Source organism: Pteropus vampyrus, unplaced genomic scaffold, assembly GCF_000151845.1.
Source record: "Pteropus vampyrus isolate Shadow unplaced genomic scaffold, Pvam_2.0 Scaffold20, whole genome shotgun sequence".
Taxonomy (NCBI): Eukaryota; Metazoa; Chordata; class Mammalia; order Chiroptera; family Pteropodidae; genus Pteropus; species Pteropus vampyrus.
The window spans coordinates 15,377,743-15,521,921 of NW_011888801.1; the positions used below are offsets into that span (position 1 = coordinate 15,377,743).

The following is a 144,179-nucleotide window of genomic DNA, read 5'->3' on the forward strand; positions in this document are numbered from 1 at the left end:
TAACATTTATTGAGCACTGTATTGGTTACTTTAGGGTGTTGTGCCAGTATTATTTCATCTTCATTTATTTCATCTTCATAACTACTATATTCAGTAGATATTATCTTTCTTTAAAATAAATGAGAAAGAGGCTCTGAAAAGTTAATTAAATTTCCTTGAGAGTAATGGCTGAGCCAGGAGTCGACCTTGCATTGCCTCCATGAGTTCTGCCTAGCTCACAGATCACTCTGGATCTCTGAAGGTTCTTTGCCACTTCCTACAGAAGGATGTCAGAATTCCACATACACAAATCAACTTTTTTTTTTCTTTCTTTCCAGGCACCGTTTAGGCTTAAGATACACCAATGGAAGATAATTTTCCTGCCTTCATGGAACATCTACTGCCCAAAGCAGTAGAAAAAGTCAACCAGGTTGTGTCACCTGGCTTTGTAACTTATTTTCCATAGGAAAAGTTGAGCATGGAGAAAATTCATCACTGTATTTTGTATTCTTTATAATGTTGCATTCTAGGTGTGTTATAGAAATGAAGAGAAAGTTTGACTTCGTCCTATTGATCTAGAGGATATTTTGAGCCCACTGTTTTGACGCTGTCAATCTGCTCTTAGACAGCCAAGTATGCAAAGTGATCAGAATTGTATGGAGAAACTTGATTCTCTAACAGATCACTTCTGGACAACAGAAAATTCTGGAATATTTGAGGGTATCTAACTCACAATTCACTCATGAATTTACTAAGAAACAATACAAACTATTCGTCTTTTATGCAATTGATAACGAATTTTATGAGAGAAATAGGCAATGGCTGAACCTTCTGCGAAGTTTGATCTGGGAAAACCAGACTTGGTAGAAATAGTCACTAAAAACAAAGTGACAGAAAGTTTGATGTGGACAAAATCTGAATGCTGAATCAAATGTTTACTTAGATATGTTCGTATTTTCACATACAAACAGTAATTCCCATAAAAATTAAAATATAATAGAATTTAAAATAGAAGTTTCAAGTTCCATAAGCCTTCCTCACAGTTTTCATTATCGTGGTGAGGTGGCAGGCTGTGGGCATGGCTATTCATTTCAGATAAGGAAGCAAAAGGAAATAAAAGTGTTCGTTAAGGCAAAGAAAACTATTATTGCTTATTCCCTTGCACTCCTTTGTTTACCAGTTTTGGGTAAGGAAGTGTTTTCTATTTTTTTCTCTAAGTTCAATAATATACTGCTGGAACAAAATCCTTTTTTCCAAAACACATATAACATATGAAGTCAGGCCCTGGGGTCACTAAAGGACGAAGCCAGCTGGTGGGAGTCTTCCCTTTTCCCTCGTCGGAGCTGGGTAGATCCCGCAGGTTCCTGCCTCCGCACCCCGAGGGATGAGAGCGTAGAAGACCCACGCCGCTGCGGCCACCGCCTGCGCCCGCCCCTAGCGCGCCGTCGTCGCCGGGCAACGCCTCCGCCCAGGCGAGCACGTGATGCGCGCGTCACATGACGGGTCAGTCGGCGTCCTCCAACGGAGGGGTGTAAACAGGTCCTCAGCGCTTGAGCTGCGGCCCTGCTGCGTTCGCGTCTCCGGCATGCTCCAGGCGGGCCCGGGCGGTCTGGCCGCGAGCTCAGCTCCTACCTGAGGTAACTCCCTCGGCCTCGGGACGGCTGGACCTCACAACGTGCGCAGCCGCTGTCGCCCTTCGCGGACGAGGCCGGCAGAGCCCAGGGCCCGGGCAGGGGGTGTGGCTGTCGGCTGTGAGGTCCGCGACAGGTGGGTTGGGCGGGGGCGGCCGCCGATGCCTGGGTTCTCTGCCAGCCTTGGCCGGCCGGGCCGTTTAGCTGGCCGAAAGGCGGCAGCAGCCGCGAGCTGTGGTTGCTTCCGCCCCGGCGCTTGAGGCTTCCCTGTGGGGGTCGGACTGAGCTTGGGTCGCAGGATCCATCGGGCGCTGAGGGCCCTGGCGGGCTGCGAACTGGGAATCCCATTTGAAGTCCTACCCCTGACGGGTCGTGAGACCTTGTGCAAATCAGTCTTCGCCTTTGGCCTGGGTTTCCACATCTGTAAAATGAAACTGCACTAGGACCTTACACTTTCTGACGTGTGCGGTCTCGAGGGAGACCTGTGTGCCTTGGAAGCTGCCAGAGGGAAAGCATAGGTAGATATTTTTCTTTTAATTGCTAAGTTTTTGTTCGTCCTTGAATCTTTCACTTGACAATATTTGGTTTCTTGTTCACCCGGGTGAAGTTTTTAATAGAAAACTTAGAGAAAGTCATAATAGTTTGTTAGTTTTTTTTTTTTTTTTTTTTTTAGGCTTTTTAAAACAATGCAATGGAACCTTCTCAAAACCTTATCTGGAAGCCCATTTTGTAAAAAAGATGAAAATAAACCTTTATCTGCCTCACTGTCCCATACCCTCCCCATAATCCCTAAGGGCCCCCAGAGGTCACAGGTTGAGAAGTACTGGTATAGAGTTGAGGAAATGTTTTGTGTTTTTGTTAATTTGATGGAGTTTGGGAGATGAATCCTTGGCATACGTACATTTTTATTTTTCCTTTGATTTTGTTACACTGTATGTCCTATGGTTAGACAATTAGTATATTTCCCATATATACTAGGAAAAAGGCCCCCAAATTTTCAGTACTTTCTCTTTCCATCTTTTCTTGCACCCTAGTCCCAGGGGAAGTAAGTGTATGCTTCTCATCGCAAGACCCCATGCCTCATTGCTGGTTTAGTTGCTCAGGCACAACATGGGAGTGGAAAACTTTTTGCAAGACTTATTTGAGAACAACTGAATGGATTAATTAGGACATTTCTACTGAAAAATGTGAAAGTTGGAAGAGTATGTAAACTAACATTGTTAGAGTCATGCAATATTGTGAATGTATTCCAAATTTTGAATCCCTGGGGCAAGAGAATTTTGGCTTTTGAGAGGACCAGCTTTAGGAGAAATGAGGTCCTATTTCATAATAATGAATGAACATTATAAACAATATGAAGTGGTGGTGTGTAGGCAAAAAAATTATGAAGAAGTTTTTTTTTACATTAAGAGAAATGCATAGTTCCCTAATTTGTATTTGAAGACTAGAGTTGATAAGAGACTTACTGAAACTTGGAAATTTGATATTGAAAGAGAGAAACAATACCTTTTTACATCTTGTCCATTTGGTGCTTCTGTAAGGTGAGCCAGAGTTGGAGGTCGAGTGGACTATGAGTGGAACCCAAGGTGACCTAGTGAAATATGCTTTCTCTTTTCAAAGCAAACTCACCTCCTTGATTTTTGTTTTAGGTTTAGGTGAGTCACTTCCCTTCTTCGGGTCTCACTTTCTGCTACAGAGTGAGGAAATCGAGTTGATTACTGCTCCACCTTTTGGCTTCAGTTAGGGTTTTCAGGTAAAATATAGGACACCCAATTAAGTATGAATTTCAAATAAATAGTGAATAAGTTCTTAGTATAAATATTGCATAGCGGACATGGTTCCATAGTGTAGCGGTTAGCACGTCTGCTTTACACACAGAAGGTCTTGGGTTCATGCCCCAGTAGAGTCACAGCCCATGGTCTATGGCCATGCCACCCTGAACAAGCCCGATGTCTGATCTTGGAAGCTAGGCAGGGTTGGGTCTGGTTAGTACTTGGATGGGAGACCACCTAGGAAGACCAGGTGCTGTAGGCATAAATACTAATAATAAATAATAATAAAAAATATTGCATAGGGTATGCTTTACTAAGAAATTCATTATTTATCTGAAATTCAAGTTTAACTGGGTCTATTTATTTGCTAAATCTGGCAACCCCTAGCTCTAGCTTTTTTGATTCCTTTAATTAGCTCCAGGAAGAAATTATAGATGCATAAACAAAAGTGAATTTATTCTGCCAGTCAGGACCCCATATTTGTTAACAGTAGTATCTAGTTCTTCAGAAATAGCTCTGTTTTCCTTGTGGATTTGGTGTCTTTCTCTCCCTGCACCCCCTTCTCCCTCTCTTCTATCTCCCTCTTTCTCTCTCCCCTTCTCCCCCGCAACCCTGTGTAGCAGTTCCTTTTCTGCCATAATCATATAAACATTGTTTACTTTTGCATATTTTTTAACTTTATTTAAATGGCATCATGCCATGTGAATTTTTTTCTGTTACTTTTTTCACTTATAACTAGGTTATGAAGTCTAATTGATGTTATTTTCTAAGGTTACATCCATGTTTTTTTCCAAGCATAAGAATTTCCCTGCTTGTAGGGTGTGCACATCTGTGATTTTACTAAATATTGCCAAATTGCTTTTCCATTTAGTTGTGCTATTTTACTCTCCTACCAGAATGAGAGTTCCTGTTGGTGTACTGTCTACATGCTCCTTAATATTTTGTATGAACAAATCTAATAATAAAGGTCACGTACCCAGAGTATATAAAGAACTTTTACAACTCAACGATGAAAAGAAACAACTCAGTTAGAAAATAGACAAAGAATTTGAATAGACATTTCTTCAGACAAGGCACGCAAGTGGCCAATAAGCCCCTAAAAAGATGCTTGACCTCATTAGCCACCAGGGAAATGCAAATCAAAACCACAATTAAATACCATGTCTTACCCATTAGGATGGCTATAATCAAAAAGACATATAATAACAAGTGTTAGGGAGATGGTGGAGAAATTGGAATCTTCACCTGCTTTTGGTGGGAATGTAAAATGCTGTGCAACTGCTTTGAGAAACAGTCTAGCAGTTCTTCAGACAGCTAAACATGGGGATGCCAAATGACAGCAATTCCACTCCTAGGTATATTAAAGAATAATGAAAACATATATCTGCCCCAAAACTTGTACATAAATGTTCATAGTATTAGTAGTCATAATAACCAACAAATTGAAACAACTCAAATTCGTTGATGAATGGATAAAATGTGGTTTATCTGTACAATAGAATATTATTCAGCCCTAAAAATATACAGACTCATGCTATAGCTTAGAGGAACCTTGAGAATATTATGCTAAGTAATAAAAGCCAGTCACAAAAGGCCACATATTGTATGATTGCGTGTATATGAAATGTCTAGAATGCACAAGTATGTAGAGTCAGAAAGTAGATTGGTATTTGCCCAGAACTGGGGTTGTGGTGGGGGAACATGGAGGATTTGCTTGCTAATGAGTAATGGATTTCTTTTTAGAATGAGGAAATGTTCTAAAATTGGTTGTAGTGATGGCACACTCTTCTGAATTTACTAAAAAACACTGAATTGTATACCTAAAAAAGACATTTGTGGAAGGAAATAAAAAATAAACAAATAAAAGATGCCTTGTTGTGAGCACCCCTATGGAGGATCCTGTTTGTTGAGGGATCAAGACTTGCCCACAGCTACATGAATGATGTTGGAAGTAAATCCCTCCTTCCCCTGTTGTACACAGAACTGAGCCTTCAGGTGATCCTGCAGCCTGGCTAACAGCTGGATTGCAACCTCATGATAGACCATAAACCGGAGGTACCAAGCTAAACTGTATCTGGATTCTTGACCCATAGTAACTGTGATATAATAAATGTTCCTTGTTTTAGACCAGAGTTTTGGGGTAATGTACAATAAATAACTAATACATGGGTGACAACATTGCATTATGTATTGCCTTTAGTTTTGGTGTTATGAAAAACTATAATTGACTTTCCTTTAATCCATCATTTTGTTAACCACAATTTATGACTATTAGGTAGTAATAAATTTCTTGAAGTATCCTCTAAAACTTTTTTTGGGGGGCGTATGTTTAGAATAGCTTAAATTTGTTTTACTTTTTTAAAAATTGTAATCTTTGTGTGATGGATTATAAAAATCTTTATCAACCAGGACAGGCCATTTCTAGACCATATAGCAAGCAATACAAATACAGAGCATTTTTCATGTTGCCATGATCTTCTGGTAACCGTTTTATATTTAAAAGTCATGGTGGCATTAATATATCTTAGGCAGATTTATTATCTATGGCTTTAGCAATAGCACTCAAAACTAATTATTGAGGCAACACTTCAGTTCCCTGGAAGGAAGTCTTTTCTTTTTGGAACCATATGAAAGGAAGTTAAAGAAGATTTTTGTTATTTTCCTTTGAATATTTCTATATTTTAGTGGAAGATTGTATGACTACAGTGTATGAATAAGAAACTCACTGTGAGTTATGAAATTTGATTTTAAAAAGGAAGACATATTTCAAAAGTTTGTAAGGATTCTCCTTTGTTTTTCTTACCTTTATAAAAATGCACAAGGTGTATATTTATTAACATACAAAGATGTCTGAAATATTATTGTATAAAAAAATCAGACCATAGTTGTTTTCTCTTATATTTTTGTCTATAAGTTTTATAGGTTTAGGTCTTATATTTAGGTCTGTGATCTATTTTTAGGGGTTGATGGGGATGTGGTATGAAGTATGGGTCTAGGTTCATTATTTTCCTTTATGGATACAAAGTTGTTTTGGTATTTGTTGAGGATTATCCTTTTGCTATCGAATTTCTTGTCCTTTCTATATCCGTTGTCCATTGAATTACCTTGGCATTTTTTTGTTGGAAGTCAACTGATAACGTATATATAGGTCTGTTTCTGGACTCGCCTTTGTCGATTTGTATGTCTGTACTTACGTAATACCATACTGTCATTCTTAATGTAGCTTTATGTATGGTCTGAAATTGATTAGTATATAATCTTCCAACTTTGTCCTTTATTTTCAAAGATCCTTTGTATTTTCATAAATATTTGAAAATCAGCTTGTTAGTTTCAAAAAAAAAAAAGCCTTCTTGGGATTTCTATTGGGATTGACTTGAATCTCTAGATCAAATTCTGGAAAATTGCTATCTTAAAATTACCTTCCAATCCATGAACAAGGTACATATTTCTCTATTTCATTCTTTAATTTCTTGCAACATGTTTTTTCCTGTTAGTTTTGTATATAGATCCTATATATAATTTGTCAAGTTTATATCAGATTTTTGATGTTATTATGAATGTGGATTTAAAATCATTTTCCACTTGTTTATTGCTAATATGTAGAAATACAGTTGGTTTTTTATATTTCCTTTGTATATTGTGGCCTTTCTAAATTCAGTTATTACTTCTAGTAGTCTTTAGGTTAGATTTTAGGGTTTTATACATTTACGATCATTGAATAAAGACAATTTTATTCCTTCCTTTCCAATCAATATACCTTCTCTCTCTCTCTTCCGCCTATCTCCTTCTCCCCTCTTTCTTTTCCTCTTCCTCCCCCACCTTCTTCTTTCTCTCTTTTTTTCTCTCCTTTCTTTTCCTTGTTGTACTGGCTAGGACCTCAAACCAATATTGTGATAGAAGTTGTAAGCATACATTATGTTTTGTTCTCACTCTGAGGAGGTAAGTATTCAGTCTTATACCTAATATAAAAAGTACTAACTATAAAAAATTTTAAATGTTAAGTTAGATTTAATAAAAATTAAAAACTTCTGCACTTTAAAAGACACTGTTAAGAAAAAAAATATGCTGCAAATTGACAGCAATTATCGTAATGTGTATATCTGACAAAGAACCTCTGTAAATCATTAATAAGGCAGAAAACCTGAATTATAATATTGATAAAAGATTTGGACAAATACTTCACAAAACAAGATATTTGAATTTCCAGTGGGCGCATTAAGAATTCTCAACATACTTAGTCATTTAGGGAAATACAAATCAAAATTATAAACAACTCAGCCTACAAGAATGGTTAAAATTGAAAAGACTGACAATATCAAGTGTTGATAAGGATGTAGAGCAGTAAGAACTTAATATAAATTGCTAGTAGGAGTGTATAATAATACAGATACTTTGGAAAAGTTCAGCAGTTTCTTATTAAACATATCCTTACTATGACCCAGAAATTCCACCCCTAGTTATATAAATGACCTATGCCCCAGTGTTCAGAGATCAAAATTGGAAATTGCTCAGATGTCTATCAGCAAGTATACAGTGAAATATTACTCAGCCGTAAAAAGGGAAATACACAGCATGACATTAAAAAAATCATTTTGCTGAGCCGAAGAAACTAGACACAAATCCAAACATACTGTATAATTCCATTCACATTTGTATTAGAGCCAACAAAACTGATTTATGGTCAAGCAGATTAGTGATTGCTTGGGGTCAGAGGTAGGGGGAATTGACTCCAGCAGAGCAAAAAGGAACTTTTGATGGAAATGTGTGTCTGAATTTTGATTGGGTAGTGGTTATACTACATATACCTTTGTCAGAATTCTCCATTATTTTACTTACAATGTGCACTAATTTTATGTAAATTGTATTTAAATTTTATGTACAGTTGATTTAAAAAAGCTATGGTCTAATATCATTTATAGAATGAGCATGTGTGTGTGTGTGTGTGTGTGTGTGTGTGTGTGTATACATACATATATATATATATATATATTAATTTTATGTAAAAGATTTAAATGTATGTATACACATATGCCCAGGAAATGTCTAGAAGGCTGCTCAGCAAATTGTTACTGATTATATTTAAAAGATGGGATTTTAGATGGTTTAAAAAATGATTGGACTTACATATTTGAATTATTTTTTTCCATGTGCATATCTTGACAAAAGAAAAAAAAATTTTTTTGGTCATGTAGAAGTTTTATTCTAAGATGTTTTTATCTTTTACATATTTAATAAACATAATAATTATAAAATGTTTAGAATTTAAATACTCATACTGTGAGTTACCACATGTAAGGAATTGTCAATCGGAGAATGAATGTGCCTTTTAAGAAGGACTCCTAGTGGCTAATTGGGTTCAGATTTATAGACAGTCTAGTAGTCATTGCTAAATGGGCCTCTCATGCTCTCTGTGCTTCAGGGAAAAGTGCACTAAGCTGCAAGCCTCCTGCACTGTGCTCCTGCCTTTTGAGCCACCCTGTATACAGAAGTTCCTGGAATCATATTTCAGCCAATAAGACTGAGACCTTCCTTGACCAATGGGAGCTGCATAGCCATATCCTCATTTGCATCTTCACTAACCAATCAGAGTGGCTCCATTCTGATCAATCAGGATTGTGCTTTTGGACCAATCAAACTGTGAGGATTTGGAGTCCTCATTTACATGAGGATGGACCAATGGGAAACCAGGTGGGGACATCTCTGTATATAAGTTAGCTCCCCTCTGGTTTGGGGATCACACTTTTAGTTTTTATTGAAGATTGTATTTCTCCTGCTGGAGCTGCCACCCTGCAATGTAAACCAAAGGTAGTTGTTGCCGATAGCATGCCAGCAGGAGTCCCCACTTTGAGGTGTGGTGAGGTGAAGGAGACTTTTTAGTGTAAACAGCTCAATTGTGAAATAGCACAGCTGTGGAACAGGTAGGCTGTGAGGGAGCCTGGGTGAGTAGGCTCCAGTGTTAAAGCTGTGGTTTGGCTAGAGCTGTCTTGCTGACCTGGAGCTGTATCACAACTGAGCTGTTTCATATCTGAGCTGTTCCACATCTGTGCTGTTTCACAACTGAGCTGTTTACACTGAATAAAGTCTTTCTCCCCCTTCACCACACCCCAAATCTGGGGACCTTTTGGCACTGAATTGGCAACAGTGACCTATAGACAGAACAAAATCTTACATTACCCTTGATTCCTTTGGTCCTGTCTCTCATCCCCTTCCCCACAGACATAACTGCTACCCTAAAATTTGTGTTTATCCTTGTTTTTTTTTTTTTTTATAGTTTGTATCTCTAAACTATGTGTTTCGGTGTACTGTTGAACTTAATAACTAGAATCATACTATGTATATAATTTATCACTTGCTTTTTTATCCCACATAATCTGAGCCTTGCCCATATTTTTTATGTGGCTGCACTTCATTGATGTGTCATTGATGTACTGTATTACATTATATGAATATTCCACAATTGGATTTTTGTACTCTTAATGAGTGATTGTGTGTCCTTTTTTTTCTGTTATGGGCAGTGGTAATGTGAACATTTTTTGCATGTCTTCTGGTGCACATGAGCAAGACTTTCTCTGAGTAAATAATTAGGAATATATCTGCTGGGTTGTAAGTAATGCATTTCTTTAACTTTTCTAGACGTATTTGTCTTATATCGCTCTGAAACAAATTACCACGAACTTAGAGGCTTGAAACAACACAAATTTATCCTCATTGTTCGGTAGGTCAGAAGTATGGTAGGCTTGTCTAGGTTATCTGTTATGGGTCTTACAAGGCTGAAATCAAGTTATGTAAATATATTCATAACTCATATAACTCTTCCCCTATTGTGGATATTTAATGAGCTCTGATTTTTCTTATTTATAACAATGTTGCAGTGACCATTCTAGTATGTATGTCTTTGAACATTCATGGGTGTATTAGTGTAGTATAGAGTTTTAAAAGTGGAATAGGCTGGTCAAAGGGATTTAAAATTAGGTAGTGGCAATTTTTCCATTTTTTGGTTCAACCTACGCATCTTATAATGTTTAGGTACCCTTCTTTTCCCATTGTTTCCCGTATTATCTATTACCAATCTCTTTGTTTTTCTTTATTTTAAAATTAATGTTCAAATTTTTATAGAATAATACTTGGATATTGTTTAAAAGTATTGAACATAAAGACTTATGATGACAAACAGACACAACTTCTGTTTTCCAATTTATGATAGTTAACCTCCATAGTTCTAAACTTAATGCTTATACCACTATTATTGATTTCTCAACTTTATGTATTATGCATTGCCTTCCTGTTTTTAGGGTTTGGTCACCTTAAACTTATCTCTTACTTTTTCTTCATTCCAACTGTGATAACAGCCCTATTTTTATTGAAGTCAATAATCAGTATTTCGTCAGTGACCACTTAACTTTTCTTCAACTACAGAGCCAAGTAGCAGTTTGTGACTACATTTCCTCCTTATGTATTTTTTTAAAGCTAAATTATCTCATTTTTTCATTTATATAACTTTTCATTCACAAATTCTTAATTTTTACCAGATACTCTATCATATCATCTACAATATCTTATCTACCAATCTCTCTACTCTTCTAGAGGTCTTTCTTCCTAGAGCCTTCTATCATCCTGCTGTAGTGTGAACCTGAATTCTCTAGGGTTGCTGATCATTCAGTGTGTGGAAGACTTTTTCTCTGGGCCATTTAGTTTCTGCAGAGAATCATTTGTTCTTCCCTGTGTATTGGTTTTTATAGTTTAGGCTCTTGCTCCTCACAGTGTACCAGCCATATTGGTATCATCTCGGTGCTTGTTTGAAATGTAGAATTTCAGGTCACATCTCACACCTGCTGCATCAGAACAAGATGATTTGCACCCAAAATTTTGAAAGCACTGGGCTGTGGTAACAATAGCAACAACAGAATATTTATTGTCATGTAAAACTGAAGACAAATTTGGTATAACTCCTCCATCTGTAGCTATGCCATCTAGCCTCCAAAATGACAGTGGAAGAGAGAGCAGGATGGAGGATCTCAATAACTGTTTTTAACCGTTAGGCCTGGAAGTGACTGACATTACTGCCTTATGTATTGGTCAGGAACCAGTCACGTGGCCTCTAACATAATTTGCAAGAGAAGCTGGAAAATGTAGTCTTCTAGTTTGCTCAGAGATAGGAAACTGTGTAGTGGATAAGTAGCACTGATTCTGCTTCAGTTGGCCATTCTCGTCCCTAGATTGTTTCATTCTTTTTCCATGCGTAGAGCATGGCATCCCCTGATCCATCAAGTCATTTCTTTCAGTTCAAACTACAGGATCTCTAAGTGATGCCTGGCTGTCTCAAGTCCACATCAGACTTTCTTAAACTAAGAAGACACATTAGTAACACCCACCCCTTGCAAAGTATTATAATAACATGACATGACTAATAAACAATCCCATTTGGAAGGTAGAGCAGAGATACAGTAGTCACTCTTTTGTACTCTTCTGTAGCAGTTCGTAATCTTTATGAACAGAAGTTGTAAAGGAAGATTTTCCTTCCTGGAAGGGAAAGGTGTTTCTTAATTAGACTCTGATTTTGTTACTTGAGAGAAACACTCACATCCTTTTTTCTCCATGGCCCCAGGGACCATCCTCTGGGAAGTTCTTTTTCCATTATCTTATTTGACCACATCCCACATCCAAAATTGATGTTGGGAGCATGCTCTACATGGGTACTGTGAAGTTCGCCTATTTGTAGAAGGTTGGACTCCCAGAGGTGGTTTTTAGGTCTTGAACAGTAAAGCCTTTTAAGTCTGTGCTTGTGGTTTTTCTGCTATTACATTTCCCCCAAAATAGCAGATTCCTTATCCATTTGCTTCCAGTCAATGCAGAATGACAGTAGCAAAACTTATTAAGACATAGTTCTCAAATCTACTTTATTTTTCTGTTTTATTGCTTCCCAGTTTCTGTTTTGTGTCAGTGGAAGCTGTAAGGTCACACTATAATCTGATGTTCTCTGAGTTTATTTCTCTATTGTAATACCTTGCTAGAAACAGCCAGTAGTAACCAACATATACTATAAAGTTTCATTTTCTAGTTTTTTTCCCCATGGAACTTTAAGCTCATCAGGTGTGTGGTTTGCCTTTTGAGTTAGAGCTATCAGTAGATTTTCTAAATATTTTCCACTATATAAAGTGGATAATCATCTTTTCATTCTTCAACATGAAGTTCCTCATTGATCACAAAGTGATAACTAAGCAAATGCAACTTGTTTAGGATTTTGTTATGGAAGCACCCCATTTCTGGCAGCAGTTTCTGGTTGGGGAGGTGGCCAAGAGAGCCATTGTTTTATCTGTAGACTTTTTTTTCTATTTCGTTAGTAGTTTACTGCTACTCATAACCTGAGGCCTGAGCTCTTTGCGTCCTATAGGCAAATTAGCTTGTTTTGTATCTTTATCCATCATTTCAAACAACATATTGAAATCTTTTTTGTCCGCTTGGGTACCCTCTCTTGTTTGTGGCCTTGTGCTTATTATCCTTTTTCTCTTTTTTAAATTAAAATTTCCATTTTCAGATAACTGCAGATTCATATACATTTGTAAGAAATGATGCAAAGGGATGCATCATTTAACCATTTAACCTTTGTCCAGTTTACCCCAAAGTTAACATCTTGCAAAATTATGGTACAATTTCAAGACCAGGACACTGTTATGGGACAATATCAAGACCAGGACATTGTTACAGTCAAGATGCATACTATTTCTGTCACCACAAGGGTCTCTCATGTTGCCCTTTTTGGCTCTACCCACTTCTCCCCCCACCCACTGTCTTAACCCCTGGCAACCATTAATCTGTTCTTTTCTATAATTTTGTGTTTTTTTTCCAAGGACATTACATAAATGGAATCATACGTTATGTGACCTTTTTGGATTGGCGTTTTTTACTCATCATAATTCTCTGGAGATTTGTCCTGGTGGTGTCCAAATAGTTCCTTTTTATTCCTTTTTTATTGCCGAAGTATTCTGTGATATGGATGTGCCATAATTTATTTGATCATTCACCTACTGAAAGAGAATAGAGTTATTGAAACATTTGCATGCAGGTGTTTGTGTGACTACATGACTTCATTTTTCTTGGGGATAAATGTTCTGGAGTGCAATTGATGGGTTGTATGATACTCACACATTTAGTTTTCTAAGAAATTGCCAGAGTGTTTTCCAGAGTGGATATATCATTTTACATTCCTCCCAGTTATATAAAGATGATCCAGTTTCTCATTATCATTGCCCTCATTTTGGTTTTGGCATCATTTTTTATTTTAGTCATTCTAGTGCTATGTAGTGATATCTCATTTCGATTTAAAATTACATTTGCCTAATTGTTAATGAGGTTGAGCATTTTCTCATGCTATTTGCCACCTGTATATCCTCTCAGTGAAAGTCTCATTTCTTTTCTCCATTTTCTAATTGGATTTTTTTTTTATTGTTGAGTTTTGAGAGTTCTTTGTATACTCTAGATACTAGTCCTTTGTCAGATATGTGATTTCAAATATTTTCTCCTAGTCTGTAGGTTGTCCTTTCAACCTTTGCAGAGCAAAAATTTTTATATTTATGAAGTCTAATTTATAAACTTTTCCCCTTGGGTATTATACCTTTGGTGTGAAGTTTAAGAACTCTTTGCCTAGCTCTAAATCCTAAAGATTGTCTCCTGTGCTTTTTTTCCTCCCTAAAAGCTTTATAATTTTAGGTTATACATTTAAGTCAATGAATTAATGAGTTAATTTTTATGTAAGGTGTGAGACTTAGGTCAAAGTTTTTATTTTATTTTATTTTTCCTATTGTTCTGGCACCATTTGTTGAAAAGCTGTCTTTCCTCCATCGAATTGCTTTATCAAAAACCATTTGGGTATATCTGTATGAGTTTTCTTATGGGTTCTCTATTCTGTTCTGTTGATTTATATGTCCTTCCACCAATACCAAACTGTTTTGATTATAATATTATAGTAAGTCTTGAAATCAGTAGACTGATTCCTCCCATTCTATTCTTTTTCAAAAATGTTTTGGCTGTTGTAGGTCTTTTGTGTTTTTTATATGCATTTAAAAATAATCTTGTCTGTGTCTACAAACAATCTTTAAGATTTTGATAGCGATCTTGTTAAATTTGTATATTAATTAGGGAAGAATACACATCTTTATTTAGTCTTCCAATCCATAAAAACACAGTATGCACCTTAATTAATTATATTCTCTGATTTCTTTCACCAGCATTTTATACTTTTCAGAGTAAAACATCTTTGTTAGATTTATACCTACATAATTTTTTTTTCATGTTTGTAAATGGTGCTTTATTTTTAATTTCTATGTCCTTGTTTTTATTACTAGTACATAGAAGTACACCTAATTTTATGTTTATCTTGTATGCTGCAGTTCTGCTGAATTCAGCTCACCTATTCTGGGAGTATTTTGGTAGATTCTTTGGGATTTCTATATGGACAGTCATGTCAGCTCAGTAGGTACAGTTTTTTTTTTCTCTTTCTTTCCAATTTGAATGCCTTTTGTTTGTTTGTTTGTTTCTCTCTCTCTCTTTCTTTCTCTCTTTCTCTCTTTCTCTCCCTTCTTTCTTTCTTTCTTTTTTCTTTCTTTCTTTCTTTCTTTTCACCTTATTGCTCTGGCTAGAACTTCTGGTACTATGTTAAATAAGAGTTTCCTTTTCCCCAGTCTTAGGCAGGAAGCAGTTGGTCTCTCATCATTAAGTAATGTTAGGTGTAGGGTTTTTTTGGTGGGTGCCCTTTATCAAATTAAGGGAGTCCTTTTTTTCCTCCTATTTTTCCTAGAGTTGTTATGAATGGGTGTTGAATTTTGTCAAATGCTTTTTCTACATCCATAATCATGTGATTTTATTCATTAGCCTCTTAACATTGTAGATTACATTGATTGATTTTTGAAAATTGAACAAACCTTACATCCTTGGAATAAACCTCACTTGGTCATGGTTTATAATTTTTTTATATTTCCTGAATTCCAATACTTTATTAAGGATTTTTTCTTTTGTATTTAGAGAACTTTTTGTAGCTATTGCATTCCTTTAGGGTATATCTCCTGGTAATGTAGTCTCTTCATTTTCTTTGACCTCAGAATGTCTTGATTTTCCCTTCCTGTTTGAAGGATATTTTTGTTTGATATAGGGTTCTGAGCTAATGATTCTTTTATTTCAGTCCTTGAAAGATGTTGTGTCCCTTCCTTTTGGCTTCCATGGTTTCTGATGAAATATTCTTTGTCATTTAAATGTTTTTTTCCTTATAGATAAGGTGATGTTTCTGTGTCACTGCTTTGAGGATATTTTCTTTGTTTTTGGTGTTCAGAGGTTTGACAGTCACATGTCTTGGTGAGTATTTCTTTGAGTTTATCATGTTTGGAGTTTGCTCAGAATGTGTGTGTGTGTGTGTGTGTGTGTGTGTGTGTGTGTATTTTTTGCCAAATTTGGGGATTTTCAGCCATTATTTCAAGAACCTTTTCAGCCCAGCTTTCTCTGGTGATATGTATGTTAGATCTTTAGTTGTAGTCCCACAGGTCCCAGAGGCTCTCTGTGTTCATTTATCAGTCTTTTTTCTCTGTCATTCAGATTGGGTAGTTTCTATTGTTCTGTATTCTGGTTCACTGAGTCTTTTCTCTGTCCCCACCATTCTGATGTTGTGCCCATCTATTGTTTTTGTGTTTTGGTAGTTATATTTTTTCAGTTCTGAAATTTTCTTTTGTTTCTTCTGTACATCTTATATTTCTTCACTCAGACTTTTTATTTTTTCACTGAGACACACAGCTGTGGAGATGAAAGTCCCAGCTGCCTTCCCTGATACTGTCCTGACGGGAATGTTGAGATACATCATTACATCTTGGTGAGAGTAGGGTCTAATGTACTCTTCATCTTTGCTGGCATGACGGGTGGTAGCCACAGTTTTTTCTGTGGTGTTTGGCTGAAATAGGGTGTCTAAAAGATTTATTGTCTTTCTAGGCTGACCCTTTACTACTCCTTGGTTAGAAAAAGGAGACTTTTCTTGGGGCTTTTTGTTTATGCACCCCTTGGTGTTTCTGAGTTACCAATTCTTCAACTATAAGTTTGTATTATGTAAAACAAAAAAGGAAGCCCAAGGAACTCAACGCTGAATTGTTCCTTGAATCTTGAGGTCCTTAGCTGGTCTGCCTTCTTCTTTCTGCTTTTCAAAGTCTCATATTTGTTTTATATATAATTTCTAGAATTTTTAGTTGTACTTAGTGAGATAGATAGGGAAAAGTATAGTTACTCTGTCTTCCCACAAATTTAAGTTGCTTCTTTTTAAAAAATACTTTTACTGGCATTTTAATAATCTTGGTGGAAAAGGAACTAAACTTAAGTGTTCAAGTCACATCTTTATTACTTTATTATTCTTAATTGTTTTATTACATTTATGTGAATTAAGCAGATGAAATATTTTATTTGCTTATTGATTATTTTTACATGACACACAGTCTTATGTGGAAGAGCCTTTGGGAAATGATCGAGAACATGAAACTCTGCTTGGCTAAGGTTTCTCAAAAAGCTCCATGGCATAATTGAATTCTTTTAAGTTAAAATGACCTTTTATTTTATGCCAAGAGGCTACATACTATAAACTTTTAAGTTTATTTTGATTTGTTAAAAAATAATTTAAATATATTCGCAAGAAGGATAACTTTCAGATTCTATCAAAGCATTAAAAATTTAAAGAATTACTAGGAGTCTTAAGTTTGTTAATTCAGATATGACTATGTTAGGAATGTTCTAATATTTAACCTGGTGGCATAGTGGTTAAGGATATGGGCTTTAGAGCTTCAGTGCTTACTGTAGGACCTTGGGCCTGGGTTTCTTCATCCATATGGTGGGGATGATAACGATTACACTGTTTCATAGGGTGGTTGTGATCATGTGAGTTTTTTTAATTTGTTAAAACCGAAAACATTTTTTTTCTATTTTATCATAAAACTTAAAAAATTGTCAATTCTACTAACAGCATCTTACACAATTTAGTATAAGATTTAAGAATTAGATTTAAGAATTAGGAAACCTGAATTTCATTCCCAATTTTACTGAGTAGCTGCTTGACCTCTGGCTTTATCTCTCTCTGCCTGGCTTTACTTATTTATAAAAGTGGGGTTGGTTTGAATTGGTTGATCTCTAAGATTCCTTCTAATTCTTCTTTTCTGTTTTTATTCTCCCACTGAATCGTAATCGAGCTAGCTATAACACACCTTACAACCTGGAGAAGAAAAAAGCTTGGAGTGGGGAGGGTGAAGTAATCTTACAGAAGCATTAAGAACTGATACATCAATAATAATTAGGTTTGTTTTCCATGATTCTCATCTACAGCAAATCTAACACCAGTAGATGGAAGGGAGACACTCTTGACTCAGCATAATAGACACATTTCTAGCACTCCTGTTCAACATTGAAATGGGCCACCTTAAGTGCTGTATGCTTCCTAAGGTACAAAAGTCAAGGTCAAACTGGCAAATGATGCTTTAGAGTCAGGTCCAATTTATTTAAGTTTCAGCTAGGGATGGTGCTGGATGACTTATCTACCTTTCTGGCCTCCCATGGATGGAAATCATGGCATGATAAAGTTGTTAAAATAATCGAGAAAGACCATATTGCAGTGTGGTAGAGTGGTCACTGACTTTAACTGAATTATAATAATGACGATTCATATAGTAAACTCTTATCTGCAATTTTTTTGGTTGAAGTGCAGACTGAGTATAATTCTGAGTTTTGAAAATGTTGCTTTTCTTAAGTTGTTTAGTTTTTGATTATTTATCTAGGAAAAGCTGCACTATTTTCTTCATTTGAGTGATCTTTGAATGCCACTTTTCTTTTAAGCAAAGCTGGAAACTCTAGTTTGGCTTCTTAGGTCCTGTAGAGATATGCAGCTAAATTTGTCATCAACTATGTGAGTGCATTGCCAGCTTCTCTGGAGATGTTTACCAGTCTGGGCAATTTTGATAGTATTATCTTCTTGCAGTTTCTGCTGTGAAGCAGTCTTTGAAGTATATGATAGGTGGAGGAGCAAGCCTTTGGGAAAAATATATTATTATTACTTTTATTAAATTATAATGCTCTTCTTACCAATTCCTGCGGTAGAATATTGGTCAACAAATTAGCATCTAGTTCAGGATGTTTTGTGTGTGTGTATGTATATACCTTTCCTAATCTACCTCAGGTCTCTTTACTCACTGGGCATCCTGTTCTTGCTGAGTTGGGATTAGACTATACTATACTAGTAGATAAATAAATTTATTGCAGGCTTCTCAACCTTAGCACTATTGACATTTAGGGCTGGATAATTCTTTGTTGTGGGCCTGTCCTGTGCATTGCAGGATGTTTAGCAGTATCCCTGGCCTCTTCCTGCTAGGTAGCACTCCCACAGTTATGGCAACCAACAATAGCTCTAAGACATTGCCAAAAGTTACCTGGACTGTAAAATCAGCCCAGTTGAGAACCACTGACTTATGGATGCCTCTCAGCCAGGCCTCTGCCATAGTTATGGTCATCCCACTCTTCTGGTTTCTCCATGTTGCCAGTCTTGCTCACAGCCTTCTGCCCCTGACTATGCTCTGCTCAGCTAATTAGGTGGAAAGTTGCCAAGTGGAGGGTGGAATCAGCGGGGAATAGGGCAGAGCTAGAGTCAGGTGTGGCCCTGGGTAGTGGCTGAGCACTGCAACACACAGTTGGGTGTGTTTTTTCCTGTTACCTAATGATTAGACTTAAAAACAAATGTTCTTTGACATGAAAGTGAGCTGACAGTGACACTGGTATTCCTAGCACACAACAGGTATGTGGCATTTTCATGTTGTCTGAAGCCTGCCTGGGAGTCTGAGGTTTTGAAAGAAAGCTCCAGGGATGTTTTCCCCTTAATGTTTTTATTTGAAAGAAGCAAGGGAGGGAGAAACTGCTTCTTGATGAACTTCATGTTCAATTTGAGGTTACTTCAGTAACTAGATAGAGTCAGTTTTTTTACATGTATGAAATGAGGGGGGAGAATTTATAAATATGAAGCAGCAAATATTTGACGAGTGCAGCAGGGGATGGTGCCATGCCCTCAAGAAACAGTGCTAAAGGAGTGAGGCAGGTAACTGCATATGATACATCATATCATGAAAGGAGTGGTAACTCTGTCTTAGGTCATGGGGCGGGTGGTGAAGGATGGGCAAAGAGAGATCTCAGATAAACTCAAGACTTGAAACAGGTGTTCACGGTCCTTATTTATATTCATTTTTCAAACAATCAATATTTGTTATTAATACTTTTATTCTGGGTTTTATGAATTGCTTTTTACCTAGTCAAGGTCATCCTGAATGCCCGTTTTTAAAAAATTTTTCATGTATTGCATAACATTTCCCATTTTAATAACTTTTAGTGACTGCATATTACCTTTTATGGTTATATTCTAGTTTATTTAATCATTTCTCTATTAACATATAGCTTATTTTAAAGAATTTTGCTATTGTAAATATCCTTTGATGGATATTTTTGGGCATACATTTTAATCCACAGTTCAGATGATTTAGGATAGTGTCATGAACTTGAATCACTGTATGAGGAGGTGCGGCTATTTTTAAGGCTCTTGATTCATGTTACTGAACTGCTTTACCAAAAGGTTCTAATTAACACTCCCACCAGCATGGTGTTGAGTGACCCCTTTAGAGCATCCTTGCCAATATTGAGTGCTATTAAAAAAGAAAAGAACTGATTTAACAGGTGGAAAACATCTCATTTTATCCTTTTTTGCCTGTTTAAATTATTAATGAAGTTGATTTTTGTTTTTCTTTTTCCTTTAAAAGTTCATTATCATTTTTAGTAAATTGACTGTGAATATCTTTTTCCCAATAATCTTTTGGAGTGTTACTTTTTTCCACCTCTGATTCCTTTGTACAGTTTCTTGTCAAAAACACTTTTCCAGTTTTTCAGTTTTGTCTTTTGCTTTATGTGTAACTTTCGATATTATTTCAAACTTACAGAAAAAAAACTAAAAGTACAAAGAATTACTACATATCCTTTACTAGAATCACCAGTTGTTTATATTTTACCCCATTAGCTTTATCACACTCTCTCTGTGCATATATATAAATGCATTTTTTTTCTGATTCATTCGAGTCTAAGTTGTAAGCCTTAAGAACCAGGGCCTTCTATTTTATAACCATAGTAAAAATTAATAATTGATAAGTATTGTTATCTGATTCACAGTTTATATTCAAATTTTAATAATTGTCTCTGTAATGTCCTTTTCCCTGCCCAGTATCTGGTCTAGAATCACACTGAATTTTTTTTCGATCTTCATGCATTGCTTTTATTGCCTTTGCCAAGAATTATGTGACCATATGCCGAAATTAACACAACCACTTGGAATGGTTGGAAATTACAAACTCTTGGCCTTACAGCATGGCCACATGCTGTCTCTGTTTAGATGATGTGAAAATACCAAGTTAGTATAGTCAATAAAATGAGCTGTGATGTAAATGATAGTTAATAAGTCAGGCTACCTGAACAAAACACTGAGATGGCTGAGTTGCTGACCTTGGTGGAAAATGTAGTGGTAAATAACAGGTAAGGGGAGCTCATGTTTCTTCTTTTCTTTTAATTAAAAATATTGGGGTGACATTAGTTAATAAAATCAAATAGATTTTAAGTGTACAATTCAATAATATGTCATTTGGCTCATGTTTCTTTAGTCTCCTTTAACGTGAAATAGTTCCTCAACCTGTCTTTGTCATTCTTGACATTGATATTTTTGGAGTACAGACCAGTTATTTTCTAGAATGCCCTTCAATTTTTGCTTGTCACAAGTTTATTTATGGTTAGACTCAGGTTATACATTTTAGACAGGGATAACACAAAGTGATTTTTATTTTTCTTAATGCAACATATTAGGAGCCACCCAATGATAGTTGATTCTAATATTGGTGATAACATTTGACATTTAGTTAAATTGCTATCTGCCAGATTTCTCCACTGCCAAGATACAATTTTCCCTTTGAAATTAAAAAGTACGTATTGACAGCAAGTAAATATCCTTTTCTTCATCAAACTTTACCCGCTAGTTTTAGCATCCAATGATGATTTTACTCTCCATACTTCTGAATTTATTAATTGGCATTTTTCTATAAAGAGTCTTCCTTCTTTCTCCCACCTCCCACCCATTCATCCATTTATACACCTATTCATTCATTCATTCATTCATTCATTCCATTCATAGATATAGTCTTCTTTAGTGGCCTATAATTCATTACTCTAATAAGTAGGCTATAATTCATTACTCTAATTATTTTGATACTCAGACCTTCCCACATTTGTTCCATGAGCTTTTTCAAGCTGGCTCTCATGTCTTTTTTATATTTCTCCACAATTCTTTGAGCACTTATTTGCTTTCCAGTGTAACAAAATGCTTCACCTTCATTGTGTGTGCCTCAGCCCTTGATTCAACTTTTCTCCAAGGACCCTTGTTTCTATTTAGTGGAGAACAAGATTTGGGTGCATGATGCCTTATTGCAACTAGTGCATCCTTACTTCTAGGCTCTCTTAGTGGATGGAGCTAGGATATGTTTGTGTGTATGTATATATACATGCATATGTATATCAGTATTTTTACTTATACATTTATGTATATGTGCATGTATGTGAGTGTTCATGTATGTATATATTAAAAACTGTGATTTCATATTGATACTACCAATGTTAATCCAACAGCATACGGTTACATTTTAGTGTCTCCTTATGTTGAATTTTGTCAAATGCTTTTACATCTTGATTACACTCATGGTGCAAAGATATTATCCTGTGTTTATTTTTAGGAATTTTATAGTTTTGGCTTTTAGGTTTAGATCTATGATCCATCTCAAATTATTTTTTTTTATGGTATAAGGGTTGAAGTTCATCTTTTTTTCCTCTATGGATACCCAGTTGTTCCAGCACCATTTGTTAAAAAGGCTTTCCATATACATTGAATTGCTTTGATACCTCTTTTGAGAATCAATTGTCTACATAACTGTGAGTCTGCCCCTGGATTCTCTATTCTGATCTATTTGTCTGTGCTTAGGCCAGGACCATACCTTGGTGATTACTGTAGCTTTCTAAGTCTGAAGTCAGATAGTGTAAGTCCTTTATTCTTTTTCAAGATTGTTTTGGCTGTTTTAAATCCTTTGCATTTCTGTATAAATTTTAGAATCAAATGGCTAATTTCTATAAAAACACCTGGTAAGAATTCGGAGTTCTTATTAGGGCTGAATCAACATCTTTATAGTACTGAATCTTCCAAATCAATATATATTATTTCCTTCGCAAAACAATATATATGTCTCCATTTATTTAGATATTCAATTTCTCTTAGCAGTGTTTTGTAGTTTTCAGTATATGGAGCATGCATGTCTTTTGTTAAAATTATTCATAATCGCTCTTTTTTGATATTTAAGATAAATTTTAAAAATTTTATTTTCTTTTTGTTGCAATGTATAGGAATATGTTTGAATTTTGTACATTGACCTTGCATCCTGCAGTCTTGCTAATAAATTAATCTTGCTAAACTGACTTAGATGTCTTAGGCATTTCTTTTTAGCAATGGTGTAGCCTGTGAAAAGAAACAGTTTTACATTTTCCTTTTTAATTTTCATGCCTATAGCCCACTAAAGGGAAAAGTCACCATTTCATAAGCTTATTAGCTATTTAGGTATCTTCTTTGATGAAATATATGTTGAAATCTTTTGCCTCTTTTTAAATGGAGTTATTCGTCTTATTGAGTCATAGGAGTTCTTTATATATTCTAGATACAAGACTTTTTTTTTTTTATCAAATACGATTTGTCAAAATTTTTTTCCCAGTCATCAGTTATTTTAATGATATCTTTTAAAGCACAAAAGTCTTCAAATTTGATCAAGGCTCATTCATCAGTATTTTATTTTTAAGTAACATGCACAAGGGTGATCATTGAAGCCAAAGTTATGGATTAGATAACCCAAGAAAACGGAACACAGAATGAGAAGCGGAGAGGGTAAAATGGAGCTCTGAAGAATTCTAACATTTAATATGCTCAAGGAGATACTTGCAAAAATGAAGAAGTAAGAGGAACACTAGGATGTTACGTCATTTAAGGCAAAAGAAGAGAATATTTGAAGACTTGGAAGACAGAAAATGTGTAAATTCAAATAACATGAGGGCTGGAAAATGTCCTTTAGGCTTAACAACATGAAGAGCATTGTTGACCTTACTATACTGAAGCCATATTGGAGTGAGTCGAAATGTGTGTGGAAAGTGAGGAAATGTTGAGGGTGAGTGTAGAAGAGCTTTGTCTTGCTCTAGACAAGCAGGATAGATGGAACAGTCCCAGGAGATGAATGAATCAAGTGCCTTTTTCTCCCTTTAAAAAAAAAAAATTTAATGGAACAAAGGAAATTTCTTATTTACCACCTAGTGACCCAGGTATGATGCCACTTTTGGAAAATATGTGGAATAGGTATTGATCCATTTAAAATCATGAGTTTCCTGCCTATTAGTTTCTGTATACTTCCTCTCCATTTGTTTCTTCAAGATATATTCACAATTAAAAAAATAAAAGTAATAAATGCACATAGCTTTTGAAAATTAAATATTTTATTTTTATTAAGATATAATTGGTGTACAATATTATATTAGTTACAAGTATACAACATATTGACTTGATATTTATACACATTATGATATGATCACCACAATAAATCTAGTAACCATCTGTCACCATAGTTATGATTTTATTCACTATTTTCTTTATGTTGTACATTATATTCCATCACTTATTTTATAACTGAAGTTTGTACCTCTTATTCCCTTTCACCTTTTCATCCATCCCCCCACCTAGCTCCCCAGAAGTATTTTAGATTTAAGAAATTTTCAGATTTTAGAAGGGTAACCTACACATAGTATATATTATTGAATTACCCTCATTGGAGTAACACCTTTGATCAACACATTAATATTTATGCATAGACATATAGTATTTACAGAGTTGCATAAGTAGAGACTATAAATAGCTTCCTATCAGTTCAGGGCTGGGTTTGGCCCCCAAAGTGTTCATGTAAGATCAGACTGTTGTTAAATATAAGTAAAGAAAAGCTAGTTTTCCCCACCCCTGAATTTTAAAACTATGAATAGGAGATTGTGGTACCCAAGGTCTTATAATGAAAAACACTAGTCCTTGGCTCTACTCCTCCACAACCTTGTCCTGCTCCACTGAGACAGCTGCTTATATCTCACAGTTGTTTCTTCTGATAGTTGCTTCAATGCTTTCAAATGATATGCTTAAACTATTTCTTGACTTATAAATATTATACATTATTTACTTCCTTTTATACCTCAACTCTCTTCTCCCTGTCTCCTTGATTTGGTTATATCACAATGGTGTTTACACCATTATCAGTATTGAAATATTGTTTATTTTAGAGCCAAATGATTACATTTTCCTTCTATTATTTGTTGTAATTTAACATTATGAATTCACTTGTATAATTTATATCATACTTATCTTTATATTGTCTAAGTGCCCGTGGTGTTATCTCACTCCATCTTCCCTGTTGAGACTTCTTTTATTCTGGAGATCTTTCCGTGAAAGTGTTCCATGTATCTTCCATTCTCTACTGATACTTTCTAGGTCTGCTAGGCATCTGCAGTTCTGGGACTTTGCTTTGTGCTCTCTCCTAAGTTATAATGACTTTCCTGCCTTTTCTGTGTTTTTCTGTTCCTGCGGTTAGCTCTTTAATTTGCTAGAGCACAAAATTTTTAGGAATTCTCTTTAAAATGGAGATGGGAAATTTATTTTCTGACTTTACTCATGCCCCATGATACCATTATTCTTCCTTTACATTTGTTTGATAGTTTTTCTGAGTATGCAATTTCCTGTTTAAAAGAATTTCGAAGGCATGTATCTGTCATCTGGATCCATTGGTGCTGTTGAGAGGTCTAATTCCATTTTGATTTATATGTTCCTTTGCAATCTAATACCTCTTTCTTCCCCCCACTGAAAAAATTTATTATTCAAATTTTTTTTTGTTCTTGGTGTTCTAGGATTTTATCATAATTCCCTCAAAGTCCATCCATCTTGTCACAAATGGTAGGATACCTTTTTTTTAATGACTGGATTTTTCCATTGCGTGTGTGTGTGTGTGTGTGTGCGCGCACCACATTTTCTTTCTTCATTGATGGACACATAGGTTGCTTACATATCTTGGCTATTATAAATAATGCTGCAATGAACATGGGAGTACAGATATCTTCTTGAGTTAGTGTTTTTCTTTTCTTCAGTTAAATACCTAGAAATGGAATTGCTGGATCGTATGGTAGTTCTATTTTTAATTTTTTGAGGAACCTCCATACTGTTTTCCATTGTGACTGCACCACTTTACATTCCCATCAACAGTAATGAGAGTCCCTTTTTCTCTACATCCTTGCCAACACTTTGTTATTTTTTGTCTTTTTGATAATAGTCATTCTGGCAAGTGTGCGATGATACCTCATTTTGATTTTGATTTGCATTTCCCTGATGATTAGTGATATTGAACATCTTTTAGTGTACCTGTCGGCTATCTGTATGTCTTCTTTGGAAAAATGTCTATTCAGATCCTTTGCCCATTTTTAAAAAGGATTTTTTTTTGCTATTGATTTGTTGTCTGAGTGTTTTTTTCCCCCAGTTTTATTGAAGTATAATAGACAATTAGTTGCTTATATTTACATTGTACAATTCAGTGAGTTTTTTTTTTTTTTTGCAATTATAGTTGGCTTACGATAATATATTCATTTCAGTTGTATAGCATAGTGATGAGAAATCTGTATAACTCACAAAGTGATCGCTCCACTGAATCAGGTACCCTCTCCCCGCTTACATATTCTCACAGCATTGTTGACTATTTCCTTTATGTTACACTTTATATCTCCGTGACTATTTTATATTTATCCGTTTGTACTTTTACCCTTTTCACTGTCCCTCCCAAGGCCCTCTTCCATCTAGTGGCCCTCAAAATATTCTCTGTATTTATGAGTTTGTTTCCATTTTTGTTGTTGTCGTTGTTTATTTTGTTCTTTAGATTCTACATGTACATAAAATATATGATATTTGTCTTTATCTGACTTACTTCAATGCAATACCCTCTAGGTCTGTCAAGGCAGTACCTTTTTGCATCCTCTTCCTTTTAGTCTGTGTGCTTTTAATATGAAATGAGTCTCTTATAGGCAGCATATGGAGGGGTCTTGTTTTCTTATCGGTTCAGCCACTCTATCTTTTGGTTGTAGCACTTAATTCTTTTCCATTTGAGGTACTTGTTGATAGGAATGTAGTTATTCTTTATTCATGATTTTGATACATTTTTTTTCTTCTTAAAGAAGTCCCTCCAACAATTCATGTAACACTGGCTTGGTGTTGATAAATTCCTTTAGCTTATTTTTGTCTGGGAAGCTCTTTATCTGTCCTTTGACTCTAAATGATAGCTTTGCTAGGTAAAGTATTCTTGGTTGTAGATCTTGGATTTTCAACACATTGAATATTTTGTGCCAAGCCTTTCTATCTTGGAAAGTTTCTTTTGAGGAATCAGCTTCCAGTCTCATGGGTGCTCCCTTGTAGGTAAATAACTGCCTTTCTCTTGCTAATTTTAAGATTCTCTCTTTGTATTTAACTTTTGGCATTTGAATTATGACGTGTCTTGGTGTGGGCCTCTTTGGATTCATTTTTTAGGGCTCTCTGAGCTTCCTGGGGTGGTATGTTCTTTTCTTTCACCAGGTTAAGGAAGTTTTCCATCATTATTTCTTCAAATATATATTCAATTTCTTATTCTCCCTCTTCAGAGACCCCTATGACATGGATATTGTTACCCTTAATTTTGTCCCATAGGCTCCTTAAATTATTATTATAGTCTTGGTTACATTTTTCTTGCCTTTCTGGTTGAGTGTCCTTGGCTCCCTATCTTCTATATCAGTGTTTCAGTTCTCTTCTTCCTCCACTGTTGATTCCCTCTACTATACTCTTCATCTCAGATAGTATATTATTCATTCTGACTGGTTCCCTTTTATAATTTCCATTTCCATTTTTATGTTTTGATCTCTTTGTTGCAGTTCTCACTGCATTTATCTATACTTTCCTTAATTTCATCAAGCATCTTTATAACCAGGGTTTTGAACTCTGCATCTGTTAGATTGCTTGACTCCATTATTCCTGGATCACTGGTCTTTTCTCTCATATGGTTTCTATTTCTTTCTCTTCCCATTTTGGCTGTCTTTCTGTGTCTGTTTCTATGTACTAATCAAAGGTCCTAAGTCTCACGGTCTTATTAGCGTGAATTTGTGTAGTAGGTGTCCAGTGGCACAATCCTGAGAAGAGTTCAGTTGCAGGCCAAGTTTAGCTCCATCCTGTGCCCCTCCAGAGCCACCTGTTATGATTCAGCAAGCAATCCACAGATGCTGTGCTTAAAGTTACCTCAAGAAGCCATGCCAGAAACCGAGGTCAGCTGCCACCAGTGTGAGTCTTGGTGCTGCTTAGGAAGTGGCACAGGACTCACTGAGGACACACTGAATGTGGCTTGGGTGGAGTTGTGAGTTGGGGGAGGCGGAGTTTCAGGGGATCCTCTGGGTGGAGCGACCTCTGTTTTTCAGTTTGATGACATCTCAGCTATAGGGGTGCTGCCTCCACCCACTGGGAGAGGGAAGGGCTCAACAGAGGAGCAGTAGATATAGCTAGCACTTCTGCTCAGTGGAAAGCCTCACCTCTGGTCCTCACTCCAACTCAGTGTCCCCTCTAAGTCCCTGGTGACTCCTGACCAACTGACCTAGTGCTGATGCTCTGAATGGTCAGGTCTATCACCATGAAAATCCGGTTGTGGACACAGCCCCTTTTAGTGGCATCTGAAGCTGCTAGCTGCCACTGCCACAGCCTCTGTCTCACTCAGCTGCTGTGGCCTGGCCAGCCTCGTGTCTTCATTCCCTCCTACCTCTAACCGCTGCAGGATAATTTCTTATTTCTCTCCCTATTTTTAATGCTTGTGTTCATGTAGACCCCCAGGCGACTCTGTATGCTCTTTGATCCTTGTCTCTGTAACAATGGTAGAAACATATCTATGGCAGGAACCACTATCTTTCATAGAACACAGAAAAGAATAACAAACACAGGCTATTAGTAAATATTAGTAAATGCTTTTTTTCTTTTAATCATGGTTATAAAAGAAACCTATTGCTCCAAAATACTGAAAGCCTTCTTCCACCAGAAAGATGGATTATTTCTGCTTAACAACAGATTTTCTTGTGTGAAGGAAGCCCACATGTCCAGGATCTGACCATGAGGTCAGACACTTTCACCGTTTAAACAATATTTATTGTAAAAGTTATTCAATTTCCTGCCACCAGTCACATAAACTTACCCACTGTCCCCAACCCTTTCATGAATTATGTAAATTATATCATGCAATTCAAAGAAGGAGACAACCCAAGCTCTGTGAATGTACCTGGGCTCTTTGCCCTTCTCCTCACCCTCTATCGGCCATCTTCCTAGCCCACATTTTCAACCTCTCCTTCCTAAAGGCTCCTTTGCATCAACAAAGTAATGGAATCAGTTTTCTAAGGTAAATGCTTAGTAGTTTATTTCACAAATACATAAATTTAAAGCAGTTTACATTACTAGATGCTATTAAAAATTACAAAATTCCACATTAATACAGAATTTTAAGGTACTTTGTGTTTCCCATCTTTAAAAAAAGAAAAATGCTTTCAATCTTCCTAGTCCCTTTCTGTCTATGACCAAACTTTCTGAGTTGTCTTCAGTTGTCTCCACTTTCTCATCTTCCATAACTCAGTTTTCTCCCCATTTCACAGAAACTATTCTTGGCCTTTCTTATTTACTGATTGAACTTAGAAGAGTTCCAAATGAAAGAAACCAAAATGGTAACATACAAAAAAGAAAACTGGAGAAAATAAAGTTAATTTCTAAAGTGCTTTTAATTCTTTTAAATAAGTCAATAAATAACTTAGAGTTACAGACGATGTGGCATCTATAAAGACAAAATATGATAATATAAAAGAAAAAACTAAAATTGGTCTTAAAAAAATTAAAAATTATAAGCAAAATTAAAAATTCAACAGAGGGTTAGAAAATTTAGTCACAGAACTTGCAGAGAAAGTCGTACAAAAATACACAACAGAAAATAGAGAAGATGGAAGGATTTGTGGATACAAGAATATCTGCAGATTGGTTCAGGAATTCTAACATCTGACCCAAAAGGAGTTCCAGAAAGAAGGAGCAGAGAACACAGAGGGAAGGACATAATCTGAGAAATAATACAAGAAATTTCCAAGAACTGAAAGATGGAAATCCCCACAACAAAAGGCCCAATAAAGCACCTAGCACAATGAATTAAAAAATACTTGAGAACTGGGCAAAATGATGTAGAAGATAAAAGCTTTGCTCATCCCCTTTTGCGACCATATCAAACTTGAGATGGAAACATGGAGCAAACAGCAGTGTAAGGAACAGATAGCCTTCTAAGTTCTGGGCAGATGGTCTATTATATAATCTACCATATGATCCAGCAGTCCCTCTAATGGGTATTTACCCCAAAGACTTTAAAACCCATATCCAAAAAGATATTTGCACACTGATGTTCATAGCAGCAGCATTCACAGTGGCCAGGACATGGAAACAACCAAAGTGTCCTGTGATAGATGATTGGCTAAAGAAGCTGTGGTACATACGTACAATGGAGTATTAGCTGTAAGAAGAGATGAAATACTGACATTTGCGACAACCTGGATGGACCTCGAGATAGTTATGCTAAGTGAAATAAGCCAGACTGAAAAAGTTGAAAATTACATGTGGAATATAAACCTAAAAACAACAAAAGAACAGGACAAACAGAGACTCAGGGATATGGGCAATGGACTAGTTGTTACCAGGTGGTAGGTGTTGGGAGAGGAGGGAAAAGGTATACAGGGGAAAGGGGGTCAAATATAGGGAGGTTGAGGGAGGGTGAAGTGGGTAAAGAGGATCAAATATTTGGTAGCTGAAGGAAACTGGACTCTGGGTGGTAATCCCACAATAGAATATATAGATGTCAAATTATAGTGTACACTAGAAAATTATATAATTGTATTAACTGACGTCACCCCAATAAACTTAAAAAAAAAAAAAAACATCATGAAGAAAGCCAAACTATTCCCATTATGCACAACTGCTATTTTTTGAGAGGGAGCACTGTGCAAAAGTATTAGAGGAGATGCTGAAAAAAAAAAAGAAGCATAAAACAAACACTACTGTGGCTGTAAACATCTGTATCCTGCAAATGCATCCCCCTACTTTATTTCTGTAGGGATATTAGGCTTGAATTCTGTGAGGCCTTAAGAAATGTACTTCTCACAGAAAATGAGTCCTTTTATGGTTTATTCATTGATAACATAAAATTCTATTACCAACCTATGTGGAATAACTTGAGATTTTAATTTTAGCTCTTTAAAAATACACATTTAAACTATAAAGTAATATTACTGAATGTTTAGAAAATAGAGAAATGAAAATCATTTATATTGCCACATTATTAAATGGCATTTTTATGAATTCCCTTCTAGGATTTTTGCTTCTGTACTTGTAGTTATAATATGTGCATAATTTTACCACTTGCTTTTTATCACACCCATGTTTCTCTTGCTTCTAGTGTCCACATAATACTCCTTTGTCCTAGCACCACAGTTTACTTAGCTATTCTCTTTCTGTTTTTTTTTTTGTTTTTTTTTGTTTTGTTTTGTTTTTTTTGGTAAATGATGTTATATTGAAAATCATGGGACTTTTAGATTTTTACATATTTTTTCAGGCCAAGCTTCCCAAAAGTAGGCTCTTCTACAGTTTCTGAGTCCTATTACTCAAGTTTCCCTCATGGGCATTCTGAGTGTATGATACTACAATAAGAAGATTATGAGAACATAGCCCTGGTACATATTTGTCAATCGTAGGTTTCACTATATTTTTGTAGAATTTTGTAAAGGAAAAAAAAAATGTTTTTTGAATGATTGCCTTTCCTTGATTATGAAAATGTTAAGTGAAGATCCATACTATGTCCTCATTTGTGAAGTGGCTTTTTCTAAGCCCTGGCCATTTACTTATTAGGATTTTAATGTTTTTTTTTTTTTAATAGCTATTTATCTTAACTTCTTATATAAAAAAGATACTAACTTTCTGTCCTATATACTGCAAATATTTTCTAGTCTGTTTTCTTTGCCTGTTCATTTATTGTTGCTTTTAATTATAGAATCATATCTACAACCCTTTTCCTTTTGTGATTTTTTTCCCCCTGTTAATTCTAGGCTTTAAAAAAAGTCAGTTTCTCTTTAGTTTCTTAATGTATTCACTTGCAATTACATCTTATTATGTTATTTTTTTTTTACATTTAACTTTTATATCCATCAGAATTTATTCTGATTAATGAAGTATGAGTCTTAATTGATAGTTTTTCCCCTTCCAAATCGTTAACCAGTTATCCCAACATCATTTATTTAGTAACTTGTCTCTTTCCTATAATTTTGTGTTGCTTCTTCTATTGGCTATTGTCCTCTTTTGTATAATTCAGTTTCTGGACCGTCTGTTCTGCCTTATAGCTATACCTCGCTGTTTAATAATAATTATTGCTTTGTAATGTTTTAATATTTCATAGGACTCATCTCTCTGTTGCTTCTTCTCCAACATTTTTATTTCATCATTTCATTCTTATACATACTCTTAGAATCAATTTGTCAAGTAAAAAAATCTTGATTAGACTTTGATTGGAAGTACATTGAATATATGCTTTAATTTGGGGAGAACACATCTTATAGTATTCAAATATACTCTAAAATCGCTGAATGTTTTTCATTGAAAGTTCTTAAATAGCTTTTATATCATTTAAATCTTATGCTTTTTGTTTTGTTGATATACAGGAATATTAGTGACAAAATGGATTTATTCGGGAATAGCAAAGAATTGCAATTCTGGACAAGCAAGCTATAGGAAAACCTCAGGCAAGTCCAGCAAGAAAAGGGGTGGGTTGTTACTTTATAGAGAAAAAGGAGGAAATTGGGAGGAGTTGTTTTGAACGAAAGCCCATTGGAGGAAAGTGAGGGTGCAGCGTTTTCCATTGGCTGGACTTGGTCCCAGTTGAGGTCTGTAAGTAATGGTTCCTGTTGGGGTCTGTAACTGACGTGGAGTGGTAGTGCATGAGGCCTCCCCTTTATGGTCTCCCATCTTTGTTTTAAATGAGGTATCCTTTATTCTGTTTCACAGTTTATATACTTTTTTCTTACACTAGAATACATTACTGATTTTATACAAATGTTTATGTTTTTAACTGATTCCAATAGTTCTTTGAAAATTCCTTTGGAGTTTAGCTCTTCCATTGTACTATAAATTCTTTTTATTTTTAGTTTTATCACAGTAGAAGAAAATGACATGCTTATTTTGCCTTTTAGTTTAATTTAAATGCCTCTAAGTTATGCCATGAGTGTAATTAAATTTTGATTGAGAGGGTTTTGTTTAGTTTTGTTTTGTTTTTTTAAGTTAGGGATTCTCTATCGCTGTTTTCTAAAAAGTTTTAAAATTCTGTATTAACAGTGGGTTTTATTGTTTGTTTATAGCATCTAATGACATAAGTGACTGATTCTTCAAGTGTTCCTTGGAAAACTGAATCTATTCTTGGGTGTTCAGGTGTCATGGCATTCTGGTGAATCTCAGTGCACACTCTTTACATATTTGGGGTTTCCTACAGGCATGTCAAGCTCAGTGTGCCCATGGCAAGCCCTATTTTATCCCCTGCTCCTCTCTGTATCCCAATCTTCTGAATGCACAGCCAGAAACCAGGGCACTGTTTAGACCCCTGACTAGATAATGTCAGTCTTCCTTTTCAAAGGATCTGTCTTGTTCTTTAATATTCACTGCTTTAAGTATGGCCTTCATCATTCAGTGCTGTATATTACTCATTCAGTGAGCAGGAGTCTCCTCACTCCTGCTTTTTTTCTTTTCTTGTCTGCTAGCTGCTGTGCACAGGCTTCTCATTTTCTATATGAGACATGCTTCTGATAGAGACAGGCTTGACTTAAAGTTATTTATTATGAGTGCCAGTTAGGATGTTAAGATTTTACAACTCAACAATGGGGAGGAGCAGGGCACTGCTGGAGCCTGGCACCCTATGAGCAAGGGAGGCATGCAGACCTGAGGTGACTGTCCCTTAGGAAGGCTGCGACTGGCATCTTTGTCTTCTCCTGACTGCTTCTTTATTGTCCCCAGTATTGTTGGAATGGGCAGAATTCTTCATTTATCTTGCCCATCTGGGAAGCATAGAACAGCTTGATTGTTAAGCCATGCTGGTCATCTTAGGGATCAAGCCTTCCTACTTCTTCCCTTATAAGGATAGTATTGTCAGCCTTGCCTCCCCTCATAGCCATGTTGCTAGAGGTCTTAAATAAATGTCAGAAAGGATTTGAGGTCCCAGTTGTACAAATATGGTGTCAGACCAAGATGTAGGAAGACAGAAAATACTGGAGAGACAAGACAGACAAACTGACTATATGGCTATGAGGGGAATCACTGAAGATGCCTGAAAAGACAAATAGGAAAGTATGCTAATGTTAAAACTCTTCCATTTGAACTGAATAGAGATTATTTCTGTTTTACAGATGAAGAAACACAGTCATTGAAACTTATCAGTTTGCCAAACATCACCGTATTTAACAGAGTCAATACTTAGGTTTCTGGTTGCTGATTTTGCGCTCTTAGCTTTCTCAAAACTGGAAGAGTGATAAGATAACAATGGACATCTCCATTTCATTCAGGTAAATTACCTAGGGATAGCACAAAGGAAAAACAAAATTTTACCTATCTTAATCCATATTATTTCCATATTCTTTTTATAAACAGCTTTATTGAGATATAATCCACATCCATTACAATCCACGCATTGAAAGTGCACAGTTATATGGCTTTTAGTATACATAAAACTTATGCAACCATCACCATAATAAAATTTAGAACATTTTCATTACTGTAAAAAGAAATCCTTTTAGCCATCCCTACCTAACCCTTGGCTACCACTAACCTACTTTTTGTCTCTAGATTTAGATTTGCCTACTCTGGACATTTCATACAAGTGTTATCACACAGTATTTGGTCCTTTCACTTAATATAATGTTTTCAAGGTTTATCCATGTTGTAGCTTGTATTCATATATCAGTCCTTTTTATTGCTGAATAATATTCCATTGTATCATTAATATATATTATTTATTCATTCATCACTTTATGGACATTTGAGTTATTTTTGTTTTTGGCTATTAATATAGCCAAAAACAAATGTGTGCATGTGGGCATATACTTTCATTTCTTCAGGTGAGTGTGTATACCTAGAAGTGTAATTACTGGGTCATATGGTAACTCTATATTTAATATTTTGAGGAAAAGGTAGACTTCTCCATAGCATCTGCATACATTCTCACCACCAGTGGTGTATGAGGATTTCAGTTTCTCCACAGTCTTGCCATCATGTACCATTTTTAATTATAGTCATACTTGAAAAGACCATTCTTTCCCCCATTGAATGGTCTTGGCACCTTGTTGAAAATCAGTTAACCACAGATAGTTTATTTCTTGATCCTAAATTCTGTTCCATTGATCTATGTATCTATCCTTATTCCAGTACTGCACTGTCTTGATAATTATTACTTTGTAGTAAGTTTTGAAATTGGAAAGTGTGAGTTCTCCAACTTTGTTCTTTTTTAAGATTGTTTTGGCTATTTTGGGTCCCTTGAATTTCCATATGAATTTTAGGATTAGCTTCTCCGATTTCTACAAAGAAGCCAGCTGGATTTTTTTTATAGGGATTGTTTTATCTGTAGATCAGTTTGGGGAGAATCACCATCTTAATTGTAAGTCTTCTGATCCATGAAAATGGAATATCCATTTCCATAATGTTAACAACCAACTTTGTCAGTTCAGTTCTTCTTGATATAGATCTTTGTATTAGATGTGTATTGTGATTTGCAGGTTAGCATTAGTGGAATTGAAGTTCTCATGCCTGGATTGTCAGGCATAGTGCAGAGGTTTAACTATTCCTCTTAATTAAGATGAATTGAATTGATAAAAGACAGATATTTGGAAAGTATGCAAAGAAAATTGTATGAGTAACACTTGCTTTATGCTTTTCATATGAACCTCCACATAAAAGGTATTTTTAGTTTGGTTTTTAAAATTATCATTTTTATTCTAAATGTGTATGGCTTAGGAGACGGATTGCTTGAGGCAAACTTTCAGGTCTATTACTTGGAGATCAGGGTGCCTATCAAAAAAGTAGCTTAAATGGCTGTAAGGTGGGAGGTCTTTCAGAACTGCAGAAAATTCAAAACACTTGCACATTTGTGTTTTTCTGGCATAAATAGTCCTCCCCGGGCTTGTCATAGACATGTAGTAATGATGATTATGCAGGAAGCACCAAAGGCAGCTATTGCCATGATATGTGGCGAGGCTCTGGGCATGGTTAGTTTGACTAAGTATTACAAGAGGGCACATGGATTTTGTCATCTGTGAACGGGAGTTTAATGCATCAGTGATGAAAAACTTCTTCACACTGACTGTTGTGATCCCAGAGAGTATAAGACACTCAGCAGTAAATATATGCCACTTGTCTTGTGTAATGTGATCCTAAATATTCAGACCATTTGTTGGGCACAGTGCTCCATCTTGTGTCATTCTTCATCAAAGGTTTGAAATAAAGTAGGTGATGTGTAATATCCAAACACAAACATTTTATTTCTTATACTATCTAGACACTAACATCACCTCTATTTTCTGTTTTGTTGGTTATCTGTTTCCACTTACTCTATAAAACTAGACTTTGAAAAACAGAATATTCTTTTTTTTTAATAAAAAATGTATTGGGGTGACACTAGTTAATAAAATTATAATTTTCAAGTGTACAAGTCAATAGTACGTATGTATATTACACTGTGTTCACCACTCAAAGTTAAATTTCCTTCTGTCATCATGTTTTTGAATCCCTTTATCCTTATCTACCTTCTTCCTCCTTTCTCCTGGTAACCACTCAACTGTCGTCTGTGTCTGAGTTTTTGTTTGTTTGTCTTGTTATTGCTTTCAGTTTTATATCCCCCATACAAGTGAAACCATATGGTTCTCAACTTTTTCTGTCCAACATATCACTTAGCATAATAATCTCAAAATCCATCCATCTTGTCGCAAATGGCAATATTTCATCTTTTCTTATGGCTGAATAACATTCTATTGTATCTATGCACTACGACTTTATCCAATCATCTATTGAAGGGCACTCCAGTTGTTTCCACATCTTGGCCACCGTGAACAGTGCTGCAGTGAACATTGGGGTGTATACGTTTTTATGGGTAAATGTTTTCAAAGATTTTGGATAGATACCCAGAAGAGGGATTTCTGGGTCATATGGTCATTCTAGTCTTAATTTTTTAAGTAAACCTCCATACTGTTTTTCATAGTGGCTGTATCAATTGATATTCCCACCAGCAGTGTATGAGGGTTCTTTTTCCCTACAACCCCTCCAACACTTATTATTACAGTCTTGTTGATAATAGCAATTCTTATAGGTGCGAGGTAGTATCTCATTATGGTTTTGATGTGCATTTCACTAATAGCTAGTGAAGTTGAGCATATTTTCATATAAGGGGCTAATATCCAAAGTATATAAAGAACTCATACAACTCAACAACAAAAAAACAATCAATCAAAAAAACGGGCAGAGGACCCGAACAGACACTTCTCCCAAGAAGACATACAAACAGAATATTCTTTTATTTAAAAAATATGTTTGATTATAGTTGACATTCAATATTACATTGGTTTCAGATGTACAGTGTAGTGGTTAGCCATTTACATAACTTACTTTCAAAAGCCCCCCAACTCCCCTCTCACCTGGTGATCATTAGTTTATTCTCTGTATCTGTGACTTTCTCCTCTTTTGTTTTTTTCATTTATTTTGCTTTTTAGATTCCTCATATTTGCGAAATCATATGTATATGTCATTCATTCTGTCTTGCTTCTCTTAACATAATACTCACTAGGTCCATCAATATTGTCATTAATGCTAAGATTTCATTCTTTTTTCAGGCTAAGTACTATTCCGTTGTATATATGTACCACATCTTCTTTACCCCGTTGTCTATTGAAGGACGGTTAGGTTGCTTTCATATCTTGGCTATTATAAATAATGATGCATTGAACATAGGGATGCATACATATTTTCAAATTAGTGTTTTGGATTTCTTCAGATAAATACCCAGAAGTGGGATTGCTGGCTTCTATTGTAGTTCTATTTTTAATTTTTTGAGGAGCTTCCATACTGTTTTCTATAGTGGCTGCACTAATTTGCAATCCCACTGACAGTGCATAAGGGTTCCTTTTTCTCCACATTCATATTAATACTTCTTGTTTGTTGTTTTATTGATGATAGCCACTCCAACAGGTTTGAGGTGATATCTCATTGTGGTTTTAATTTTCATTTTTCTGATAATTATTGATGTTGAACATCTTTTCATATGTCTGTTGGCCATCTGTATGTCCTCTTTGGAGAAATGTGTATTTAGGTCCACTGTCCATTTTTCAATTGGATTGTTTATCTTTTAGTGTTAAGTTGTATGAATTCCTTATATATTTTGGATGTTAACCACTTATCAGATGTATTACTGGAGAATATCTTCTCCATTCAGTAGGTTGTGTTTTTGTTTTATTGATGATTTCCTTTGCTGTGCAGAAATTTTTTAGTTTGATATCCCGTTTGTTTATTTTTTGTTTGTTTCTCTTGCTCAAGGAGGCATATGCAAAAAATATACTATTAAAGTCAACATCAGAGAGTTTACTTATCTTCTAGGAGTTTTATGGTTTTTGTTCTTACATTTAGGTCTGTAATCCATTTTGAATTATACTTGTATGTGATGTTAGAAAGTGGCTCAGTTTCATTTTTTTTGCATGTATCTGTCCAACTTTCCCAACATTTATTTAAGAGACTGTCTTCAACCCATTGTATATTCTTGCCTCCTTTGATTGATCATAGAGGCGTGGATTTATTTCAGGCTTTCTATTCTGTTCCATTGATCTGTATCTGTTTTTATACCAGTATCACGCTGTTTTGATTATTACAGCCTTAAAGTATAGTTTCATATTGGGTAGTATGATACCTCCAACTTTATTGCTCCATCTCAAGATTGCTTTGGCCATTTGAGCCTTTTGTGGTTCCATATAGATTTTAGAATTATTTGTTCTAGTACTGTGGTAAATGCCATTGGTATTTTGATGAATCTATAGATTACTTTGGGTAGTATGGACATTTTAACAATGTTAATTCTTCCTATCCATGAGCATCGTATATGCTTCCATTTATTTGTTATTTTTTTTTTCCTTCAGTTTCTTTCTTCAATGTCTTATAACTTTTCAAGTACAGTTCTTTTAACTCCTTGGTTAAATTTATTCCTAGGTATTGTATTTTTTTTGTAATTGTAATGGGGTTTTCTTAATTTCTCTTTCTGATAGTTCATTATTGGTGTATAAAAATACAACAGATTTCTGAATATTAATTTTGTATTCTACTTTACTGTATTATTTCTAATAGTTTTTTTGGGAGGTGGATTCTAGGGTTCTCTCTATAGTATCATGTCATCTATAGTTTTACTTCTTTTCCAATTTAGATGCTTTTTATTTCTTTTTCTTGTCTGATTGCTGTGGCATTTTATTTCTTTTTCTTGTCTACTGTGGCTAGGATTTCCAACACTATGTTGAATAGAAGTGGTGAAAATGGACATCCTTGTCTTTTTCCTGATCTTAGGAAAACACTTTTAGCTTTTCACTGTTAAGTATGATGTTAGCTATGGGTTTGTCATATATAGCTTTTATCAACCTGAGGTATGTTCCCTGTGTTTCCACTTTGTTGAGAATTTTTATCATAAATGGATGCTGGATTTTGTCAGATGCTTCTTTCTATATCTATTGATATGATCGTATGATTTTTACCCTTCATTTTATTTGCATGGTCTATCACATTGATTGATTTGTGGATATTGAACCAACTTCATATCCCAGGAATAAATCCCACTAGATCATGGTCTTGAGCTTTTTATACCTCTTGTTATAATATTTTTAAACTTCTTGGTCTGATCTTTTTAATGTATTGCTGAATCGGTTTGCTAATATTTTGTTGAAGATATTTGCACCTATGTTTATCGGTGATGTTGGCCTGTAATTTTCTTTTTTTGTAATGTCTTTGTCTGGTTTTGGAATCAGGGTAATGCTGGCCTCGTAAAATTAGCTTGAGAACCTTCTCTCTCCTTGAATTTTTGGACTAGTTTGAGAAGAATTGGGTGTTAATTTGTCTTTGAATGTTTGGTAAAAAGTCCTGAGCCTACCTGGTTCAGGACTTTTGTTTGTTGGGAGTTTTTTGATTACTGATTCAACTTCGTTAGTAGTTATCAGTCTGTTCAGGTTTTCAGTTTATTCTTGACTCAGTCTTGGAAGATTGTATATTTTTAGAAGTGTATCCATTTCTTCCAAAATGGATAATTTGTTAGCATATAATTATTTATAGTACTTTTTTATAATCCTTTGTATTTATATGCTATCAGTTGTAACTTCTTTCATTTCTGATTTTATTTGGGTCTTCCTTTTTGTGTGTGTGTGTGTTTGGTTAAAGGTTTAAGTTTGTGTGTCTTTTCAGAGAACCAGCTCTTGGTTTCATTGATTTTATTTTGTTTTTTTAGACTCTATTTTGTTTAATTTATTAAGGCTGTGATCTTTATTATCATTTCCTTCTACTCACTTTGGGCTTTGTTCTTCCTTTTCTAGTTCCTTTAGTTGTAAAGTGAGATTGTTTATTTGAGAGGTTTTTTTTGTTTGTTTCTTGAGGTAGGCCTGTATTGCTATGAATTTCTCTCTTAGGACTGTTTTGACTATGTCCCATAGATTTTTGGGTCATTTTGTTTTTACTTTCATTTTTCTCAAGGTATCTTTTGATTTCTTCTTGATTTCATTGTTAACCCACTTATTAGTTGGTAGCATGTTATTTAGCCTCCATGTGTTTGTGTGTTTTTCAATTTTATTGTAATTGTTTCTAATTTCATACCATTGTGATTTGAGAAGTGATTGGTATGATTTCAGTCTTAAATTTATTGAGATTCGCTTTGTGACCTAACATTTTGTCTATCCTGGTAAATGTTTCATGCATGCTTGAAAATAATGTATATTATACTGCTTCGAGGTAAAATGCTCTAAAGATATCAGTTGAATCCATCTGGTCTAATGTGTCATTTAAGACCGCAGTTTTCCTTGTTGATAAGATCTGTCCATTGATGGAAATGAGGAGTTAAAGTCCCCTATAATTATTGTATTGCTGTCGATCTCTCCCTTTATGTCTATCAACATTTGCTTTATAAATTTAGTACATCTACGTTAGGCGTGTAAATGTTTACAAAGGTTATTTCCTCTTTTTGGATTGATCCCTTTATCATTATGAAATGTCCTTTTTCTCTTGTTATAGCCTTCGTTTTAAAGTTTATTTTGTCTAATATAAGTATTGCTACCCCAGCTTTTTTTTTGTTTGTTTCCATTTGCATTAAATATCTTTTTCCATCCCTTTACTTTCGATCTTTGTGTGTCTTTCGATATAAAGTGGGTCTCTGGTAGGCAGCATATGTATGGGTCTTGTTTTCTTATCCTTTTAACCAATCTGTGTCTTTTAATTATAACATTCAATTCATTTAAATTTAAAGTGATTATTGATAGGTATGTAGTAATTGTCATTTTATTATTTACATTTTATAATCTTTTTTTTCCCCCCCTTCTTAAAGAATTCCCTTTAACATTTCTTGTAATACTGGTTTGGTGGTAATGAACGCATTTAGGTTTTTCTTTTTTGTGAAGTTCTCTATCCCTCTTTGGATTCTAAATGATACCCTTGCTGTGTAGAATAGTCTTGGTTGTAGGTCTTTGCTTTTTATCACTTTGAATATTTGGTGCCAATCCCTTCTGGTCTGTAAAGTGTCCCTTGAGAAATCAGCTGACAGTTTTATGGGAATTCTCTTTTACATAATTAACTGCCTTTCCCTTGATGCTTTTAAGATTCTCTTTGTTTTTAGCCTTTGCCATTTTACTTATGATGTGTCTTGATGTGGGCCTGTTTGGGTTCATCTTGTTTAGGACTGTCTGCACTTCCTGGACTTGTATGTCTTTTTCCTTCACCAGATTAGGGAAGTTTTCCGTCATTATTTCTTCAAATAGGCTTTCAATTGCTTGCTCTCTCTTTTCTTCTTGTACTCTTATGATGCGAATGTTGTTATACTTGATGTTATCCCATGGGTCCCTTAAACCACTCTCATGTTTTAAGTTATTATTATCATTATTATTTGCTTTTCTGATTGGTTGTTTTCTGCTGCCTTGTCTTCCAAATCACTGATTTGATTCTCTGCTTCATCTACTCTGCTATTCCATCTAATGTATTCTTCATTTTAGTTTTGTATTTTTCATTTCTGACAGATGATTTTTTATTGTTTCTGTATCCTTTTTTTATGTTTACTTGTTGAAGTTCTCCCTGAGTTCATCTAATTTTCTTCGAAGTTCATTACTTTTATCACCAGTTTTATGAACTCTGTATAAGTTAGATTGCTTGTCTCCATTTTGTTTATTTTTTTCCTTGGAGTTTTGTTCTCTTCTTTCTTTTGGGACATGTTTCATTGTCTCCCCATTTGGTTGCCTCCCTGTGTTAGTTTCTACATATTAGGTAGATCTGCTACATCTCCCAGTCTTGTTTGGTTGGTTTTATGTAGTAGGTGTCCTGTGGGGTCCAGTGGTGCAGACTCCCTGGTTACCTAAGCCGGGTACTCCAGGGGTGTCCCTCGTGTGGGTTGTGTGTACCTTCCTGTTGTAGTTGAGCCTTGATTGCTGTTGACATGTCAGTGGATGGAATTGACCCTTTAGTTGCAGCTGCCTGGCTGAGGACTAGCCATGACTACAGCTGTTGTGTGAGGTCTGACCCCAGGGAGTGTGATTCGCTATAGTGGAGCTCTGGTACCTGCTGAGTTTACTCTTTAGATGTGTTATTTGTGAAGCTAATTGGTTGGCGTTCTGGTACAGTCTGAGGCTGGTCTTCTAGAGTGTTGGTTCTGGAGCCTCTTGGGAAGGGCTCCAATGCAGGCCCAGGTTAGTTGCTGCCTGTTACCAGCCTGGGGACTCCTGGTAGGAGATATAAAGTGATCTGTGGTTGGTAGTTGCCTGCTTGGTGGTGCCTGGGAGAGGCTATGCTGTGATCTGAGGCTGGCTGCCATTAGTACCATTGGGCTGCTCAGCAAGAAGTACAGGATACCTTGAGGCCAGCCACTGCCTATTTGGGGTTTGTGGACCTCTCAGAAATTTTAGGGAAGTCCATAGCATAAGCCCAGGCTAGTTGTGGAAGAGTAGAGCAAACGACTAGTGTTTTTTGTTACAAGACTTGGGTACTACAGTCTCTTATTCATCCTCTGTAAAAGATTCCAGCCTGTGTAGGAATTGTGTGGGGCAGGTTCTCAGGGAATCACCAAGGTGGGGTGAGTTTGATGGAGACTCAGATTTGGCACCCATCTACACCTGAAGGCTGAGTTGAAGGAAGGCTCAGCAAAGGAACAATGGTGCCCACCTGCCAGCTCTGTAGGTGGAGGGCTCAAGAAAGTAACGAAATGGCAGAGAGAGCTGCTCCTTTAGTCCTCGCCCTGAAGCCGGACAGCTCAGTTCCTCCATGTATGTTCCTGGCACTTTTTGAAAATTGGAGTTCAGAGTGAGTGCATCTATCAGCAAGGATGTTCGTGCTCAGGCCCTTTCAGAGGAACACCTGGGACTCAGCAGCCTTCTACCTCACCTGGTGGATGGACTCTGAGCTGAGTTTCACAGCTAGTTGTTGTTAGGACTTCTCTTTCTGGCACTGATGGTTCAGGTTGGGCTGCCTGGTGTGGGTCTGGAACTCCTCAATTCTCAGGGTGTACCTCCACAGCTGAGATATCCTTCTTCATTCTTAATCACCACACATGGGTGTGGGACCAGCACTTTTTGTGTCTTGATCCCTCCTACCAGTTTTGAAGTGTTTTTCTTTACATTTATCTAGTCTTCAGGTGGTTTTCATGAGGGGTTGTTCTATAATTTAGTTGTAATTTTGATGTGGTGGTTGGAAGAGGCAAGCACAGCATTTTCCTACTCTGACATCTTGACTTGAATTTGCCAACTTTTATTTTTTTTTTTTTTTTTTTTTTTTTTTGGTTTTTAGCCACTGCAGTCTGAAGTCTCCTAATGCCAAGCGAGGCTTGGTTGAGCAGCAAAATGTTCACAGCCTCATCTTCCTGCTCTTCCGGTGTGTCCGTGCTGCTAGCTACTCTGAGCCTCATCTAGAATATTCATTTAGCTCATTTTCTCATTTGTTGATACTTTCTAGTTTCCTGTTCCTTCCTGTCGCTTGTTGATCATAGTCTTGGAGGGAAACCTATTTTGTAAGTCTTTTAGTTCTTCAGCTGGGTTGGTAACACTCTCAGAGGTGAGACCAACCTCTAAAAACACCTACCTATGGTCCACAGCAGAGTTTTGGAAGAAGTGGAATAAATGGCTACTCATCACCGGTGACCTTAAGGTTGTCAAGCCCTATTGCTTATCCTTCCTGCTTACCATTCCCACCCCACCCTCAATACATAGTTAATGAATGAAAACTCCAAATTAGAGATTTACTTTTTTTGGTTTAAGACTTCTATGCATTGTTAAAATTCAAAATTCAAACAACATGAACATGATTCCTTTAAACATTATGGATAATTTGGATAATTTATATTTCATGGGTTTTGAATACAGAATTTGATAGATTTCAGTGGGGGTGGAGAGACAGAGAGCACACAATTCAATTACTAGGCACTTTGGAGGAATGAATGTAGGAGGAAAACCAGGAAAAAAGCAGGAGTTCCTAGAATCCTCGAATATTTTTCAGACACTATTATTTTACATATAGGCAGCCTTTTCGTGATCCCAGGAATGTCCATGGTGACTCTCATTTTCCCTGAAAAATCCTTTAGAGTAAGGCTTAGCAAACTACATGTCCATGGGTCAGATCTAGCCTGCCACCTATTTTTATAAGTAAAGTTTCATTGAAACATAACCATTTTCATTCATTTACACACTTGCTATGGCTGCTTTCATGCTACAAGGACAGAATTGAATAGTAGTAACAAATCTGGCCCATGATGCCTAAAATATTTATTATCTGTCCCTTTACAGGAAAAGCTCGCCAAAAACCAGTCTAGAGAGTCTAGACTTTTGGAAGGTTATCCATGGATCATAGGTGTCTTAACCTTTAATCTTACTATTATATGGATTCAAGGGCTGCAGTTTTAAGGAAAGATTGCTACTTATATAAGGATGAGTGCTTTTTCAAGTGAAAAAATTTTAACTTCAAAAATATTCTTAGAACAAAGGACGACACTGCTGTATTTACAATCTAAGTAGCCAATGGAAAATTAATATTTGATTATGCAGATACCTGATCCACCAGCCTCTTTCAGGTGCTCCCATCTTATTACATGAGAAAAATGTTATGATTCCTACAGACATTCACCTTCTATCATTTTTGAAAACAAAGTAGTTATGTCAGACATTGTAACTTCTTTAAATATAAATATAAAATGCTAATTTCACTGTTGGAAATTTGAAGAGTGTTTTAGCTAAGTTATGTCTTGTCTTCTCTCACTCAGCTTTAAGTCGATGGCCCAAAATGACTCTACCACTGGAGACTCTCTTCTGTAAAGAAGACGACCAGACAGGAGGCTGGGATGAGCATGCCACTGCATCAGATCTCTGTCATTCCATCCCAGGATGCCACCTCTGCTAGAATCTACAGAAGTAAGACCAAAGAAAAGGAGAGGGAAGAACAGGTAATATCCTTCTTAGTTTCTTATTTTTGTTGTTTTCATTAAATATGGTCTAGAATGGTAAGTTCTGAAGATCAAAGTTTTCTCTGGTAATAAACTGAAAAGCACGTGTTGTACTCAGAATTTTTTTTGTAAGTTTTGTAGGTTTTCAGATTTTGCTATTGATTTATTCTGCCATGGTTATGCAGGACTTATTTAAATTCATTGGTTAAATCTACCTGATTATTTCTGGTAAATCACTGAGAAAAAGTTCTTTGGATTCTCAGAACATGATGCGAAGAATAAATTTATTTGAACAAAAATATATCAGTGCTTTGTACATACTAGTCTCTGCTTGTTGTAAGGGCATAGTTAACATCACAGAGCCTATATCTGTCCTCATATGGCTTTCAATTTGGCCTGACAATGAATTATGCATTACAGTTTAATAATGTGATGGAAGAAGTTCAGGACCACCTAATCCCAGCCCAAGGGGTTAGGAATGACTTCCTAGAGAAAATAACATTTACATGGAGAACCTGAGCAGACACCTGGAGTTAACTAGGAGAAAGGTGTAGAGTGTCTTAGTTGGGGGAAATAGTACATGGTGAAAGTCCAAAGAGTAGTGCAAGGTGAATGTGAAGAGATTAAAATGGAATAGCTGGAACATACAGGTTGGGTTGGATAGTGACAAGATACGGTGTTGGAAAAGTTTGAAGTTACCTTAAAGAGTTTGGGTGTATCTTTGCAGAAGAATGAATAATCAGATTTGTGTTTTTAAAACTTTCACTCAGGCTGTAGTTGGAGAATGAATTGAATGAGTGGTAGGGAGACTGATTAGAAGATTATTTAATAGCCTATTTGGGCCAGATTTGACAAACTTTTTTCTGTAAAGAGTCAGATATTAAATATTTTAGACTTTGTAGGCTAGATAGCTGTAGCATGAAAACAGCTAAAGACGGTATGTAAATGAATGGACGTGATTGTGTTCCAAAAAATTTATTTACAAAAAGAGGTAACAGGCTAGATTTGGCCAGAATGATTGTAGTTTGCTGATCCCTGGCCTAGGAAAAGGTGGTGGTGACTTCATCTGGAATGGGGGTAGTAAAGAGATATTTAGTTTATTAATCCACTGGGCTTGATGATTGCATGTAGAGAGGGACAGGGAGGAATCAGGAATGACTCCTGCTTTTTTCCTTGCCTTACAATGTGCTTTACATTCCCTCAGTTGTTCTCATAGTTGACCTTAATCTTTGCCCAAGACTCTAAAGAATCCCTGTTAAGTCAAGAATCAGTAAGTTTTGCTTCAAGTTAGTCATTATAGTTGATGGGATACCATTCTTTCTATTATTTCATTAAGAAAAAGCTCTTGAAGTGCAGGGACTATGGAAAATGAAAAGGTACCATTTAAATAAAAAGCGGTCTTAAAATTCTTAGTTTGTGTTTTACTTTTTTCAGTTCTTTGTATTGTCAATCTGGACCCTTTCTATTTTGCCACGCTTTTAGGACAAGTGTGGCCAATTTTGGTTAAAATACTGACTGGGGTAGTGGTGGAATAAATGGTTTCTGGATGTAGTATTTCAGTATTTTAGTTTTTCCTCAACTTGTAGGGGATGGAAGAATACCCTAAAATATCTTTCCCATATTCTATCAGTTTTCATTTACTAGCCTTCATTTAAGATTCATTTATATTAATAATCTTTTCTTATAATCCTTCTTAGCCCAAATGAATTTTTAAATACCCTTTCCTTAGTCTATACCAAATTGAGGTTGCGAGTTTCCTATTAATTGTAGTGTCAAATTTGGACACCAGGTGGCACGAATTTCTTAGAATGTGTATGAGGAAGCCATAATACTTGTTTGAAATAGAGAAAGGAAGATGTCCTAACATTTTAGGCCAGGAAGAGATTCTTTTTTGATGTAAAACCATGCTACTGTTTTGTTGTAGGTAGGCATTCATTAAATACTTATTAATCTATTTGATGGAGTTCTTAAGTTTTAAATAAGTAGTATTAACTAGCTATATGCATGGTATTGGGATTTTGATTAGTATTGGGAAGAGGAACCATCCTGTCCCACCTTAGTGTGGGGAATAATTTGAACACCCAATGGCAGTGTGACAGTTTTGGGAATCATGGTGCCAAGCAGAGGCGGCAGGTAGTGGAAGAACAACTGAGACAGGAGCTTGAAGGGTCCTATAAGAGTTTTGGCAGCAGCTGGCAGAACACTGAAAATGGTTGTTGTGGGTTTCTAAGGATCTGAAATGTATCACATTTGGTTTGGAAGGTAAATTTTTGTCCCATGGAACCAGTTTTTCTTTATCTAGCTTTTCTGGAACATTGAATTCAAAACAAAATCTTTTGGTACAATTTCTGATCCTCCTGTGTTTGAGAGAGGAGTGGAGGGAAAGAGAAGCTATTCAGAGACACCCCTTCTTTCCATCCCATCATCCACTGTTCTCAGAACTGCAAAGTGAAATTTATCTCACAATCTCTGAGATAATACGAGACAGTTCATTACATCAATAACAATATTATTTTTTCTGAATTTTGTGAGAAGACAGGAGCATTGTGGTTTACTCAGAATGAAATAATCTAACCCTTAACATTAACATAGTTTTACCTATGCTTACCAGATGCATGATTCTCTCTCTAGCACCCATTGCATGAGACCATATCTACAGTTCTAAGGAGTGTTAATGACTTTTACACAGTAGTCGATATATTTGATGATTAAATGAATGAATTTAGTTTTAGTGGTAATGGAGACCACTGTGAAAGTAAGAAGAATTTTTTGTAATCTATAAAAGGATTTCTGCTGCTTTGGCTTATGAACTGGGTGACTGTTTCTTGAAACATATATTTTTTCCCCCTTAGATTCTTATAAGTATTGATCTATGCTGTCCAGACTTTGTTCTGCATTTAGAAACCGAATGTGCTAGTTATTTGCATTCTTTGCAAAGAAATATATTCTTTATATTTCCTTATAGTTTAAGGAGTTACTGGTTAATGTCTTGCTATTCTTGGAGCCTTTCTTGGTTCTTGTGGGAAATTTTGAGCCTTTCAATCTTCTTTCAGTTCTTTTGTTTAATTTCTTATCTGGGCTTACTCTTTTTTTTTTTTTTAATCAACTTATTTTTTCTGGCTTTATTGAAATATAATAGACAATTAGTTGCTTGTATTTACATTGTACAATTCAGTGAGTTTTTTTTCCAATTATAGTTGGCATACAATAATATACTAGTTTCAGTTGTATAGCATAGTGATTAGGAGATCCACATAACTTGCAAAACGATCACCCCATTAAATATAGTACCCTTCTTTCCCCTTACATATTTATTACATTATTAACCATTTTCCCCATGCTACGCTCTACATCTCCATGTCTATTCTGCAATTATCCATTTGTACCTGTTAATCCCTTTGCCTTTAGCCCTCAAAATATTTATGAGTTTATTTCTGCTTTTGTTGTCGTTGTTGTTTATTTTGTTCTTTAGATTCCACATGTAGTATTTGTCTTTATCTGACCCATTTCATTCAGCGCAATACCCTCTTGGTCTATAAAGGTGATTGATATGTTTAACTTTTTAAGACACTGCCAAACTGTTTTCCAAAGTGATTATACTGTTTTAACACTCTTTTCAGGAGAATAAGAGCTCCAATTATACATCCTCATCCCCACCAACACTTGGTATGGTCAGTCTTTTTCATTTTGGCTTTTAAGAGGTATATACTAGTATCTCCTTGTGGTTTCCCTCATGAGTAATGATGTTAAGCATCTGCTTATGAGCTTTTTATCTATATATCTTTTTTTGTTGAAGTCTGTATTAAATCTTTTGTCCATTTGAAAAAAAATTGGTGGTTTTATTATTGCTAAGTTTTGAGCATTCTCTATACATTTTAGATACAAGTCCTTTATTGGATACATGCTTTGCAAGTGTTTTCTCCCAGTGTCTGGATTGTTTTTACATGCTCCTGTCCATGTTGTTCAAAGTCCAGAAGTTTTTCATTTTGATGAAGTCAAATTTATTCATTTTTTTTCTTTTATGCATTGTACTTTTGGTGTTCTATTAAGAATTCTTTGTCTAACCCAGTGTTGGAAATAATATCTTTTGTGTTTTCTTCTAGTAGTTTTATAGTTTGAGTTTTACATGTGTGTCTATGATCTGTTTTGAGTTAATTTTTTATATTGTGATTTAGACTTTATTGCATTATCTTAATTTAATTGCCCATATACGTGTGTGCTTATTTCTGGATCCTCTCCTGTTGCATTGATTTATTTGCTTATCTTTACATCAATACCATTCTGTTGTGAACACGCTAGCTTTGTAATAAGCCTTGAAAATCAGGTAGTGTTCTTCTTTTCAATTTTGTTTTGACTATATAAGAATAGGATTGTCAGTTTCTACACAAAAATTTTGCTGAGATTTTTAGTGGAATTAGAGGATCCGTAGTTCTCTTTGGGGGAGAACTGACATTTTAACATTATTGAATCTTGACCCATGAACAAGCTATGTCTTCTCTTTAAGTCTTATTTCATTTCTCTCAGCAAAGTTTTGTATATTTTAATGTATAAGTTTTACACAACTTTTGTCAGATTTATCCCTAAGTATTTTGTATTTTTGATGCTGTTGTAAATATTGTTTGTACATTTGAAAATTTAAAATTTCCTATTGTTCACTGCTCGTACATAGAAATAAAACTGATTTTTGTGTATTGTTCTTGTATCCTGCAATTTTGCTAAACTCATTTGTTAGTTCTAGGAGTTTTTTTGTGGCTGCCATTTAATTTTCTACATAGGTGATCATACAATCTGTGAATAAGAGAACTATGCTGTTCTTTTCTATCTGGAGCCTCCCTCCTTCTTGCTTGCCCTAGTGTAAACATCCAGTACTATATTAAATAAAAGTGGTGAGAGCAGACATCTTTGTGTTGTTTCTGATCTTAGAAGGAAAGCATTTATTTATTCAACATTAAGTACGTTAGCTGTTTATTTTTTGTAGATACCCTTTATCAGGTTGAGGAATTTTCCTTCTGTTTATAGTCTGCTAAGAGTTTTGATCAGGAACGGATCATGGGTTTTGTCAAATGCTTTTTCTCTGTCTTTAAAGAGCTTAAATAGAATTGATATTATTTCTTCCTTAAGTTTTGTTAGAATTAACCAATGAATCCATCTGTGTCTGGAAATATTTGTGAGAAAGTTTTAAACTATAATTTCAATATCTTTAATTATGTCAACCAAAGGTCATTACTGCCAATTCAATGCCAACAGAAGTCTTCAATTTGGGGTGTGGTGAAGAGGGAGACTTTATTCAGTGCAAACAGGTCATTCGTGATACAGTGTACCTGTGAAACCGCATGTCTGTGAGATAGCTCAATGGTGATATGGCTCAATTCTGACATAGCATGACAGTATGGCTCTGAAATAGCTTGGGTGAGGTGGCCTGAGTGAGGTGACCCAGGCTAGACAACCCTGTGTTTCGGTTCTGGTGTTACAGGTCTAGTCTAGTGAGACAGCTCCAGTGGAAGTTGTTATTCCAGTCAATGTTGCTGCTCCAGCCAGGGAAATGCAGTCTTCTTTGGAAACTGAAAGGGTGCTCCACAGAGACAAAGGCTGACCTCTATAGAGAGATTTCTGCCCCTGGTTCCCGATTGGTTCATTTATATGCAAATGAAGACTCCATATCCTCACAGTTTTATTGGTCCAAATAGCACTGACCCTGACTGGTTGGAATGGAGCTGCTCTGATTGGTCAGTGAAGATGCAAATGATGATATAGCTGCACAACTCCAATTGGATAGGGAAAGTCTCAGTTTTATTGGTTGAATTTCCATCCTAGGAGCTCTCTTAGAAGGATCTACTGAGATGGCAAGAGCACAGTAGAGGAGGCATGGCAGCCCAGATTGTGGCTTTTCACTGAAATGTAGCATGCCTGAAATCCTCTGTAAAAAATGGCTGCTAGATTCTGGTTATGAATTTGGGCTTGATTTACCACAAGGAATTCTTCTTGTCAGGGATATTCTTCTCAGGATAAAAAGTTAATTTAAGGTTATTCAGGTTATCTGTTTCTTTTTGAATGAACTTTGATAGTTTGTGTCTTTCATAGAATTGGTTGGTTTCATTGTTGAATTTATTGGTATAAAATTGTTTATAATGTTCCCTTATTGTCTTAGTCTCTTTGTGCTGCTGTAACAAAATATCTCAGACTGGCTAACTTACAAACAACAGTAATTTATTTATCACAGTTCTGGAGGCTGGACATCCCAGATCAGGGTGCCACCATGATTGGGTGAGGACCCACTTCTGGGTTGCAGACATCTCATTGTATCCTCACATGGCAGAAGGGGCAATTGATTATCTCTAGGGCCTCATTTACAAGGTCATTAATCCATCTGTGGGCCTCTGCCTTATGAAGAACTAATCACCTCCCAAAGGCCTCACCTCTTAATACCATCTCATTGGGCATTAGGATTTCAACGTATTAATATGAATTTTGGGGGGAAACATTCAGGCTATAGCACTGATACTATTAATATCTTTAAAATCTGTAGTGATGACTTTCATTCTTGATACTGGTAATATGTGTACTCTTTCTCTTTTTTTCTCCTGATCATCTGGCCAGAGGTTTATCAGTTTTATTGATCTTCCCCCCAAATTCTTTTGGTTTTATAGATTTTCTCTATTATTCTGTTTTCTATTTCTTTGTTTTCTGCTTTGATGTTTATCATTTACTTTATTCTGTTTCCTTTGAGTTTAATTTGCTTTTCTTTTTCTAGCTTCTTAAGGTAGAAGCCAAGGTTATTTATTTGAGACTTTATTTTCTAACATAGGTATTTAGTGATTATAAATTTCCCAAGTTCTGTTTTCATGGCATCCTGCAAATTCTGCTAGTTGAGTTTCATTCAGTTTAAAATGCTTTTTAATTTCCCTTTGATTTCTTCTTTGATCTATGGGTTATTTTTAAGTGTGTTATTTAATTTCCAAAATTTTGGGACTTTCCAGAGATCATGTTCTTATTGATTCCTAATTTATTTCTGTTGTCTGAAAACATATTTTGAATACTTTAAATCCTTTAAAACATATCAAGGCTTGTTTCATTATGCAGAATGTGGTCTTTTTTGGTAAATGTTTTGTGTGTGCTTAGGAATGTATATTTTGCTATTATATACATGTCAATCAGGTCAAGTTGATTAATAGTGTTTTTCAAGCCTACTATATCCTTACAGTCTAGTTGTTCTATTAGTTGAAAGAGTGGTAGTGAAATTACTGACTGTAACTGTGGATTTGTCTATTTCTCCTTATAGTTATACTAGTTTTGCTACATGTATTTGATTCTGTTATTAACTGCATAAACATTTAGAATTGTTTAGACTTGACAAATTAACCCCGTTATTATTATGAAATGATTATCTTTATCTCTGATGATGAGATTCTTTGCTCTGATATCTACTTTGATAATACTTTAGTCATGCCTGTTTCCTTTTGATTAGAAAAGGTATATCACTTATTCGTCTTTCTACTTTTAACCTATTTGTGATTTTAAAGTGCTCTTCATATAAGCAGCATATATTTGTTTTTTTTTATCCATTCTGACAATCTCTTCTCTTTATTTAGATACTCAGACCATTTATGTCTAATGAGATTATTGATAAGAGTAGGCTAAGTCTTCATATAGTTTTCTATTTCTCTCATCTGTTCTTTGTTCCCTTTTCCATACATTTTTTAGCCTTTTTTAAAACTTGAGTATTTTAAGATTTACTTTTTCTTTTTTTTGGCTTATATGCTATAACTCTTTATTTTAGTGGTTTTTAAATTTTATTTGACTTTATTTTAGGGTTTATAGTATACATCTTTAACTTATCACAGTCTACTTTCAAGTGATATTATATTACTTCCTTATATTGCTATAAGGACCTACAATAGTATACTTTCATATCTTACCTCCTGGCTTTTATGCTGTTGTTGTCATGCATACACACACACACATACATATAAGTGTATGTGTACATGTATATATGTTATAAATCCCAGAATATAGAGTTTTTATTTTAAAACTTTTCTTTTTAAAGAGAATAAAATAAGAAAAATATCAATTTATCCATGTAAGTACCATTTCTGATGTTCTTCATCTCTTTGAGTAGATCCACATTTCTGTCATTTTCCTTCTGTGTGAAAGACCTCCTTTAACATTTCTCGTAGTATAAGTTGACTGATAATGACTTTTTTCGGCTTTGTTTTTTGTTTTACTTAATTTCTTATGTCCGGGGTTTGTTGCATTTATAGTTTTTGTTGAATTTGGAATATTTTAAATTTTTTCCCTCTCTTTAATTCCCCGCCCCCATCCCCACTTCTACCCCTGACCTACAGATGTTGCCATCCCCCCTTAAGAAGTGGATCTCTGAAGGCAGGGTGTCTCCTCCCACATGCTCATGGCACGCACCCGGGACCTGGCGCCCCCAGGGCCTAGCACCCCTGGCGCACTTGGGGGTCCTGGCACACCTGGGGCCTGTCACACCTGGGGTATGGTCTGTGGCTCCACCTGGTGTGTGAACCCAGGACTTTCTGCGTGTAAAGCAGACGTGCTAACCACTACACTATGGAGCCACCCCCAAATTTGGAATATTTTTAAACAATTTTTCTGTCTCCCTTTTGGGAGGGGGGGTGCGGTACTCCATTACATACATGACCTGGCTTGAAGTTGTTCAGTGTTGTGTTTTTAATTTTTAAAATTTCTTTCTTTCTGTTTTAGGTTGGATAATTTCAATTGCTATGTTCTTAAGTTTATTAATCTTTTCTTTTTCAATGTCTTATATACCCTTAATTCCATCTAGTGTACTTTCCATATCAGACATGGTATAGTTTTTATATCTAGAAGTTCCATTTGGATCCTTTTAAAAATATCTTCCATGTCTCTAATCAACTTTTGATGATAAGATCCAAATAGTACTTTTAAAAATTTATCTAAATATTAATCTGACAAGATACAAAATGGTGGGCATCTTTGTAGACTTTTTAGATTTCAACATAGTTGTAGTATCTTGAATATATATTTCCATTTGACTATCCCGAGAATTTTCTTCATTTTTCTCCCTAGTTCTCTTTTCTTTTTCACATGCGTAAATTACCATTTAAAAAAAAATACATATTTTTCTTATTCTCCTGTCTCCTTTACCCTTTGATGTCTTTGCTTACCCTTAGGCCTATTTTAAAACATCTTTCTGTGCATTTAAATAGGATTGTTAATGGATATTTTTAAAAGTCTAAAAGACAGTTTTGTATTTGACCATCAAATCAGTATTTAGAAGTGTATATTTTATTTGACAGTATTTGTAAATTTCCATCTCAGAATGTCCATTTTACCCTGTTATTAACAGGTTTCCAGGGTCCACTGCAAAGAGTGGATTCATTTACAATTAATTTAAAGAGAGAGATTTAATATGGGGAAGTAGATGCTTACAAAGTAATTGGAAAGGCTAGAGGAACAGACCCTCACTGAGTTTTCAGGAACTCCCAGTACCCTTGGACTGCTCTGCTGAGATCAGGAGCTGACAAATCAGGAAAAAAAAAAAAAAATGGCTGTTGCCACTTTTGGTGAAAGATCACTATCTTAACCATGGTTGAAAAAGCTGCCATTGCTGCTAGAGACTTTGATGAACTAGGAAGAAGCTGCTGGGTCTAGATCCATATCATTTTTGCCATGATCTGGACAAGCAAAGTAGATACTCTGTTACCTGCTTTTCTCCTTGGGTCTCATTTTCCAGTCATAGCTTTGAGTGTGAGTGCATTGGATTAATGCAACCTGATTATGTCTAGAACTCAAATTGTAAGGTTGTCTGGAAATTCCATTTTTAAACTTCCTGCCCTATATACCCCTTTAAAATAAAATTGGTGTAGATATTGAAAGAATAGATCCACAGCATTGTATACCTTTAAGACGATAAGGAAAAAGGTAATTCAACGATTGTCTTATATTTAAATAGTAAGCTCCATAGAAAATTAAAGTGCTATTTTCTTTTATTTTTTATAAACAGCCCCGTTTCTGGCCCTTTTGGCATCACCATCTTGCTTCTTAGGTCAACAGGGGAATTTTACTATGAAGCATCAAGATGATGATCATCTAAACACGTTTGTATTTGCTATGAATGTTGGCAACTAATACTGTACTCATCTTTACCTGACATCTTCCGAAAAGGTGGCTTCACAATCGTTCAAGTGATAATAGTATTTTGAGACAGTTACTATGCTTTTACCTCTTAATAATTATTTTCTTTTCTTTACTGTAGAAATTATTCCCTTTTAAGTCTTAAAAACCTCATATAGTTGACCCTTGAACAACACTGGTTTTAACTGTACAGGTCTACTCATATGCAAATTTTTTCAATTAATGCAGTTGCCCTCCATATCTGTAGGTTTCACATCCGTGGATTCAGCCAACTGTTGGAATCTGTGGAAGCAGATGGCTGGCTATATGCATTGTTCTACACTATTTTATATAATAGACTTGAGCATCTGCAGGTGTCCAGGAACCATTTTCCCCATAGATACCGAGGGGTGACTGTTGTTAAGTTTTTGGGGAGTCAAAGTTATATGCAGATTTTTGACTTCATGGGTGGTCAGTGCTCTTAACTCCTGCATTATTCAAGGGTCAAGTATGTAAGGAACCTGGAGAAAACAATCTGTTTTAACATCTCAATCTCCAGAGCCATGTAGCCCAATTCCCAGTTTAATGATTGAACCTGCCCTTATCATCATGGCCAGTTTATTATTGAGGCCCCATTCAGGCATTTCCTATGGTGCTGACCCACTACCTCTAAAGGCAGTTCTGTTCTTTGTTGGATTACCGGAATTAATCTCTCTTGACAGTCCTACTTTTTTCTTCTAGGAATCGTCAATTTTATTCTGCAGTGTAAAAATCTCTTGTTTCATGTATTACAGAGTTGAGCCTCTAAACTTTCTGGTTATTCTCTTTTAGACCATTCCTAGTTCCTTCATAGAAGTATCTTTAAATGAAGATGAATCTTTAAAATAAATCTGTCCCAAATTACTTTCTTTGGTTAGGCGTCACCTTCTGTGAGGTCATTTGTATAGCTTCTTGAATAATCCATCATACTTTACCTGTGAGAGTCCCAAGAGATTAATATTCTCTTACCCAGAAACTGAGATTTCTTTTGTAATCTGTTTACTTTTAGTTCCTGGAGTGATTTTTCAAATCTTCCAAGCATGTTTTTCCAGGCTGGTAATCAACTCTGTACTGGAAGCTACACACAGAAAGTTGTGGTACTCTCTATTTAAGCACCTGACTAATTCTTTTCTAAACGGTTTTTCTGCCTTGTGAGGCTTGTTTTCTTTGGAAATGAAGAAATAAGCATAAATATTTTTCTAGAGATAAAAAAAGAGCAAGCTGTTACCAAACATTAAATAGAAGTTGATCAGTTTGAACTGATACATTTTCTTCCACAAACATAGGTTTTTGAAGCTTAAATGCAGATAGAATTATGTACAACTTTGAGGTTCCACCATTTTAAATATTCTTAGTCAACAGGTTCTGGCAGTTTTATTTATTAGCAGCGTACCTTTCCCAGCCAATTCTCACTTAAGTCTTAGACTGGTAATGGTTTGCTGTTTACTTATTTAGGGTGTGGAGATGGAAGAATGCGCAGATGACTGTAACTGACCTCTGTAATGTTGATCTAGAGAGAGTTTGATAGATAAGAGTCCATGTGATGTGGGTAAAACCAAGAGTCTAGTTTGATCATATGGTAAGCGAAGCATTTGCAGTTGGCTTTACTGTGTTGCATATAAATCGAGTGAATGTGGTGCATGAATGTTTGTCTTGATACCATTGTAGGAGTTAATGATTATGGTTTGTTGATTGTCACTATTCTCTTACAGCTGTCCTATGTGAATTAAACAACTAGGAGGCAGATAATTTAAAAAATTTTCTGTCAGTAACCCTGTTGAAAATAAGAAAACTTCCCAGATTTGTTTTTAATGTAGAGATTTCAAAAAAGACTGCTATCGTCATAGTATCCTGTGACAGTTATTGGTGGCTTTTGTAGCAGATGTCATCAAGATGACTCTGTTATTTTAAACAAATGAAGAAACAGACCTAAAATGAAATGCCTTTCCCATGGTCATTCGAATTCGTATACTATTTTTCCATATGGTTTTGTTTCCTCTTAATACTTTCATAACTATAAATATACTGCACACATTTATTCTTTCATTTATCAAGCAGATATTAACAGTGTATTACGTACTTTATGTCACCATGACTATTTTGTAAACTACCAATTTGTATTTCTTAATCCTTTCTCCTTTTTTACCCATCCCCTTCCCATCTGGCAACCATCAAAATGTTCTCTAAGTCTATGACAACTACTATTTTTTAATGAAAAGCTGTTGAGGGAGAAACCTTTGAGAGCAAAGCAAAGTAAGTTTCAAGTGATAAAAATGGCTTCAAAAATATAACATGTTTAAAGATAAGCTAATTTTTCAGTTATTCTCAGTTCTTAGTTGCTCATATGGATGGGTCATTAGCCATATAATAATGCACTACTTGTTAGTGAAGACAGTTGTTTTAATTATTACTTGAATGTTTTCCTAGATGATACAGATTTTCAAGCTATTTCAGGTAAAATATGAGGATACAAGTATTTTGTGATTTCTTTTGATAAAATATGTATGATTCAACAAAATAGTCTCTTTTTATTGAATCATGTTATGAAATATTCCAGTTATATTTAATCTTCATAAAGTATTTTGTATTTTCTACCTCCTATTAATAAAAGAGGAAATTATATTCTTGCTGCCAGGACTGACTTGTTTTAGCAGTGTAGGAATTGCAGCAGGTTTGGTAATCTCACCTTGGTATTTGCTTTACATCCTCTCATGTGGTGAAATGGAATTCATAGTCTCTATAAGTACTTAGAACATAACAAAAGCACATAGATTGAGTTCCCCCTGAAACCTGGTGACTCTCCCAGGACACAATCCTACTTGACACCTATTTTAGACCCTAGTCTCATTCTCAGTCTTAAGTCTGACTCTGCTTTGCCTAAGCCACACCTATCTTCATTTGTACTTTTTATCCTGGTTAACAGTACTTCAGCATTGATTTTTCTAGCATCGAAGGAACTTAATCTGATTATAATTTAGATTAACTGCATGTCAGGTATTCAAGGATTGTTTTTATGTTTAAGAATGTTATTATTGTGAATACTGTGTTTTTCCTATATTTAAGTAGGTCCACCTTGGGTATTTATAAATTAGTTTTCTAACTTACATGTCTATTAGGGAATCCATTCTTCCTCTCCATTCTCCATTCTCTTGCTCCATGGGTGGGTGATACTGGGCAGAATCATGAAAGAATGAAAGAGAAACTAACATTTGTATCTCAGCTGTGGCATTTATTTAGTTCTGTCATGTAGTTGTTACCTGTTAGTCGTTTACCTGTTTATATCCCATAATAGAGTATGAATTCCTTATCAGTAGGGATGACATTTTATTTATCAACGTAAGTCCCTTGTAGCATATAGGATGATGTTACCCACGTTTAAATGAAGCATACTCAATCTTTTGTAATTGATAATTGTAATTCTTACTCAAATATTTATACTTTCATTTTAAGAGCAGTTCAAAAAATATAAGGTAGCAGTTGGAAAAATCTGGCAAAGATTTTCTTGTGCACATTCCCTGCCAATCTGTTTGAGCATATATGTAGCTGTGGGATCCTTGATGCTTGTTATAAAACTGGCAAGATCTCCAGGTCTTCTGACAAGTACAGTGGTTTGAAAGCTAAGTTGTTTTAATTAATGTATGCTGCATGCTTCATGAGAAGGATTCTGGTCTAAAGCAATGATATGAGACTGGTAGCTTTGGGAATGCTCTTGAATGTGGTATATAAGTGAGAAGAGGGCTCTAGGTAGAAAACCATAGCAGTGTCTGAGGGTGTTGTTTGCTGCTGAGTTGGGATTATCAAACCAGGCCAGGACTGACATTATAGAGATAATATGGAAAGGTTTGATATGTTCCCATAGAGTGCTTCCTTGGACAAGTTGTTAATAGCTGAGGAACTCCCATCCTCTTGAAAGGCCAAACAAGCGTATAGTAAAGTCAAAGCAAACCAGATGTCTCATCTAGAATATTGGGCAACATTTGAGGGAGTAGGTTTCAAGATCATGGGAAGCAAGAGCAAGAGTTCATCAATTCAAGGTCTTTAGAGCAGTGGCACCAGCAGAGAAAATCCATGAGTGGTTGTTAACTGCAGGCAGGCAGGAACTCTGCATTCTCTCTTACTTGGGGCTTTTTCCTGCATTTTATGTGGCGCTGTGATCATAGAATTAAAAGTACTCTGGAGCAGTCCAACTTTGATACAGAGTTTTTATGAAAGTCGGAAGGACTTGCCTGACAACAATTGCCTTGCTCTATTTCAGAATTCTTAAGAAAGCCTGGCCCTCCATAATCTGGCCTTTCACCTAAAGAGAATCAGAATTCTTTTTGAGATACTTGGAATATTGTGTGAGTCCATCACCTGTTATTATCAGGTGCTAAGGAGGCTACTCTTTAGAGAAATACTGTTACCAGTACATATGTAGGTTTTAAGGTCTTCAAAAATTGTTCTGTCTATGGGAATTTTAAATGTAAAGCATAGAGATATTTGAAAAGAGGATGAGAGTCAAGGAATAGGTGACAGAAGTTGAGAGACAATAAGAAAAAAAACAATAACAAAAAATTTCAGTTATTTAAAATACAGTGTATCCCCATTGTTATATAAAAAACAATAGGTTGTTCTTTTTATTTCTTAGATACCACAAATAAGTGAAACCATATGGTATTTATCTTTCTCTGTCTGACTTATTTCGCTCAACATAATAACCGTTAGGTCCATACATACTCACAAATATAGTGGACAATTTGGTGACGGACAGAGGGGAGGGGGTTGGAAGGCTGGGGGAATGGGGTGAAGGGTTAAAGAAGTACAAATTAGTAGTTGATAGTTGGGCATGGGGAGCATGGAAGAGGGAATGCAGTTAGCATTAATGTGATGGCTAAGTGGAGGGCCAGGGCAGTGAGGGAGCAGTTGGGAGGATCATTTTATGAACATTATAAATGCCAATCAATGTACTGTATAGTTGAAACTAATTTAAATAAATAAATTTATTTCAAAAAAACAATAGGTTGATGACTAAGGCGATAATTATCTTAAAATTGGAGAATTAGTTTATCACTTAGAATTAATGTATTACCTGGCAATCTCATATGCTTCTCTGGTTTGTCATGGAAAAAAATGTTGAGAACCCTCATTTGTGCTATATCTTTAAGATGTGTTTACCCAAACTTCCTCTGCTAAGGAGGACATGGAGAATACAGGAAAATGTGAATGACACTCTGTTCCAAAATCTTCCCTTGTATAGTTTTAGTTTCTTACAATAGTCATAAGCACTTCTAATAGAAGAGGTTCTCCTTTTACATGTATTCATAGTATTTTCAGAGTGGGGAGTAGAAGGAGACCCTAAAACACAGGGTAGAATTGTGCATGTGTATATTTTATAAAAAGAAAAAGAGTCTTAATAATCTGGTTAAAAGCTGATGGGTTAGATGACAATTCTTCCACTAACTGATACTCAGGGAAAATTAGTGTCCATGGTGTACCTTGTTAATGCCATTGCTCTACTGCTACTGCCACTGTTGTGCCAAACTGCCTGTCTTTTTAATTTGCTCTTAATAATCCAGTTTTCCCATAGACTCCCTCAGGCCAAAGAGTGAGTAATGATACAATTTTCAGCAGAAAGAACAGAATTAGACGAAGGGTGAGGTCAGCATCCTGAGGTACGAGGTAATGCTGGGGAAAAGGGAATACTGAAGAGAATCAGGGTTCTTTTGAGGAAGAGAAAGAACAACCAACAATATCCACTGTAGTCATTTTGTTATAAAGCTAGTATTTTGACATCTATTATGCCAAAAAGTCACTATTTTTGATGTGGCCATATCAGGTTGTTTTTTTTTTTTTTTTTAAATTAGTGATTTCTGTTTTAAGATGGAATAGGGAAGGCAAAATTTAAAATGTCCATCCTTTTAGACTTAATGATAAGAATAGCAAATGGATAAAAACTGGGAGAAATATACCATCAGCACATTCGAAGAAAAACAGCTGATGGTTAGTAAGAGAAATGAAAGTTTCCAACAATTCAGAGGGTTTGGCTCAGATTCATACTTAACCCTCTACCCCTCTATGAGGGAGAAAGATAAGGAGCAAAATACTGAAAAATTTCTAATGGCTGTGGCAGGAGAATGCATGGGTGTAGGCAGTCCTGTAGGAGTACTGGGGATTCCAGGTGACTGGAAGCTCTTCCCTGAATGCTTCTCTCATGTGACAAAGGAAAGTATACTGGAGATCACTATTTTGGTATGTCCAAGGTGTAAAGAAGTAGATAAGAAAGACAGACTAGTGATAAACCCTAGAGCCAATAATCTTCCTCAGTAAACTGGGAGTTAGCAGAAACCTGACAGAAGAGAACATTGATAAATCAAGTCTCCTTGTAGAACAGTAGGTGGAAGGAGCACATAGTGAGCTGCTGCTGACAGGGTTCCCTAATATCTCACTTGTGGGTTGGGGGAGGTGGGGAGTGAATAGTCAGGATTTGGAGGAAATTAAATTGACTGCAAAGGAAGAAGAGAACAACCTGGGCTGACTCTTTTCTGATGGAAATAAAACCTCATAAAGATTGAGGGAATTAAAGAATATTGGGGAAGAAATGAATGAGAAGAGCAGAATCAGGTTGCTTGTAGCCCTAGCCCCAGCTGAACTGGTTTCCTTTTCATTTTTCACACTCCATGAACTACTCTCCCTGAAGCCCACCTACACTAAGCCGCTAGAGTGCAATGCCAGCTTAGAATGTAACTGGAAGAGGGGACGGGTTCCTAGAGTACACAGGAACATAAATAGAGACACCCTCTAGAACGTCCCTGTGAAGCCTGAGAGTGCAGGATGGAGAGAAAGGCACAGTGCATGCAGAAGAAGAATGCAGACTGGAAGAAGTAATAATTGCCCTTCAAAACAGAGAATTCCCAAATAAGCTATTAAGAACCTGAGTTTCATAAAGTAGGCTCAGAGATGATATAATAAAATAACAGAATGAGAGGAAAAGAGACAGATACAGGGCCAAGGAGACATATAAAGAACCAATTTACAGAACAAATAAATTGGAAGCAGCTAGGAATAGAATAATAATGGCCGAAAAATTACTGACAGCACAAGCTTGAGATACAATGAGTGCAGGAATAAAATAAATGAAGATCGAAGCAGTTAGGTAAAAATGATAGATATGGGACTTGTCTGCCTGGAGGCAGAGCCGAGACAGTAGCACTATGGGCCTTCTGTTTATTTTGTTGTTCAAGTTCCTCTTGGAGTTAAGATTTTGGTTGCAGAGAATTGACTGCTTTATATATCACTCATTTGGAAATGTGTAAGCCTTGACAAATTGGTGAAATGAATGAATGTTCATGTTCTTCCTAGAAGAATACCAATGAGATAAAGATTTATTTATAGCCAGAGAGACCAGGAAAATTGCCATTTGAAGCAATTCGTTTCCTGGCATTGATACTGAAAGCTCCCCTCCCCCGCCACATGATGATTTTCTGTGCTTTGCAGGAACTGGTCTTTTGCTAAAAGTTAATACTGACTTGCTGATCTCAGGGTAAGCACTTTGCTGCTTTTCCTACTTAGAACCCACTGCATATTTATGGAGGTAAAAAATTATGTTGTTCTGTTAGACATCTGTGGTTAATCATTTACATTTTCTACATTAAAAAAAATCTTTCAAGTAAGTCTGGGTGATAGGTTAGCATGAAAGAAGAGCAAATAGATCTACTAACATTTACTGTTACTGGTTAGGAAACTGAACTTTCATACCTAGCATGCCAGCAAGTATGTTTTAGAATTTTTACATTGTAAATTGCTGTGGGGAATACACAGTATAGAGCAGAAGCTGGTTGCTGCAATGGACTTTTCATGAATTATTCATTCACTACCTGGTTCCTTGGAAATCAGCTGGAGGAAGTAGTTTGTTCAGTTTGATCACAGGAGTGGTATGCTAAGGGCTCCAGCAAGCCTTCGCAAGTCCAGCGGTAAAGATGTGCTTCTGCTGGCTGCTGTAGGTCTGCAGCTGCTGTGCAGGCTAAACCCAAGAACATGCTGCTGGTGAGAACTGCACTGAGGACCCACATCAGCATCTTGATGGAAAATGAAACTTCAGGTAGGAGAAGTGCCTGCTCAGCAGTTGCCAGGTTTCTCATTGATTTTAGGGATGCCATTAGGCCTTATGGGACAGATATATAGAATTGGAGTTGTTCAAGGCTGCCTCACTATTAAGCCAGAGAAGCTTATCAGTTTAATTCCATTTTCAAGGATGTACCTTGTTTCTAGCAAAAGTGTTCCTTGAAATTGTGAAAAGCATTTAAGGATATAAATATACTTATAGCATTTTTTCATGAGGTCCTCCTACTGCTTGTATAAAAAAAGCTCTTTTTTATTGACATAATACTACTCATACAATTTTAAATCATGGAATTATGGCTTTGGAAAAATCCTGACAAAGACAAATTAGTTTATAATCCGAACGAGCATAGTCTCAGGCTCCCTTTTATTTTCTAGAGGAAGTATTGTTTTCACAAGACAATTTGGTTCTTTCTGCTGGAGCATTCATTCTGGGAAGATAATTTAGCTTCTCATAGGGTGGAAAATGCATAAAAGATGGAATAGTAACAAAGGGTCTTTGTTCTCTTGGTTGGTATTATTTACTGCTTGGTGTGTGCGTGCGTGCGTGCATGCTTGTATGTGGTGTGTGTGTCTAAGTCAGACATGTAATTTCATTCGGCAGAGACATTCTGATATTGCCATTTCCATGTCTTATTTCGTATGGATGCTGTCTCTTTTAACTTTGTGAGTATGAGATATTCTTGAACTGTAGGGACAAAAATAGTAAAGATGAAAAAGAATCAGCCTCAGAGGATCTGGGCCAAATTAAATATATGTATTTCATCATGAAATATTATTTATAGTTTTGAAATTCTTAAGTAAATAAACATTCCTTAAACACATATACTCTGAACTCTGAGACAACCATAGAAGACTGACAGTCTCCTGTACCATTTTCTTAAGCTCCATGGGAGAAGCCACTCATGAGTCCCAAAAGCCTAGATCAGTACCTGTCACACAGTAGGTGGCCAATAAATGCATTCCCCAAATGAGTAAATTCTATTTGTAAAAGTTGAATAGTCTTTCTACGAAGGTTACTTGCTTATATAGCACTATAGGGAGCATTATTGTTACAATTTCTACAATAATTTTGATAACAAACATATTCTGATTTGTATTGATAAAGATTTTTCAGCTAACTTCAAGCGTTTATGAATTTATTGGCTATCTATAGAGTTTTAAAATGGCAGAATTAAAATCTGTTCATTTTACTGTTTCTGTAATTAAAGTTTTTAAAATATCAACAATGAATACAAAGACCTTTAATATTTCAGCATAACTTTATTTCATATTCAAAAAATGAAAATTACTTAATGGAAGACACATTTGAAGATTATATTCATCAATACATTACTAAGGAGATTTAATTCAAATTATACCATGTTACATGTAACATTTTAAAAAGCATTTAATTTGTTAGTCTATGTCAGAAGGGTTTTTGGAATGATAAACTTATTTATTCATAACTTCAGGAGTGAGTTTGCAACCACAATTTGTGTAGTGCTGAGTGGAACTATAAGGAGGGCAACATATTCCCCATTGAATCACCACATACCTTTGAGAGCTCAGAGGAACCAAAGGGATCATATCTGTTAACTTCTCTTCCCTCACCCTTTCCATACATGCTCACTTTACAAAGGACAAAGTGAAATCTAGAGATTATAGATGAATGACCCAAGAACGAATGATTAGCTGTTATGATCTTATGCTTGATCATCTCATGTATTTTCTAGTTGCTTGTTACTTCATCATTAATATGTTAAAGCTTAAAAAATGAAGCAGATAATCACATTACTATAAATTTGGACTGTATTGTTTCACTGAAGACAACTATTGATGTATGCTGCATTACTTTAAATGAATTGCCATAGTCCATTTGTTGAAATACAGTTTTATAAATTGTAGGCTTACCCCTTAGCTTTTGTAATGTAATTGGGATTTTTTTCTGAGTTAAAATTGTAATGACTAAATGTTATTTCAAATTTGAACTTCTTCTAAAATGATATTTTTGTGCCATTTTTGTTATTCATTAAAACTACCTGATTTTGCTTTTATTTTTGACATAGATGTAGGTTATTTCACAGTTTTTCTGAATTCTTTTTACGGTGCATGTGCGTAGAGACAGAGATGTCTCTCTTTCTCTGCTTGTAAGGCCACCAGTCTACCAGATGAGGGCCCAACATTAATGACCTAATCTAACTTTAATTACCTCCTAAAGCCCTTTCTTCAAATATAGTCACATTGGGGGTTAGGGTGTCAACATATGAATTTTAGGGGTACACAGTTCAGTCTATAGCACTGACCAAGGCAATAAAGTAAGATTTCTAATAAGTTTTCTTTGCTTTATCTTTTTTTTAATCAAATAGTTTTAAACAATTCAAACATAAAGCTCCAAGCTACATAAAGCATCTGTAAACTGAATAATTTTGTTTTTCAACCTCCCTGTGTTAAAATTTATTTAAAAGTGTGAGAGACTATACTACTTCCTCCTATTCTGTCTTCTGCCTACCCGACTCTAATCAGGATTATAGGAGGGTTCAGTCTGCCCTCCCCAGAATCAGTGGTTACGGATAGGGTCCACTTAGAATTTTCCCAAAGGCCTGAAATCTAACAGAGCTGTGTTTGAATTCCAACTCTACCATTTACTAGCTGAGGGAAATAACGGAATTTCTCTGAGTCTGGGTTTCTCCATTTTACAAATGAAGATTATACTTCCTTTAGGAGAAATGGCTAATTGGCTTTCCAACATCCATGTGTTTAAAAGGTAATTTTTTATAGCCAACAAACATAGGAAACAGAGAAGGTGTTCAACATCATTGTTTGTTAGGGAAATATGAATTAAAGTTACAATGTGATATCAATTCATACCAACTAAAATGGCTATAATCAAAATAACAGAAAATAACAAGTTTTGATGAGGATATAGAGGAATTGGGACCCTCATACATTGCTGGTGAGACGTAAAATAGTGTAGCTGCTGTTTGACATTTTTTCAATAAGTTAAATATCAAATTACCACATGATCCAGCAATTTCACTCCTAAGTATATACCCCAAAGTACTAAAATCAGGTGTTCAAGTGGAAACATGAATGTTCATTGCAGCACTATTCACAGTAGCCAAAAGGTACGAATAACCCAGATGTTCATCAGTGGATGAATGGATAAGCACAATGTGGCAGATTCATATAATAGAATATTATTTAGCCATCAGAAAGAATGAAGTATTGATACGTGCTGATATAAGCATCAGTGAACTTTGAAAATATTGTACTAAGTGAAAGAAGCCAGACACAAAAGGCCATGTTTTGTGTGATTCCATTTATATGAAATGTAGAGACAGAAAGCAAATCTGTGTTTGCTGTGGGCTTAGGAAAGGGGAATGGGAGTGACCACTAATGGGGATGGGGTTTCATTTTAGGATGATGAAAATGTTCTGGAACTAGATGGTATTGATGGTTGCCCAACATTATAAGTGTACTAAATATACACTTTAAAATAACTGAAATTGTAAGTTTTATGTATGTTTTACCACAAGAAAAAAAGAAGAGGAAAAAAAATCAACTTAAAAAGAAGGATATTTTCAGGAAAAGATAAAATCGTCATTCCCATGAACACATATTAAGGAATTTATTTTACTCACATAATGTAAGAGAACTAGGCAGATGTTTAACCTGTTCAAGGGAAAAGTCAAAACAGTACCAATTTATGTAGAGTAAAGGAATGTTGAGACAATTGCAAATGGAGACACACTGTTTTTTTAATAGAGAAGGTGTGAGGGAAGTCAATTAAAATCATTCTCAGGCAGGACGTCATTTACATATCTGTCGAGTATCTACAGTTTACAAAGAATTGCAAATAGTTTATAGCTATCCATTGAAATATTTTTCCCTAAAATCCCCCTCTTTTGATCAAAAATAATCTCAGAAAAATTATTCTTGATCACAAAAAAAAGACCTTTTCGATTTTGCCTGGTTATTTATAGGCATAACAAGAATGTTAATTTCCCTCATGGACCATCTTAAGTTTGCTTTGCTGGAGGTTTTTATAAGGAGTCTCACATTGGATTTTTTAAAGCCTTATTACTTGTGGTCCTAAGATTAGGAAGCCACGCCAAGAACTTACTATCAGATTTCACCTGTACCACTATAAGAATTCCTAAATACTGTAAGTTTTGTGGCCTGCCATGAAATGGCTTTAGTTATTTTCCTATAAGGCTAGGAACCTGGTAAGCGAGTTTTCACAAGAAGACTGCAAGCATGGCTCTGAAAAGTCGATCAAAGTTCCTTAAGAGTGTCCAGTCAAATCTGATTTAATGAGCAACATTCTCAAATGTGAGCTTGATTACAAAAACCAGTTTCTAAATATGTACTAGTAAAAAAGAGGACATGTTCTTTGAACCTGTGTAAATAACTTTATTGCTATGAAAATAAGAATATTCAATAAAAGTTTCTAATTTCTGGAGGGCTCAGATAGGGAGAATAAGATATCATTTACAGGGATTTCATTTTAATTTACAAAAGCAGAGTACTAAATCATTATGAGTTATAGATAACTTTAAGGGGAAAGAGAAAGGGCTTATATATCTAGAAAATAGGACATTCAAATAAGATCAACAATACTGCAAATAAAACCTACAATTACTTCTCATCTGTTCATTTAGCCTTTAATGAATTCTTATTCCACTGAATCTAGGATTAGTAGATGGGTTCAGAAACTCATCTGCTTCTAAGTAGTAAGAGTTCTGGAAATCACGACCTATTCCACTATATGATCTCAAAGTTGTTCAAATGATGCCATCAGAAGCCTATACCCCAAAGTACCTGGCATAGTACTTACTTTTCCATGGGACTCTGATGTGGCGGCCCTTTGGTCTGTAGCTGATTGCAAGAGCTTTCAAGAAGGCATCAGACTAAAACAAACAAAATATCTGTAGATGACCAAAGAATTAACAGGCTGTGGTTAATTTATTAGTGAATATTACTGAACCAAAATCCATGTGCTCCATGCTTTGAAAGGTCAAAACTCAAAATGTCAGAATTTGGAGTAATGAAAGGTTTATTAATCGAGATGCCACCTGAGAAGTTGGGATACCTAATAGTGCCTCAAATCCATCTTATTTGCTGGACTAGGTTAAGGGTTTTTAAGAAGTTTGGAGGAACAGGTATGTGGAAGTGCTATGGGGTTCAAGTTCAAATTGGAGGACCTTGAAATGTGGCCATTTATGGTAAAGGGACAGCAATATCAGGTCTTCTGAGACAACAGACCCTTAGCTTCTGGCGTTCAAGTTCCTGTTATGTCCTGGTTCTTTGGTTCCATGAAGGCAGGGTGGGGGCGAGACTTTGGTTTTGGGTACAGCCTGGAGGTCAAAGTTCTCTCCAGGCATGTCTTGGCTGCATGACTTGCAATTTTGGTCTGTTGTCTCTGAAAAACAACTTAGTATCTCATTAAATAGGATAGGACCATTTTGAGCTGGTTCTGTAGTTACAATAATTTTTAAAAGTGAAAAGTCTGATAAGAATTTATTTCATGAAAAATATAACTGACAGGGAAATTTGATGGTTTTTGTGACATGCAAAACAAGATAATAAAGTCAATCCAAAAAAATTTTAGACAATAATTATAAACATAATAATTAACTGTGTATTCCAGGAGTGCTGTGAACAGTATATTTAATTTATAAAAATGGATGGGCATAAACTTAACAGAAAAAAATCTTGAGACATAATAATTCTTAGACATTAATGTACCTTAAATATACCAAGAATAATACATCAGAACTATAAAGAAATTCAGTAAGTCTGAAATCAGTCCTAAACTTCTGTATATTAATGAAACTCCATAGTAAGTTATATGAATCCCCAATTGAAAACCATTGGCCTAGAAAATGCTAGATTCAAATTTAGAAAGTAAGATGACCAAGTGAACATTAAAAAAAAAAAAAAAAAAAACAGTAATTATGACTGATAAGGACTATAGCGTGCAGAGAAGCATCAGGCCTCTGATAAATAGAAACGTATAGAGAAGCATCAGTCCTCTGATAAATAGAAATGTGTCATGACAGGGTACTGAAAACGCCTCATTTCATAACTCTTCCCATGCAGTTCATCAATAGAAACAAGTCAAGTAAAGTTAGTTATTTTCAGTATCCTTCCTTTTGCAGATGAAAGTATAAATCTTTGTGATTTTTTAGGACCTCCCCAGGAAATCTCAATGACAGTTCTAGCGGCAAGAGATATCCTGAAATTTTAATTTTATTTTGCAGTTTGTGAAGGCAAAAATCAAAAGTTGTCAGGAGATTTGAACACTTATTATAGAAATTGGATCAAGGGTACCAGAGAAACAATATTTGACTATTGATTTTTAAGTGACAAATAAACATTTGAAAATAAACATAGAAGTTAACATGATTGTAAAGAATTTAGCTTTTTTCGTAAATGAGAAAAATTTATTTTCTAAATAAGGACATAATAAAATCAACATAAAAAGCGTGGAAAATTAATAAAGCACAAAATCTTTGTTACCTAGGGAAATGCAGAGAAAGTAAGAATAACTTTATGACCTCTTAGCACAGACCAATAATCAAGAGATTTTGTAATTTTAACAGAGAAAACCATATTCTAATTTTACTTCAGTATAATATTTGGTAATAAAGGAACTACAAACTCTTTTATAAAACCTTACTAATTAATCCATCAAAACTGAATGAGCTTTGCCAAGGCAAATGAAATTCCTTTCCTTAAATTGTCTACAACTTTGTTATTTTGTCCTTTACAGGCCTCTTTCTCGTTCTGGTTTAACTAGCCCTTTTATTACAAGACAAAACAATTTTTTCCCCTTTAATAACAAAACTCATCTCATTACTGGTACACAAAAAGTTGTACCTTTCGTTTACCATTGCTTCTAGTAGTCTCATTCACATACGTCAGTAATAAAGTAACTTCTGTTACACAGAGAGAGGACTAGAGAGTAGATGATTGTGAGCTATCTGTCACACACCACTGTTTTAGCAGACTAGTAGGCCTAACACAACTTTTTATAGCTACAGCTACCCTTATACAAGTCTTATAGTGGCACAAAAAGAGCATGTTCAGTAGATTAACAGATCCAAAGACACAGCCTCTTTGTAGCATATAGAAATAAAAAACAAAAGTATATACATTTAAAATTATGCTTACTAATAAATGTTTTAGTATCCTCTTAGAAATGATCTAGTCATCCAGTAAATATCCATTAATTAATTTAAATCAATATAGTCCAAGTCTTTAAGTTATCTAAAAATCTGGAAAATTTATTTTCAAGCTGACATATTATAAGTCATATTTACTGTTGAAATACAAATTCATCGGAATAATGAATAGATTTGGTTAAACAAACTTACATTTTTTATAATCTTAAACATTAACTGGAAGTAATGATAGTTTAATCAGAAAATTTAGGAAAGATATACCGAAACAGAATAAAAATCTGTGCTTTTATTATACTTAACACTGATAAATCAGAGAAGACATAGCTATTTTTATTAAATCATAAATAATAAACCAGTTACATTTGTGAAAGATTTACCTAAATTATGTTAATCTAATTTCTTAAAACATTTCTGAATTGGTTTCTCTAGGGATATTTTAAAAATCTAGCACACTGAAAGTGTTAGAACTTCATCTTCTCTTTTTTCTAGGAATTTTAGGAATATTCTATTTGTATAGGTGATTATTTATCTCTGAGTCAATCAGAATAGACTCCTTTAAGAGATTTTATAATTAATAAATTTATCATTCAATTTATTAATACCATGCCAAGGTAAAAGATGATTACATCCTGACACACTGAAAAGTAAAGACCTTTCTGAATTACAGACACATAAGCATACAGACACATAAGCATGCAGACACATAGGCATGCAGACACAATTAGAGTTTGTAACTTCAATTCTAAAATTTCAGCTATAGGTCAAGAGTAAAACAGAATTACAAAACTAATCAGTCCATATCAAAGAGTTATTTTCTTCCCATTGAGTATGAGTTCTTAATTGATTTGAGCATAGAACAAATAGACAAACAGAAAAGATGTAACAAATCAAATTATCTGTAGTCTCTCACCCATTAACCCATTTTCTGTAAATCCAGAGTTTGTAAATATGGTGAGACCAAACAAACAAATTCCCGGTAGAGAATTTTGTATTGGAGGAAAACAAACCCAAACAAATTTAGTGGAGAGCACAATTCTCCTTCCAAGCAGATGCCAAGTTTCCCAGCCAGGAGATTTAAATAGGGTAGAACCATGTATTTTGAATAGGTTAGCTCTAAGAGATGGCTCTAATAGACCTAAAGCAGTTAATGTTATCCTGTCCTTCAACCAATCACTGTGGTTAAGAATAGGGGGGCAGAATGTTGCTAGGAAACAGAAGTTCCCTGGCTCAGACAGTGGCTAAACAAGATGTTTGGCATTAGTTACCAGCCTATAGCATTGATGAAAAACAAACAAATGGATAGCAACTTAACTGTAACAGAATTTGGCACTAGGAACTAGGGAGTTGCAGTAACAAATCCTAATGTGTAGAATTGACCAAATGGATATGAGTGGTGATAGGCAGTCACTTGTCACAGTGATTGTTTTAGGCCAGTCAGAACTAATTCCTAGAACTGGAAAAGGGGTCCAATCCTACTGAAGGGCAAGCCTGGGAAATTCGGGTTGTTTCCCCGCCCCCCACCACAAGGAAAGGAGAGAAAGCATATTGGAGAGTTTGATATATGAAATGTGAGACTGAGCTATGGAGGGAACCATCTAGGCCAGTCTCAGGCCCTGGGCTGTCAGGTTGGCAGTCTGTGTTAAGCAAGCCATTGTGAGGTGGTTGAGGGGCTATCTGCTGTTGTACCTTTGTGTTGGCTGATATGCCAACCAAAACTAGCATTAGAGGACTTGTTAGGAAAACTTCAGGATATTAGATTATATTGTGTACAGCTTGCAGTCTACAATTAGAGCCTATGAAAAAACATTAATACTGAAACTTTCCTGTCTGAATAGGAGAGAGGGAAAATGTGGCTTTCCTAAGAAAAATCCTATTTTCTGTAATTCAGGGATCCAGGGTTTTGCAGAGCTGGAATAACCAAATTATCTGCTCCAAAGCAAAATTAATTTGTGCAAAGGCACGGAGGCCAAGAGATGTAGCAGATGATTGTGGCACTGTAAAAGCTTAGCCACCTTCCTCTCCACCCCTGAATTTCCCAGAGACCTCTGGGGTTAGGTCCCCAACTGCCTGACAGAGAGCAGTCATTCTCATTGTGGACTTGACCTAACATCCAGACTGAGTTTGTGAGGCCGTTTTTGATGCTTCTTGCCTGGGGCTGGGAACAATTAAATTGGGGCTATATGTAAAAGCCTAGTTGTTGATGCTTCTTGTCTGGGGCTGGGAACAGTTAAATTGAGGCTATATGTAAAGCCTAGTTTTTGATGCTTCTTGCCTGGGGCTAGGGATAGTTAAATTGGGGCTATATGTAAAGAGCCTAGTAAATTGATGCCAAGAGACAGAAGTTGCCAGACTTAAAGATCAGGCTGTCTGCTAATCCAAGGAATTGACCAGAAGCAAATAAACCTACTAATTGATGGAGACCCACAGCTAACATAAGACAAATACATCTAGTTGAAAGCAAGTATTAGGACTTCCTAATATTCCCCTTTTGTAAAAAATTCCAAATAAATATTAAACTTGGTTTTTCTTGTACTCTCCCAAGTAGAGCTCTTTGAGCTAAGTGGAATAAGTCCTATTCCACACTCAGAAATCTCTTTTCCACTATTCTACAGTTCATTGGATGAAGCTGCATGGTCAGCTATGAAGATGTGGAATTTTTTTTTATTCAGTGGGATTTGAGCGAATCCCAAGAAGGTATATCTAGTGCTGTGAGCTTTCTGAGAAGGGTCCTCACGCACCAGTTTTCAGAGTATAAAAGGAGAACAATCAGATCACTAAAATAATTTTTCGTTTAACTTTTAATTAGTCTGTTTTCAGTAGTGAAATATCCTTTTGTTACCGGAGAGTGGGGTCCTCTCCTGGCGCGTTGTCCAGGTTCTTGATTTCTTGAACAAAGAATTGAGCAAGACACCGAAATACAGTAGAAAAGAAAAGTTTTATTAGAAAGGAAAGCACACTTTCAGATGTGGAAGTGGTCCTGAGCAAGAGAAGCGTGGCTCAAAAAGGCCTGGTAACAAAGACTTCAGGGTTTTTATCCCTTTTTTGCTATGGGTGGTTACTTTTCTTAGAGGAGTGGGCTTCCTTGATTGAAAGGACTCATTGATTCATCATTATGCTTTCTGTGCATGTTTGTTCCCAGAATTCAGTCTGTTATAATGATATTAATGAACTTCCAGGCATATGCATCATATTATAATGATGGTATAATTAGACTCAGGTGAGTTGAAAGTCGTTGGGGGTCTTCATTGCACAGGTGCAAGTGACTGGCTTAAACTGGTACCTAAATCTCTGCGTACTGGTTTCTTCGTGTGAGTAAAAAATTCCTTTCTGGCTTGCTTAATTGTGGGCACATTAGGGCAGACCCCTTCTAAGATAGGATGATCTCAGTGTCTTTGCAGGCAGACCCAAAACCCCCTAAAGAACTTTCCTGCCTCTTTTCTAAGATCCATGAACCCTCTTATTATTAGGATGGATGTGGAGGGGACAGGAGGTCTCATCTTCTGTATCTGCTTTCTGCTGAGAATGGCCATAGTCCCTGCCTACAGGGGTTTCGTGGAGCTCTTTCCCTTTCTGCCTCAGTCAGGGTGGGGTCTTGGGTTTCCTGCTGAAGTGCCACCTCAGTCCCTAGACTAGAAAAAGATACAAACTCGTTATTTAAATCATACATCTATTAATTTCTATTATTGATTTGCCTTTTAAGTGAGTAAAGGGAAACGGACTTGGTTAATACATTTATTAAAAGAGTAAAAAGAAAGACCTTTGGATTAAAGTCCACTCCCACCCCCCAGACTCTAAGGGCCCTGCCTGGCTTAACAAGATTTTTGCTTAACAATGGGCTGATGACCCTTATCAATAGCCAGAGGATCTGAGTCTCCTGGGCAATTATCAGGATTTGAGGGAGAGGGACTTTTTTCCCCACAAAGAAAGGAGGGAAGAAAACTTAACTAGGTTTACTAAAAAGATTAACTCTGCAAGAGATGTCCTATTTCATTTCCTGCTAAAAGATTAAGAATTTTACAAGTGATGTCCTATCTCATTTTTATGACATGATAATGCTTAATTTTTAATGTCTTAATTTGGCAGAGTAAAAGTTAGCATTCTTATGTTCATTCCCAAATGTTTTTTGAAATTTGATTGGTCCATGAAATCCAAAAGTCTAGGAGTCACTGATTAAGGAACTATGGTAATAGTAGAGCCCTTTAAAATTTTAAACACCCTAGCAGTCTGCACTACCAAATACAGGGATCTGTTCTTCAGCATCCATGACAGACATTTGTCTACCTCTGCTTGGATATATGGTTATGAAAAGCTATCACCTGAATAGGCAGTCTTTTTCATTTCTTTCTTTTCTTAACATTATTATTCTTTCTTTTTTTGATGCACTTTCTAGAAAAACCCTTTGCATTTCAAATTACAGGCTGTGCTCCATTTTTCTTATCATGTGTAGTATGATAAATATTTAGTCTTTTGTCATCTGTTCTTGGCATAGAGCTTCTAAAATTCTTAGAATTTCCTGAGCACTAGGAGTGTCTTTTTTTATTCAAAATGAGCCCCTTTCACCAAATCGAGTCTCTGCTAAAGAGGTGACTTATGGTGGGCCCCAAGAAAGCTTCAGGATGGGGTCTGGTCACCAGAAAACCAACCACATGAATAGAAGGTTGAGACTTTCAGCCCTATTCCCCCACCTCCAGGGAGTGAGGAGGGGCTGGGGATTGAATTCAGTCACCAGTGGCCAATGAATTATTAATCATGCCTACAGAATGAAACCTTGATTAAAAACTTCTATGCAACATGGTTTGAGGAACTTCTGAATTGGTGAACATATCCACGTTCCAGGAGGGCGGTGCACTTCAACTCCGCAGAGACAAAAGCTCTAGCACTAAGGATGTAAGTGCATGTACCCATTAACATTCACTCAGTCTCCCCTTCCTTCAGCCTTTGGCATCTGCTAATCTACTTTTTAACTCTATAGTTTTATCTATTCTGAACATTTTATATAAATGAACCATATAATATGTGACCTTCTGTATCTGTGTTCTTTTACTTAGAATGTTTTCAAAGTTTATCCGTGTTTCAGAATGTATCAATAGTTCATTACGTTTTTGTGACTGAATAATGTATAGATATAGTACATTTTATTTATTGATTTATTCATTGATCAACTTTTGGGGTGGTTTCCATGTTTGGGGTATTTTGACTTTGCAGGGTGTATCTTTTTTCACTGTCTTATTTTTAATATACCTGTATCATTGAATTGAATTTCCCGTAGATAGCATATAATTGGGTTATTTTTTTAAAATCAGTTCTACACATCCATATTTTTTATTTGCTGTGTTTATAACATGTACACATAATACAATTCTTGCCACATTTATTTTGGTTTTCACTATATATATCTATTTTTTTAGGTATTACGGAATACATACAATATTTTACTACTTCATTTGGAATGTGGAAACTTTACCACCTTCCTCCTTTATGTTGTAGTTATCTTACATATTACATCTACAAACTGAAAATTTCTCACAGTGTTGTTTTTTTTTTTTTTTGCTTTCAACTATCAAACATGCTTTAAAGAGGTCAAGACAAGAATAATAGTTGTTTTTACCCAATTACTTTAGCCTTTCTGTTGCTCTTCCTTTATTGCTGATATTCCATATTTTCTTCTGATATTATTTATCTTCTATATGAAGAAATTCCCTTAAGCTAGTGGTCCCCAACCCTTTTTGGCACCAGGGACCAGTGCTCCTATGAGAATCTAATGCCTGATGATCTGAGGTGGAGCTGAGGCTGTGATGCTAGCTCTGGGGAACAGCTGCAAATACAGATGAAGCTTTGCTCAGCCGGTGGCTCACCTCCTCCTGTGCAGCCTGGTTCCTAACGGTCCTGGACCAGTACAGGTCTATGGGCTGGGGGGTTGGGTACCCCTGCCTTAAGCAATTATCTTAGAGTAGATCTCCGTGTTGTTAATCCTCTTATATTTCATTGTCATTGTCTTCATTTCCTTTTTCATTCCTGAAGGATGTTTTCACCACTTATCCAGTTCTGTGGATATGGTTTTTTTTTCTGTCAGTATTTGAAAAATGTCATGTTACTTCGTACTGGCTTCCGTAATTCCAGATGAGCAATCCAGTCATTTGAATCATTGTTCCCCTAGGTAATGCTTTTTTCTCTGAGGGCTTTCAAGATTTCTTCTTTGTCTTTAGTTTTTAGCAATTTGATTAAGATGTATTTGGGCATGGATTTCTTTTAGTTTATCTTATTTGGAGTTCGCTCAACTTCTTTAGTTTGTAGGCTATGTCTTTCTCTAAACTTAGGAAATTCTAGCAAGTATTTTTTAAAGTATTTTTTAGCACTGTACTCTTTTTACTTTTACTTTTTGGATTCCAGTGGCATGATTGTTATACCATTTGTTTTTGCTTCACAGGTCCCTGAGATTCTGGCCATATTTTTAAAATATCTTTTTTTCTCTCTGTTGTTCAGGTTGTATAGTTTTTATTTTTCTATCAAGCCCTTGATTCCGTCCGTCATCTTCTGCTATTGAGTCATTTTCTATTTTGTTGTAAGAGTGTTGTGATTACTCTAGTATTTCTATAATAGCTACTTAAAGTCTTTGCCAGATAATTTCAACATCTCTATCATCTTATTATTAGTGTCATCTTGTTTCAGGTGTCTCTTCCTTTATTTATTAACATGTTTGTATTGATATATTTAAAGTATTTTTCTTGTAGGCAGCAGGTAGTTATATCTTGCTTTTATGTCCAATCTGAAGACCTTTGCCTTTTGATTAGGGTCTTTAAATTGCATACATACACATACATTCACATGTATGTATACAGTAGTTAAATTTTTACATTGTAAGATAATTGTACATTCATATTAAATTGGTTCTGGTACCAATTCCAATATAGATGTGGGGGGATTTCCCACACAGTACTGAGCAATTATCAGAACACCAGCGAGTGTCTGAGAATTCAACTCAATTCTGACAGTCACATTCCATGAGTAACAGGTTCAGTCCTTCATCACTGCCTCCCACCCCTTCAGGCACTAGTTGCAAGCCTTGTCTATTATCTGTATTTCTCACCAACTGGCTATAAATCAGAGGTTCCCCCACCCCTCTCGGGTTTGATGAATTTACTAGAGCAGCTCACAAAACTCAGAGAAACATTGTACTTACTAGATCACAAGTAAAAGGATATAACTCAGGAATAGTGGATGGAGGAGCTACATAGGGCAAGATGTGGGAGAGGGTACACAGCTTTAGTATCCTCTCAGATGTGCTGCTTTCCCCATATCACCACATGTTCACCAACTCAGAAGCTTTCCAAACTCTACTTTTGGGATTTTATATAGGGTTTTCATTTAATAGGCATGATTGAGTAAATCCATTGGCATTGACTATTGATTCACCCTTCTCTGGAGGTCAGAAGGGGACTGAAAGTTCCAACCCTCTAATCACAAGGTTGACTTCATTGGCAATCAGCTCCCAACCTTATAGGCGCTTTCTAAAAGTCACTTCATTAACATAACAAAAGATACCTTTATTACTCTCAACAGTAAATTCCAAGGGTTTTGGGAGCTGTGAGCTAGGAACTGGACAAAGTCCAAATATATGAGAAGTATATTTTGGTCATTTGCATGGTCATTTCTTTGGTCATTTCTTATAAATCACAGTGTCACACATAAATAGTGGTAGAAAATGACAGATCTCATGTATCCTTACCTACTATCACCCAGTAATAACATCTTACAGAGCTATAGTGAAATATCACAACCAGGATATTGACATTGATGTAGTCAAGACAGAACATTTCCATCACCTCAAGGATCCCTCAGTAGCCCTTATATAGACACAACCCTTCCCTCCTGTCCTTCTTCTCTCCTTAAGCACTGACAACCAGTAATCTAATTTTCTATAATTTTGTCAATTAAAGAATGTTATATAAATGTAATGATACAATTTGTAACTTTTTGGAATTAGACTTTTTACTAATTCTCTTGAGATTTCCTTTTTACTTTGAATAGTATTCCATGGAATGGATGGATGTACCACAGTATTTAGTCACATGTTGAAGGACATTTATTTGAAAGCTTCTGTAAACATCCATGCACAGATTTTTGTGTGAACATATGTTTTCATCTCTCTGGCATAAATGCCCAGAAGAGCAATAGCTATTTTTATATCGTAGTTGCATTTTTAATTTTTAAATAAACTCTCAGTGTATTTTCCAGAGTAAATAACATTTTACATTCCTGCAAGCAACATATGCGTGATTCAGTTTTTCTGCATTCTCTACCAGAATTTGGTGATGTCACTTTTATTTTAGCCATTCTGACAGGTATGTAGTGATATCCCATTATAGTTTAATTTACATTTCCCTAATGGCTAATGATGTTGAACATCGTTACATATGTTTATTTGCCATTTGAATATCTTCTTCATTCAAATGTCTTTTCGTGTCCTTTGCCCATTTTCTAATTGAATTGATATTTTGCTGTTGAGATTTCAGAATTTTTATATATTCTAGATACTAGCCCTTAGTTTGGTATGCAGTTTCCAGATGTTTTCTCGCAGTTTTTAGCTTTTATTTTCATTCTCTTAATAGGATCTTTCATGGAGCAGAAGTTTTAAAATTTTAACTTATCAGTTTTTCCTTTTATGGATTGATCATGTTTTTGATGTCAAGTATAAGAACTCTTTAACCCTAAATCCTAAAGATTTTCTCCTGTTTTTTTTTTTTTTGTTGTTGTTGTTGTTGTTGTTGTTTTGCTAAAAGTGTTGCAGTTTTATGTTGTACAATTAAGTCTATGAGTTACTTTAAGTTAATTTTAAATAAAATTTGAGATTCAAGTTGGAGTCCATTTTTTTTTGTTTATTGTCCAATTGTTCCAGCATCATTCAGTGAAAACTCTATCTCTAAAATCAGTTGGACATATTATTTGGATCTATTTGAAAATTCTCTATCCTGTTCCATTGATCTGTGTGTCTGTTTCTCTACCAATACCACCCAGTCTTGATTACTGTGGCTATATAATAGGTCTTGAAATTACGTAGATTTATTCTTCCCACTTCAGTCCTATATCTACAAAAATATCTTGTTGGGATTTTTATAGGAATTACATTAAAAACAATCACTTTGGGGAAGAGTCAGTAGCTTTCCTATGTCGAGTCTTTTAATCCATGAACACAATATGTCTTTTTATTTAGATCTTTGATTTATTAGTATTTTGCAGTTTTAGTGTTGAAGTCCTGTTTTGTTAGATTTACACCTAAATAGTTTTTTAGAATGACTTGTAAATAGCAACCTTCATGTTCTTTTGTTCATTGCTGTATATTGAAATGCAATGAATTTTTCTATGTCTAATATTTAGGACTTTGCTGAACTTATTTATTCTAGGAAGTTGTTGATTCTTTGAGATCTTCTACATGGACAACCATGTCATTTATAAATAAACATCATTTTATTTCTTCCATTCTGATATGTATTACTTTTATTTCCTTTATTTTCCTTATTGCACTAGCTAAAACTTTCAGCACTGTGACAAATATGAATGGTGGAAAACATTGAGCAAACTAAGAATACAACAACATGACACTGTTCTTTTTTGTCAGCCTGGGCGATGGGAAAGAGCAGACAAAGAGACCATTAGGGGCAAGTCCTCTCCTTCCAGGAGGACACAGACCACTTGCCCATCTTGAGATAAAAGGGTGGCCAGGAGAGGGGTTGCCCCTGGCCTGCGATACCAAACAGTTTCTCCAAGAGTAGCAGGCCAGGGGGTCTCCATCGGCATTACAGTATAGAGAGGAATGGGCCAGAGGCTAAGGTCAAAACTCCCCATTAACAGGGAACCTTCAGCAGTCATTGGGAGTGACACTCTGAAAGGCATGGGCCAAACACAAATCGAGAGTTCTTCCTGCAACCCATTGTGTAAGCCGTGCCCCCAGGGCTCAACCAGGGCTACCCATGGCTCTTGTGTTACCTGTATAGTTCAGGGCCACAACCAGGTGGCCTGTTTACCTCCTGCCAAAGGTTCTGGGGACAGAAACAGCAAAGCTCCCTGGTAGGCCCGGGGCAAGAGCTGTTTAGCAGCAGTGCCCGGGCATACCTTCATAGCCCGAGGCGAGCCAGCTACAACCCTTTCAAAGAGGGGACAACCCTGTTTGCCCGGGTTGCTCATTCAGAAGGTGTATAGCCTGTGGGAGTTTAGTGTACCAACAGCACCAGCATGGGCCCAAGGTGCACAGTTTGTCTTTCAGCAAGCCATTGAATCATTCTACCATTCCAGCTGCCTGTGGATGATAAGAGACATGTAACTACCACCTCACGTCATTGGTGGAGGCCCAGGCTTGCATTTCTTGCCCTGTAAAAGGAGTGCCTCTGTCACTGGTGATTAATAAGGGCTGGCCATAGGTATCTGCGAGGTGTTCCAGTGCAGTCACAGTATGGAGTTGATCAGTAGTTGCCACCAGCCATGCAAACTCTAGACCGGTGGCTGTGTCCACACTTGTGAACATATAGCAGTGTCCCCGGTCTGTGGGCAAAGGCCCTGTATAGTCCACTTGCCATTCCTGGAGTGGCTTAGCCCAGTGGGGTACCATCTGTGGAGTACTCTTTACCCGTCATCTCTCCTGGTGCTGCTCAGCACACCAAGGACATTGTGCCATGGCAGCTTGGGCTTGTGCCCGGGTCAAAAATAGCTCCCATCGCTTCGCTACCTGTTCCATGGTATGGGCCCCTACTTGCCCTGTTTTCGGTGGAGCCAGGGGCCAATGTCCACCAGCATTGGTGGTACATGGGCGCAGTGGACTTATGCCAGTGCATTGGCTGCATTATTGCCTGAGGCTTGTTATGGCTGATGGCCAGGGACATGGTATATGATAGCCCCCTGTTGAAGGCCTCACTTCCAGAGGTCTTCTCACAACCCCTGGCCTCATAAGGGGAGGTGGCCCATCATCTACTCTTGGGCAGCCCACCAAGGCAGCCACAGAGTGAGACCTCAATACCCAGCCCAACTGTCTGTGCAGATGTGCACTGGGCCAGTGTCATTCATGAGGACCAATCACACAGTGCAGAGCTCAGCCCATTGGCTGGGTTGCCCAGCACCAGTTTCATATGTCAGAGGCTGCCCATGGCACAAACTGTCTATGTACCAGGCATCCTTAAGGACGGGAGCCTGACCCTCTACAGCAGGCTCCGCCAGGAGCTCTGCTTGAAACTGCATTGGTCCCAATAGGGAGTGCAGCTGCTCTGACAGGGGTTTCACAGAGAACTGCACCAGCTGCTTCAGGTACGCCCCCCACTTGGTCAGTATAGGGGTCTGTGCAATTCCTATATGGGGAGTTTTCACCCAGGACCCTAGCTACCCCTCCTCACGAGGTGCGTGGACTGCATGGTTACGGAATTAGGACCAATGATGGCCTTACTGGTCAGAAGGGGTATGTATATGGCAGCCAGTAGCTTCTGAATCAGAGACTACCGCACTTCTGCACCTTTCCATACCTGGGACCAGAAGCCTATTGGCACCTTCCTGGAAACTTGCTTCTGCCACAAGCCCCACCCAAATTCTGCATCATCTTGCACTGTGAGCAGAAATGGGAGGACTGGATCTACTATGCATAGAGTTTGGGCTTGTGCTATAGCATGTTTCGTAGCCTTAAAGGCATCTTCTATCTTAGGGGTCCAATCCCACTGGGCACACCGTCGCACTAGACGGTGCAGGGGTCGCATCAAGGAGGCCAAATGGAGAATGAACACTCTCCAAAATCCCAGCAGTCCCAAATAGGTTTGGAGCTGCTTCACAATTTTGGGTTGGGGATATGCCTGTATCTTATCAATAACTGCCTCTGGCATTACTTTCATCTTACCCAACCAGACAACTCCCAAGAACTCAGGTCCTTGGACCTTGTCCTTGTTGACGACCCAACCCCAGTTAGTGAGAGCTTCTCGCAGGCTGGTTGCTGCTGCTTCTAGTTCTGTAAGAGAATCAGAGGTTAACATTATGTCATCAGTGTAATGATACAGATACACTGCTGGTGGTTGTTTCCAAGTGGCTAAATCTTGAGCCACGAGACCATGACACAGGGTAGGGCTGTGCAGATAGCCTTGAAGAAGGATGAGGAATGTCCACTGTTGTCCTTCCCAGGTGAAGGTGAATTGTTCTTGGTTTTCTGGGGCCATGGCAATAGAGAAGAAGGCATTCGCTAAATCCACCACATAATGGTATTGTCCAGGTTCATGTGACAAACGGTCTATAATGTCTGTGACGTTCGGTATGGCAACATGTAGGGGTGGTGTCATTTTCATCTGATAGTCAACCGTCATGCGCCAGGAGCCATCAGGCTTCCGCACTGGTCACACAGGGGAGTTGTACGGGCTCTGTGTAGGACTAATGATACCAGCTTCTTCTAGCTTCAAAATGGTGTGACCTATTTCATCATGGCCACCAGACAGGCGATATTGTTTTGTGTTCACTACCCAGATAGCTTGGGGCAACACCAACAGGCATGGTGTGGATGTCCCCAAATAATAGTCTTCACCACCCAGATGCGAAGGCGGAATTCACCAACAGTGGTATTCACAGTCAGACCCCGTAGGACATCAGTCCCCAAAATGTACTCTGGTAGGGCGATACGTACACCTGGAATGTCCAAGGTGGCAATCTTCCGATACCCAGTGTCACATGGACCTGCCTCATGTGAATGGTTCGACCCCCATAGCCTTCTATGGTTGCAGTGGTTCAGAAAACTTGTCTAGATTCCCGTAGAGTAGAGTGCAGTTAGCATCCATGTCCATGAGGGCCAATACCCTTTGTACATTGTGGATGGGCCAATGTATAGTCAGTTCCACATGTGGCCTCAGGTCAACCAGCTCTCTCACCAACCAGGCAACCCAACTGGATCCCTAATTGGGGAGGTAATCAGCCAGCAGTAGTACCTCATGGGCTGCAGCTTTCCCGGGAATAGGGGTGAATTGCTAGTCAGGGTGCATCTGATTCCACAGTGCCAGCAGCACTTCATTAGGTTGCTGCTCAATCTTTTCTGGGACCATCCCTACCGTGAGGTGATCAAACTACATCTGTTTATGGCTCACCTTCATGGCCAGATGGGTTGGGAGTTCTTCCACTCCCCCGCCTTTCGGCCATGCCTCCTGCCACACACTGGCCAGTTTAGGAGCGTGGTGGGTGGTATGGCACGAACTTGGGTGGTATGCTCCTTATGTTTCACTTCCATACCCCCCAACCTAGCCATGGTGGGTGTCACCTCGTGGATCCGTCTGTCCACATAAGGGGCCAGCAGTGCCGCCATGTGCCAAAAGTACCAGCTGGGCCAGAAGTTAAAATCAAGTGCTTTATACAGGTTGTAAATACCTCTTCATCGGGACTATCATACTGGGCGTGAAATATCATTTGCCACATGCCCATTTCCCGAATTATCTGGATCAGGTCTAAATACGTAGTCCATTTGCTCACTGTCTCTGGCAGCTCCCCAGTGTCAGCCCACACTATCCGTGCAGCAGACATGAGTGGACATGAGATCAGGGAACGATTACCCACGTCTCGTGCCATACATGCCACATTCTGGAGGTGCTTTTGGAGGGATGGTATTACTGTTATGGAGGCCAGCTGAGTCATCTCTTCTGGAGATAATTCAGTTTCTTCAGCCCATCATCCCATAGCCACACCAGCCACCCCGGAACCATCAACCCTGCTTTCTGCCATACCTGCTTTGTCAGGTCCCGGAGTTCCGTGGGGGTGTAGTGGATCATGGTGGTATGCTTTTTAGCCTGGGGGGGCACCACTGGCTTGTCCCCCCGGGGCCAACGACCGTTCCTCATCAACCTGCTGCTGTATCACTATCCACACCTACTGCAGTGTTGCTGGTGGGCTCCCAGACTGGGACGATGGCAACAACCCGTCAGGGCCCCACAGTATGCATTCTGTTGCTGACAGCCATTGTTCCAGTGCTTCTTCCTGGCGATGCAGTTGTTGCACCCACTGGGCCTGGTCCTGAACCTCCAGGTTGGCCTGCCGCAGCACAGCCAGAAACATCCAGGCCACCTGACCAGCTGCCTCCCAGTGAGTGGTCAGGACATTTGACTCAAGTATCTCCAAGGCTTTCGGACGTCCTCTGGACACAGCTTCACTCTATCCCAATCCTCCGGAGGCGCCTACGTAGCAAGATACATGGCCACGGGATACCACTGGGAAGCGAGGGGCCACATGTCCTCCACTTAGGTATCCTCCACCTGGGGACCATCCAGCGCACTGGGGGCGGGGTGGGGGAGGGGGTCATACCTCATCCTGCCAGCTACGCTAAGTGTCAGTGCCGAGCTGATTGAGAAGGGAAGGTTTTGGTGGTGAGACACCCGGTTGAAAAAAACACAGGAGGAGCTGACAGGAGAATGAAACTGTAAGACAAGCCTTTATTGTGGGGCGTGCTTCCACGTTGGGGGACCACATAGGCTTATATGTGTCAGAGAACAATAGTGGCATTCTGCCACATATGCGTAGTACAGCAAGCTGAATCATTCTTACATAAACTGGGTGCAGGTGCACTACGGCGTTTAATATAACATGCCGGATCTGGGGTCATATCCTTGGCTGCGAGCGTGGATCACAGCCAGACCTGGAACTAGCCTGGGCCCACAAAAATGAAACTGGGAGGCTACTGTAAAGCCAAATTTTCTTCACTTACTTCAATCAAAACATATCAAAGGAGATTGAATGAAAAGCAGTTATGAGAATATAGCTGCCACTATAGCAAGATTTAAAAAACAAGATTTTGAAATATCAATAGATTGAGACATCTGTAACATAAGATTTACAAAAATGTCAAACCATGCTACACTGCTCACTTATAGTTTTTGTTTGAAAAAAGTTATTTTTTATAGAAATGTTATTTATATTAACTGGATTTATTATTGTTAATTCTAAATGAATTAAGAGATTCATACTTTTAAAATAATTTGTTTAACTTCTAATATGGTACAAATTAATAGATATAATCCATATAAACAAAAGGTTTTGGGAAGCCACAATTTTTTTACATTGTAAAAGAGTCCTGAGACCAAAAGTTTGAGACTTCTTGTATATACTTCTCTTCTCCTGGTACCAAGTTGACTGCTGTACCTGATGGCATCTATATTCCAGGGTGAATGAGGAAAGGAGGAATGCTGGAGAAAGGAGCAATGGCCGTATCATGAAAGCAGATGTTTTTCCAGAAAACCTCAAAGTTAATTTTTTTTACAGAGAACTTTCTTACATTTTTACCTTTAACTGCAAAATGATGTGAAAAAGTGTGAACTTTGAGTTGAGTCCGTTGGTACTCAGAACAAAGTTGGGGTTCTCTTGGTAAGGTTGGGTATGAGGTAGATAGTTAGCAATGTCTGTCACACATAGGTTTTTTGTTTGTTGGTTTTTAATGACTGGTCCTGGTCAGAGTTTCAGGAAAACTCCTCCATGAAGTTCTTTTGTTGACCTCTTTACATAGAATCCCCCAAACTTGCTTAGACATCTCACCTCATTGTGATATTGTTAATTCTTGGCTTCTCCTTTCCAGGACTTGTTTGGCCTCTGCGGGCTCTGTGTCTCAGTTGTACCCCCAAGATACATTTTGTTGGAGCCACACATAGACTTGCAAAACATTGGCAGGACTGATTAAATTGTGAAATGTCCCTTGCCCTTCAGTAGATTTCTTTTTATCTTTGTGATTTGGTAACATCTTATATTAACAAAACTTTTCTCACACCCTTAGACTTAGTCTTTCCCACTCTATCAGTTTCCCAATTGTGAGCTCACTGCCATCTTTTACACAGAAATTTGCTTTTACAATAGTCATGATTTGCTTTTTAAAAAATAAATCATGTTCATTTATACCTTAGTTTTAAAAGTGAATCATAGCCTTTATGGATTATTCTGACATAGGGTTTGGAATGAAACTTGCATCTGAAAGTGTGGTCTGGGAACCAACAACATGGGAGTCACCTGGGAGCTTATGGGAAATGCAGAATCTCAATCCACCTCAGACCTAACAAATCACAATCTGCATTTTAACAAGATCCCTAATTGATTCAAGTGTACAGAATTTCAGAAGCACTGTTCTAAGGGAGAAAATAAATGAGAAGAGGTCATGGAGCTGTGTTCTGAGGAACTCTCATGTTCAATATAGTAAAAAAAAGCCCACCAAAGTGACATGGAGATGAGAGCAAGCCAGGGAAGTGTGTAGTCTCACAGTGTGGCATATCCTGGTGCCTTCTCCAAAGAAGGAGGGTAACAGTTTTTGTGCCCAGCAGTAAGGTTTTCATCTCTTCCAGGGATACAAAATAGTGGAATGCATTAAGCAGTGACTGAGCATATTAACAATTGTATGAAAAAAATTTGCCTAGGTTTTTATCACTTGGTTATTGAAGCTTAGTTTGGCTTGAACTGGAATGGAATTCTTTTTCTCTTTGGTATGCCTAATTCTAGTTCTTGACATCGATGTTTGGTAAACTTTCCTTCTCATTCACAAATATGCCTGACTATAGGAAAGACTAGTGTCACCTACTCTTCCCTGATATAATTTATATATGTGCTTTTTTAAATGTAATTCTTCATCTTTTCCCTAGTTGTACATTCCTCATCAAACCACTATTTCAAAGCAATTCTGTGTGGTAACTTATTGGAATAGGCGTAAGAGCCAGATTTATTTTTGTTAATGTTCTGTGGCTAATACAGTTGTTTGCATATTGTAGTTGCATAGTAAATAAGTATAAAATGAATAATTGACTCAAATGAATCCTGAGATTTGCTTCCTGAAAAATAGGTCTGTTATGGTTCCGAACTTCTTATATGTTCAGTAAGTCCAAATAAACATAGCAATATTTAAGGGGGGAAAAAAAGTCTATTGGAACTGAATTGTTAATTTCCTATCAAGTGGTGGAGAAGCAGTCCTAAATATCAATAGGTTTCAGGCTTTAAAACATTTGTATCTTCTGGGGCTATTATTTGTTTGATTTTACTAATGTAAAATATTGTATTGTTCTAACAAGGAAAATAGAATAAAGGCTTACATCATTAAATTTATTTTTCAAGTTCATAATGTAAAGAGCAACTTTTAGTTTTCAGTCTGGATTTTTAATGTTATCTAGCTTAATTACTAGGTTTCCGCACACCCCAATATTCCCTCTCTATGGAATAATGAATGTCATAAAGCTCTAGGACATGAATTATTGCTTCTCTTAGTACCTCAGAACTTCTCTGTAGATTTCCAGATGGTGTTAAACTTGCCATTTCTTGTAACTCTGGTTATAATTGGTTTTCTATACATATAATTCAAGGTGTGTATATCTTTGTTTTAATTTAGTAGACTAAATCAAAATTTAGCAGTGAATTTTCAGTAGATGAGCTATTAAGCTGAGATTCACAGCAGTGCCCTATGTTTGTTCATCATACATTGTTGACTCATGAATGAAATGGAAATGGTTATATTTACCTGTTTTATAGACAGAGGGACTCTCCATTCCCAGGGAGTGAATGTGTGAATAAGATGTTTGAATGAAATTCCTAATTAAGTCTGGTCTTTTAGAAACAGTCTTTGGTAACATATTGCCAACACTCTGAGTATACTTTATAATTTTATTCTTTTCTTCTATGACTATTGAATTGACTAGCTTAAGACCAAGAAACATTCTATTGAGGCTAAACACTTAATTGCTTTGTCTATATTGTATTACTCTTAGGAGACCCGAACTTCCGTTTCCATTCAGATTTATAAAATAAGGAGAGAATATAATAAAAATATTCCAAAACAAAAAAACATACAAATACATTGCTATAAAGACAAAGAAGATAACATTGCCGAAACAAGTGCCAGCTGTCAGGCCACTGGGAAGATCTTGAAACTTTTCTTCATCATCATTTTGGCTTGTAGATGACTTTGTTCTTCCTTTGTCTTCACATTGTATTCTCTCTGTGTGTATCTGTGTCATAATTTCCTCTTCTTAAAAAGACACCATTCATATTGGATCAGGGTCCACCCTAATAACCTGACCTTATTTTAACATAATTACCTCTTTAAAGACCCTGTCTCCAAATATAGTTCCATTTTGAGTATTGGGGGTTAGGACTTCAATATACGAATTTGGAGAAGGGGGGATACAATTCAGTCCATATCAATTATGTCTCAGGAAGGTCACCTTAAAAGCAGAAAGAGAAGGTAGGAAGTTATTCAAGAGTTCCAAGTGAGAAATGAAGAGAACCAAAACTAAGAGTTTGACAATAGAAATGATGATGAGATTTGAGATCGAGAGACTTTAAGGAGGGAGAATTTGTTATAAGACTTTGTGACTGTGGAAGAGTGTTAAAGGGAGGAGGTTGGCACGAATCTCAGATTTCTCTAATTCAGGAGGAGAAAGTTAAGAGAATAGATGGGAGCTGTGAGATGTCCTTGTTGTATACCCAACACTTGGACAGCTAAATGACCTGTGTGGGTCAGCTGTCCTGCTTTTTTTCTTCCCCTTCCTTCAGGGGCTCCTCATAGTATGGATGACACAACATACAACTGAACATGCAGTTTCTTGCCTCTGAACCTGTCATGAGACAGGTTCTTAATGTGTCATAAGATAGTTATCTCCCTCTTATATTTACAGTTAATTCCAAATTCCTGTTCTTTTCTTGTTAAGTTTCTATTCTTTTATTCATCTTTGCCAAATTCTCCAGTATCTAATAGCTGACCCAGTACATAGTAGTATGTGTTCAGTAAATTCTAGTTGAGGGAATGATCAGTTACCTGTTCTTTGCATGTTTTAATCACTCATTTGGTTTTCTTGGTACTTAACACTTGTTTGGTTTTCTTGCAGAATGAGAAAACTTTGGGACATTCCATGAGTCATCCAAGTAGCATTTCTAAGGTAGAGTGCCACTGAAATATGTTATTTTCATAGCTTGGGGTTTTTGTATTCTTATACCTTGCATGCGTTTATACTCTTTTCTTTTAAAGACAAAGTTCTTGATATAGTTCTTTAATCTGCTCTGGAACCGTACATTGAAGTTTGTAGCAATTATATTTTTTTTAGTGTGGCAATTCTGAGTGTGTTGGGAGCAGAGACTAATAGGAGAAAACCCTATTTCTTCCAGTAGAAATCATTTACTTTCAGGGTAAAAGAAATCTCAGAGAGTCACCAGAGGATCTGTTACCTCAATTAGGAGTGCATTTGACTGATAGTAACAAAAATCCAACTCTGTAGTTTCACTGACAAGATGTCTGGAGGTAGATGGTCCAAGGCTGATGCAGTTGCTTATAGATGTCGCCAGGGACCCAGGCATTTTCTCTTCTCTCCGTGCCACCTTTTTAGCACACTGTCGTCTTCATGCGTAGCACTTCATGCTCTGAAGATCAGGAGCTGGGCTTCCAGGTACCATGGCTGTGGTCCTGGCGGGAATAAGAATGATGAATGGTAGAGAAGTCTGTCAGCTGAGAGTGACCTTTTAAATCTAGAAAGCAAAAGCTTTCCCAGAAGCTAAGCTGCCTGACTTCTGTTTACATCTCACTGGCCAGAACTGGATCACATAGCTACCTTGAGCTGGAAAGTGGCTGGGAAAAGGAGAGCTGAGTGAGTGAATTGGCCATCCAATAGCACCTGATGCACTTGTGGCGTAGTCACTTAAGTAGCCTCCCAGGAACACATCAGCTGCTAGGGGTGACCCAGGAGCCAGTAGAAAGTATCTCACATTCAGTGAGCTTGCTCCCATGAACTTCTCATCTCTCAGCCCGGACATGGGCTCTGACCAACCTCTTGTCCATGAAGGTATGTTTATAGAGGTTTCTTGCAGAACCTTCTCTCCATGTCTATGTCACTTGGCCAAACACTGACACATCCTGGCAGGAAGGTCTGAATAACATGACAAAAATTGTCCTGCTGTCTCAAGCCTCCTAAGTACTCTGAAATAAAGTCACTTATATGCCTTTTTAATTTACAAACTACACAGATGTTTTCATTCATATCACCCTATTTTTTTGAACCAAAAGTAGAATCTAGCAGATCCTTTAAGACCTTAATCTGTTCTTAGGCATCTAATGTTGTTATCTAATCATATCATTCATCCACTTAATTTGGCATAAAACTGAAAGTCTGTAGTGCTCAGTGTGACACTGAAGGCCATTTGCAGAGTGCTCCTTTGTTTATTCTTGGCCTCCCCCGAGACTAGTCACTCAAACTACGGAGTTAGGCCACCTCATATAAATACCTTTCACTGAATTCTCTCTCCCGTTCTAATCTCCATCTCTTTTCTTTTGCTGTTCCTTAAGCCAGGAATGCTGGAGCTGTAAAACTTTGCAGTGGTAGATCATTACTTTCTCAGTAAAAAGGCAAGTTCTACCCTGCCACCTTTTGAAGGAGCTGTCTAGTGTTTAAGCATTGAGAAGAGTGAGAAAGTGCAGACCCAGATGGCCTGTCTGATTAAGTTTAATTAAACACTTTAAAAGCGTACAGTAGCACTTGCTGCTTTGCCCCAGCGGCAGAGATCTAGAGGAGAGCCTCGTCCTGTGCCTCAAATATGTGTCTGTTAGTTTGTTTATGATTTTAGTAAGATATATTTGAAGCAGTTTCCTCCTGTAGTTAAAAGTTTGTGAACCACTGGCTTACAGTGTCTTGAACATTTCGTGCACTTGGCGAAGGCCTGGGGTATAGCTATTTTGAGTTGCTGTGTGAGGATTTTGGGGTTAGATGGAAAAGGATTTACTAAACATGTGGCTTTGAGGAACGACCCTTCTCTGAGCTTTAATTTCCTGATGTGTAAATTGGGAAGTAATACAACCTTCAGGGTTGTTGTGAGTCTTAATAATAATGTTTGCCAGGAGCCATGGGACAGGGACAGCTCCCTTATTGCAGTGAGTCAGTAAGCTGACTCTTTCTGAACTTTGTTGAACCCAGGTGCTCTTAGGTTGATTGGGTCAGGATAGTCCTTGATGGTAGCTCTTATTATTTTCTTACTGATCAAAGGCAGAACTATGTATTTAAAATAACTTTCACCAGGGTGAAAAGTAAGATATCTAATAAAAACTCTGCCTTTTTTTTTTTCTTGCATACATTTTTATTGTGCGTTGCTTGTACCTAGAGACACTGAGCTCTAGGTACTGGTGTAAAATGATGAGCAAAACAAACATGGCCACTGGCATAGAGCTCCCTGTAGATAGGGTTGAGATTTTTCTTAAAAAGCATTTTAGCCCCACACTAACACTTTCCTGAACAGGGGAACTGGAAAAGCCTCAAAACTTTCTGCCACAGAGCAGGGCCAAGAAGATCTGGGCCCCTTCCATTTCAAAGCAGGAATTCCTGCTGGTTAAAAGGAAAATCTCAGGAGTGGTGTATGCTCACATAACTTCCCAGTATGAAATTTTGAGGCAAAATGTAACCCTCTGTAAAAAAGAAAGTTCATATAATAAGGCATCTTAGGCATAAACAAGTTAAATGGGGTTGTTGGGGGGAAGGCAGGACTGCTGTGAAAGGTAACTGTTTTTGAGAATGAAGTTCTTTATTGCAGTATTTGTAAAATGAATCTGTTGTTTGAGGCCAATTTTAGGCCAGGGCATGTAAAGTCCCATCTTCAGTGTAGCAGACATACTTAAACAGATGCTTTATACCCTTGAGATACAGGATACAAAGAAAGGTCAGATCAGGGACATGTTTTGTGTCATGTGAAATCTCCTTGGTCTCTGTCAGGAGATTTTTTTCTGCTGAGTCAGCCTCCAACAGGTGCTGATTTGTGCTCACTTAGTTAACTGCAGTCTGCATTATGCTTCTGCAGTTTACTACTTATACATTCTGGTTCACGAAGTTAGAGGCTGAGAACAAGTGAAAAAAAAAAAAAGCCTTCAATCTGTCTCATAGTGTTCCATTTAGATTTTTTAAATATGTATGTACGTATGTATGCATGTACATATGTATTTTAATTACAGTTGACATTCAGTATTTATATTCATTTCAGGTGTACAGCATAGTGATTAGACATTTGTATAATAAATAAAGTGATCCCTCTGGTGTCTGGTAGCCACCTGGCACCATATATAGTTATTACAATATTATTGATTATATTCCCTATGCTGTACTTTACATCCCATGACTATTTTGTAACTATCAATTTGTACCTCTTAATTCCTTCCCTCTTTTTACCCATCCCCCAAACTCCCTCCTATGTGGCAACTATCAGTTTGTCCTCTGTATCTATGAGTCTGTTTCTATTTTGTTTATTTTGCTTTTTAGAGTTCACATATAAGTGAAATCATATGGTATTTATCATTCTCTGACTTATTTCAGTTAGCATAATACCCTCTTGGTCCATCCATATTGTCGCAAATGGTAAGATTTCATTCTTTTTAATTGCCAAGCAATGTTCCATTGTATATATGTATCACATCTTCTTTATCCAATTGTCTAAGGATGGATGCTTATATTGCTTCATAGCTTGGTTATCGTAAATAGTGCTGCAATGAATATAGAGATGCATATATCTTTTCAAGTTAGCATTTTGAATTTCTTTGGATAAATACCCAGAAGTGGAATTGCTGGGTCATAAGATAGTTCTATTTTTAATTTTTTGAGGAACCTCCATACTGTTTTCCATAGTGGCTGCACCATTTGCGATCCCACCAACAGTGCACAAGGGTTCCCTTTTCTCCACATCCTCACCAGCACTTGTTTTTGATTTATTGATGATAGCCATACTGACAGGTGTAAAGTGGTATCTCATCGTAGTTTTAATTTGCATTTCCCTAATAGTTAGTGATGTTGAGCATCTTTTCGTATGTCTTTTGCCACTTGTATGTGTTCTTTGGAGAAATGTCTATGTTCTCTGCCCATTTTTTGTTTGGATTGTTTATTTTTTATTATTGAGTTGTATGAGTTCTTTATATATTTTGGATATCAACTTCTTATTGAATGGATCATTTGCAAATATCTTCTCCCATTCAGTAGGTTCCCTTTTCATTTTGTTGGTGGTTTCCTTCACTATGTAGAGTTTTAGTTTGATGAAGCCCCACTTGTTTATCATTGCTTTTGTTTTATTTGCTCAAGGAGACAAATCCATAAAGATATTACTGAGACCGATGTCAAGTAGCCTACTACCTATGTTTCCTTCTAAGAGTTTTATGGTTTCAGGTCTTACATGTAAGTCTTTAATCCATTTTGAGGATTTTTTTGTATATGTGTAAGAGAGTGGTCCAGTTTCTTTTTTTTTTTTGCTCATCGTACAAGTTTTCCAACTCCTCTTGTTAAAGAGACTGTTATTTTTCCTTGTATATTCTGGCCTCTTTTGTTGTAGATTAGTTGACCATATAAGTGAGGATTTATTTCTGGGCTCTCTATTCCATTCTGTTGATCTATGTGTCTGTTTTTGTGTCAGTACTATACTGTTTACTGTATACTATCATAGCTTAGTAGTATAGTTTGAAGTCAAGGAGCATGATACCTCCAACTTTGTTCTTCTTTCTCAAGATTGCTTTGGCTATTTGTGGTCTTTTGTGGTTCCATATAAATTTTAGCATTATTTGTTCTAGTTCCAAGAAGAATGTTGTTAGTATTTTAATAGGGGTTGCATTGAATCTGTAGATTGCTTTGGGTAGTATGGTCATTTAAAAAAATAGTAATCCTTCCAATCCATGAGCACCGTACAGCCTTCCATTTATTTGTGTCCTCTTCAGTTTCTTTCTTAACATCTTATAATTTTCTGAGTACAGGTCTTTTACCACCTTGGTTAAATTTATTCTTAGGTTTTTTACTTTATTTTTTGATGCAGTTGTAAATAGGATTGTTTTCTTAATTTCTCCTTCTTCCTGTTCATTAGTGTATAGAAACACAATAAATTTCTGTATATTAATTTTGTGCCCTGCTACTTTACTGAATTCATTTATTCTATTAAATTTTGGTGGAATCTTTAGGGTTCTCTATATATAGTATTATGTTATCTGCAAGGAATGACAGTTGTACTTTTTCCTTTCCAGTTTGGATGCTTTTTCTTTTTCTTTAATCTTTTTTTTTTTTTGTCTAATTGCTGTGGCTAGAATGTCAAATGATATGTTGAATAGAAGTGGCAATAATGGGCGTCTATTTCTCATTCCTAATCTTAGAAGAAAAGGTTTTAGCTTTTCACCATTGAGTTATAATGTTTTTATGGCCTTTATTATGCTGAAGTTCCTTCTATATCCCACTTTGTTGAGAGTTTTTATCATAAGTGAATGTTGAATTTTGTCAAATGCTTTTTCTGCATCTATTGAGATGATCATATGGTTTTTATCTTTGTTTGTTTGTTTGTTTTTAAGGCAAGGCAACCCTTGGTTGACCTCACAGATTGCAAGGACCTTGTCAGTTTACAATCCCTTTTTTTTTTATTTTTTTTATTTTTTATGCCTATAGCACTTGGTCTTTCTAGGTGGTCTCCCATCCAAGTACTAATCAGGCCCGACCCTGCTTAGCTTCCGAGATCAGACAGAATCTGGCTCGTTCACAGTAGCATGACTGTAGACTTACCCTTGTTTTTTTTTGATATGATGAATGACATTAATTTTTTTGCAGTTGTTGAACCACCATATACTTGCATCCCTGGTATAAATCTCACTTGATGATGGTGTATAATCATCATATATATGGTGGTTGTTGAACCACCATATACTTGCATCCCTGGTATAAATCTCACTTGATGATGGTGTATAATCCTTTTAATTTATTGTTGAATTCGGTTTCCTAGTATGTTCATCAGAGATATTGGTCTGTAATTCTTTTTTTTTTTTTTGTATTTTCTATGTCTGGTTTTGATATCAGGATGTAATGCTAGCCTTGTAGAATGAGTTTGGAAATGTTCCTTCATTTTCAGTTTTTTGGAGTAGTTTGAGGGTAGGTATTAATTCTTCTTTAAATGTTTTGTAGTATTAACCTGGGAAGCTGTCTGTTCCTGGGCTTTTGTTTGTTGGGAGTTTTTTGATTACTGCTTCAGTTTCTTGATAGTAATCAATCTGTTTTGATTTCTGTTTCTTCCTGGTTTAGTCATGGTAGTTTGTATGTTTCTAGACATTTATCCATTTCTTCTAGATTGTCCAATTTGTTGGCAGTTATTCATAAAATTTGTTAATGATCCTTTGCATATCTGAAGTGTCAGGTGTAATCTCTTCTCTTTCATTTCTGATTTTATTTGGGTTCTCCTTTTTCTTGATGAGCCTTGATAGAGGTTTGTCCATTTTATTTATCCTTTCAAATAACCAGCTTTTAGCTTTATTGGTCTTTTCTATTGTTTTTCTAGTCTCTATTTCATTTATTTCTGCTCTGCTCTTTATTATTTCTTCCTTGTATTTGCTTTGGCTTTTATTAGTTCTTTTTTCTGCTTCCTATAGCTGTAAAATTAGATTTTTTTTTTTTTTAGTTAGATTGTTTACTTGAGGTTTTTCCTGTTTCTTGAGGTAGGCCATAAATTTTATAAAGTTGTGTTTTTCTTTTCATTTGTTTCAAGGTAGTTTTTGATTTCCTGTTTGATTATCTTCTTTGATCCATTGGTTGTTTAGAAGCATGTTGTTTAGTCTCCATGTATTTGAGTTTTTTTTCAGTTTTCATTCTGTAGACCAGCAGTACCCAACCTTTTTGGTACCAGGGACCAGTGCTCCTATGAGACTCTAATGCCCGATGATCTGAGGTGTAGCTGAGGTGGTGATGCTAGTGCTGGGGAGCGGCTGAAAATACAGATGAAGCTTTGCTTGCTCACCTGCTGCTCACCTCCTGATGTGTGGCCTGTTTCCTAATAGGCCACGGACAAGTACTGGTCCATGTCCTGGGGGTTGGGGACCCCTGCTGCAGTTGATTTCTAATTTCACACCACTGTGGTCTGATAATTTGCTTGATATAATTTCAGTCTTCTTGAATTTATTGGGGCTTGTTTTGTTGCTTAATATATGGTCTATCCTGGAAAATGTTCCATGTGCACTTGAGAATTATGTCTAATCTGCAGTTTTGGGATGAAATGTTCTAAAAGTGCCGTTAAGTTTATCTGGTCTAATGTGGCATTTAAGGCCATTATTCCGCATTAATTTTCTGTCTAAATGATCTATTCATTGAGGTAAGTGGAGTATTAAAGTCCTTAATTATTGCTATTAATTTCTGCCTTTATGTCCATTTATATTTGCTTTATATGCTTGGGTTTTTCTGTGTTGGACGCTCAGATATTTACAATGTTTATAGCCTGTTCTTGGATTAATCCCTTTATCATTATGTAATGTCTTTCTTTGTCTCTTTTTACATTCTTTGTTTTAAAGACAATTTTGTCTGATAACGAGTATTGCTACTCTAGTTTTCTTTTTGTTTCTATTTGCATGGAATATCTTTTTCCATCCCTTCACTTTCAGCCTGTGTGTTTTTGATCTAAGGTGAGTCTCTTATAGGCAGCATATAGATTGGTCTTGTTTTTTTAATCCATTCTGCTACCCTATGTCTTTTCATTGGAGCATTTAGTCCATTTACATTTAAAGTAATTATTGATAGGTATATGCTTATTGCCATTTCATTAATTGTTTTTTGGTTTTTCTTTCCTGTTTTTAATTCTCTTGATCTCTTTCTTTTTTTATTTGCTTGTTTTCTTTAGTGTTTTAATTGGGTTCCTTTCTCTTTATTATTTGTATATTTTTTGGAGGGTCGTGTTTACTGTGAGGTTCAGATATATCCATCTTTATCTATAGTAGTGTATTTTGTACTGATAGGCTTGTAAGTTAAAACACATTCTTAAAGCACTACCTTTTTACTCCCCCACCCACTCTTTATGTTTTTAAAGTCATGTTTTATATTTTTTTGTTTTATGTGTCCCCTAATGCTTATTGTAACTATAGTTAATTTTGCTACTTTTATATTTTAATCTTCTTTTTAGCTCTTTAAATAGTTGATTCGCTGTGTTTATTATATATTTGATTTTACCAGTGAGATTTTCTCTTTCCTGTATTTTCTTATTTCTGATTATAACCTTTTTTTTTTTACTTAAAGAAGACCCTTTATAGCCAGCTTAGTGATGTGAACTAAACTAAGCCAATTTTCCTTGTCTGGGAACTATTTTCTCTCTCCTTCATTTATAAGTGATAACCTTGTTGGATATAGTATTCTAGGTTGTAGGTTCTCTTTCAGCACTTTAAATATTTCTTGTTACTCTCTTCGGCTTCAAATTGTTGCTGAGAAATTAGATGATGATAGCCTTATGGGGTTTCTTTTGTATGTGATTTGTTTCCTTCTTGCTGCCTTCAAGATTGTCTCTTTAATTTTTTCATTTTAAGTACAATATGTCTTGGCGTTAGCCTCTTTGGGTTCCTCTTGTTTGGAACTCTCTGTGCTTCCAGGACCTGGATGTCTGTCTTCAGTTCCAGATTAGAAAAGTTTTCACCCATTATTTCTTCAAATATTCTTTCTACCCGTTCTCTCTCTTTTCTCCTTCTGGAACCCCTATAATGCAAATATTAGAGTGCTTGATTTTATCCTAAAGATCTCTTATACTATCTTCATTTTTAAAAATTCTTTTTTCATTTTATTCTTCTGATTGCATTATTTCCTCTGTTCTGTCTTCCAAGTGGATAATCTTTTCTTCTGTAGCAACTAATCTTCTGTCGATTCCTTCTAATGTATTCTTCCTTACAGTAATTGTATTCTTCATCTCTGATTGGTTCTTTAGTACATTTTCTAACTCTGTTGAAGTACTCTCTGAGTTCCTCTATTCTACTCCTAAGTTTGTTGAGCATCCTTATGACTCCTTCTTTGAAATCTTTATTTGGAAAGTTACTTATCTCCCTTTCATTAGAGTTTTTCTTTCTTCTTTTTTTCCTCCTCATTCCTTCATTTGGGACATATTCTTCTGCCTCTCTTCTTTTAATTGTAGTTCATTTTTGAAGTGAAATATAACTGGGTGTTTATTTACAGAAATCAGAGTCTCCCATAGCTAAGCATTTGTTTTCACAGAGTAACTTCTGTGCTAAGCAGAAAGTTTCCTGAAATACAATCTTAGTGTGTACATTGGCAGTCTCTGAACATCAACTGAGATTTTATTGGGCTTTATTATATGAAGTCAGGCCTGCTCAGTGGTGGAAGGTGCAGATTACTATCTCTTGGTTTGGGAGTGGGAGAGCAGTAGCATTTAGTGACCACCTGAGCAGGAAGTAAATATAAGGTGGCCTGGTAACCAGAAATTCTAAAATGGCCCCCAAAGATGACCCATCCTAATGCCCAGAATCTGTGACTATGACGAGAGGTCATTCCCATGATCATGCTATGTTGATTGAATGGAATCACATGAGCTCTTAAAAGTAGAAAGCTTTCTGTAGCTGGTGTCAAGAGGATGTCAGCGATTAGAAGCAAGAGTGGGTTTGAAGATGAGGAGGGATTGATGAAGAATATGGGTGGCTCCAGGCTGAAACCCAGCAGGGAAATGGGGTCCTTACTTATAAAGCTTCAAGGAATTGCATTCTGCCAACAACCTGAATAAACATGGAATTGTATTCCCCAGGGCCTCCAGAAATGGGAAGACCCTGAATAGAGGATCCTGTCACACTGTGCATCAGATGAAAAATTTGTGTATTTTTACACCATTAAGTTAGTGGTAATTTGTTACACAGCAATAGAAATCTAATACAGGTGGCAAATTCTATCCATATAGAGGAAAGATCTTCTGTCAGAGCCCTTCACTTCTGAAAACTTTGTGCTGACAATGTAACATGCTTTCTCAATTAAGCCATCTTCCTTAACTTATTTTGATATTTTGTATATTCTTTGTGGAAATATAGTATTATAATAACTTTTAAATTATTTGGACCATGATCCTTTATAAGTAGTAGTTTTCACATTGAAACTCAGTTCACTCACGCATAAAACTGAAAGAAAAAATTCTCCCACTTAATCCTTATGATGTATGATATACTCTGACATCTTTTTTATTTCATTTTTTTTTTTAATGTAGTTTATGACCTACTAAACCAATTTCTCTACTGGTTTTCCCAGATTTGGAAAATCATAACAGTTGTTATATATCCGTAGTTTGTTTGTTTTTTACTTCTTAAACTTTAAGAATTGCGTGTTATTTTTAAAATGTTACTGTGTTTAGGAAATACCTGTTCATGGTAAAAGTGGTGTAATGATTGGGAAGGGTCTTCATGAAAAGTCAGTGTCCTCCCACCCAGGGTCCCTGTTGTTCTTCCATGTTTCAGAAGAAACCACTATTAGGACCCTTGGAAGTGTGCACTCGTCCCTTGATAGGTAGTCTGCACATGCCAGCACACACAGCATAGCTCTTACCTCTGCCTATTTCCTCCATGCTCTCATTACTGACTACAATGAGCTTTCCCTTCTTTTAATAGCTACCTGGCATTCCTTTCCATAAACATACCTGTATTGACTCAATTAACATTGAAGCGCACGGGCATTGAGGTTATTACAGCTCTTTGCTGCTACAAACAGTTCTCTACAAACCTCTTTGTACATAAGTATGTACGTATGAGGATGATTTCCTAAAAGTAGAAATGCTGTATGTGTATGTGCATTTTTAATTCTTAGAGAAATTGCCAAGTTGCCAAGTTCACCAAGTTTACTTTCTCACTAGCAACGTATAAACATGCTTGTTTTCCCATACTTTTGTCAACACAGATATTATTTAATAATAAAAAAACCTTTTCCTATTGTTGATTATGGTTTATCTCATTGTAGTTTTTAATTTGTGTTTCTCATTGTGAGAGAGGTTAAGCTTGTTTTCATGTTTTAAGAATCACCTCTACTTTCTTTCCCATTTTTTTCTATTAAGTCATACTGTAATTTGAGGCTAGTTATAAACCTGAGCCCTACTTGACTCTTACCTCCTTATCCAGCCCTTCTTTAAATTCCTCCTGGCTTAAAAGTAAACAGACAAACCAGAACATTTCTCATGGCCCTGTGCCTGTTGCTATGAATCAGTTGGGCAGATTCACTTTTTTTTAGGGACCTGAGACTTCCAAATGTTTAAAAGTAGCTTTACTGGTAAAAGAAAAGAAGGCTCAGTAGGAGTTTGCAACAGAGAAGGAGGAGGTGATAGAGAGGGAGGTTGGACAATAACCCACCCCATGGAAGGAGTAAGGAAAGGAAGTGAAGCAAAAAGAAAGTCAGGAAGGTAAGGCTGGTGTCCTGCATTGACTGAGAAGTCTACTTGATAAGTCTGTTTAAGAGCCCTTCCAAAGGCAGTAAGTTCTCTTAAAAGGAAACGGGGAATGCCAACTTTTACCATGGGTATGTGGAAAGTTTTCTTTATATGTTTTTGGCAGCCTTGATAAAAGTCATTTAAATCAGTGAGTCTGATAGGCAAGCCAACCACTGAGTGACTTGAGTACGCAAAACAAAATATCTAAAAGTATTTGTCATTCCTAAGAAATAAAATCAACTGGGATTTAGGCCTACACAGAATCCAGGGAGTTGTTTTGGCATAATTAATTATAACATGTTACGAAAAAGAGATTTTTCTGATTTTTCTTTCTTTTTTTTTTTTTTTTTTACTGAGATTGCTTTACATTCCTTGTCATGACTGGAAAGTCTCTTGGTTGAGAACCAACAAAGAACTTCAGGAACACAGAGCCTAAGTTTTCTTCACACATTTGCATTTTCTCATTAGGAGCATTTACACCTTTTATCAGTAACAGTACTGTGGCCTGATCCTTGTAAAAGGGAAGAGTGTTCTCTGGAGAGCTGTGGCACAGAGTCCTATTCCCTTGAGGCCAGTACTGCTGCTTTTGGAAGAGCTAGAGAGTTGTCAGTGCTAGAAGAGTGGGAGAGCTGTCGGTGCTCTGGGCCTCAGAGAGGAGACTGCTGGCCCCTTGACTCAACTTGATCTTGACATTTCAACCCAGAAACTATATTTGAAGCTGTAGCCTTCATTTTGTTGCTGTTGTTGATCAGGCCAGTGTTTCAAATCCTCATTGATAGGTTGATAGGTTTTAACTGAGTTTGATACCAGTAACACGTTAAACTCTTTAAAGTTGTTGAGCTGTGCTTTGGTGAGTATTTTAAATGTATAGTGGTCCTGAACTCAACCTGTGTTCCTCTTTAGCTGGTGACAGAAGGAGCCTCTTATGGGAGCTACGTTGGCCCCACAAATCCTGCTCATTTTCTCACTCTTATTGGAGAAGGAGTCAATCAAAATGAGGCATTTGTTGGTTTGTATTTATGTAAAACAATAGTAAGTAGGTTTTTAAAATGTCCTTGAAACTTCATCATCTAATAGAGCAGACTTTTTCTCTGTTATTGGGGGGCATGCTGAGGCTTGGATATTACCTGCTCAGAGTGTCTCGTGATATGTTCTGTGGGATTGGAGAGGATGAAATGAGGGCAGGAACATGGATAGAGGATTCTGAAACTATTTCTGTTTCCTAATGAACAGAGCAAGGGTTTGGGACTGTTGTCGCCATCTTGCAGGCTTAATGCTCTGCTGCAAGTACAAACAACTGTATGTGAGTTCCCTGTGATACACCTGATGGGAGATTCATGAAGTGATCACAGGTCCTTGTTGTAGGCTTTGTTCTGCTCTGAAGCTCTTCCCCCTTACCTCCAAGCTGTCCCTCTATCATGCGCATGTGATTGTTACCCGAGACTTCGCTTTTTCACAGGAATTACTTACAGATCAAAACAGGAGTGAGAGGCCATTTTCTTTTGATTTCAGCTTCTGGTCTGAGACCTGCCTCCTCCCAGGACACTGACCCTGGAGGGCCTCATTCTCCAGATAGAACCATGCTTTCCTCCCATAGGGTTTGCCTTCCCTTCAGAATATAGGAAAATACATATGGTTTCGGGAGATCACGTCCTTACAGAGATAACAGGGAGGGAGATAACTAGATAATTCCCTCTCCTTTATTGGTGAGCATTACACTCTTCCATCCCTCTATATGGGAAAATTTCTTCTATACCTTAGTCCGAGCTACTAAACTTGATTCAGCAACACAGAAGAAGTAGAGCTTATCCCATAGCAGTGAGGGGACAAGGATCTGAATATAGCTGAACATTCCTGTCCTCCCTTCCTCCAAGGTCTACCTGGGGAGGCATGGTGATGACTCTCACTTCTCTATAATACAGCCTGACTAGCTTGTGGCTTTTACGTTATATTTCTAGCCTTGCCTACAGATGCTAAACAGAGCTGGTCACCCTTGGAAATAAAAGAAGGGAGCAAGAAGTTCAAGAAGGCTTCTTGTCTCAGAAAGGGGTTAGGACTGAATAGCAGAGAACAGGCAGATTAAAAGCTCAGGACTTCAGCGTGGCTACCCTCAGCCCACTCCCCCATAGAGAGTAACGGTAAAGGCCCTGTGTGCTCATCTCCAGAGTCTAGACAGTGGACCCAGTACCTGTACTCTGGCCAGGCTGGGGCAGAGGAGTCCTCAGGGGTAGAGCCTGGGATGGCTGCCTGAGAGGAGGGTGCAGGAGAAAGCAGAGGAGGGTGGCTTACACAATGGAAATGTAACAGTGTAATGACCACGTGAGTCGTGAGACCCCCCTTCATTTTGTTTTACGAAGAATCATGACAAGGTAGTGGCAGGTTATTTTGGGGATGTCATTTTCATGTATCTAAATAAATTAAACATTATAATCTTTTTTTTTTTAAATTAGTTTTATGGTGACATCGGTTAATGAAATCCAATAAGTTTCAGCTGTACACTTTAACAGTAAGCCATATATATGTTTACACTGTGTGTTCACCTTCCAAATAGATTTCTTTCTGTCACCACATATTTGACCCCCATTACCCTGTATAGCTCCCCCCTCTCCCCTACCCTCTGGTGACCACTAGTCTATTGTCCATGACCATGAGTCTCTGTTTGTCCTGTTCATTTGTTGCTTTTAGGTTTATAGCCCACATATAAATGATATCATGTGATATTCAGCTTTTTCTGTCTAGCTTATTTAGTTTAGCATGATTATCTCGAGTTCCATCCAGGTTGTTGCAAATGGCTGTATTTCATCTCTTCTTATGGCTGAGTAATATTCCATTGTATATATGTACCACAGCTTCTTTAGCCATTCATCTATCATAGGACACTTCAGTTGATTCCATGTCCTGGCCACTGTGAATAATGCTGCCATGAACATTGGTGTGCAAATATCTTTTCGGATATGGATTTTCAAGTCTTTGGGGTAAATATCCAGTAGAGGGATTGCTGGATCATATGGTAGATCAGTTCTTAGTTTTTTGAGGAACCTCCATACTGTTTTCCATAGTGGCTGTACCAATTTGCAGTCCCACCAGCAGTGTATGAGGGTTCCTATTTCTCTGCATCCTCTCCACCATTTGTTATTACTTGTCCTATTGATTATTCTAACAGGTGTGAGATGGTATCTCATTGTGGTTTTGATTTGCATTTCCCTAATAGCTGGCGATGTTGAGCATCTTTTCATATATTTGTTGGCCATTTGTATGTCCTCTAGAGAGAAGTGTCTGTTCAGGTCCTTTGTCCGTTTTTTGACTGGATCATTTGTTTATTTGTTGTTATTAAGTTGTATGAGTTCTTTGTATATTCTGGATATTAGGCCCTTATTGGAGGCCTAATATATTGCAAATATATTTTCCCATTCAGATGATTCTCTTTCCCTTGTTGACGGTTTCTTTTGCTGAGCAGAATCTTTTTAGTTTGATGTAGTCCTATTCATTTATTTTTGCTTTGACTTCCCTTGCCTTTGAGGTCAAATTCGTAAAATACTATTTAAGTCCAAGGTCCTTGAATTAAGATCCTGTGTTTTCTTCTATGCATTTTGTTGTTTCAGGTCTTATATTAGGTCCTTAATCCATTTTGAGTTAATTTTGGTGTGTGCTGATAGACAACAGTCTAGTTTCATTCTTTTGCAGATGGCTTTCCAGCACCATTTATTGAAGAGGCTTTCCTTTCTCCGCTGTATGTTTTGGGCTATTTTATTGAAAATTATTTTCCCATATAAATATGGGTTTACTTCTCAACTCTCGATTCCATTCCACTGATCCATGTGTCTGTTTTTTTTTGTTTTGTTTTGTTTTTTTTTGCCAATACCAAGCTGTTTTGGTTACTGTCACTTTGTAGTATAATTTGAAGTCAGGCAGAGTGATGCCTCCAGCCGCGTACTTTTTTCTCAGGATGGCTTTGGCAATTCAAGGTCTTTTGTGCTTCCATACAAATCTGATGATTTTTTGTTCTATTTCTTTAAAAAATGCCAATGAAATTTTGATGGGGATTGTATTATATATCTGTATAATGTTTTAGGTAATAAGGTCATTTTAACTATGTTGATTCTTCCAATCCAAGAACACGGATTATCTTTCCATATCTTTGTATCTTCTTCGATTTCTTTTAATAGGCTCTTATAGTTTTCATTATATAGGTCCTTCACATGTTTCATTAGATTTATTCCTAGGTATTCTTTTTGTTGCAATTGCAAAAGGAATTATTTTTTCCACTTCTTTTTCTGACGCTTCGTTATTTGAGTAGAGGATCATTATGGATTTTTGAACATTGATTTCGTATCCAGAAACTTTACTGTATTTGTTTATTGTTTCCAGTAGTGTTGTTGTGGAGTCTTTAAAGTTTTCTATATAGAGAATTGTGTCATCCGCAAATAGTGACAGTTTGACTTCTTCATTTCCTATTTGGATGCCTTTTATATCTTTCTCTTGCCTGATTGCACTCACTAGGACCTCTAAGGTTATATCGAATAACAGTGGCGATAGTGGATAGCCTTGCCTTGTTCATGATCTTAGAGGGAAGGTTTTTAGTTTTCAACCATTAAGTATAATGTTGGCTGAGGGTTTGTCATAGATGGCCTTTATTAAGTTAAGGTACTTCCTTTTATACCCATTTTGTTAAGTGTTTTGATCATAAATGGATGCTTGTCGAAGGCTTTTTCTGCATCTATTGATAATAATCATGTGATTCTTATTTTTAATTTGTGTGGTTAGTGTATCACATTAATCAATTTACATATGTTGAACCATCCTGTGCCTCTGGGATGAAGCCCACATGATCGTGGTATGTAATCTTTTTCATATGTTGCTGTATTCAGTTTGCTAGTATCTTATTTAGGATTTTTGCATCTGTGTTCATGAAAGATGTCGGTCTGTAGTTTTCTTTTTTGTGTTATCTTTACCAGGTTTTGGTATCGTTACGTAATATTGGCCTCATAAAATGAGTTGGGAAGTATTGCCTCCTCTTCGATTTTTGGAAGAGTTTGAGGAGAATAGGTATTAAATCTTCTTTGAATGTTTGGTAGAATTCACTGGTGAAGCCATCTGGTCCTGGACTTTTTGATGATTGTTTCAATTTCCATACTACTGATTGATCTATTTAGATTTTCCAGTTCTTCTGATTCAGTCTAGGAAGATTGTATTTTTCTAAAGAGTGGTCCATTTCTTCTAGGTTATTAAATTTGGTGTTATATACTTTTTCATAATATTCTTGTATGATTCTTTTATTTCTGCTGTGTCTGTCATAATTTCCCCTTTCGTCCCTGATTTTGTGTCCTTTCTTTTTTTTTTTTTTAGTGAGTCTAGCCAGGGGTTTTTAAAATTGTATTAACCTTCACAAAAACCAGCTCTTTGTTGCATTTACATTTTCTTTTTTGTTTGTTTGTTTTCAACTTCATTTATTTCTGCTCTAATTTTGATTATTTCTTACCTTCTGCTGACTTTAAGCTTCATTTGTTCTTCCTCTTCTAGTTTTTTAAGAGGAAGCGTTAAGTTGTTGATTTGGGCGTGTTCTTGTTTTTGGCATAGGTCTGTAATGATATGAACTTTCTTCTTGTGACCGCTTTTGCTGTGTCCCATAAGTTTTGATATGTTATACTATCATTATTATTCATTTCTATGTACATCTTGATCTCTCTTTTATTTCTTCTCTGACTCTGTTATTCTTCGGTAATATGTTGTTTAACCTCCATGTATTTGTATTTGTGGTTCTTCCTGCTTTCTTTTTATAGTTGATCTGTAGTTTCAAAGCGTTATTATCAGAGAATATGGTTGGTATGATTTCAACCGTCTTATATTTGTTGAGCCTATCTCTATTCCCAGTATGTGGTCGATTCTTGAGAATGTGCCGTGTGCACTAGAGAAGAATGTATAAGCTGCTGTTTTGGGATAGAAGCCTTTGTAAATGTCAATTATGTCCACTTGGTCTAATGTGTCATTTAAGGATGTTATTTCCTTATTGATTTTCTGTTTGGATGATCTGTCCATATCTGACAGTGGAGTATTCAGGTCCCCTAGTATGATAGTATTTTGTTCTGTTTCTCCCTTTAGTTCTGTTAGTAATTGCTTTACATATTTCGGGGCTTCCTGATGGGGAGCATAGATATTAATAAGTGTTATGTCTTCTTGGTGCATGATCCCCTTTATCATTATGCAGTGTCCATCAGTATCTTTCTTTACATTTTTTATTTCGAAGTCTATTTCGTCTGATATTAGTACCGCTATTCCCGCTTTTCTCTGAATGCCATTTGCTTGAAATATCATTTTCCACCCTTTCACTTTAAGTCTATATTTGTCTTTGGAGCTGAGATGTTTCTCCTGGAGGCAGCATATAGTTGGGTTTGTTTTTTGATCCATTCTGCAACTCTGTGCCTTATTGGTGAGTTCAGTCCATTTACAGTGAGGGTGATTATTGAAATATAAAGTCTTTTTATAGCCATTTTATCTTTTGCTTTTTTGTAGTTCGGTGTTTCCATTGCTTCCTTGTCCTTATGCTTCCGTTTTTTTCTTTTTTTTTTTTTTGGTTGGCGCTTGTGGGCTTTCCCTCTGGTCCTTCTTGTTTTATGTTATATATTTCAGTTCTGAATATTTGGTGTGTGGTTACCATTACGAATATGTAAAGGATAGTTATATATATAAAACTGTGTGTGTGTGTGTGTGTGTGTGTGTGTGTGTGTGTGTAAATAAACAGTCTATTTTCTTCTGTGCATGCCTTATCTCCATTCCCCTTTGTGAATTTGGACCTTTGAATCCTCCCCTTTTCAGTCATTTTATCTCAATTTGTTCCTATGTATGCTGAACGTTCACTACTATCTTGCTATAGCAAATCTCTTCTTATTGTTTAAGCTTATAATGCCCTTTTCTTAGTAAAGGTTGCACTCCTCTACTTCTATATGCCTGATTGTCACCTTACTCCTAATAATGTATTTTTTTTTTTTTGTCATATTGTTTTAGTTGAGCTGACCCCTTTCAGTATTTCCTGTAGTATAGGCCTCATAGTGAAGAATTCCCTCAACTTTTGTATGTCTGGAAAGGTCTATTTTTCTTTCATATGTAAAGAAGAGCTTAGCTGGATACATTAATCTTGGCTGGTATTTCCTTTCACTTAATAGTTTGAATATTTGTTTCCACTCCTTTCTGGTTTATAAGGTTTGTGCTGAGAAGTCTGACGATATTCTAATGGGTTTTCTTTTATTCGTTACCGTCTTTTTTTCCATAGCTGCCCTGAGAATTCTGTTTTTGTCATTGAGTTTTGATAATTTTAACACAATATGTCTTGGTGAAAGCCTTTTTGGGTTCAGATAATTGGGTGTTCTGTTGACTTCTTGAATTCCAAGCTCCAGCTTATTTCTTAGATTTGGGAAATTCTCATCAACTATTTGTCTGAAAATGCTTTCTAACCCTCTTCCTTTTCCTCCCCTTTGATGATGTCCATTATTCTTATGGTTTCTTTTCTGATGGTATTAGCTTATTCTTGTATTTCTCTTTCATTATTTTTTATTTTTCAATTTCTCTCTTCTGATTTATTTCTAATTTTCTGTCTTCGATATCACTGATCCTTTCCTCCATTTGGTTGACTCTGTTTCCCATGCTTGCTATTTCATTTTTCAACTCTTGCCATGTGTTTTTAATCTCCAGAAGTTCTATTCTGTTATTTTTGAAGGTTTCAATCTTCTTGCTGAAGAACTCATTGTGCTGATCTAGTTGTTTTTTCAATTCTTGAAATTGTTGATATGAATTGTTTCGGATCTCACTGAGTTTTTTCAGAATTACCATCCTGAATTCTCTGTCATTTATGTTGCATATTTCTCTGTCTTTCAGCTTATTTTCTGGAGATTTTTCTTTTTATGAAATGCCATGTCATCTTGTTTGTTCGTGGTATTTAATGGACTGTTTCTTCACCTGTGCATTAATGGATGTGTATTCTGCTTTATTTTTCAGAAAGAAGATTTATTATATAAAGGTCTCCCTTTAGCCTGTTGCATATAAGACATTTTTCTTTTAATTTCTAGTAGGTGGCATCTAATCCTCTTGGATCCCTGCTTTGTATGATAAAGCTTTAATAATACCTTCTCCCCTCCCCCTTATAGATGTTTAATCATGCTGGTCGCTCTTAGTCTCAGTCCCTGTCAGGGTTAATGACAGTTTTGGTAGCATTTGCTCAGATTCCCCTGGCACTCTGTGGTGTTCGGTCTCGGAAGATATGGGGGGAAGGGCACTCTGGGTTAGGAGATGGGGGCTGTGGCTCAGCCTCGGTTTTGCAACTGTGGCTGGTAAAAATCAACTGTTGTTTCTCTGCTGTCCCTGCTTCTCTGCTTTCTGCTCTGATGACTGGGCCCTCCCACCAGCCAGGTGGATCTCACAGTTCTCCCAGGCAGGACTGTTAAGGGACCTCGCTGCACCTTCTCCCCTCCCTTTCCTCCTACAGGGAGCTCAGAGGGCTGCAAGAGGCAGCTTCTTTGTTTCTCCCAGTCTACCGCCCGACACCTGGGGTTCTGTTCTGTTGTAGCTCTTATGTGGAGATCCCATTCTCAGGCATGCTGTTGTGCAGTTTGTGTGTTTTTTTGTTGACTTAAGGGGAGAGATCTGAAGACATCTCTCACTCCACCTTGTTTCTCAAAATGAACATTAGAATTTTAAGAGCTTTGACCAATACTTCTTCCAAAGAAAATATACCCAATATTCATATGCACATTTTGTTAGAAAATAAATATTGATCTTTTGTTACTCAGGACGTGCTAATTGCAGGATGTTGCATGATTTTAGCATGGTAACATGTAATTCCTTGGATAAAATTTCTTTAAGTTAATTGGATTTAAAATGTTTACTCCCTGTGCTGAGGAGCAGGAATAGTGGTCCAGTGAACACCTCAAGTGCCGGTCATGATTCTCTCCAGGAGAAGGCAGAGAGGGAGAGCTTCTGGACAGTGGTACTGCCTATCTTGGTGGCTCCCCTTAACGGGTCCTGTAGCTCTAGGGCCAGGATGAGAGTACGCCTCTGGAGGTGGCACTTAGCAAAAGTGGAGGCTGGGCCTCAGCTGAGGAATTGTGGAGCAAAGCTTGGGGCCACTAGAGTGGTCCTGGGGAAGGTAGGGAGGTGATGTGGGCATGCTCTTGATAACAGACTTACATTACAGTTGGCCCTCCATGTCCATGGGTTTCACATCCATGGGTTTTGCATCTGCAGATTCATTCAACTGAGGCTTAAAAATATTTTGGAGGGGAAAATCCTAGAAAGTTCCAGAAAGCAAAATTTGAGTTTGCCATGTGCTGAGCACTGTGCAGAATTCACGTAAAAGAAGTGATGTGTAGGCATACCCTGCTGTAGCCTATATGCAAATATAAGTTATATACAAACACTATGCCATGTTATATAAGGGATTTGAACACCTGTGCATTTTAATATCCTTGGGGGGTCCTGGAACTAATCCCCCCAGATAACAAGGAACGACTATACTATTTTCATGTGGTTTAGGATGTGTGGTGCAGATGCTCATTCAGGCTAACTGTCCTAAGGAGGGAAGAATGCATTTACATGAATATGCATGGTATTGTTAGGACCATGGAAACTCAGGAATCTAAGTCTTCAGAAGGCCTAGCAAGGGCCCCACAGAGGCTGAAGTGGGAGGCTGCAGGACTCTAGTGGTGATTTTGTATTCTTAGCTCAGCCACACTCCCTGTTGCTATTTCTCTCTTTCCACTTCTCTTCCCATTGTGGTACTTCCTCACCCTCCTAGATTTTTTTTCTCTAATTTTGGCTTATTCATGACCTTTCAGAGCCCTAGCTCTATCTCATGACCTCTTGCTACATGTTCCTTCAAGTTTAAATTTTCTCGATTATTTGTTTTGATTAGAACTCTTTGGAGCTTTCTCTGCTCAGCCCCCTCCACAGGTTGAGCTTTGGATAGGTGGCCCTGTGGTCAGGTAGTCTAGTCTCCCTTTTGTATAACGAGTTCTGGCAGGGTAGCATGAAGTTGCGAAAAGGAGAGAGTGCTTACATACGGCCAGCCTTGATTAGGATTATCCCAGGGACCAGGTAAATGAGTGCTGGCAAGGAAGCAAGGACTGGCAGGGTTGTACCACACTTTTCTTTTGTTATCACCATACACCTTATCGTACATGGTTTCTTGACTGATGTATGAACTAATTAAATTTAGACACTTAGGAAATAAATGACCACTGAGTCTGCAGGAGATGTTCCAGTCTCAAATATTTCCTGGCTATACTTTTACCCACATATGAGAAAAGTGCTGTTTGATTTGTTTAGTCTCAGCTTGTAGAGACCTAGTACATGTTACTCACTAAGCAGTAGGAAATAGCCGACATTCTTAGATCCTCTCCCCATTACCATTCAGAAGAAGATGGTGTTCTTGGTCCTCATGGCTATTTCCTGAAAACTAAGAGGTGTGTCATTGCAGGCTGTGGGTCCTCCGTTGGCATCGGCTCCAGTGTCTGCCTTCTCTCGCACTTCTGTCACGCCTTCCAATCAGGATATTTGCAGGTAACAGTTGCTGCCGATGCTACAGTGGTTCATGTGCATCCCAGAAGTAAGCAGTAGTGTCTATAGGTTCTCAATTTTCCATTAGTTTGGTCATTATGCCTTTGTACTAACAGTTGGTCCAGTTTTATGTGCTGTTTGCTCACCAAATTACCACGAGTCTCATTTCTTCACTTTGATGTCTGTTCTCTTTTAAAATTGTTTTTACTTTCTGTGCTTTTATTCCACTGTTCTCTGCATGCAGTTCCAGTGCAGTATTTTCTGATTGTTGTCGTCACAGTCCCGTGCAGTCTGCTGTTGTCTTGAAAGCTCCTCAATGCCAGAGTTCTCTGACACAAGGGCTCACTGTGACAGTTATCTGTAAAGACACATTACAGGCGTCAAAGAGAAATTCCTATGGTTCAGAATGGGTCCAGGCCTTGAAGCCTGCTAAGAATACCAAAGCCAGAAGAACACTAAAGTTCTCAAAGTCCCTTAACGATGTGGGTGAGAAGGCCCAGGATGCTTTGGAAAGTTTTGACTTTGTGGAAAGAACTTGTTCTGAAGGGAAATTAATACTCTCTCAAGATCCATGTCTCAGAATTAACAGGTTCCATCATAAAGAAAAAAGAACACTGAATAGCAAACCTCCTGGCCATTCCAAACATTCTTGTGTTTCATCTCTATCTGCCCATCATTCAACTGCCTCAGAGGTGGAAGGTGGCAAGGGGGGCATGCATGTCCCTCTTTTGGAAGAGAAAGCGGATGGCGAGGCTGTGTCCAGAAGACGGCGACTGCTCAGGTACCTGTTCTCGCTCTCGCTTGGCTCGAGTGCCAGCAGCCTGCACAGGTTCCATGAGCTGGAGAGCTGTACCACTCACCAGCATACTGCCAAGTCCTCCAGTGGGCTGGCAGGGAGCATGGGCTTCGGCTCCAATGAAATGGGAGATGATGACGTCTTTGAGGACAGCACATCCACAAAATCGAAGAGCAAGGTCCTGCGGGCACCACTCTGCTCAGTGGAGAAGGACAGTGACCTGGATTGTCCTTCTCCCCTCTCTGAAAAATGCCCCCCCATCTCTCCTGTGTCCACATCAGGGGATGCCTGCAGGTTGGTTTGCCAAGAACCACCATTCTGGCCATCTCTGCTCACCACATCTGTGTAGCCTCATCTTGCTTTAATATGTGAAGTTTCAGGAAAATGAATTGATAGGCAGTTGTAGACAATTGTGGATTAATAGTTTTCTCCAGAAGAATGGAGTATTGATATCATTTGAAAAATCAGTGTCTGTGAAATAGGTCCCATGAGTTTCATAGATGATAAAAAAGGAAGAAGCTACACATATTAAAGGTCAAGCTAACTCTTCTCAACTAAAAATAAGTAGACTTTGCAAAAAAAAAAATTGAAAAAGTTTTCTGGCTTGATGGTCTAGATTTTAAATACTGGCCTCATGTTTACCCCTCGCTCCACCTACACCATGATATGTGTGGGGAGAGGCTCTTCTTCTTTCCTTCTTTTTAACTTGGATGCTACCTCTACCCAGATCCTAGCTCCAGTTCCCACCTTTACCTCCTCTATTGTGCAGGATTCTTCTCTGGCCCTCCAAATCTTTCACAATTTACTTTTTGTCACCACTCTTATGCCTTCCCCATTTTAATCTTTCCCCAGTCGCTCCTCCTTAGGGCCAGCTGTTATAATTTCTAACAATTGGATCAGAAACCCCTGTCACAGAAACAAATAACTGAGAGCCTGGCCAGGACCAGAGCCCAGCTCCTTTTAAGCCAGGTGTCTCTACCTGCTCTCCAGCTGCTGGAAAAGACCCTTCTGTTTCTCAAAAGTCTATTAAGATATTGAGGTTAGTAGCCAAATCCTGTTGCATGTACCCTGCACCTTTAGAATGACGAATTATTTTAAATTCTCACTTACTGCTATGAGTGGTCCTGCATAAAGAAATGAAGTTGCAGTACCATATAATGTTTTGTTTTTTTCTTTTAGGTCCAGGAGAGGTACTGTGATTTCTCTGTTTACTCTCTGAGAGAGGACAGAAATGTGTAGTTGTGGTATATGGAGGTGAGGTCAGTGATTATAGCAAAAAGCAAATTCCATCATCTTTTTAAGTCACTGGTATTTTTGGAAGGTAGAGTGCTGGCTCTGTTTTATACAGAAAAAAATTTCTAATTATTTTAACATCTTAAGTTCTGGAAGTTGCTTCCATGTTGCCTTAAATTTGTCTTTCAGTGAAGTTCTTGAATCTTACCAAAAACGACTGCTTTGTCATTTTTTATATCATTTTCCTCTCTGATGACAAATGCCATCCAGACTTTCCATGTTAGTGTGGTAAGCTAGAAATTTTTAGTTTGTAGTAATTGTCTTCATTTGTGTTTGTATGTTTTTGTGCTTCTAGTCAATTCTGTGATGTTTATTTCTGAAAGTTTTCTTTGAGGGGTTGACCTTCCACTGAAGGGTCATCTTCTCTGTCATGTAGCCCTCCTCGTAATGACTGGCTTTCCTCCTGCCATAGGATCTGTCACTGTGAAGGGGATGACGAGAGCCCTCTGATCACCCCCTGCCACTGCACAGGGAGCCTCCACTTCGTGCACCAGGCATGCCTGCAGCAGTGGATCAAGAGCTCTGACACACGCTGCTGCGAGCTCTGCAAGTATGAGTTCATCATGGAGACCAAGTTAAAGCCTTTGAGAAAAGTATGTGTAAGGACGCCCTGAGAAGTACTTCAGCCTTGCTGAAATGAGTTCCCTTGTCAGAATTAGCACCTTGGCTGGACAAAGCCTTCTCTCGTGTTCTTTTCTTTAAGAAGTGGAAGCTGGTATATGCATTCATGTAGTAGAGATCATTGTTCCTGGTACTGGTTTCCAAGGCCCTCTTCTCAGGAAGAAGCTCTTTCTTTTTCCTTCATACTAAGACTGCCTGCTTATCTGTGTCATTCATTTGGTCCTTGACCACAGACTGTTTTGTGACATTTTAGTCAGCATTTTAACTTTATATGTATTAATTGTTCATGCTTTGCCTCTAATTAGGACCATATATTAGAGATTAGTATCTCTCCCGGCACAAAGCACAGCATAACAATAAATTTGTTTGTATATACCTGTGAAAAGTATTTCCTAGATGAGAGGGTGGAGTTGGTGGGAAAAGAAAGGAATTAGGCATTACATGAAACGCGGCTCTCTCTTCAGGCCCCATGTCCTTGAGGAACCTTGTCCTATACTCACATTTTTTGTAAACATTGTTCAATGTCTCTCTCTATGCCCAGAACATAAGGTTTTATCTGGAACAATAAAAGACTTGTCCTTATATCAAACCCCTAATATTATGTAAATTGCAAGAGGAATCATGTCATCAGACAACAGCACATTACAATGCCAATTAAATGCTAACTCACCAGGTAATAGAACATATCTAACATTCAGAGAAGGAAGTATTTGTTGTGAGGTCACTCTGTGAAAGTAGAGTGGTGATAGTATCATAGAACGTTTGGGTGTTTAAGCAGTTCTTGAAAGATAGTAGGATTTAGAGGTGAGTTGAAGGGAGTTTACAAAGGTCAGTTGTCTCTGGATAAAAGCATATACCAAAAAGGCAAGGGTGAGCATTTCTGGGGAGTGTGAGAGGCTTGAACTGAGTTTGTCATAGGAAATCAGGGAGCAGGGGAACATTTTAGGAAGGAAGCCAAATGAAGATAGATCGAACCATAGCAGAAAGCAATCTGGACATTAGAGAAGGCCAGCACAAACTACTTAAAACTGTTTTGCCCCATAAAAGCCTTATCATTTATTGGGTACCTACTCTGTGCTGCTCTCTCAAGTGAGTCTTCTGGCACTTTGCCCAATTTAGATAATTGATGAGGCTCTACTTTCATCTTGTTCTGCATAGACCCATCTGGAAAAAGGCTGTGACTAGGCCTGGCAGAGGATATGCAGTGTTTATACGTTTTCCTTTTTTCTCTGTTTTTATGTGTTTTCTTCTGATTTGGAAACTAGTAAATGAAAAAGGAAATCTGGCTATTTGGAGTAAATTAGAGGAGATGGACTGGCAGAGACTGTTTGTACCAGGAACTCTTAGCATCACTTTCAAGCTGTTGCTGCCAAAGTAGCAGAGGACCAAAGAGTGAGCTCCTTCTGCAGTCGCCTTTACAATGTAGTTTGCCCAATCTGCTAGTGTGTTGTAGCGTCATCAACCTACTTCTTCCCCTCTCTTGTGCCAGTTTGCAAGTCAGAGAGACTTAAAATATGCCACCTGAGTTTTGGGCCAACATGCTTTTTCATCAGGACTGAAATCATAGAATCCTTTATCAAGCGGTTTGATGCCTGCTTGCAAGACAAAGCAGTCAAGGGGGTTACTAGTCGTGGTTCATAGCTCATCTTAACCCCAGCTTCTTTTCATTGCATAGAAAGTTGACTATTGGCAGAATACCAGTACGTGGTATCTGGTTGAAGCCAGACAGTTTAAGAGAATGACTTTGGGTAATTGGGGAAATTCATCTAATTTGGAAAAGGGTGTCGGGGGGAGAAAGCCAATCTTACCCATGTTCGATACTCTCACCCCCACTGCAGACTTTATTCAGTGAGCGTGAGCCTCATGTTCTGTGTGTTATCTTTTCAGTGGGAGAAGTTGCAGATGACAGCCAGCGAGCGGAGGAAGATCATGTGCTCAGTGACGTTCCATGTCATTGCCATCACCTGTGTGATCTGGTCCTTGTATGTGCTCATTGACCGCACTGCTGAGGAGATCAAGCAGGGGCAGGCAACAGGTATGTGCTCAGAACCAAAGGGGGAGAGCCCCACACAGAAGTCCTAGATAACACACTGGGGTCTCAGGATTGGAGCATTACTTCAGATTGATTTTCAAGTCAGACCTCAAATGTCTGGGTTTCTGGAGGGGGCCATTAACTATGAGGCACCAGGCATCCTGTTCGGATGTTTCTCTTGTTGTGGTAGTATTTAAAATCCAGTGAGAAGAGATCAAATCACAGAGAGAAAGACAGTCTTCATAAACTGTCTCCTGAAGACCAGGTTAAAAGGGAGTGGACACCCTTTCCCACCCTTCCGTCAGCAAAGTGAGCTTCAATGAGCTAAGAATCGTGGGTTATAGGAAGTTCATAAGTTGTGTTTCATTTGTTTCAGATTTTAAATAAGGTCAGCTGATAGGCTAACCAGGTTTTCCCCTTTCAGGAATCCTAGAATGGCCCTTTTGGACTAAATTGGTGGTAGTGGCCATCGGCTTTACTGGCGGACTTCTTTTTATGTACGTTCAGTGCAAAGTGTACGTACAATTGTGGAAGAGACTCAAGGCTTATAACAGAGTAATCTATGTTCAAAACTGTCCAGAAACAAGCAAAAAGAATATTTTTGAAAAACCTGCACTTACAGAGCCCAACTTTGAAAATAAAGATGGACGTGGAATCTGTCATTCCGATACAAACTCTTCTTGTTGCACAGAACCTGAAGACACTGGAGCAGAAATCATTCACGTCTGATTGTGTGGAGTGTATAGTTTTCCTGGATATCCATGAACAGCTGAAGGAAATTGTTTACTGCCAATTGTGTACCTTTTCTTATGTGCTTTAATAGCACAGACTGGGCGGGTGACTATTTTTAATGGCTTCTGTTTTTCTAAACCCTCCCTAGTGAATCTCCTGGAAAGCTCTCACATCAGCTGTGCATGGCTGAGCTCTACTTCTGCCAGCATGTCTGCGGGAAGGGAAGATGGAAGACTCCATGACACCATGTTAGGGAGCTGGCCCATGGTCTTGAGCAGAATTAGAGAATAAAATGACAAACCTCTGGGAAGAGCAGGAGCAAGGTGCGCAACCTCTTCTAGTTAGCAACAGTCCCCACCCTGGAGCAAAGTGTTTGGGAATGTCTAGTCATCATAGGAGAATTTCCCTCCTCGCTAAGGAGAACCTGGGAGATGTGTTCCCTCTACCAGTGCTACCACTGACAGTTCTCCCTAGCAAACGGGCCTTGGTGCTCTGCATGGTGGCAAGTGATTCACTAAGCAAACAGCACTTTACAGAAAGAAAATCTTTATTTTATAATATGTGTCCAGTGAGATTGACATTTAAAAGAATGTCTCATTTAGAAACCTTCCCTTTATAACCCTGTTTATCTCTTTTATGTTATAATAGACCTAAAACTCTTTTGGCCTTATGTATTCTAAGAAACATGACATTCATTCTATGTCTATTAAAGGGACTTGTGACTATAAAGTAGGACAAACAGGTATGAGGCTTTTCATAATATTTCATGGGGGTTAATGGATTCTAGATGGCAATTTGAGCATAATTTCTAATGGTTTCAAGCCTGTTTTATGACAAATCTTTATAGGCTGGCCCGAAATGTTTCTTTTTTGTCAACGCTGAAAAGGAAGGATTTAGAGGTCTAAAGAAAAGGGAGTAAGTAATTAGAACAAAACAATATTTAAAAACAGACACACCTCTCTAGTTTGTACTGCTTCACACTGAAAGAGTAAGCTTGCACCACCTTGGTCTAGGGTATGTATACTGCAGGTGCTCCTGGGCACCTGCTACCTCGGCCAGGGGAGGTTCTGTGGATCACTGCTCAGGGCAGAGAGGCAGATGGGCTGGCTCTGGGACTTGGGCCAGGAGTGAGCAGCAAACTGCCGGGGTCCACTGTGTCACTGCCCCCAGCCACACCCTTACCCATTTGTCGCCTTAAACTGGACTGAATAGAGAGGATCCTTTAGGGGCCCCTGGCCCTGTGATCAGTTAGTTCTGTCATCAGGGATTATCTCCTGTACCGTTTTTCATAAAACAAACAAAACCAAAATCACTACCATCAGATGGCCTTTGTCCTTAAAAAGTCTGCTTAAAATTCTGTTTTTAAAACCAACTTCATTGCACCAGGCAAATGAGTCAACTCCAAGAAAATAGGCCAGGGGGTTCTGCAGTGTAATGTGGATATTCCCAGATGCTTACTTTCTAAGCAACTCTGAATGCACAGAGCCTCTTCTGCGGGGTGAGGTGCCTGGGGGCCCTCTGAGCCTTATGTACCTCATCTTTCCTTAAGAGGATGAAGCAAACACAAGATGATTCATTTGCTCTCCAAAGTGGAAGCCCTGTGGCTTGTTTTGAAGCTCTGGGGGAGAGCATGTGGTAGCAGACTGTGCTCTGTGCCATCTCCCACCCAGAGTCTGATTCTTCGGGATCATGGGTCCTGGTCTAAGGAGCTGCTCTGCCAGGCAGATACTGTCTAGCCACAGCCAACCCTTTAAAATTGATCAGCCTGCCCTCTGTCTGTCTCCCAGGCCATATCCAGCCTGTGCCTGTGATCACTGTGCCCCCAAGTGCAATTATCCACACCCCTTCTCACCCTAGGAATACCAAGCAGCTACAGACTGTCCATTCAGGGAGCTGAATCCTGGTCAGCCCTGCCTCTGCTCCTTAGGAACTTCCTAGGCAAGGCTCCTTGTCTCTGCCACCTTTAATAGCAGATGAACAGTCAAGTGAAGAGAGGGATTCACAAGTGAAGAGATTTTTAAGTGGGAATCTTTTCTTCTCCCCTGATGGAACCCCTTATGCTGAACTTGTAAAGTACTGAGACTTCCTGTAGAAAGGTAAGTATGCTTTGGTAGTGATAGCCCCTGGGCAGCCCATCCATTGTAGCTGGCACCCGCTTTGGCAAAGGTGCCTTTGTAACCATGACTGTTGTGTTGGTCCCATCCCCAACTAGATTCTCATGTGAAGTCTTCTCATTTCTTTTCAGGGAGGCCTAACATCATCTATCTCATCATCTCCTACCAAGCTCCTAAAAACCCTCTGTCTGTGGTGGTCTGTCCCACATCCTTCTTTCCTCTCCTGGAATGGCACACAGATGCCCACTTATCTTTCTATTTTCTTACAGGTTCTAGTTGAGCACCTCTGACCCTATTCTTAGTCCCAGCTCTAAAATCTCTGGGGACTAATGAAAGCACCAAGCCTTGGCCAGATTGTGCTGTGCTGCCATCTAGTGGGAACAGCAGATCTGCTAGATTTTCCTTTATTATGTATCAATTTGCCTTCTGTGTTCTTTTGGGGGTTAATTATTCCCCAGGTTTCCCTCATCCTGCACCTGGCTTTAGTGGGAGGATGACATTTAGCTGAACCATAAAGAAATGTGGGATGACCTTGTAAGTCTCAGGGCCGGGAGTGCTGGTACTTGTGCGCCAGGCAAGGGGGAGATGGATGTGGTCTCAGGGGTGTCACCAGCCAGCTCTCTGATTTGGCCTTTACTTCTCGCATAGTTACAGTATGACTCAAGGTCTTCTGACTTTGGCTGCCAGCAGTAATTTGGTTTTTGTGCCCAAGTTTAAGAATTTCCTGAAAACTCTGTAATACGTCTCTTCCTACACCAGTCCTCTAATTTCTCTTCCTCTTTTTCTGCTTCAGTCCACTCTTTTCAATCTTATGGATCAAATTTCCAAACCTGAGGGTGTGTCCTACCTGGCTACAGATACACAGGCCCCAGGGAGTTGGGCCAGTTCAAGAGCCTAGCATAATGCCTGAATGTGTTGGGGCTGCTTCTGCTACCTGGTGGTTGGCTGAATGGCTGGGAGAGGATTGGGAACAGGGTAAAGATCCATAATGCTGTGGATTTGGCAAACACAATTTTGAAATACCCTTTTGAATCAGATTTGAAATATGCAGCTTCCATCTTTAGCGCAAGGAAAGAAGTAAACAAGGAAATGAAGGCATTTATCTGTGTTTTGGAAGTAAGTTGTGCAGCTCATCACCTACTTAGATGCAATGCTTCTAGAAAGTTGATTGTTAATAAAAACCAAATTTACACTGGCATGTGTGGTGTAGTTTCTAAAAAAGCACTTCATATTTGAATTTTTTAACTTAGGAAGTTTCTAGTTATCTAAATGTCTAGTTTTGTATCCTTTTGTGTATGTTCACTGTTTCTCAGTATTACCACTTGACTAATTCTCTGTATGGGAGCTTGTTTGTGCTATACACAGGGGTGTCTAATTGCAGCAATAAAGCATTTCTTTACAAAGGAGTTTTGCCATGAAAGTGTTTTTTCTGCAAGGAGGTTGGGAACCTTGGCAGGTATGCCTACAGCTCTGATCCCCTTTTCAGGTTCTTCTGGCTTATACATTAGAGAAGAAAATCATGCACCCTCTGGAAGTGTTGATTTTCCATAGCCTGTCCCTCTGAGGGAGGACAGCTCTCACACACACTGGTGGTCAGTGGGAGAGAATGGGTTCTGGAGGGCGTGTGGGCATGAAATAAAAATTGATGTAGTTCACACAGGTGTGCTTGATTGAGACATTCAGGCTGTAGCTGGACTCACTGCCCCAGAGAAGGCAGACTCAGGTTCTGGGTGCATATGGCAACAGGACCCTTGGAGGAGTTAATTGCTTAATTAGCCTTATCCGTTGAAACATTTACTGAACCACAGCCTAGCTGAGTAAGAGAACCAGGGGAGACTGGCAGGAGTGCTGGTGATAGCTTAGCCTGGCTGCATCTCCTGGCTTCTGACAGCTTTACCTGTGTGCATCAGGTAAAAGGAGGGAGGCCAAGGTTTTCCAGAATATACTGTACCCTAGATGAGCCAGGAGAATTTGTCTATAAATTATGGATAGGCTTCCAGGAAACTTGGGAGCTAAATAGGAGGATACTTGGCCAAAGTGTATTTCTTGCCCGAGTTCTGTGGGAAGAGGTCCCTAGATCTGAGTGGAGCTGTTGAGGATTCTAGAGGAGGATGTGCCGGCTGCAGAGCCAGCAGAGCTGATGAACTTGCTTGGGTATGTGCTTGCAGGAAGAAGGAAAGCCAGGACATGCCCTGAGATCATGCTCAACTGTGGTTGGAGGGAGTGGTGAGGAAGTGGAGATGAAAGAAGACTTGGCTTTGATAAGAATGTGAGGTGGGGGGGTTGCCCTAGAGGAGCCTCTTTGCCTTGGGGATAGGATGAATTTAATGAGTTTGACCTAATGGGGTCTTGCTACAGGCAGGCTTAAGATGCTGCTGCCCCTTGGCCTTTTTGCTCCTTGACACCAGACACAAAGTGATGGGGTATAGGGCTGCTGCATTACGACCTCCTAGGATACTTTGAATTTTCTATGTCACAGGGTGGCAAACTACTGCTTGGTGGCCAACCTCCTGTTTTTGTAAAAATGGGCACACAGCCATGCCATTCATTCACACATTATAGTCAGCTGATGTCTTGCTGCAATGGCAAAGTTGAATGGTTGGGACAGATCTTATAGCCTGCAGAGCCTAAAATATTTATTTACATGGTCCTTTATAGAAAACATTTGCCAACTCATGGTCTCTGTGAATGGTGCCCCTAGAGTTGTTGGTCACAGGCTGTCAGAGGCGCAGGTGGCCCCTCTCCAGTGCCTGCCCTTTTCCCCAGCCTCCGAAGTGCCACAGTGGCTGGTTGTGGAAAGTGCTGAAAAGTGTAATTCCAAAGGGAAAGAGGGAGAGGGGAAGGGCATGCCTTTCTGAGCTGACGGTTCCCCTGGGTGGCAGGACCCAGCCCCTCAACCAATAGAGAAGCTTGTATCTTCTCTGTTTCTTTCCTCCAAGTTGCCTCTTGGAGCTGAAATGAAAAGAGTCAGAACTCCACTACTCTGACCTCAGTATCCCATGCACACACAGTAGGGACATGGAAGTCCAGTGATTCAGGGAGCCAAGTCTGGCCCCCACTTTAGCCCCCTGTATCACCTTCCACGCTCTAGAGGAGATAGTGCTAGGCAGTTCCCAAAGATGAGCTGGCCTGGCTGTGGTTCTGGTACCATTGTAGCAGAATCTGCAGGGGTTGTGGGGAGACAGGAAAATGGCAGCATAGGATGGTGTGTGAAAGTGGAATAGTCTGTTATCTTTATTGTCCTACTTTACGATGTTGCACTGTCCTGTAATGACATTATGATGATAGTAGCTGGAAGCTCTTGGTGGGGCGCTTCTTTTTGATTGGTTGGTTATTGACTTTTGGTTAATACCAACAAAAATTAAGTAACCCAGATGTCCCCCAGACTTTCAAAACTTTTCTGGTCTATGAAATCCAGTCATCTGGGAACCCTAGTTCAGGGGTTCTTTGCTCGGCCAGGAGATATATGATCCCTTGAGGACTGTGTGAGAGCTTGTGTCATTCTCCTGAATTTTAAAGTGGTTAGTGTTTCCCCTCCGCATCTTCCCCTGACACTAATAACAGCTGCTCTAGTCTGACCCTGCGTATATCTGCAAAACTGCGGCCCAGCAAGGGCATTGCTCTGCATCACACTGAGTCACTGAGAGCTCCTCTGACTTAAGTCTCTCCTCCCACCCCACCCTTGAAGGGTATCTAGGAGGACGTGCAGCCAATTTCCAATTCTGCCCCCTCTGATCCAGCCCTGCAGAGGCCCAGTACTGAGGGATAGGGTTGGGATCTCTGGACTCATCCCATTACTTAAGATGGAGGAAGCAGGGGAGGATATGGTGGTTCTGGGGGCAGTGCTGCTGTCGGGGAAGAGCAAGCTTTCCTCAACTCTCAGGGTTCTTTCTGCTGATCTAGTAAATCTACTTAATGTAGTAATCAAATAGACACAAGACAGATTAGCAAGAGAAGATAACCAAACTTAACACACACATATATATGGGAACCCTGCATACATGAGAGGTCCAGAGACAGAAAAGGAATGTGGGTATATAAGACATTCTGAGCTAGGAGTTAGGTAAAGTACTTTGGGGGCTTCAAAAGATCATTGAAGGATGACAAGAAAAGTAGATGCTTAGTAAACAGAAGTTTGTCCTGCCCTATAGGTAGGTCAAAAGAGGTTATCTCTGATAATTGCTTATGATGGGCAAGGCCCCTAATTCAAGGTATTCTACTTCATTAAGGGAGGGGCAGAAGTTTCTCTTGAGCCCAAAGCTAACATTGCCTTTAGCTCAAAATAATCCACATACCACTTATACCACTTAGGCACATCTTGGGGTTGCTCATTCTGAACTCCTGTATTGCCCACTGGATTGAATTAGCAGCTACCTGACCAGTTTCTGGTTTGTCAGAGTCCTACCCCCCAGAGACCTGATGGCAAAGGCTTCACTGCTTCAGAGGCACTTACGGTAAATTATTTAAATGTTGGAGATTGAAGGTACTCTGTGGGATCACCCAGACACATTGGCGAGGAGCACTGGCTTGGCCTGGGGCCTGGCAACACTCAGGCTAGTGGCCTCTCCTGGGTTCCTGAATTTTCCTGAGTATCAGTTTCCTCATCTGTGGAATGGGACTGACTGTTGCTGCTGTGCCCCTTCAGGGGGAGCTTTAGAGGTTAAGGCAGTGCTGGTTAAGTCTCTCCCTTTTTAAAGGATCCACTCAGTGCTCTTTACTCCAGGCCTGAAATTACAACAGGCCTTGATGCTCAGGGAAATAAAAGGGTACCGAGGGCCTGGGGCCTGAGGGCCCAGCCTGGCTCTGCCCAAAAATGCACGCTCACTGCAACTATTTGTGGTGTCAGTGAAATAGCACACTGGTAGCACATTGGTGATTAATGCTCTTTTTGAGTTGTTTTACAGAAACAGACTGTGCATATGTCATTCCTGTCCTCAGGATGACCCTGGTATCAGTGGAACCAAAGGACCGAGATGTGGAACCAATGAAACTGTTATCAGGGAGTGGGGATCCTCTCCTGGCACGTCATCCAGGTTCTTGATGTCTTGGACAAAGAATTGAACAACACACCAAAATACAGTAGAAAAGGAGTTTTATTAGAAAGGAAAATACACTTCCAGAAGTGACAGTGGGCCTGAGCAAGAAGTGTGACTCAAAAGGCCCAGTAACAAAGCCTTTGGGGTTTTATCCCTTTTTGCTGTGGGTGGTTACATTTCTTAGAGGAGTGGGCTTCCTTGATTAACAACTAAGATTGACAGGACTCAGAGATTCATCATTATGCTTTCTGCGCATGTTTGTTCCCAGAATTCAGTCTGTTATAATGATATTAATGAACTTCCAGGCATATGCGTCATATTATAATGGTATAATGAGGCTCAGGTGAGTTGAAGGTCGTTGGGGTCTTCATTGCTGCAGGTGCGAGTGACTGGCTTAAATTGGTACCTAATTCTCTGTCTACTGGTTTCTTTGTGTAAGTTAAAAAATGCCTTCTGGCTTGCTTAATTGTGGGTGGATTAGGGCGGACCCCTTCTAGGATAAGATGACCTCAGAGTCTTGGCAGATAGACCCAAACCCCCTAATTAACTTTCCTGCCTAACTCTTTTCTAAGAGTAATGAACCCTCTTATTATTAGTATGGATGCTGAGAGACCGGAGGTCTCTTCTTTTTTACCTGCTTCCTGCTAAGAATGGCCATAGTCCCTGCCTACAGGGGTTTCATGAAGCTCTTTCCCTTTTCTGCCTCAGTCAGGGTGGGGTCTTGGGTTTCCTGCTGAAGTGCCACCTCAGTCCCTAGACAAGGAAAAGAAAATACAAACTCGTTATTTAAGTCATATATCTATTAATTTCTATTATTGATTTGCCTAAACATATTACACTTTAAGAAATATATTAACAGCCTTGGTTAATATATTTCTTAAAGTGTTAAAAAAGATCTTTGGCTTAAAGTCTCCTCCCCTCTCCGACTCTAAGGGCCCTGTCTGGCTTAACACCATTTCTGCTAACAATGGACTGATGACCCTTATCAATAGCTAGAGGATCTTAGTCTCCAGGGCAATTATCAGGATTTGAGGGAGAGGGCTTTTTTCCCAAAGAGGGAAGAAAACTTAACTAGGTTTACCAAAAAGATTAAGAACTCTGCAAGAGATGTCCCATTTCATTTCCTGCTAAAAGATTAAGAATTTTACAAGTGATGTCCCATCTCAGAACCAAAAGACTGGAGCTTGAACACTGAAACACTTTCAGAAGCAATGTGCCCATTGTCCAGGAAGATCCGGTGCAGAAGCCCCATTTTCCCCAAAATGGCGAAGTTCCAAAGCTCTCCAATCAAAACCTGCCCCTCCAGCACTTCCACCTACCAGTCTGTTTCCTATTACCCCTTAAAACTCACCCCTAGCTCTGGATAAAGGAGACTGATTTGAGCTTTGTCTGTGGTCTCCTTGTCTGGCTGCTACACAAATAAACCCCTTTTCTCTGAGAAAACCTATTTCTTCAGGCTTTGGCTTTCTGTGGGCAACGGCAACAAACTCCAGGGACTCTTGTTTGGTAATATCTGACTGGTGGGAGGAGGGTGACCGTTGGAGTTCAAATAGAGCCGATCAGAGGAGAGAGTGGCTGGCCTTTCTTTGAAAAAGATGAAATGTCTAATTAAACATTTGGAGGAGAGGGGAAGACATAGGTGAGCATGATGAAAACAAAAGAGGAAGAATATCCAACACAGTCCCTTCCCCAGGGAAAGGCCCTCAGCAAGAGCATGCTAAGTCCTTCCTGGGAGGGCTCAGCTGTAGCCTGAGTGCCCAGGCAGGGGTTTCTGAGCCATAGTTCAGCAATGGAGGCATCATGTATTTTTATATATCTGAAATGTATATAAAATGTAGGTTGCTTACTAGTTCTTGACATTAGAAATGTTAGGTAGGTAGTCAGACAAGAGTGACAGGAGCGAAGGCCCAGCTCTGTAACCATAGAAACTTCCCCTGAAGACCTTCCTTAAGTACTTCCCAGAAATACCTCCCTTTTAGGGTTATAAATTATCCCAAATCCTTGAGCACAAAGGCCATAAAAGCTTCAAACGCATTTGCAGAAAGTACTGCCCATAACTTCAGCCTCATTATACCATCATCATAATATCACGACTATGCCTGGAAGTTCACGAATCTAATTATAACACTGAAGTCTGGGTAAGCACATGCGCAATAGTCAAAGGGTTATGTAGTAGCCAACTGTCAGTCAAGGTGACCTCACATATGGATCATCTGGGACCGCCCATCACTGCCCAAATATCAACAGACCTTCCCATTTCTGCATTGTTAAAACCCTCCTTGCTGAAAACCTGTTCTCCTCCCTTTGGGGCATACTGTCTTATCTCTTCACCTCCCAAATTACACAGGGCTGCAGCCTTCCTTAGCAAGGCCTGTTTCCTTCTAAAATGTACTTTCAAGGAATCTTTTCTCAATCTTGCCAACCTGTAATTCTTCGCTGCGGCAGCAGGGAAGAACAGAGGGACAGCACACAACACCATCGTCCTCCTCTTCCTCCTCCTCCTCCTCCTCCATGCCGCTGGGGTGATACTGGATTTCACATCGCCCCAGTGGTAACAGAAACAAGGCAAAAATTCACATCCTTGTTTACCTTTGTACACTTGGGTATGGGAGAAGAGGCAGGGGTAGTTCTAAACATAAATTCCTAGAAGTAGAAAAAAGGGATAGAAGCATTTTAAGGTGCAAAACTGACCTCCAAAGTTATTCACTTTATCTTCCTTCTATGAAAATATCACTCTTTCCTTACATTGCAATATGTGGGTGTTATTTTTTAAATTGATACTAAAATGATTGTCATTCCCTCATCTCATTGATGTTTTACTTTGCATTTATTTCTTGGATAAATAAGATTGAGCATCTTTTGTTTACTACTCAGTTCTGCTGATATAAATTTCCATGCCTTGACAATTTATTTTTGTATTTTGTATTTTTTTTTTTTGTATTTTTACATTGAATCATGGGTGCTTTTTATGGTGTAAAAACATTAACTCTGTTTTTATATTAGTAGCAAATACAATTCATGAACTTTTTAAGACATTTTATAACAAATTTTAAATGTAAAAATTTATACAGTGAGAATACATATGCCCTACGATCTACAATTAACATATTGCTATATATGCTTTACCACATATCTCCATGTATTCATCACTGTACCCATTTATCAACTTATTTTTCATGCATTTTAGAGTAAATTGCCACTGTAAGTGTACTTCACCCCAACCACTTCAGTCTGCATATTGTTGCCTAGAATTCAATATTTGTTTGTGGTTCTTTTTATTCTTAGGTAAAATTTACTGAGTGAAATACACAAATCTCAAGTGTACCATATGATGAGTTTTGACAAATGTATCCACCTATGTAACCCAGACCCTTATCAAAATACATAACATTATCTCAATCCTAAAAATTCTGATGCCCCTTTCCATATATACCTTTTTGTAAGCATTCTTTCAGCCAGCACAATGTTTTTGAGGTTCATATATGAAATTGAATTGATTAGCTCATTCCTTTATGTTGTTGATTAATAGCCCATTATATGAATATACCAATCACTTTGTCCATTTTCTTATTTCTGTATACTTGAGTTTACAGTTTGGGGCTATTATGAATAGAGCTACTAGGAATATTTTTGTGAATATATATTTTTATTTCTCTTGAGTAAATACCTAGAATGGAATGCTGGTTCAGAAAAAATAGGGATATGTTTAGTTTTATAAGAAAGCAAACATGTTTTTCCAAAGTAGGTGGACCATTTTATATCCCAACAACAAGTGAAGGTTTCAGTTACTTTATATGCTTGCCAACATTTGGTGTTGTCAGTCACCAACATAAAATACAAGAATTTTAGCCATTCTCATGGATGTGTAGTTGTATTTCATTGTGGTTTTAATATGTAGTTTCCTAATGACTAATGATATTAAACATCTTTTTATGTACATCTTGTCATGTGCTTATTTGCCATTCACAAATTTTCTTATCAGTCTCTGTATTGGGGGTGGCAAACTATAGCCTACTGGCCAAATCTAGCCCATGACCTGATTTTGTAAGGCCCTTGAACTGGGGATGTGTTTCACATTTTTAAAATGTTGTTTTAAAAAAATGCAACAGATTGTAAGAAGCCTGCCAAACCTAAAATATTTACAGAAAAAAATTTGCTGACCCTGCTATGTATTTAAAGTGTATCTCTTATTTATAGCATATTGTTGGGTATTGATTTTTTAAATCTATTTTGATCATCTCTATTTGTTGGAGTTTTTAGTCCATTAACATTTGATGTAATTATTTACATGGTTGGTTCTGTCTCCCATTTTATTATTTGATTTCTGCTTGTCCCCTCTGTTTTTATTTCTCTTTCCTATTTTCCTACTTTCTTTTAATTATTTCCATATTTTATAATATGATCTATTGGTTTTAGCTATACTTTACATTATTTTTAGTGGTTGCCCTAGGGATTATAATCTACCTACTTAAGATTTCACAAACTACTTAGAATTAATATTGTGCCACTTAATATGTAGAAACCATGTGACTGAAAAAGTTCATTTAATACCCATTGTCTTTTATGCTATCTTCATATGTATTATGGTTACATGTGTTATAAATACCACATGACAATGCTATAATATTCGCTTTAAATGTTTGTATATATTTTAAAGGAATTAAGATGGGAGAAATGTCTCAATGTAGGAACTATTCATAATTTTCAATACTCTCCCATACTTCCTGAGGATCTGAGTTTCTATCTTGTATCATTTCCCTTTAGCCTGAAGAATTCCCTTTATTTCTTGTAGTGTAGATCTACTGGCCATAGATTCTCTTAGTTTTATTTCACCTGAAAATTTCTATATTTTCATACTTGAAAGATATTTTTCTAATTACAGAATTCTGTGTTGGTGATTGTTTTCTTTCAGTGTTTTAAAAATGCTGTTTCATTGTATTCTGGCCCTTACAGTTTCTGATGAAAAGTCATCTTTAATCAAAATCATTCCATTGTATATGTGCCACCGCTTTCAAGTTTTTTTAAACTTTTGTTTTGAGGAGTTTGACTTGACTCCGAAGTATGGTTTTCTTTGTATTTATTTTGCTTGGGTATGGCTGTGCTTGAAGCTATAAATTTACGTCTTTCACCAAACTTGGAAACATTATGGACTTTATTTCTTCAAATATTCATTTTGCCCTATTCTCTTTCACCTCTCCTCTCTTTTTGGAACTCCAATTACATGTATGTCAGACCTTGTAATATTGTCCCATAGGTCTCTGTGGCTCAGTTTATCTGAAGAAAATTCTCTCTGTACCTCAGATTGGATCATTTCTATTGATCTGTCTTCAAGTTCACTGTGTCTTTGCTCTATCTGTTTTGCTATTAATCCCATTGAGTTTTCTTGTTTTTTCATATTTTTTTAGTTCCAGAATTTCCATTTGGTGGTGGTGGTGGCCCTTCTCCTTCTTCTCCTCCTCCTCTTCCCCCTCCTTCCTGTCCTTCTCCTCCTCACCCCCACCCCGCCCCCTGGCTGAGATTTTCTATCCTTTCACAAATTGGTAACATATTTCCTTTAACTCATTAAGCACAGTTATAAAAGCATTAAATCCACTGTCTTCTAATTCCAACATCTGAGTCATCTTGTGATTAGTCTCAGTTGGTTGTCTTTTCTCTTGAGATTAGGTCACATTTTCCTAATAATGTGTACGTTGAGTAAATTTTATCCTGGCTATTTTGAATGTTATTTTTTAGAGATTCCGAGTTGTGTTATATTCCTCTGAAGACTGATTTTTTCCTTTTAAGCAAGGAGTTAACTTTGTTGAACTTAAACTGAAGACAGTTTGAAAGATCAAATATCTGTTTATCTCATTTGAGCTGTTTGCCCTTGGCTCCATGAAAGTGTGTCTTAGGGGTCAGCCAGAGGTTTGGACAGAGTTTATGAACGGAACTGTGTCAACAAAGAAGCAGTGCTACTCAGATAGCCAGCTGCAGGGAACCAGGAGGGCCAGCTGCAGAGAACATAATTGACTGACAGCTCCAGCTGTTCTACCTTTGGATCTGTGACATTCATGCCAAAACTATTTATGTCATTCCTTCCTGATGCAAGATTTCTGTAATGGGCAACTTTTGTTTAAAGACTCGTTAGTTGGAGTGAGACTTAGAAGTACACTGCACTTAGTAGCACACTGCAGTCTGAAGCCCTTTCTACTCACTCTTTCCCACTCTCCTTCCACAGGTGTCAAACTTACATTGCCACCCCTGCCTGTTCCTCTTCCTTCCTGTTCCCTCCTCCTTGTTCACATGGCCTTATGAGTTCTAAAGTTTGGCATGTTGGTCCTCACAGGGACCTGGAGCTGAACGAGTGCCTCTACCATGACCATATGTTAATGGAGTCTGCCACCAAGGTCATTCACAAGTATGGTGGGAAGTTCTCAGAGGGATGGTAGGAAGTCTGGGGCATTAAGGGGCTGGACCTCAGTTTCACTAGTACCCACTCCAGTGAACGAGTTTCCTCAGAGGAACTTGTTATTTCAGGAATGCAAGCATACCTCTCCCATGCTATGTTGGCCTTGGTGGAAGGCCTAGATATTGAGCTCAGGGCCTACCACATTAGGTGAACCTTCAGGAAATCCTGAAGACCCTGCTGACCGGATTCTGAAACTGAGGGTTGTGGAATGGATATATGTGTAGGAGGAGACAAGATATCCATGCCCAAGCTCAGGGCTAGGGCTGGCTCTGCTTCTTGGACCTGGAATGAAAATACATTTTTAAAAAAGTCATGTTGAAGCCTCTGCTATAGGAGAAAATAACCCGCAGCTCCTGAGACTGCCTGGAATCTGTGAGGTACCTTCCCAAGAGGGAACAACATGCACCATAGGGCCTTATGCCAGCCCTGGGCCTGTCCTCCAGGGGCTCCAGAGACCACATGGGAAGACAACAGAGGTTTGGACAAAGCCCTTGGAGAGAAATGAGCTCTATCTTGGTAATCAAGAAGGCCTCCTCAGATGGTATGGCATTTGTGATGTGTTCTGAAGGAAGAGTAGGAACTTTCTGGGCAAAGAGGGAAAAGCACCTTCTCTCCAGACTGGTGGTAGTGGGGAGGCTTTATCCTAGATGAAATCACAATGATTATGGCATTTTTGGTGCGGGGAGGGGATGTGAGCTGTATGAGTTGGTTGGAACGTGGCATGTGGAAGGAAGCCTGTTTTAAATAAACTTTATTTTTGTAACAACCAATTCTTAATTCTTTTAACAAGAATTTATTTGTGTATCTACTATACATAAGAAATTGACCTTGTTGTAGCCGCCAGCCCCCGATAGACACACAGACCACCAGAAATCAGTGAGTTATAGGAAACACACTCTTTATTCAGCCAGCTGGGTCTGCTAGGGGTACGCAGACCCCAAATTAAGCAGCCCCAAAATGTAGAGGTACAGGGTTTTTAAGCCCTAAATCCCATTCCTCATTCTGTCTTAACACAAAAATCTATTTTTCTTCTATTTACTAACTGTCAACCAACAGGTAGGTTGTGCAAGCGGGGGTACAGAAGCAGAAAGCTTATTGTTAGAATGTTATGTTCCCATGGGTGATAACCTGTGTTCCCATGGGCGATAGCCTATGTTCCCATGGGCAATAGCTAAGCAGTAATTTTCCAGCCAGCATGACCTAAGCATAAATAGAACAGAAAATAATCATTCTGTGTCTACAACAAGAAGAAACATCATTATTCTGATTTGCTGTTGCTACCTAGTGTGAAAGTGCTGAGCTGGGTGTAGGGCAGTAAGCTACACCATTATGCTCTGTGTAGGAGGGGTCCCTGCAGTGTTTGCACACTTTGATCCAAGTATGGGATCCAGTAAGACTGAAGAATAAAACAGGAACATGCACCAAAGATTAGCTATAATGTGGTGGCCCAACCTGGGGCAGACTTTGGTTTGAAGCCAGTCAGCCTGGGGCCTGAAGGTGGAATTCTCAGGAGTCCTGGTAGGTCTGGGGGAAGTGAGCTGCCAGGAGGCCTGCCTTGTGGCCACAATGTGCGCCTCCCCACAGGGCAGGCTGGAGTCTGGGTGCTGAGCAAAGCCCTGAGCTGGTGGCCATCCTGGGATGAGACTGGCCCAGGCAGCCACTCATATGGCCACACTGTTGGGAATTCGGTCTGGGGACAAGTAGTAATATGGCAGCTTCTTATTCTTGTTGCGCTCAGCAATCACACTGACTACGGCGTCGAGGTTCTTGCGGAATCGGGCCATGGCCTCCCTTACAGGTTTCTCGATGAAATGCTCCTCTGGGTACATGCCCAGGAACAGCTGAAGGCCCGGACACAGACAGACATACATACAGACCGGTTAATCTGCAATGAGGCAATGTTAACTGACAGGCCTTGTCCCACCCGTAGAGATGATCCCTTGGGAGTCGACCTCTGCTGCCTGGTGAGAGTGCCCTGAGAATGCAAATGCCATCGCCGACCTGGCTTTCTGGAAGGAAGCCTCCAGGGGCAGGGGTGGGAGAACATACAGATAATGGGAGAAATAACTGTCCCACTACAGGCTGTCTATAAGGATGTGTAATGGTGCAGGTAAATGTGGAGGCTGTTGTTTGCCCAGCTGTAGTGGGCATGTGGCTGTGGAGTCCTGCTCTGCACTGTCCTATACAACACTCCTGCCTTCCCATCTCGCTCCAGGCAGAGGGATGTAGGGGCCAGAGCTGGCCTTTTTTCCCCCCTGTTGAGATGGTGTGCTCATTTGCACACTCACATATCTACAAATTAAAACTAGACATATTAAAAATACTATCGATTGCTAAAATTGGACAGTTTCATATCCAGGGCTGGAAAGAATGAGAGAAACATTATACGCTATTGATGGGATTTTGGATTAAGTTTGTGAAAGGCAGTTCAGTCTCAACATTCTTTTAACTAAGAAATTCTGCTAGGAATATATCCTCTGTTCCTGTTGAATACATGTGCAAAGATATACACAAAGATGTTTGTGAGGGACCAACACATTAGCAGAGGCCCTAAAGCAACCTAAATGTCTACAAGTCTGGGCCTGGTCAAATTAGTATAGTCATTCTGCACAGTACTGAGCTAATGCCATTGGGTTAATTCTACTGAGATATTTTCCTGGAACTGGCTCAGTGCCCACACTGCACCACACTGCTTTGGGATTATGTTAAACAAGGTGTATGTGCATGGAAATGTCTGGAAGAATACCCAAGAAACCCTCAGTTATTATCTCTGGGGTGCCAGGGAGAAACCCACAAGAGAGAGCTTTGTCAATAACTGGGCGTGGTGGGTGTGCCCTTGTGGGGAACATCACCAAGGAGCAGAGTCTCTTGTGCTCTTCTTCCCCAGTCTTGACTGAGCTCCCTCCAGGCTCAGGCCTGAGGACCTTGTGGGCCACCCCAGCCTTGGAAGTCAAGATTCCTGGTGGGCAGTTGTCCACCCTGAGCCCTGAATCACAAAACCCTGAGGTTGAGGAATGGGTTAAACCTGGGTGACCTACCTGCCAGGAGGGGCAGAATGGCCTTACCTCATTTTCCTGGAACTGGCTCAGTGCCCACACTGCACCCAGGTGCCAGCAGGAGCGGCCACGGTCTGGAAGTGTGTCCACGATCTGCTCGATAGTGACCACACCCTTGGCTGTGGGCGGCGGGGCTCGCATAGTTGGGGGAGCATTGGGGATCCAGGAGCACCAGTCATACTGCAGGGAGAGCCGAGAAACATGCAGTCCCGCTGCCGCCCACCTGCGCCTCTAGCCTCCCTCCTGTGCACTCCTCCTGCTCCAGCAGGCCCTGGGCAGTGAGCTACAGCCCCCTTGCTATGGCCGGACCCTCTGCTAAGCCCACTGAATCTTCGTCTGGAACACTCAATTAGGGGCCCTGAGGATGCCTGGCTTTCTCCATGCACCCAGCTGGCTGGAAGACTAGGAAGAGGGGCAGCCCTTCCCAGCAGGTCAATAGCAGTCAGGGTCAAGGTGACCTTCCTGATTTCCCACCTAGAAGTCTTTCCCTACCCTTGCCCACCTGGCCAAAGTTTACTGCTGCATGCTGGGCTGAGGCCGTGAAGATTACCACTGTAAGGTACTCAGACAACTTCTCCTTGGTCTTGATGGACTTGGGGAAGCCTAAGGCAGAGTTATGGGCTGGCTAAGGCTTGCTCTTGGGAAAGGACATCCGACCAGCAGAGCCCCATCCCTATCCCTGGCCCTCCCTTGGCTCCCCCAAGCTGGTGCTGGAGGGCCCAGCATGGAAGAGGACAGCAGCTTGGCCCAGTGTCCTGATGTTTATGACTTGGGCTCTCAGGGCTGAGAAAGTCCCTGAGATGTCCCCATGAAGCATACTGGTAGCCAGGGGTCCCTTGGGAACTCTGTCTTCAGCACCAGGTGCTTAGATGAATGCCTCAGGCCAGTGTTGCCCAAGGAAAGTCAGAGGAGAAAGGAAGAGCAGAAGAGAGGACTGGAAGAGAGCTGGGGGTGGTTCTTACCTGAAGTCTTCTTGCCCCGCATACCGTACACATAAATGTCCTTCACGAAGTCCTGTAGCTCCTGGTCCTCCACCACCACTTGGTCACTCTCATAGTAGATGCCTACTACGTCAGCTGTGAATCTGGCTCAGGAAGAGGGACCCAGCCAGGAGCGGATAATCAAGCCAGGGTCCACAGAGCTGTGCCTCCAGGCCCCAGGGCAGGGCCCCATTAGTCACTCTATCACTTACTCCTTAATTTATAGGTCATTAAGGTCACCCCTACCCCATGCCTAGCCTCCCCTTCCTCCATCAGTGCCCTGACAAGAAAATCAAGCCCCTAAATCCCTGAGTCAGTTGTGCAGGCCCCTGGCTGAGTCTATCAATGCCCAAGTCCACTCCTCCTCCAAGACCTCCACTCCTGCCACACAAAGCAGGTCCCACAGCCCAGCATACACTCACGTCTTGATGGCCTCCCACACCAGGAGTCCGTCATCTCGGTAGAAGTAGTAGGGAATGTCCTCTGTACTGTCCATGCCCCGGGCCTTGATGGCCTCAGGAAAGCACAGGGAGGCGTAGGTGAGGTCCTGCATGGCCCTCTGCACCATCTGCACATGGCCACCACCCCCTGTAGCATTGGCCTTGAGTGAGAAGAGAGAGAGAATGTTGTGAGCTAGGGCCGGTTCTCCCTTTCCAGTTTCCTGCTCCAGAGCTCACCAGGAGAAACTGTGATTGGCAGTGTGATGGCCAGGCATGTAGAGGGTCAAAGCCATGTCCTGTGAGGTGAGAGGGAAAAATGTTTAACTCGGAGAATGCCAGGGCAGCTCAATGAGGAGATTACAGAGAGGAGCCTCTGCCTGATCTAATGCAAGGGAGTGAGGTGGACAGGTATGTGCATAGACTGGAGCAGCTGCAGAAGGAGGGGTGAGATTCCACCCTAAGAGTGCAGCAGGGATAGCTGGCAGAGTGTGGGGCCTGGGCTGCTGCAGCCTTGCACTTGCTCTAGTTCTGAGTGCAGGCTGCCTAGACTCTCAGCACTGCTCTCAGTGGCTAATATATGTGTTAAAGAAGTGGGCAGATACCAGCTCTGAGGACCTACACAACTCTGTTGAAGGCTTGTGGTGTGCTTAGGTGAGGGCCGCAGAGACACACAAGGAGGGATCCTGGTACTCCTCCCAGCAGCTGAGATATAGGCACACATGCTCACAGGCATGCACATGCACAGACGGAGGCTAAGCAGTCAAGCCACAGACATGAGTCCCAAGGGATCATTTGACCCAAGCAGGACCAATCAGAGTTGCTGCTCCCCCGTACTGTCTATTTGGATGGGAGATGATGTTCACTGTGTGGGAACATGAGCCTGGAGCTTGCCGTGGTGGAGTCCTGTCCTCCTCCTATAGGGGAAAGCCTTTCTGGAAAAATGAGGCCAACAGAGTTTAAAGAGGCAAAGAGTGTGAGCCAGTGTTCTCGGACCTGGGGACACTGAGTCACTGGGTCCATTTTAGTCTGAGGCTTCCTCACCCTTAATATCCAGGTATACAAGATATTACGTTTCCTTTCTGGCTTCAGCTGGTTTGAGTTGGATTTTGTCTTTTGCAACCCAAACAGTGGCTCAATCTTAGTAATCATCTGGCTACTCACTGATTAGAGGTAGGAAAGCAGGAAGGTTAGAGGGTGAGGGCTGCTTGGAGAGTCCGGGCTTAGTAAGGCTACAGGGCAGTCAAAACAGGGTGGAGTGCTGCCTGAGAGGATATGAGGGGTGAGTAGGGACCAAAGCCCCACTGAGGAGGAGAGTGGGTTGGGAGCACTGATGTACTGGAAGAGTGGGTGGCGGGAGGTTGTGCTCAGAGTGATGGATAGCAGAGCAGGAGGGAAGACCCAGGTTCCTAGTGCATAAGAGGTGGGTGCCAGGAGGCAGGGTCTGTACCACATGCCAGAGGAAGGGAAAGGGGAAAGGTGGGAGGAAGTGACAGGGAGCCAACATGAAGAGGAAAATCTGATGGTGAGCAGCACACAGTGCATTCCGAAGAGGAGAGCTGGCCCAGTTGCCCAGTAGGAGGGACTGAGGAGTGGCTACAGAAACTGGGGAGCCTTCACTCTGCATGCCTCCAGTCTCCACCCTTGCCAGGCCTCCACCCCTGTGGTGCTGAATGGCCTGGTCTCCAGAGAGGAAATCTGGACCTGAGATGGAGGCAGAGGTTTTGAGAGGGGCTCTGCCCTGCATGGTGATGGGGGTGGCAGGTGCCCACCTTGTCAAAGAGGCCGTACTCGCAGATGAGCTGCTCTCGGGCCTTGGTGTTGATGGCGATGGTGAACCGCACGTGTGCCACCAGGAGCTGGGCAGAGAACCAGGGAAAACATCAGAGAAGGCCTGGCTGGGGCCCCTCACTAGGTTTGCACCTCCTCTGGAGCCCTCAGCAGCCCCACCTAGTCCACTGTGGAGGCGTGACGCTAGGGCTCAGGGAGGAAGTAAAGGTTGGCATGCTGGTCTTCACTGCTGAGTAGCTCCTGGAGGCCTGGGGGTGCACTTTTGATGCTTAGCGATAAAGATAATGATAAAAATAATTGTCAATGCTTGTATTGAGCTCAACTAAGTGCCAGGCACTGTTTTAAGCTCTCTGAATTTGTTAACTATTTTAATCCTGACAATAATCCTGTGAAGCAGGTATACTATTTGATCTCTGTTTTACAGATGGGGAAACTGATGCAGTCACCCAAGCAGTCAGTGCCGATAGGATTCAGGAAGAGGCAAGGGCTTGGATAATAGGGGCTACTATCTGGGCTCAGATGAGGGTCATGCTGAACTCACTTGCCTCTTCAAACTCTGTCCTTCCCCCTCAAGCCACCAGGGTCTGTCAGGCCCAGGCCTTGTGTCCTTAGGAACCATCAGGCTTTCAGCAGGCATCATTGCCCCCTGAATCTCTCTCCCAGGAGTCCTCACATGCCGGCCACTCCCAGCCATAGTCCAGTGGGCAATCAGTGCCCCTCCCCCTCCCTCATATTACTTCCATATCCAAATGCTTCCCTCAACTAGGTGAGGCAGTAGCTTGCTGTACCTTGAAAATGGGGTGTACAGCAGGCAGCTGGCGGTACATGGCGATGCCAAAAACTTCAGATACCAGATGTGTGCGCAGAAGGTGAGTGATAGTCTGGTGGACGTGGAAGTCACTGGAACGCACCCAGATTTTGGCCAGAAGCCAGTCATATTTTGCATCCGAAGGGAGAAAAATAGGGTTCTCATCTCCTGGGACTTGGTTGAGCTGATACATAAGAGAAAGAAAATATACTACAATCTTTCTCTCCAAACTATATCTATAGGAGAGCCTAGCCTCAGGAAGTTCCAGAAGGGTCCAAATTTCATAAACAGTGACTTTGGAATTGTGAGAGGATCATGGAGCAGGGCAGAGGGATCAGGGTTCATGTTTCCCATCCTAGCTACATCATTTACTACCTGTGAGACCCTGGACAACTTACTGAGCCTTTCTTAGCTCTCATGTCATCATCTGGAATAAGGGAACAGTATGTACTCACCTCACAGAGCTATTATGGGAGTGAGTAAGACGACATGAAGGCATCGGCACAGAGTGAGCGCATTAAGGTGTTTAGGGCACATTGCTGTGGTCTTCCACCAGCCCCCCATCTCCCCTCTTGCCTTTTCTATCCCTTTCACTCCCTCCTGGTTCTGGCTGCCATTTGGTATCCAGCACTTTCCCTTCCTCTGCTCTTCCCTTTAAATGCTGCTGTTTCCCAGGCTCTGCCTTGGTGCTCTTGACTCTTCTCTTGCCCTGACAAGCTTCTCTAGTTCCCAGGACTCTAGGGTCTTCATGATGCAGTGTCCTGGGTTGCTATCCCTTAAGCCCAGAACTGTGGCCAGATGCCTCCTTTGTAGAGGTCAGACTTGTCTTCCCTCCCCAGTTTCTACTCCATACTGGGCCAAGGTGATTTTTTTCCTAAAATGGAAATCATGTCATGCCAACCCCTTTCTTAAAAACACTTAGTCACCTCTTAATGCCAGAAAAGAAAGCCCCCAAACTCTGTGGTCTGGCCACTGACAATGGATCCCTTCCTACGTCTCACTCCACCCATGCCAACAGCCACTCGCATTCATTGAGCTAGCACAGCTTCTGGCCCCCACAGCATGATGTCATATGAACCTGTGAAACAGGCACTGTCATTACCCCATTTTTCAGAGGAGGACCCAAACAGACATTTAGGATGACAATGAATTATCCAGACAAGAGAATAGTGGAGGAGAGGCATTCCAGCTGCAGGAGCCATAGGCAAGAACTTGGTCTGGGAAGGGCTGTGCTGGGCGGCAGGCCCTTCCGAGACCAGTGTAGCTACAGCAGTGTGACCAATGAGGAGAACTGCCTGAGAGTGTGGAGAGGGGCCTGACTGAGTGGGCTCCTTAAGGTTATGCTAAGTGATTCGAAAAGTAATTTCCCTGTCTCTCTCTCGCTCGCTCGCGCGCGCGCGCGAACACTGTGCATAGAAATATGATGCCAGCCACAAATAGCATTTAAAATTTTCAGGCAGCCACAGTAATGAAAGTAAAAAGAAACAGGTAAAGTTTATGTTAATAATAAAATTTTATTTTACTTAATATATGTAAAATATTATCATTTCAACATGAAAATAATATAAAATTGTTAATGAGATATTTTATGTTCTTTTTCTCACTAAGTCTTTGAAATCAGGTGTGTATTTTACACTTACAACATGCCTTGGTTCAGACTAACCACATCTTGATGCTCTAGAGACATGGGTGGCCAGTGGTTCCTGAACTGGACAGGGCAGCTCTAGACAGCCAGCTCCATCCTGCTCACCGGGGATAGATTAGTGCAGGGAGGAGGGGAGAGCAGAATTTGGCCTTCACAATATCCTTGAGTTTGTTTATTAATGCAATTAGTTGCCAACCTTTAAATATCAGATAATTTCACATAAAAATTTGGAATACCAGTTATTCTTTGGAAAATTAGGTCTGAACTCTGAACTCATATTCTCATGGGACAACACTTGGGTCCCTTTTAAACAATGCCAGCTACCCCTCCTACTGCCCCACCCCTCCCTGGTGCTCATTTGCACTAACTACCTGGCCCCACAGGTCTCCCAAAGCACAAGTGAGGCCTGCCATGCTCTGGGACATACTCTGTGGTGGAGCAGACCCTCTGTTACATGCGAGGGGCTGCATGCTATCTCATTTAGTCTTCACTATCACCCTACGAGGTGGGTATTCCTTGCCATCTCCATTTTACAAAGGGGCTTAAGGCTCAGAGTGGTTAAGCAGCTTCCTAAGTCACTAAGTAGGTAACAGCTCAGCTGGGATGGGCCTCAGTGCCTTGCCCATTCCCTTGCAGCCTTTCTCTCCACTCTCAGTGCCTAGTCCAGACCCTCACTTACTTTCTCCCTTGAGCTCTTACACAGGCCTCACGGCAATCTCTGATTTGGGCCTTCCCCTCTCACCCTTCCTTCCCATCCTCCCCTCAGGCCTCCAGAGTGCATCCTGAATGGCTTGGTGTTTTTGTTTTTTAAATGTTTTTTTGGGTAAGGAAGTTGTTTTTTGTTTCTGATTAGGAAATAATATATGCATATTATAAAATAATTCTAGTCATTACAGAAGATCGTAGGAAAACATTATAATCTACCTTATTTGCATATGTGCATATTTATCTATTCAGTTTTCCATAAGTTGAACGCTATTATAATGAACATCTATTTCTTCTTTCTTTGGTTTGCCTGTGCCTCAACTAGCCTATCGCAACATTCCTGACCTGGTGACCCTGTGTCCTGCACTTCCACACAACTACACGAGTATCTGGGCACATCCATGCTGTGCTGCTTCCTTGCATTCAGTTTACATAGAAGAGATGATACAATCTCTACTTTGTGTCTTTTCCGATTTGTTAACTTATTGTGGAAACTCCTCCAGGTCAGCTGGGTAGATCTACCTCATTCGTTTTAATGGTGGTAGAACATTTCATGGTCTGGACATAAAAGGTTTCATTCAATTAGTCCTCTATTGCCTTCAGATTTTCCTTGTTTGTTTCACCACCACAAACAGTGCTGTGACAACATGCTCGCACAGGTGTCCATTAGATTTGTGTTTCTTTTCTTCTGCCTGGGAACTAGAGTGCGAGCTCCCGCTGTGCTGTAGGGAAAGCCTGGTTCTGTCTGCTAGACAGTACCCTGCTGCTCAGCTCCCTCAGCTGGCATGCACCCGCTCAGAGGTGCTGGCTGTCAGAACACTTAAATGGTAAAAGTCACGGTCCAGAGCTCCTGAGTGTCCTTCCCCTTGCTCTGGCCATGCTGGCCCCGCTGGCCCGAGGACCCTCTGACCACCCACTGCAGTACAGAACCTCAAGAAGCACACCTGGTATGGCAGGTGCTGTGGAACCTTCTCAGTGCAGGCACAGGTACCAACTGCGGACTCCCCAGGCCTGCCCAATTACTACAGAGTGAACCATCCCCCCAGGCTGCAAACTCAGGCCTGTGTGTGGAGGCACCTTCCTTGTTAGAAGATGAGCATTAAGGCTTCCCCCCCACTCCCCACCCCCCACCCCCAGTCTGATGGGTCAGAAGTGAGAATTTATTGTAACTTTAATTTGCATTTCCTTAACTAATGGCAAGGTTGAGAGTTTTTCCATATGTTGATTGTCCATTTACATTTCCTCTTCAATCAAATGCCTATGCATACTCCCTGAGATTTTCCTATTAGAATATATGCCTTTTCCTTAGCAATTTGAAAGAGCTATTTGCATGTTATAGATAGCCATCCTTTATCTGTCACTGTGTGGCAGTTATTTTCCCCAATCTATTATTTGCCCTTCGGCTTTGTTTATGGTAAATTTTACCATTCATTTTTAAAAACAGCACATAATCAAACATGCCTATCTTTTCCTTTATAACTTCTTGTTTTTTTATTTTCACCTTTAAAAAATCTCAGTACTCCTATTACTATTTTAATTTTTATTTGTTGTGGCTGCTAAATGTTATTAAATTTCCTTTTAGTTTCAATTGATACAACCAGAAGATTTTTTTCTTATTGCTGTAGTGAATTATGCTGATAGTTTTCCTGATATTGAGACATCTGGAATAAACTCTACTTGGTTGTGACATATTAGTTTTCACCACACTGCTGCATTCACTTTGCTAATATATTTAGATTTCTCTTAAACTCTATATTTGTAACTTGGAGTGGTCCTCAGCTTTCTTTTGGAGCCTGTATCAGTTTCAGCACTGAGGTTATGCCAGCTTCACAGAATGAATTGTGGGGGTGAAATGCCTTAAAGAGCTCCGAAAATGTCTGTTGTCTTAAAAGCTGCCTAAAACTCGGCTGTTCATCATACAGGTTTCTCACCTGTCAAGACATTTAATTGGCTTTCTAATCACTTATGTGGAAATTGGCCTATTCTCTACAATTTTTTTCTCATAATTTATATTTCCCTAGGTATCCATGTCTTCTGGTTTTTCAAATTTGTTGCCATGTTATTACTTTTTTAAAAAATCTGTGATTGTATCTTTTTTCTTATGTCTCATCTTGTATATTTTTACTTTTTTTTTTTTTTCTTCTTTCATTAGCCTCATAAGGGGGTTATTTATTTTTCCAGACCCTTTAAAGAACTCGATTTTGGATTTACTATCCTCTGGCTTTTATTAGCATGGTTTTTTATAGTTTGCAAAGTTCTCATTTTCAGGAGAGGGAAGATATTTAGGAATGTTCTGGGACTTGCCCAAAGTCCCGTGGCCTGTTAGCAAGAGGCAGAGCTGGGACTTAAGCAAGGGCCCTAACTCCAGGCCACTCCAAGTCTCCGGAGGACAGGCTGCTTCAGAGGTGCCTGCCCGTGGTAAATGGCCCCCCACCTTGCATCTCCTAGCTGTTCAGTTCTCTCACATCACCTGTCCCTTTACCTTTTGCTTCAGTTTCTTGAGCACAGGGCTTCTCTCTGATAACAGGCTGGAACTCCTTTGGGGGAGATGTGCCCCAGAGACTGGGCGACTTGAGGTGGACACAGACTTTGGAGCCAGACGGCCTGACGTGAGTCCCAGCTCTACTACTCACTGTGTGCACCTGTGCCTCAGTTTTACAATCTGAGGAAAATGATCCCCAGCAGAAGTGTTTGCCTACCTTGCAGGGTTGTAGTGACAATTATATGAATAGAGGCAGGTCCAAATGTTTCAGAATCTGGGATTTTTAAGATTTTTAGCAATGTGTATACTTCATTATGTGACACTTCTGTTTCCCTCCCTGGGTCTCAGGCAACATAATATTTTACAATCAAACATATTAGTACTTCTGCAGTGACACATACGCATTTCACATAGACTGGGACAAAGCCTTTAGTGGTCTCTTCTATTGGTTCAGAGCAAGTTTTGCTGTCAGTGAATTTGCTTTCAGTCTTTGAAAAACCTAGCAGTATTAGGACTTTTTTGAATTTCGGAATTGAGGGTAAGAGATTGTGGACTGTGCAGCTTAACCCTGAGGATAGTCTTGGCATCTGGTTAGCACCTGGCAAAAACAGTTGCTATCATGTCCTGAGCATCCAATGCCCGGTTCATGGTTGGCTCAAACTACTGTTTGCTGAATGCATGTCTGCCTGTCCCCCGTGGGGCCTGCGCAGACCACCCCCACAGACCTACACCTTGTCCTGTCCTGGGTGTTGTTTCCTGCTGTCTGCATACCAGCTCCCACTGTATTTCAGCTTCCTGGTGTTCTGAGGAAGCAGAAGGCAGCCAGGAACAGGGAGAGATGAAACTCTGTTCCACTTGTCTCTCCCCTAAACTGCTGCCCTCTCTCCTCCTCTATTGTCCCTGGTGGAAACGAGAACCGTGGGCACTCAAAGGCAGCTTCCTAGGACCGGCACGTTACCTGACCAGCCTCCATGGTGCCTCTCAGAGGCTTCAGTCTCTAGTTTATCTCCCTGCTTCATCTGCCTGGCCTCTGTTGGTGTTTTGATTTGGGGCCCCTGCTCAGGATGCTGGGGTTGGGGCGAAGTATGTTATTTCAGGGCAGGTCCTCTGTAGAGCACTTTGCCTTGCCAGGAATTCTCGAATGTATCTTGGGGAGTGGAGCCCTGTCTTCCCCTGTGGACAGCCTTCCCTATGGCTGGCAGGAAGCTCTAGGTCCTTATTTTTCCTGTCTACCTGGTAGAGCCTTTAGCAGCCTTCTTAGAAAATACAAGGCAGAACTACCTTCTTCTCCTGGAGTTAAGATGGAGCCTTCCAGGAAAAATCCTCCCTGAGGCCTGGCCGCTGAGGGCAGAGCCACCCATGATAAGAACAGGGCCTGGCAGCCTACCTGGATAGCAATGGGGACCATCTTGTTGGCCAGGTTCTTGTACAGCAAGCAGATGGGTGCAGCCAGGAACTGCAGAGTGCAGGGGTCTGTTTTGTTGGCATCGATGCCATCCAGCAGTTCAAAGTCCACGATGAAGATGTTCCCTTGCTGTAGAGGCAAAAAGGAATACGTCTAAGTCAGTGTCAGTCAGATGGACCCCAGAATAAAGCCCAGAGGGAAGGATAGGCAGCTTTGGAGGCCCCTGGCATCTCAGTGGAGTTAAGAATCTGTAGTTCTTTCGTCATCCAACTCAAAGGCTGATTCACGCCACGAGTTTTCACAGGTTGTAGAGGTTTTTCCATAAGGTGGAGAAATGGTGGTAGCCAATTTAGCATTTGTT

General features: G+C 38.6%; 2 protein-coding genes and 2 pseudogenes across 8 annotated transcripts in view; 2 read left to right on the forward strand and 2 right to left on the reverse strand.

Moving 5' to 3' along the window:
- Positions 1-1,484: 1,484 nt before the first annotated feature.
- Positions 1,485-120,431, forward strand: MARCH8 (membrane associated ring-CH-type finger 8). Of its 7 annotated transcripts, none has more exons than XM_023527988.1 (8): positions 1,485-1,746; positions 45,139-45,318; positions 89,582-89,632; positions 111,358-111,440; positions 111,682-112,527; positions 113,939-114,119; positions 116,035-116,182; positions 116,604-120,431. In XM_023527988.1, exons 2-8 carry the CDS (start codon positions 45,217-45,219, stop codon positions 116,906-116,908), a joined length of 1,716 nt encoding a protein of 571 aa, XP_023383756.1. In that variant the 5' UTR covers positions 1,485-1,746; positions 45,139-45,216; the 3' UTR covers positions 116,909-120,431. The 7 variants fall into 7 exon arrangements, with proteins under 7 accessions (XP_023383756.1, XP_023383752.1, XP_011353741.1 ...); XM_023527984.1 differs by lacking the exon at positions 111,682-112,527 and adding an exon at positions 34,040-34,195 and having other exon boundaries at positions 1,485-1,616; XM_023527986.1 differs by lacking the exons at positions 1,485-1,746; positions 111,682-112,527 and adding exons at positions 28,298-28,307; positions 33,574-33,580.
- LOC111736561 lies at positions 3,529-3,644 on the forward strand (annotated as a pseudogene).
- Positions 95,123-95,241, reverse strand: LOC111736575 (annotated as a pseudogene).
- An 11,257-nt stretch (positions 120,432-131,688) lies between the features above and the next one.
- ALOX5 (arachidonate 5-lipoxygenase) overlaps positions 131,689-144,179 on the reverse strand; it is a 50,296-nt gene continuing 37,805 nt past the window's right edge. Inside the window, exons 7-14 of the mRNA XM_011355440.2 lie at positions 143,801-143,947; positions 137,562-137,765; positions 136,755-136,841; positions 134,968-135,146; positions 134,528-134,649; positions 134,068-134,168; positions 133,575-133,745; positions 131,689-132,350 (exon numbers count right to left, since the gene is read on the reverse strand). Of these exons, the coding sequence (XP_011353742.1) occupies positions 132,171-132,350; positions 133,575-133,745; positions 134,068-134,168; positions 134,528-134,649; positions 134,968-135,146; positions 136,755-136,841; positions 137,562-137,765; positions 143,801-143,947 (1,191 nt within the window). The 3' untranslated portion in view covers positions 131,689-132,170. The remainder of the gene's footprint in view (positions 132,351-133,574; positions 133,746-134,067; positions 134,169-134,527; positions 134,650-134,967; positions 135,147-136,754; positions 136,842-137,561; positions 137,766-143,800; positions 143,948-144,179) is intronic.

Excerpts from the sequence above, each read along its gene's own strand:
- MARCH8 (XM_023527988.1), top strand. The coding sequence starts at position 45,217 with ATGAGCATGCCACTGCATCAGATCTCTGTCATTCCATCCCAGGATGCC. Across the intron at positions 45,319-89,581 it reads AAAAGGAGAGGGAAGAACAG|AATGAGAAAACTTTGGGACA; the intron begins GTAATATCCTTC and ends GTTTTCTTGCAG. Across the intron at positions 111,441-111,681 it reads TCCAATCAGGATATTTGCAG|TTCCAGTGCAGTATTTTCTG; the intron begins GTAACAGTTGCT and ends CTCTGCATGCAG.